General features: G+C 42.8%; 3 protein-coding genes and 1 long non-coding RNA gene across 5 annotated transcripts in view; 3 read left to right on the forward strand and 1 right to left on the reverse strand.

Moving 5' to 3' along the window:
* MYO10 (myosin X) overlaps nt 1-44,525 on the forward strand; it is a 186,408-nt gene extending 141,883 nt beyond the window's left edge. The window contains exons 20-41 of the mRNA XM_035125884.2: nt 13,659-13,783; nt 13,896-14,010; nt 14,720-14,826; nt 16,406-16,615; nt 16,808-16,847; nt 18,108-19,013; nt 20,554-20,677; nt 21,672-21,915; nt 22,486-22,581; nt 27,121-27,214; nt 28,394-28,449; nt 28,958-29,100; nt 30,415-30,609; nt 31,426-31,583; nt 32,737-32,860; nt 33,670-33,967; nt 34,987-35,194; nt 35,988-36,124; nt 37,233-37,353; nt 39,470-39,925; nt 40,836-41,027; nt 42,066-44,525. Coding sequence (XP_034981775.2) covers nt 13,659-13,783; nt 13,896-14,010; nt 14,720-14,826; nt 16,406-16,615; nt 16,808-16,847; nt 18,108-19,013; nt 20,554-20,677; nt 21,672-21,915; nt 22,486-22,581; nt 27,121-27,214; nt 28,394-28,449; nt 28,958-29,100; nt 30,415-30,609; nt 31,426-31,583; nt 32,737-32,860; nt 33,670-33,967; nt 34,987-35,194; nt 35,988-36,124; nt 37,233-37,353; nt 39,470-39,925; nt 40,836-41,027; nt 42,066-42,176 — 4,260 coding nt within the window. The 3' untranslated portion in view covers nt 42,177-44,525. The remainder of the gene's footprint in view (nt 1-13,658; nt 13,784-13,895; nt 14,011-14,719; nt 14,827-16,405; nt 16,616-16,807; nt 16,848-18,107; nt 19,014-20,553; nt 20,678-21,671; nt 21,916-22,485; nt 22,582-27,120; nt 27,215-28,393; nt 28,450-28,957; nt 29,101-30,414; nt 30,610-31,425; nt 31,584-32,736; nt 32,861-33,669; nt 33,968-34,986; nt 35,195-35,987; nt 36,125-37,232; nt 37,354-39,469; nt 39,926-40,835; nt 41,028-42,065) is intronic.
* A 5,058-nt stretch (nt 44,526-49,583) lies between these two features.
* Nucleotides 49,584-94,676, forward strand: RETREG1 (reticulophagy regulator 1). 2 transcript variants are annotated; one of them, XM_035124941.2, is made up of 9 exons: nt 49,584-49,808; nt 61,502-61,608; nt 62,062-62,092; nt 86,469-86,595; nt 87,963-88,047; nt 88,673-88,810; nt 89,222-89,286; nt 90,392-90,518; nt 91,443-94,676. In XM_035124941.2, the coding sequence occupies exons 1-9, from the start codon at nt 49,639-49,641 to the stop codon at nt 91,928-91,930; spliced, it is 1,338 nt and encodes a 445-aa protein (XP_034980832.1). In that variant the 5' UTR covers nt 49,584-49,638; the 3' UTR covers nt 91,931-94,676. The 2 variants fall into 2 exon arrangements, with proteins under 2 accessions (XP_034980832.1, XP_034980833.1); XM_035124942.2 differs by lacking the exons at nt 49,584-49,808; nt 61,502-61,608; nt 62,062-62,092 and adding an exon at nt 65,546-75,691.
* Nucleotides 94,677-98,809: 4,133 nt separating this feature from the next.
* ZNF622 (zinc finger protein 622) lies at nt 98,810-115,840 on the forward strand. The gene is made up of 7 exons (XM_035124940.2): nt 98,810-99,306; nt 101,191-101,793; nt 102,938-103,195; nt 104,817-104,979; nt 107,780-107,892; nt 113,823-113,966; nt 115,523-115,840. The coding sequence occupies exons 1-7, from the start codon at nt 99,267-99,269 to the stop codon at nt 115,648-115,650; spliced, it is 1,449 nt and encodes a 482-aa protein (XP_034980831.1). The 5' UTR covers nt 98,810-99,266; the 3' UTR covers nt 115,651-115,840.
* Nucleotides 114,570-119,898, reverse strand: LOC118089868 (uncharacterized). The gene is made up of 3 exons (XR_004693195.2): nt 119,675-119,898; nt 117,448-117,629; nt 114,570-114,828 (listed from the first exon to the last, which is right to left on the reverse strand). It is a non-coding gene; the product is annotated as an uncharacterized LOC118089868 (long non-coding RNA).
* Between the last annotated feature and the right edge of the window lie 1,998 nt (nt 119,899-121,896).

Genomic DNA, 121,896 nt, shown 5'->3' on the forward strand with positions numbered 1-121,896 from the left:
AACTTACAGGGAGCTCACTGGCACTAGAACCTTTAAATGTATAAGGAAGTGTTTAAGGCTGTCTCCTAAGCATGCTTGCCCGAGTTTAAAGAAAATCTGTTTTTGATAAGATATAAATATCTGTATCTTGCTTAAAACCACTTTGAGGTTTATATTACAATCAGTCCATATGGCAGCAAGAAGTCTGCACTTTCCCGAGACGGTAAATTCAAATTGTTCTATCACTGAGATCCAGGATGACATTAGACTAAAAGTGTTTAGTCAAAACTCTCCACTATGACCTGTCCATCTTGGGTGGCCCTGCATGGCATAGCTCATAGCTTCTCTGAGTTATTCAAGCCCCTTCACCACGACAAGGCATTGATCCATGAAGGGGAAAAGCTAGCTGCGTTACTACATTAGTATGGGCATAGTTAGGTTTTCAGGTGGGGTGAAATAGCATAATAATGATAATACACACAATATGGTACTATTATCACTATTGTTGCAAAAAAAAAGAAAGAAATCATACTCTTCGGTAATGCAGTGTAGCTTATTTCTATATGCTAAGTTACTTTTTGTATTTTCCTTAGCTTCAGGCTAGCAGTTATGTGTTACATCTGTAAATTGGGATTCAGACCAAGTTTAACCATTTAGAAAGCATTTTATAACTAAAGCAGCAAATTACTGTTAAAAACATAGGAAGGATTCGTTGAAATCCTCATAGGAGCAACGTGGTAGATTCTGATCTTAATTGTGTACATCACAAATACTTTTCCAAGTGAGGGAGCCAGGCTAAGGTTGGATGGGTAGGAAGGAAGCTAAGCCAAGGTTTGCTCCAAGAAGCACTAGGTGGGGCAGAGAAGAACTGGTTCACAGCTGGCAAGGCTGAGAAACAGGAAGGAGTCTAGCAAGGCTAGGGAACAAAGTAGGAATAAGCAAGAGTGAGGTGGGGTTTTGAATCTTAAGTTGCACACTGGGACCAGTGTCAAAACTTTGCATCTTCATACCTTGTTCCTGTGTAGCTTGCTGAGACTATAGTATGGGGAGTTTAAAAAACAAACAAGCTGGTGAAGTAAGGGTATTCGCTTGAGGCCTAACATAATTAAAACAAACCATGGTTCACAAGCCAACAACAAACCCTGGCTTCATATCATGGTTTGTTGCCAGAAAACTAACTATGGTTAGTCTGCTGGCCTAGGTTTAGACAAACAAAGCACACTTAAGGAAACCATGACTTAGTGTTATGTGTGAACCAGGCCATTATCTCAAGAGGCAGGTCCAGGATTTCCCACAGCTTTTGTTGTCCACTCTAGTTACAAAATCGAATACTAATCAGGTACAGAACCGTTTGCCCTCAATTTGTTGCAGTTGCACAGAAGTTTCAGATCTGAAGTTAACAAGGTGACCTTGCCTCACCGAAGTCAGATGTGCAAAAGTGCATTGCCAATGAGTCTGGAATTAAACCAAACACCGTCAATTTTGGTTCATTTTTATCGGGCGAGGGTCAAAAAACGCTAGTGGGGGGACCACAGCCGTTCAAACCACTTGTCAACTTCGTGAGGCCACAGTAATTGCGACTGATCCAATAACACGGCGCCATATGGTGCTTTGATCACCTCTCTAAGACTCGTAATAATCGTCACATCCAATTTTGAATGAAACTGAGCGGTCTTACCATCAAAGTGCTTAGCAAATTTCTTACAGCAGACTTTTAAGGGGGCTCTTCCAGCAACCCCATTCACCACCTTTAAAAAGTTCTGCTGGGTGGTTTCTCAATGGTGATTGTGAAGTGAGCATTTTGCTGCTGCTGCTGCTGCAGCCGCCGCCGCCACATGGTAGCCACAAAAGATTGCTCAAGCCTGTGTTTGGTCAGATTTATTCTGAGATTTTCGCCACTAGTGCCCTAGCAACCATCCTTCTTGCTCCATTGCCCGGAGTCTCCCAGCATACCAAGGAGACATTTAGGTTTGGCAGTGATGAAGAAGGCACTGAGGAGGAGCAATCCTACCAAGAGATGGTTTCATTCTGCTGTCCCACAGCAAAACCAGTGTCTCTCAAGTGCCAGCCATGTCAACTGGGGAATCCTCCAGAGAACAGTCGGGAATCCACCAGATTCCATTTGTGTCCAGGGGTGAACCTTCTTAATCAGTCTCCCACCCAGCATGGGAGTAGTCAACCTCAGACAAAACCTTACCAGGTAATGGTCTGTCATTGACAACAGATTCCCTTCCTGTCAAAAACCATACCGAGGTAAAGGGTAAAGGACCACTGGACAGTTAAGTCCAGTCAAAGGCGACTGTGGGGTTGTGGCGCTCATCTTGCTTTCAGACTGAGAGAGCCGGCGTTTGACCACAGAGAGCGTTCTGGGTCATGTGGCCAGCATGGCTAAACCGCTTCTGGCGCAACAGGACACCGTGATGGAAACCAGAGTACACAGAAACGCTGTTTACCTTCCCACCACAGCGGTACCTATTTATCTACTTGCACTGGCGTGCTTTTGAACTGCTAGTTGGGCAGGAGCAGGGACCAAGCAACGGGAGCTCACCCCGTCATGGTGATTCGAACCGCCAACCTTCTGATCAGCAAGCCCAAGAGGCTCAGTTGTTTAGACCATAGCACCACCCGCATGGGAGATGGGAGCTAACATTAGGCTAATGTACCTTTCCCACTATGTCCTAAGTCAGGGGTTGACAACATTTTCTGGACCAGTTTCAAATCTTGAGAGAATGTTACGGGGTGCCAGTTTCAAAATAGCTGCTCTTGGAGGTGGGGTTGTTGTTGTTTAGTCGTTTAGTCGTGTCCGACTCTTCGTGACCCCATGGACCAGAGGACGCCAGGCACTCCTGTCTTCCACTGCCTCCCGCAGGGGAGGATAACACAAAATGGGGAGCAAATGGGAGCACACATGTACACACGGATGCTGTGTCTATGTAAGAATAGTGGAGCATTCTTCGGTACCAGGAAAAATATACAAGGTGACCACACACACTTTCATCTCACAGAAATGGCTTAAAAGGTACCTGTACATTTTTCACCGTAACTTTCTTTCTACGAGGCCTAGATACCTTTTTTAAAAATGAAAGCTCCCATGATCCTTGACCACTGGCCCTGTTAGCTAGGGATCATGGGAGTTGTAGTTCCAAAACATCTGGAGAGCCAAGGTTGCCTATGCCTGGCCTAGGTGGACCAGGGAAAGCCTTTGCAGGCACCAGGTTGGTGACCCTAAATCAGGCTTCCTCAAACTTGACCCTCCAGATGTTTTCAGACTACAATTCCCATGATCCCTGACCACTGGTCCTGCTAGCTAGGGATCATGGGAATTGTAGACCAAAAATCATCTGGAGGGCCGAGTTTGAGGAAGCCTGCCCTAAATAATGAGTCAGGTGCCCCTTACAGTTTTTAAAAGTGCCTACCCCTGCTTGTTCTTTAAACTGTTTCTTGGCATTTTCACTGCTAACGTTAAAGGGGGATTTGTACATAGAAATGCCTTGGGTGTATAAGCCAAAAATAAATAAAAAACCCTGAATTAATAGTCTTGGAAAAATTGATAGCTATATACAGCGCTGTTTTTCTAGAAAAAGAGATTTTCAGAACTCACCATGAATCCTTGTTCTCTTATAATGGCAATGGAGCCCACCTGAAAGGTGCTGGAACTGAGTTCTGGCAAGTTCCGGCTGAAAAAAAAAAAAGCCCTGGCTATATAATTATTGGATACGTCTCAAATAATTTTGAAGGGCATTAATGCTTAGTGATGTAATCATTGGGGGCGCGGGGGGCGTGTGGTCTAAACCACTGAGCCTTTTCGGCTTGCTGATCAGAAGGTTGGCTGTTCGAATCCCCGTGACGGGGTGAGCTCCCATTGCTCAGTCCCAGCTCCTGCCAACCTAGCAGTTCGAAAGCACGTCAAAGTGCAAGTAGATAAATAGGTACCACTCCGGCGGGAAGGTAAACAGTTTTTCCGTGTGCTGCTCTGGTTTCACCAGAAGCAGCTTAGTCATGCTGGCCACATGACCCGGAAAAACTGTCTGCGGACAAACGCCAGCTCCCTCAGCCTGTAAAGCAAGATGAGCGCCACAACCCCAGAGTCATCTGCAACTGGACTTAACTGTCAGGGGTCCTTTACCTTTTAATGTAATCATTATGTTAGCAGATGAACAAAGCCATCAAACGTTTTTCACTCTGAATGCCTAATTTTTATTTTTATTTTTAAATGCACCAAAGTAATTATCTTTTGATATGTTTTAATTCTCATCGGCAGATCTCCAGACCTGCTGCTTTTTAATGGTCTGATAGAGAGATAAAGCAAATGGCTGAAAGAATTTCTCCACTTCCAGAGAACCACTGATAATTGCCAAGTCGTGTGTGGTGTCAGCTTTCACAGATGAATGGCTGCCCCAAATTCAGCTGAAAGAACAAGGGTACTCATGGAGAGTGTGCCAGCTACCTCAAATTTTGCTTATTTCAGCTAAAAAATACAGCTCTTCATGCCCCTAAGTACAGTATGATAGACCTGTCAGAATTATTCCAGCAAAGTAGCTCAAGAAATACATTCGGATCGGATTTCCTGTGGCTACATAGAACCAAATACGCTACTTAAAGATTTTTCAGTGGTATATAAATGTTTTTACAGTCTTCTGCATGTTTACTCAGAAATAAGTCCAGCTGAATTCAGTGGGATCTGCACTCTTCCCTTTTACATCTCATTAGTTTCGGTAAGATATTAATTTAAACATGTGCTTAAATTAGGGGTGTACAAAGTTGTGGGTTTGTTTCTCTCGTTTTCTGGTTTATTTCAGTATGGTACTCCACATTTTCACTTTCGATAGGCACTTACCTAATTGACACCATTCTGCAAACAGATTCCCCTCACATAATGCATGTTTGTATGTTTTCAAGAAAGAGTCCATTTTACTGTGCGCTTTCCTCCCTGACGTAATACACTTTTGTACACGGAATGGGGAAGCGTGAATTCCGAGGGATAGTTGCGTGCCGGTTCGTGGGCGGTTCTTGTGAGGTGCAAAAATTAAGTTCTTCCCAGCCTTTAGCTTAAATCCCTTCCGTGGAAATCAGTAGGTGCTAAAAGTTTGGTTGGCGTGTGTATTAAATGTCATGCCAATACAGACAGCAGATATTAGCACCTGCCGAAAAAGTATTCTCAAAGTTGTTTTCTGACAGCCCATACCTGTGGCTCAGATCCCTGTAAACAGGTGCATATGTTCCACTGAAGGCCAATAAGATTAGGAACTGTTAATCCTTTTTTTCTAAACCGGGGGGCTAAGTTACAATAAATTCTGCCTTGGCTGTGTTGTGCTGGCTGGCAACAGAGAGACATGAACTGCAGCCCAGCAAAACTCCACCCGGCACTTAACCACTTGTTGTAGGGAGGGAGCTGTATTATTGCTTGCATGCTTCAGCTCAATACTGCTGAGGCAGTCCCTAAGGGACACACAAGGAAAGCCGCCATTTCTTCAATTGCATTAAGCTTGGCTTAATGTGGGTTAGGTGCAGACCTAGGTGTTCGTTCTCTGCTAACCACGGTGTACAGATTAAGCGGAGCGGGTGGCATGTGCTGATCAGAAGGTCGACGGTTCAAATCCCCGCAACAGGGGGATAGGTAGGTAGATCCACAGTAGGTAGATGTCATGAGTGCGGTTGGCACTCTGGTCTAAACCACAAAGCCTCTTGGACTTGCCAATCAGATGGTCAGCGGTTCAAATCCCCGCGACAGGGTGAGCTCCCGTTGATCTGTACAATTAATTCTCTGAATGAAGGAAGCCCCCAGCTGTTGTGAGGGTGCCAAGTTGTGTGATGAATACTAGCAGGTGGCCGATATCATTTGATCCCTACCCTTGCGTGCTTAAGGGAGGGAAGGAGACATGGTATTGAGAGATCAGGGTGGAACTAAGGAGCCCTGAATCACAATTAGGATGTGTGAGTGCCGAGGCCACTAGGTTTTTCAGTCCTAAATCATAGAGTTTGAAATGAAAGGAGCTCTATGAGCTTACCAAGGGGGGTGGGAATAAATTTGGCATTTGAATGCTGCCTGACCTTTGGTTTCCTAGCAACACAAAGCTGTTCAGTGGAATATTTTGGAGGTTCCTGATTTAAACATATCAAATATTAGCTTTGTGCTAAGGCTGGCAAATTTCCCATTTTGGCTAAGCTACAGGGAAAGCTCCAGAATTGTGCCAAATTGTTCCCCTTCTCCTTCCAAAATCCATTGGAATTGTCAGGCACATGTTTACCTGTTGAATAAAAGCGCCAAGCATCCGATCCCCCGACTCAGTAGCTTTGTCTAGTACCCATTTTGCTCCATGAATTCAGAGATGTTCTCTGCAGGAACAGACTATCATAGAGAAACATTTCCTTCATGAAATAGGATGGTCTTTCATTAGTTTTTAGTGTGCCTACCAATGGGGTTCAGTGGATTGAGCAGAACCAGTGGACAACTGAAGTTGTGTTCTAGCGAATAAGAAAAGCCATCACAGGTGAACCTCGAGTTATTATACTGGTAGGCACAGACGGGTCACAAGTTCACAGCTCATCAGCCATCCACAGTGAACCACTAGATTGTCATTAAAATGCCAGTTTCTTCTTCATTGGTGATCACTCGTAGCCGAGTAAGTTTGTCTTCCATGAACATGGTCTTAACAGTGAGTCCAGAAGTGACTGTGGAGTCCAATTCTAGATCCACATGTCCTTCCACAGTGGGGACATAGGTTTCCGGGCGGGAGTTGATCATGGTGAGGGTTTACCAAGTGGGCCTTCCTCTTAGAACATTTCTCCCTTTCTTCCTGAGTTAGAGCGTCTTCAAAGCTTTTGAATATTAAATCATGAGTTGTCTCCTGCTTCTTTCCAGTATCTTAAAAGGCGCCCATTTTAACGTTTTTTGTTATTATTATTATTATTATTATTATTATTATTATTATTATTATTATTATTATATTGTTATTATTATTAATATTAATATGCTGCCCATCTGACTGGGTTGAACCAGCCACTCTGGGCAGCTCCCAACAAAAGTATTAAAAGCACAATAAAAGATCAATTATTCGAAACTTTCCCGAACAGGTCTGCCTTCAGATGCCTTCTAAAAGTCAAATAGTTGCTTATCTGTCTTACATCTGATGGGAGAGCTTTCCATATACATAAAGATACCTAACTGACTTAAATGGCAAATGGGTAATAAAAGACAGAAGGTAAAATACTTGATTGGTTTACAGCTTACAATGTCTAGACTACCTAGATACAAAACGAGTTGCACATTGACATTTGAAGTAAGTGGGAATCTGAATCGGAGAGGTGCAGGATAAGGCAAGATTTTGACAGGAAAATGGAGACTGTTGGCAAAACCTGTTCATATGGTGTAAATAATCCCCCGTCGCTATGAGATGGAAGTGCCATAAAGTCTTACGGCCTTTGTTTGCATGCCGTGCAAGGGGAGAGTGCATCTGTCAGTTTAAGCCTGGGACCTTGTGTTAGGGATGGCACAGTTCTTGTTCCGACACGTGGCAGAGACCTCCTGCCCATTGCCATAAACAAAAATGCTCCCTGGTCATCGGGAGTTAGGTGGGAGAGGACATCTGCCTCTTAATTAATGTTTCACAGCATGGCGCTGTGTGTGTGTGTGTGTGTTTTTTCAAATGGACAAATCTGTGACTATCCGAAAGCCTGATTGATTTTTCTTCCGAGGAAGACCACTGACCGATGACAGTGTGGCGAAAGCTGGAGAGGACAGATTGAGGCTTTTCCAGCAGGGGCTGTAGGCTTTAATTAGGGTGACCTTAGATGAAATGGCAACAGACTTTTCACAGGTGGGGAGGAGGGACTGCCAGCGTTTCCAGCTGGGGTCTGGAGACATGCTGCCAGTTTTAGTAAGGCGTGTCAGTCCCAAAGCTAAAGCGAAATCTTAAATCACCCTCAGCCCTGAAGCTAAAGAACAAGGCACCCCTAAATCTCCTCCCCACCCCCATTAATTTGAACAGCTTCTGTTTTGAATGGGTAAGCGGTCATCTCACATCTTTGGCTGACTTTGCCATCACTATCATATCTCACACAAACACAGTTTAGGTCAATTTTTAAGGGTTTTTTAGCCTATGAATAAACTTTTTCAATTTGAGTTACAGTGGCACCTTGGTAGTCGAACGCCTTAGTTGTCGAACAAATCGGCACCTGAACGTCGCAAACCCGGAAGTGAGTGTTCCAGTTTGCGAACGTTTTTTGGAAGCCCAACGTCCGACACGGCTTCTGATTGGCTGCAGGAAGCTCCTTCAGCCAATTGGAAACAGCGCCTTGGTTTTCGAACCGTTTCGGGAGTCGAGCGGACTCCCGGAACGGATTAAGTTTGGGAACCAAGGTACGACTATAAATGCTGCCAGTAGCTTTTCGGAGGCAGCGGTGTAGAATCTCTGTCCACCATAAACACATTCCAACTTCAATGCCTGGGCCATGAATCGCCTTTGAGACTGCACCTCACCTAAATCTGACATGCACGCGCACATGCACAATGCTTTAAGCAGAGGACAGAGGGTGAACAGAACCGACTGTGCCAGCCCAGTCCTTGCCACCAATGCCATTGGGTGGGCGCCAAGCAGGAGCGGGGCAGGGAGGAGGACGGAGCCCAGCCAACCATCATGGCCCTTGGGGGGCAAATCACCTCAACGCTGGCCGGGCAACCATTCAGCAAGGGGCCCCAGAAACCCTCGGCAGCAGGCAAGGCAGGATGGGGGTCGGGGGGGGGGAGGACCTGGTTTGCTCCATCTCAAAATCATGCACTTGGGGCCCCCTGCTTTCCCCCCACTACCCCCCTGATCACCACAGTATATCAGGATGACCTAAGGAAGGAATAGAGCCTTTGAGATTGCTGTGGAATAGCCTTCCAGCAGAGAATTTTCAGCAAAACCCATATCTGTTTAGAAGTTGAAAAACTTAACTCTGCATACCAAAATAAAAACTTAGTTGGTCTTTAAGGTGCTACTGAAGGAATTTTTTTATTTTGCTTCGACTCAGACCAACACGGCTACCTACCTGTAACCTTAACTCTGCAAGATAGTGCTTGGGAGTTTATTTGAAAGCTACTGTTTTATGGCCCTTTGTTATTTTGATCATTTTAATGCAGGCATCCCCAAACTGCGGCCCTCCAGATGTTTTGGCCTACAACTCCCATGATCCCTAGCTAACAGGACCAGTGGTCGGGGAAGATGGGAATTGTAGTCCAAAACATCTGGAGGGCCAAAGTTTGGGGATGCATGTTTTAATGGAAACAGTGTTGTTGTTGTTGTTGTTGTTGTTGTTGTTGTTGTTGTTATTGTTGTTTTACTTTCTTTGACCACATGAGAAGGCAGGATATAAATTAGTGATGGAAAAATCTTTGGAGGTGCCAATGGCGCTTGGGGGGTTGCCCCCCCCATGGTAATCATAGGAGGACTGAGGCTGAGAGTGTCTTGGATAGATTTGAACCAGGGATTTCCTGATTTGTAGCTCTTAGTCACTACAGAACACCTGACATACAGACTTTGAAAGTACCAAAATACTCTGTAGGTCATTGTCTAGCCGCAAGCCAGGACCACCCACCTCAGAACAATTCACCCCAGGGTTAGGCAGAACTTAGATCAGAATCTGCTGGTGGCTTTTTGGGTAATCAATAAGGGTTTCTGACTCCCAGTTGTCTAACGTTAGCAAAAACTTAACACACAAACATCCTCAAAAAACTACGTTGATAGTGGGGGATGCTCGGGGAGGGGAAACAAGGAGTGGATTTTTATATCGAATTTGTGAGTTTGGCTCTGTACCGCTCACAAATCCCCAAACAGAGCCATGTGCTCAGAGGCACCCTTTTCCTGAATTCTTTGTGCATATCCGCCAACCTGAGTCACAATTTTGCATTGGCTCTGGTTGGTAGTCCTCAGGGTTCTAGCAAAAACAAAACAAAACATGACAACCAAGTAGATCCCACAAACCTGATGACTGCCCACCTCTGCTTTAAACTACCCAGACCACATGTGTTCATAGCTGGAGCATGGTAAAGAAATTGCTGTGTAAGCAAAGAGCTGCAGATTACTCAAGCAAGGAGGCTGAGTCATCACACACGCACACACACACACACACACACACACACACAGCGCAACTTGCAAGCCAGTCTGACTTGGAGAAGAACCCACATCAGTAATGAATAATCAGACCCTCAGTTTCCATTGGGTTGCAACTGCTTGCCACCTACAGTTGGCTTGTAAATTACACCCCGGGCAGAAGAAGTAGGTTTTAAGGGGAGGGAGACCTGTCCTCAGGAGAGCCACAACTCTGAGACGCACCAACAGAAAAACCACAAGGTAGGTTGCAGATATTTCTCTCTTTCAGTCTTGTTCCCGGTGGTAGTGGTCAGGTTCTGAGAGATGTCTGAAGAATGCGATTCCTTAGCTCTTGAAGATTATCATGATAATCTTCCTTTTTCAGTTTCCCTTTATTATTAATATATTTTAAATAATCATAAATAAATAAGAATAGAAATGTGCACCCCACCCCCGAGACCACTCCATTGTAACCACCCAACCTCCCAAAATTGCAACACCTCTTGCGACGGTTTGACCCCTTTCCGTTTAAACAGTACAAATTCTACAAACACCCTCCATATGCCCTCAAAACCATTTCTCCTGTGTATTCCCCGCCTTACCTTAATGGCACTTGTTACTTTATCATTAATAGCTATATCCCGCACCTCTTTATACCATTCTTCCATTTTATATTCTGCTTGCCCCTTCCACCTCCTAGTTTCCTAGTTTCCCATTTTTAAGGGCCCTGTTTTAGCCATTGCAGCTCCTTTTCTCTTACCCATCTCTGCAGCACAGAGCCCAAGAAGCTGTTGCTCTTGTCCCCTCTCTCATTTGCATCCTTTTCTGTGCAGCCCCCACCCCATCAGAAGCCAAAGCCACACCAGGGCTAATTATCCTCAGAAAGGGAGGGGTTGCCATGGCAACTGAGCACTTTTTAAAGCTCCAGGAATAGTCTTCATCATTGTTCAGTGTGCACGGAAAAGGTCAGCTTGGCGAGTTGCGCTCGCGATGCCGCTAAAATGGTGAGTTGATAACTGTGCTTTAAGACACCACTGTTATGAGTCGAATTTCTTTGGTTCTCAGCTTGCAAGAACAGGCACAGCAATGTATTTCCACGGGAAAGGGACTCGTGGGAAGCAAAGGAGATCTTTCTCTCCGCTCCTAAATTTGTTGCTGTTGCAGAGAGAGGTGTTTGAAAGTTAAGACTCCAGTGATGTAAACTGGCTGTTTTGTTTCATCTCCGAATATAAGTGTTTCGATGAATAGGAAACTAGCATAGTTTGTCTCCCTGGTGGGCTAACATGACTTTGATATTGTCGGGTTCAGATCTGCTCCGCTCATGCGTTGTACGATCCTGAGATTTATTTCAGGTCAAAGACACATGGGGAATTGGAACCTGCGATTAGGGGGAAAATGCAACTTTATCTGTGCTTTGTATGAAATGTATTCTTTGAAAAGGTTTTACATGAATCAATTTTGTTACAGGGAAGCATAATTATTAGGGAGAAGTGACTTTCATGTATTGAAACATACTCTTGTTTCCTAAAGTATTTTGAGCACATTTCCTCGTCCTGATCATAGACATATTTGATTGCATGTTGAAAATGTAACTTATTATTGAACGTGAATGTTTTCGTAAGGCAGAACACATGAGTAAGTTCATTTAACTACGAGGACAGCTTTCATGGTATCAATTAATCACATGAAGCTCAACATCGGAGTTCCACATGATTTTTATACTGGAAACTTGAAGTGTGCTCATTCACTGACTCACTGCTGTCTGAACTCATGTATACCCCACAAAATACTTTTCAATAGCCTTGCCAGATTTAATCGTAAATAGAAGAAATCCTTTACTATGCCTTTTTAAACTATAGTTCTCTGAAATTGATAGTAGACAGTAAATGTGTTTAACGAAAAGAAAGGCAGCAAAAAAACCCCACAACTAAAAAAAAACATTACATGTTACATTAGTGTCCCTTTAAAAAATGCCCCCCCCCCCGATTTTTAGTTGGAATATTTAACATAATTTGTCTCCTGACTGCATTCTTAAGTCAATTTTCTGTCCGAGGCCATCTGTAGAACACACTTCATTGCACCCTTAATACCCCACCCCCCTTTTTAAAGGAGCATTTTTTTGTATAAATAAGATAATTCTCAGGCGTTCCTAAAGGAATTAAGTCCATATTTTGTGTCAGTGGCATTTGACTCGCAAGCGGGATTTGATTACCTCTTGGGAATACAAATCAGGGCATTTAATTTTCCCCAAAGGCTCGCAGCAGTTCCTTTAGAGATGCTATTATATTGTATCATTGCCAAAGCTCTTTTATACTGTGCCATTACTGTCAACAGTTTGGAATTGCTAAATAGCAATGAGCAGGAGTGAGATGGGATTGCTGATCGGATTAAGAAGCTACTGAGGCTCTAAATGGGGGGCTGGGGGATTACCCTTGTAATTGTTCCTTTGGTTTACTGCCTGGTTGCTACCTTCTCTTAATTGGCCCTGTTGCTGCGCCTTTAACAACAGCCCAACACACATCTTTTTCAACCACCTGTCTCCTTGCCTCCCCAAAACCCACCTGCTCAATTTCTGGATCTCAGGCACAAAAGTAAAGGCATTAAAAAAATAAAAAAGCAAGCTCAGAGCCCCATTCTGAAGAAGAGGGGAACTTAATAGTTCTTAAAGCTGATGTCATTTTACATTTTGTATTTGTGTACAGATACCAGAGCACAAATTTTACCTTTCTCTCGTGGTGCCTGAAGTGTGCAACGTGTAAAAGGCTGGTCTGTGTTCTTCCCTTTAAAGGTCTCAGAGGCTGGTACTGCCATATTTTCCCTGTGGTTAAGATTTTAAACAGCATTTACATGTGTGAATCCACATTAGACAAGGGGTATGCCTCTTTTGAATTTAGGCATTTGTCTCCACAGGCTCATCCTAAGCCTCATACTTGTAACCAGTGTTAGAAATTCAGGTATATAAACTCATCACCAAATGGCACCTACATTATGGTTGCCACAATAACATTAGGCGCCAGGGTTTTTTGGGTTTGGTATTGCAATTGTGGTGGTGTTGTTGCTGTTGCTGTTATTCCATGTCATATTTTAAAGAACAAATCTCAAAGCAGTTTACAACACATTGAAACATCAGATAAAACAACCCAGAATGGAAAAAAATTCCAAGCTTCAAGGAAAATACAGTGTTACCTTGGGTTACAAACACCTCGGGTTACAAATGCTTTGGGTTACAAGCTCCACTAACCCAGTAGTACCTCGGGTTGCGAACTCTGCCCCAGGATGAGAACGGAAATCGCGCACTGGCGGCGTGGCGGCAGCGGGAAGCCCCATTAGCGAAAGCGCACCTCAGCTTAAGAACGGTTTCGGGTTAAGAACGGACCTCTGGAACGAATTAAGTCCGTAACCCGAGGTACAACTTATCTCAGATCCTCCTTCTCCAAGTGACAATTTGCTTTCCCTAGTCGCCAACTTCGCATCCAGAGATCTCCACGGAGACCCATGCCAGTCGCAATACATGCCTGGCACCTGGCTAATTTTGAACATTGCTTGCAAAGTCACCTTTATTGGTTATTTATCAAATGTCGCTGAGCACTTTTTTGTTTTGTTTTTCAGATGCCCGACCAATTTGATCAGAACGTGGTGCTGAACCAGCTGCGGTACTCTGGAATACTTGAGACCGTGCGGATACGAAGGGCTGGTTTTCCAGTGCGGAGGCCGTTTCTGGATTTTCATGAAAGGTAAGCCTACCTTTGGTTTGGTTGGGTGTTAAGCATTTTAGATGAGGTGTGTGGTCCAAGTGAAGCATTTTTGAAAAAAGGGGAAATCACCTTGGTTTTCTTGTTTCCCCAGATACAAAGTCCTGATGAGAAATTTGACTCTCCCTGAAGATTTAAAAGGAAAGTGTGCTGCCTTCCTTCATTTGTATGATAGCACAAGCACTGAATGGCAGCTTGGGAAATCTAAGGTATAAGAGACAATTACTAATGCAAAACTAGAAAGCTATGTTGTTGTTGTTGTGGATTAACATACAACAGGAGCTAGACCTTGCCAGGTGACTTTGCCTCAATTCCTAAGCCAGTGAAACTTTGTATATTTGCATCTATATTAGCAAACAGCACAACTCCCCACCTACAAACCCACCTGTGGTCTAAACCACTGAGCTTCTTGGGCTTGCCGATCGGAAGGTTGCCAGTTCAAATCCCCGCAATGAGGTGAGCTCCTGTTGCTCTGTCCCAGCTCCTGCCAACCTAGCAGTTCGAAAGCACGCCGGCGCAAATAGATAAATAGGTACCACTGCGGCGGGAAGGTAAGTGGCGCTCTGGTTTCCGTCGCAGTGTCCCGTTGCACCAGAAGCAGTTTAGTCATGCTGGCCACGTGACCCTGAAAGCTGTTTGTGGACAAACGCCGGCTTCCTCGGCCTGAAAGCAAGATTAGTGCCACAACCCCATAGTCGCCTTTGACTCGTATGTTTGGGGGAGTAGGACATCCCTAATACTGCAAGCCTCCCCCTCTCTAATAAATATAAAAATGGATCCATCTTGAAGGCTGATATTGATTGCCTGAGAACAGCTTTCGCCCACTTTTCTCCCAGACCCTTAAAATGACGCAGAATGAATTTTGCAGCATATTACGAAGAAACCCTCAATGTGCATGTTGTTGCGCTTTTCTTAAAGGTGTTTCTTCGTGAATCTTTGGAACACAAGCTGGAAAAGCAACGGGAGATAGAGGTTGGCAAAGCAGCCATGATCATCCGAGCACATGTCTTGGGCTATGTGGCACGGTATGTAACAAGGAGCTGCCTTCTACTGCGCCAGACTAGTAGACCTTCTAACTTTGTATACAATGACTAACAGACAGATGCTTGAGATCTCAGACTTTCCCAACCTTGGTACCCAGGACAGAAGATCAGGACTCTCTTCCCAGCCAGAACTTGCTGGAACTCAGTTCCGGCACCTCTTTTTCTAGAAAAATAGCGCTGCATAAGATTAACAGAAGATTGAGTTAGAGCCTCATGCTTCCAACTGTGTTGGAAGCTACAGCCCCTTCCTGCTTTGTATATTAGGTGTGGATTTCAATTAATAAAACTGCTCAGGATTCCCCTTCTTTGGGATGACACCTTTAGACTTCCAGCTTCTTTCCTGTCTGTCTGTCTGCTACAAAAACTAACATTGTGTTGGATGGTGATGCCATTTAGCAACAAGGGTCTTCACTGTCACACTCAGGAATTTCCAGGGCACTGCATTCATCATACGCAAAGAAGTAACGAAAGTATGTGGTATATGTTTTCTATTTTTCTGAGGGGTAGCTTACAAGTTATCTTCATCATGTGGAGTCTGAGACAACTTGAAACTATATAGAGTTTTCACGCTAACTGGCCTCTTGGATGATAGTGTACCCCATGCAACTGTATGTAGGAATTGTGACGTACTTTTGCAAGTACGTCTCTTATGTTATACAGACATAAGAAATGATCCACATCACCCAGAAGAGCAGTTAGTGTCTGTATGTTACACAGCTGTTGGAGACAAACCGTCATGGGGCACTACATTCAAGCATTCTCTGTGTAGTGTAGACCAAAAGTGTTGATGGCCCCAAGTTACATTATTTGAAGATTTGCTTTTGGTTGTGCAAATCACTTATTTGGGTGTATTCCAAACGTTTTTATTTGCACTATTTAAAGAAAAGGGATTTGTAGCCTTGGTGTATTTGCAGTGGCAGAAGGAAGGGGGGAAACCCATGAGACCAAGCCATTTAGTTTGATTTTTTTTCCCTCCAAGACACAAAAGAACAATAGAACTAGGTGACTGAATTACAATGTTTTATTTGCTTACTTACCGTCATGCATTATGTACTAGAGTCTGAGTCCTAGATCCCATCTGTTTACTTCCCCCCCCCCAAACCGAGTCAATAGAGGGGCGTTCAATAGCTGTTTGGCCAATGAGGTCATTTCTTTTCATGTGTATATTAGACCTGCCCATATGCACTGAATGGTGGATCTGTGAAAAGAGCAAAAATACTTTTCTTACGGACAAAAGCTATCCTCCGATATACAACTTTCTTTAATATCAGGGTGTATACATATCAAACAAGCTTGATGATTACAAATAGATGCTATTAGACAGTGGCATATAAATGCTTCCTTAACTAGGATGCATCTCTTCCTACTCTAGAGTTGGAGTCTAGTCATTCTAGTGAAATAGTATCATGAAGCACAAGTAAAGAATGTTCATGAGAGTGGAATTAATATTACTGTCTTTGCTGCCTAGAAGTTTTAATTTATCCCTCTGGTATTAATGGTTCCCGTCGCTGGTTCATCACACCTTCTCTTCATGTAGACGTGTGTCTCTGTTTCGTTTCAGGAAGCACTACAGAAAAGTCCTTTACTGTGTAGTTATCATACAGAAGAACTACAGAGCTTTCTACTTAAGAAGGAAGTACTTACTGCTAAGGAAAGCGGCCATCACTTTCCAGAAGCAGCTACGGGGCCAGATTGCGCGTCGTGTTTACAAAGGATTGCTGGAGGAGAAACGACAGCAAGAGGAAGAAAAAAGAAAGGAAGAGGAGGAAAGGTATGGAATACGTTGTTACTTGACAATATCTGGTAAGCAACTTCGCTTTCCTGCGAATTAGCTACAGCAACCTTTGTAATTTTGTGCAAGTAACTGTCAAGCACATTGGTTTCAGAAGTCACATCATGAAAAACTGGATCCCCGTATAATGATGTATTGGTTTTGATTCCTTTCTGATGTTTTCTTTTTTAGAAAGCGGCAGAAGCAGGAAGCAGAACGTCTTGCTCGGCAGGTAAGCTGTTAATTATGTCCTGTTCTCTTTTGTGTTTGAATAGCTCTTATTGTGGGAAGCAGAACCTGGTGAGAGGACTTGATAAAGTTGTTTCTGTCCGATTTCTGCATTGTGCTTTTCTTTTTCCTCAAGCAAGATTTTTTAAGGAAGGATTTACACGTTGCATGAAACATGGAACTGACAAAATTAGCAGTCCATGTTTATTTCTCCTCCTCCATGAAACGTTCTATAATTTGCTTCATATGCTGATACCATTTATCTCATTTTATTTATTATCCCACTCTAACCTATGGGCTGATTGTGGCTTGTAACATTTTACAGTGATGCCTCACAAGATGAATTTAATTCGTTCCACGAGTCAATTCGTTTTGCGAAAAATTTGTCTTGCGAATCGCGGTTTCCCATAGGAATGCATTGAAATTTCTTTTTTTGCCCATAGGAACACATTAATTAAATTTCAGTGCATTCCTAAGGGGGACCGCGATTCGCAAGATGGATTTTTCGCAAAACGAATTCGTCTTGCGAGTCACCATCAGATCGCAAGACGAATGTATAGTCCTCTCCCTGGAGACTCAAAATCTAAGACCCAGTAATATTTACCATGGAACTGGGTGTTATTTTCTCAATTTCCACTTCTCCAGTGTGTTTTTGCCTTGGCGCGAAGAATGCCCAGGAACCATCAGGAGTAAAGTACGATTTATTTCTTGAATTCAGGCAAGTCCCCAACTGTTCCATAGGTCTGTAATAAGCATGTGGGAGTGTCAACTCTTGCAAACACAATATAACCAATTCCACCTCTTCTTCTACTATATGAGCATCTGTCACAATGCCACATACTTTTATCTGCCCCCTCTTGGAACTCCAGTGTGACTTCCACAAGGCTCCCCATCCTGCATCTCTTGTGTTTGGAGAAGGAAAGCCAATGAGGCTGAGCTATAATATAACACACAGTGTTGTAGACCTGCACTTAGAACCCCACCATTGTTTGGTATTTCATCACCTCCAGGTGATGAAAAGGGGACCTCCACAGGGAACTGCCATTTTAAGCAACAGCCTTGTTGTGTGCCTTAAAATATGTCATTCCACACCTCACACCCCCAGCTTCGGTCATGTTTTTGCTGTCCACAGCTCAATGTAATCAAATAGACTGTGTCTTGTACAAAAGTGGGAGATGAGTTCTTCCAAGTGAAAACAATGTGGCAGAATTGCAGTTGCCTAGCAAGGCAAAGATTAAGGGATCTTGTGTGTGTCAAAATGCAGGCTGAGGAGGAGAAGCGGCGGCAGGAGCTGGCGGCCATTCAGAAAGCCCGGAAGGAAGAAGAACTGAAGCGAGAGCTGGAGAAGCAAAAAGAAAACAAGCAGGTCGAAGAGATCCTTCGCCTGGAGAAAGAGATCGAAGACCTACAGCGCATGAAAGAGCAGCAGGAGCTGTCCTTGACGGAGGCGTCGCTGCAGAGGCTGCAGCAGCTCCGGGACGAGGAACTGAAGCGGCTGGAGGACGAGGCCTGCCGAGCGGCGCAGGAGTTCTTGGAGTCCCTGAACTTCGACGAAATTGACGAATGCGTCCGAAACATCGAGAGGACGCTCTCTGTGGGCAGCGGTTTCTGCTCAGAGCTCAGCGAATTGACCGGGAGCGTGGGCGACGAAAAGCCCAATTTCAACTTCAGCCAGCCGTACCCCGAGGAGGAGGTTGACGAGGGCTTTGAAGCGGATGACGACGCTTTCAAGGACTCGCCAAACCCAAGCGAGCACGGCCACTCGGACCAGAGGACGAGCGGCATCCGGACGAGCGACGACTCTTCGGAAGAAGATCCGTACATGAACGACACAGTGGTGCCGGCAAGTCCTGCCACAGGCAACAACAGCACACTTGTTCCTTCTGGCCATGACACCCTCAGTCTCCACAACTCCTCCAGCGGTGAATCCACATACTGCATGCCAGAAAACGTAACGTGCAAGCCCCAGAACTCCACGGAGTTAATTACTCCCGATGCGGACTATGATTATGACCAAGATGACTATGAAGACGGTGCTATCACTTCCGGAAGCAGCGTGACCTTTTCCAATTCTCATAGCAGCCAATGGTCCCCCGACTACCGCTGTTCTGTGGGGACATACAACAGCTCTGGGGCGTACAGGTTTAGTTCAGAGGGTGCTCAGTCTTCCGTGAGTATTGCTTTCTTTGCCATTATTACAGTGGTACCTTGGTTTACGACCACAATCTGTTCCGGAGGTCTGTTCGTAAACCAAAACAGGTCGTAACCCAAGGCACGCTTTCTCCAATGGGGCCTCCAGAAAAATTTGTTCGTAAACCAAATAATTCATCCCTAATCTTAAAGAAAAAATGGTCGTAATCCAAAAAAAGTTCTCAAACCGGGACACGCACTTCCAGGTTTGACGTGTTCCTAATCCAAAACGTAGGCAAACCAGACTGTTCACAAACTAAGGTACCACTGCACATCTCTTTGGGAGGAATAAGAGTAATGTCAAGATTTCCTGGTTTAACCGTCACATTGTCAAACGTTATGTGCCACAGTAATCTTGATTAGGGACTGCACTTAAATAATAATAATAATAATAATAATAATAATAATAATAATAATAATAATTAGATTTATATACTGCCATTCATCAAAAGATGAAGGACAGCATGGTCCATAGGATACAAATACAACCTGACAATCCAAAAGTGAGTGCAGTCACAGCTTGTTAACATAATTTTTACATCGAATTATTTTCCTAAATTGGGGCAGCCGACTCGGCACTTGTGGTTCTTCAAAGTACACAAATGTAAGGACATTATTTTAAGCATTATTATATTCCAAGTACAATTTCTAGTTAGCAGCAATATAAAAACATAAAAATACCTATTTCCCAGTGCTTACTTTAATGACTGCTGTTCCAGCGTGGTGTAAACACCACTCCTTAAACCTCACAGGGATAACTCTCTGGAGTCTAACACGACAGGAATAAAATTCTTCCCTGAATTGTATATGTCAATTCAGGGAAGAATTCCTTCACCAAAGGGATAAGGAAGTGTGTGAAGAGTCGAGGTTAAAAAAAGAAGCATTTCTGAATAGTTATTGTTTGTAAAAACATTAGGTTTTGGAGGCTGGTTTTCTTTTGCTGTGACTCAGAAATTCATTTCTGCTCCTACCCATACAGGCAGTCCACTGAAAAAGACATTTTTGTTTGGTAGCTATGCTGCAGTCACACTAAAAGTGAACTTGTTGCCTGTTAAAAATGAGCACAGGATTAATTTTAGTGGACATGCATGACACAACAGATGACCAACAGGTCAATTTATTTTGCAGAAGCAAGGTAAATAGCCTTGGTAGAATGAGACAAAGGGAAATAATATTTGTGCTAAATGGAAGATATTCTTTTAGGAATGTCCGTATTATTGGTAGGGTGGAGGGTGAGAATGCATGTAAGCTTACAGCAAAGAATCTGTAAATACATTAGTGCACCATACCCCAATTCTAGAGATTGCTTATGGGAAATGCGCAGGGGACTTTGGCCTTCCTCCCCTTCTTCCTTCACTGCAGGGAGAAGGGATCTGTCAAACAGAGATCAGGAGATCCTGCATTTATATGAATGTACCACTGAACTTTTAACATCTGAATAAGGCTGGAATGTGATGAAAACATCTGCAGCTAAGCCTTTTCCTATTAGTTAATTTTCCCTCATTATGTTGATCTTCCAGTTCGAAGACAGCGAAGAAGACTTTGACTCGAGGTTTGATACCGATGATGAACTTTCGTATCGGAGGGATTCTGTCTACAGCTGCGTCAGCCTCCCATATTTCCATAGCTTTTTGTACATGAAAGGTACAGAAACAGCCCAGAGTAACATAAAGAGCCAAACAAAACGAGGTGGCCTTCTTTCTCAAATACAGTGTATTTACGCTACTTATTTGTGGGGTGATGTAAAGCGGAAATTATGATAAATTAGGGGCAAGTAATAAGTAAACAAATCCAAGAAGATCATTAGAGGCCATCGATCAAGTTGATCAGAGGTGCAAACTGTTGGCAGAGTTTACAAGGATGCATGAAAGTGCCGTAAGAGAGAAGTAAAAGCTGCAGAAATAGCTCTTCTTAAATAGTTACAGGTAGGTAGCCGTGTTGGTCTGACGTAGTCGAAACAAAAAATAAAAAAATTCCTTCCAGTAGCACCTTAGAGACCAACTAAGTTTGTCATTGGTATGAGTTTTCATGTGCATGCACACTTCTCCAGATACACACTTCTTAAATAGTCCATTTTTTCAAGTTGTTCCTCTGAAACAGTCCCCTCAAGACCAAGAGTTTTGATCTATACTGTTGGTTTTCACGAGATTCTGTCAAATTACTGAGTTTCTGCATGCATAATAGTCACACATAACTCTGCCTTGTATTTCTTCGTTTAATTTGTAAGAATGATAGACCCATCACTCCATTTGCCAGAGCGAAGGCATTCTGACAAGGTGCTTTGACTCTGGGCCATGTATTATGGATTATATCATCCACAGAAGGATTGGGTTGTGGAGAAAAATGTTGGGATGAGAGAGCAGCTAGGAGAAAGAGCCTGATGCTGGTTGACGTTGGGGAGCTTGAAACCAGGGGTATAACTCTGTGGTAATCAGCTGTTAAATCTGGTGAATGCTTGCTTGTTTGACCATAGGTATATTTATTAATTGTATAGACCATTGGTTTTAAGATCCTGTTTCTAAAAAGCATCCAGATTGCCTGATGAGAAATAGTTCTGATCATTGAAGGAGTGTTGGGCATTTTGTTGTTGTTAAACAAAGGCAGGTTTTACAACCTGTTTCCTCTCCCTTTCCTCAAGGTGGGTTGATGAACACTTGGAAGCGCCGCTGGTGTGTCTTGAAAGATGAAACCTTCCTGTGGTTCCGCTCGAAACAGGAAGCTCTCAAGCAAGGCTGGCTGCACAAGAAAGGTGGTGGGTCTTCCACGCTGTCCAGAAGGAACTGGAAGAAACGCTGGTTTGTTCTCCGGCAGTCCCGGCTGATGTACTTTGAAAATGATAGCGAAGAGAAGCTCAAGGGAACCCTTGAAATCCGAACAGCCAAGTAAGCAAAGTCCACTTAAGGCATCCCATGCATAGAGTAGCCCCCTTCGGTGTCCTCGGAGGTAAAAAGTGCCTCAACTTCAAGGCACTGTTCTTTCTCACCTTACTCCGACTGGGTGTTAAAAGTCATGCCTTTCCCCCCTGCCAGGATCTTAGCTGAGGAGATGGTGTTGGCAGCCTTCCTTGTGCTCCTCTGATCAGCAGAGCAGCACTAAGCACCCATTGTCCTCCCAGTCACGGCCCTTTGGAAACCAACCTTACGTGCTCTGCCCAGATTAGCGTGAGCTCCAGGACATTTTTAAATCATCTGCCTAAAACAACACATAATAAATTTGCACGCGGCTGGTAGCCGGCACAGATCAATAGCTAAAGAAAAATGAGATGCAGATGAAGGAGATCAATATTAAAGCCTGCATGGGCATAAAGAATTGGTGCCTCCATAGAAACAAAAGAGGGGCAAAATTGTAGGCATTAAAAACTAGACTCCACTGGCTTAATATTAAGAAAGACAGGGCAGCAGGGTTCTGACAGTATGAATTCATCGTGTTTCTCACTTTTCTGTCCATTTTAGAGATATCGTTGATAACACTACTAAGGAAAACGGGATTGACATTGTCATGGCTGATAGGACCTATCATTTGATTGCTGAGTCGCCTGAGGACGCAAGGTAAGAACTTTCTCCCCCTTTCCCCTTCCAGCCACTGACGTTTTGCAGATGTGAAGCCTAGTACTACTGGGCCAGCAATAAACCCACTGTGGGATTCTTTCCCCACCAACAGAAAAATAAAATAAGCAGAAGCAATAGAATGGTTTTCAAATAGAGGTTTTCATACAGAGTTCTGCTGATGGTATTCTAAGTTTTGGACTCAGTGCCCAGGCTCCCAAAAGATGGCCACGAAGAAAAGAGCTTAAAATGTACTATGATTTGCTATTGTCTCTAAGAATGTGCAATCTGTAGTTTCATCAATTTTGCCCACTCTGATACTTTTGCAAATCGGGATGTAAAAGATTATAGCATGCATAGTAGATGGGGGTTGTAATTCCCTCATACCTCATACCTAAATGGAAATTTGAACCATATTCTCCCGCACTATCCACTTATACTTTACTAGTTCAGGTTCAATTATAGGATCCAGATCTGGTTTTTTATCACCATCTGTGATCTGTCAAAGTGCCAACAAGATTTACTAGTGTTTAAGGTGACTTTTCTCCTCTGTCATATAAACCATTTTCCCCCTATAAACACGAACATAATTGTTTGCATTTCAAAATGTGTGTAGTATACACAGCACCCACACGTTCAGCTCTTATCATTTCCTTTATCTTTCCATGACACACTATGACAAGAAAGATTAAACACAAAGCTGGTTGTTGGCAGAGAACTGATACACTGGGGTGACCATCCGATTTGTGAAACATGGCCATCAGTGTTGTCCCCTGGAGATTTCTTTTTTAAATAAAAATAAAAATGTTTTTATTGGTTTTTCCATGTATACATTGTTATAAGAATTTAAGATCTAAAATAATATAAATTAAATGTACAAGGCAAACGTACATAAATATATACACCACATGTCTGAAACAGTACAGGAAGACGGTCCTGAAACCATTTTGACTCTCCCAAACTGACCAAATGTTTCTCTGCAAGGAGGGAGGAAATGAAAAAACCTCCCCATTGTCCCTGTGCTCACAAATCCTGCCTTAAGGGCACATTTAAGGTGTGAATAAGGTGTGAGCCTGTGACCAGGATTGAGGAATTAAGTAGTTATAATAACAAAAGAGTGGCCCAAACCCAGATAATGCAATCAGTAACCTGCCAGACAGGAGATAAACAACACACTCTGGTTTCTGTTTTAGACCCCTATGTCTGTGATATATGTATGATGTTTCTGGGGGTGAACAATTTCAAAAGTCTATATAAGGGCAGGCACACCTTTGTTCTGGGTTCCTCCTCTTTGCTGCTTGTGGTGAGCGAGGACCCTGTTGCAACAGTTTAATAAAGATCAGGCTTAATAGCTATTTTGCTTCTCAATATTCTCTGGTTGGCCTCTGTCATTTTCTCCTACCGAAAGAGAACCCACTTAAGGACTCTATACGGGCTCTTGGATACCCCATAAGGGAAAAAGGGCAGATTTTGTTTATAACACCCTCTAACAATATTTCTCTAACAATTTTTCATATCCCCCCCTCCCCTGGACTTCTCTCATATTCCCATTTTGTTTTATTTCCATATTACTTATCCTGCGTGTTGCTTCCCAAAAATTTCCCAATACATATAATCTTACTTTTTTGTTATATACAATTGTGTTTCTTTAATCAAACCCTGCCAGTGAGTTCAATTCTTTATGTTGCTTCTTCATATATGTTGCAAATGGTTCCCATTCTCTTTTAAAGTCTTTGTTACCCTTTTCATGTACCGTAATTTATCTGTTAATTTTGCCAGTTGTGTATATTCCACAAGTTTCCCTTGCTATTGTTCTTTCGTTGGTATTTCTTCTGTCTTCCAAGCTTGTGCTAATATAATTCTTGCCGCAGTTGTTGCAGTCCCCTGGAGATTTCTGCCTACCTCCCAAGTACTTGGCTCTTTTAACAAAAAAAAATGTACCAATGTACTGCAGAATTGAACCTCTCCTCCTTCCTCTGTTCCTCTTTATTCCCAGGTGTTAGGCTTTCATGGTCCTTACGTAAGATGTTCTGGGATGTGTGTGTGTGTGTAATTATATCCGTCTTTCATAACTTTTTTTAAAAAGGAGATCATTTCTTGTATAAACATTCAGACTTCAATTAACCATCTCTCAATCAGTAATTCTGTTAGTGTTGACATTTCAGACAACTTCGTTATTTCAGATAACCGTTCTTTTAATGTGGGAGCAAAATTAGTTATCCATTTCTTAGCAACCAGCATTTTTGCAGCAGCTAGCAATTTCCAAATAGTTCTCTGAGGCCCAAGACAGATTGTCACATAATACAGAGGACTGGATCTGCATGGGGATATTACAATCACGTTTCTTCAACAATCATGTTGCAATTATGGGTAGCTAATCCCTGGGGGTAGCTTCCCTACCAAAGCAAATTTGTATTTCCCCCTATAAGTTTTGGCAGCTGAGACAAAAAAGGGACCCTCATGAAGAGGGAAATAATCCCAGATGTCTGTCATCAGATTAATATTTTTAATAAGCACAGAAGCAGCAATACCCCCCCTCCTGCAAATCTACATAAATCATCTGAGGATACAGACTTGTGCCCATGCGAAAGTGAGTTGGGCAAACCAACTTTTTGCCACACCCACATCTGGCTTGCATGCATCCCTCAAAGAGTTGGTCATGGGTGAAGTTTTGGCCCTTGGTCCAGACAAGGTTAGCCTTAAATGATCCCAGCTTCGCATGAAAGACAAAACAGAAAGGTGGGGACAGCACAGTGAAGCCTTTGTTCAACTCCTCTGATATTGGAAAATATGCTAGAATAGTTAGTCATTATCTATTTTCACCTTTGCCCAAGAATTAGTGTGAAGGGCTCTATACAGAAACCCCAGGAAGAAGTTAATGTTTAGCTGATTTAACTCTGGGACTATAAAAGGTTCTCTGTTTAGTCAATCAAAAGCAACTTTTAGGTCTATAAATCAGTGTCATTCCAGACACTGCTGGTCTACATTTCCCATCATTGTCAGTCCTTGGCCAGGCTGGTTGCCACCCCCCCCCCAACAACTGGATGGGCCACAAGTTCCTCGTCTCTGCTATAAATGAGGGAAATAGCATGCATCTCCTAAAAAATAATCAGAAATCAATCCCACTTAGAAAATGGATATATTTGCAAAGAGAAGCGCTGGATTGCCTTGGACAACCCCCCCTCTCTCTTTCAGCCTAACTCCGTACATAGGCTTGTTGCAATCATCATCATCATCATCATCATCATCATCATCATTAATGTTTAATAGATTATTGTATTTTAATACTTCTGTTGGAAGCCAGATGGGCAGGGTAATAATAATAATAATAATAATAATAATAATAATACCCCGCCCATCTGGCTGGGTTTCCCCAGCCACTCTGGGCAGCTTCCAGCAGAATATTAAAATACAATGATTCATCCAGTATTAAAAGCTTCCCTAAACAGGGCTGCCTTCAGATGTCTTCTAAAAGTCCGATAGTTGTTTATTTCTTTGACATCTGATGGGAGGGCGTTCCACAGGGTGGGCGCCACTACTGAGAAGGCTCTCTGCCTGGTTCCCTGTAACTTGGCTTCTCGCAGTGAGGGAACCATCAGAAGGCCCTCAGAGCTGGACCTGTGTCCAGACTGAACAATGGGGGTGGAGCTGCTCCTTCAGGTATACTGGACCGAGGCCGTTTAAGGCTTTAAAGGTCAGCACCAATACTTTGAATTGTGCTTGGAAACGTACTGGGAGCCAACGTAGATCTTTCAAGACCAGTGTTATGTGGTCTTGGCAGTCGCTCCCAGTCACCAGTCTAGCTGCCGCATTCTGCATTAGTTGCAAGAGAATACAGTATAAGCTATAAATTGTACGATTTGTTGTTAGATTTTAAAAGAGAATTGTTTGATCAGTTGAAGGAAGATGTTAACAAAGCAGCTGTTAATAACTCTTCATTCCTTCTTTTGAATAAAAAAAGTTTCATCTTGTCATAATGGTAAATATTAATACAGTGGTACCTTGGTTTACGTACTTAATCCGTTCCAGAAGTCTGTTCTTAAACCAAAGCGTTCTTCAACCAAGGAGTGCTTTCCCATAGCAGCGGGGGACTCAATTTACAAATGGAACACACTCAACAGGAAGCGGAACATGTTCTTATTCCAAGGCAAAGGTCACAAACCAAAACACCTACTTCTGGGTTTGCAGCGTTCTTAATCAAAGTTGTTCATAAACTAAGCTGTTCTTAAACCAAGGTACCACTATAGTGACATAATGGCACACAAATTGGAGAATGAAGATTAGTGGATTCAGATTCTCGAAACAAATTTATTTTGCATTTATAGACAATAGTTAATTGTTTTAGGAGCTCATTAACTGCGGTAGGGAGGGAGTGGGATGCCTCTTGGCTTTATCTAGAATGTGGGGAATGTGAATATCCTTCCAAGGAAAATTAAACAGATCATCAGACAATTCTTTCATTTCAAGACAGTAGGAAAGACAATCATCCTGAATGAGAATATCTTACTGATCTCCTTTTTTCTGCATTTTCTGTTCCTTCAGTCAATGGTTCAGTGTCTTGAGTCAAGTCCACGCTTCCACAGAACAGGAAATCAGGGAAATGCACGATGAGCAAGCAAACCCACAGAATGCCGTGGTAAGGAAGGCTGGGGTGGTACACAATCAGCCTCAGAATGTTGCAAATACTGTTACAGCAATATGGTTGGTGGATCCACTGCTCCATTGTTTTCCAGGACAGAAGTGGCCTAGTTGTTGGATCAGTCCTGCCACTACACGTAGATTAGTGGTAGATCATATGCAGAAAGTGCAAGATTTAGCTTCTGGGATCTCCAGGCAGGGCTAGGGAAAACTCCTTTCTGAAACCCTGGCACGCTGCCGCCAGTCAATGTAGAAAGATTCCCTTTTTCCTGTGTACTTGGCAAAGTCGGATTGTATTTACTTGCTGACAGTCTCCATCACCTATAGAAAGAGCATTCTCGAGTCAGGGTGCTGCAACAGAGAAGACCCTTTCATGCATCTCACGGCAGTGGGTCTTGTCAGCCGCTGACAATAATCAGAACTTGTGTGCATTGCAACAGTGTCCCACCTATGGAGTGGTGAAATGTTACGATGTTGTGCAAAGTACAGTGGTACCTCTACTTACGAATTTAATGCGTTCCGAACACACATTTGTAAGTCGAAAAAATTTGTAAGTCGAATCCCATAGGAATGCATTGGGAGAAAAAATTCGTAAGTCGAAGCAACCCTATCTAAAAATTCGTAAGTAGAAAAAATCCTATCTAAACCGCATCCAAGATGGCGGACGGAGCTCCATTTGTAAGTAGAAAAATTCGTAAGTAGAGTTATTTGTAAGTAGAGGTACCACTGTAGGTTGAATTATGTTCTCCTTGGCATTTGAAGTAAATCAGAAACTGCTGATTGGTTTTCTTCTTCTGCTCTATTGCTTGCTTCGATTAGTCAAGTTTTAAATAACTGTTAATATATATTGTTCTATTTTGTGCACTATTGGAAACCAAATGTACACCAAGTGAGATTGCCGCAATTACAGTAAAATACTGATGAGCATACAGGCTGGGTTTAAACATTTTTCTGTTCATGCCTGCAAAGCATTTTATCCCTTGCAGTAGTGCCAGTATAAAATAAAGCCTTATCAAGAGTTTTTGTTCAACTTGCTCAAAAGCAACTGATGTTTTTCACTACCTCTTATTATTGAATTCAAACCACTAACCCTCATTCTCTAAATCATGTATTATCATCATCACAGTTTGTGTTACCATCCACGACAACACAATGTTCATTTTCACTTTTTATGTAGGGCACACTGGATGTGGGATTGATCGATTCCGTCTGTGCATCTGACAATCCAGATCGGTAAGACCAAGTTCCACTTTCAGAAATCTTAATTTTTGTTCAGCCCTTTGTTCTGAAACGGGACATGTTTTTTCTGCGAGACTATCAACTTGAGAAATTAAAGAAGAAAAGAAAGGTAGAACAGTTCTTAATTCAACCACTCTATTTTGCTAATGGGTCAAGCATCTCTGTTTTATGTTCAGAACCTGTGTCTTCATGTTAATCTTTGAAATAAACCAGCAAAGGTTTGAGCCAATTCTCACTGAGATGGACCTGAGTAAGGTGGAAGCAGAAACAAGTTTGGCTGTAGTTTTGAAATTGTGGGGATTGTGCCAAGCTGTCAAATGTCAAGGTTTAAAAAACAAGTCAGTCAAAGTTGAATAATAAAGTGAATCAGCATTTGCTTAAATATACAGTACAAACAAAAGAGAATTGCTTTGTATGAGTCAGACTCACTTTGTTATGGTCCCAAATAGTATCCATGTTTACTATACAGGCCTTTTTTGCTTTATTTGTTTTCCCTGTGTAGCCCCAATTCATTTGTGATCATCACCGCTAATCGTGTTCTCCAGTGCAACGCCGACACTCCAGAGGAGATGCATCACTGGATCACCCTGCTGCAGAGATCCAAAGGGGACACTCGAGTAGAGGGACAAGAGTTCATAGTGAGAGGTAGGAGCATCTTTCAGATGAAATCCCCCTGCAAAATGGGGTGTTTTTCTTGCTAAACTCTGGCGCCCAAAGTATTTGCTAATAACTTGAGGAGGCCACATTTAAGCAGTACATACGATGCCATAATGAGAAGCAGCTCCTTGTTATACTAGCCACAATATTGCTATGTGGTTTGTTGCCTCTCCTCAGCCGTACCAGTCAGGCAACGTTCAGTTTATTTATGATGATGCAAAGGCTATAGGACAGGCATAGGCAAACTCTGGCCCTCCAGATGTTTGGGACTACAAGTCCCATCATCACTGACCACTGGTCCCGTTAGCTAGGGCTGATGGGACTTGTAGTCCCAAACATCTGGAGGGCCAGAGTTTGCCTATGCCTGCTATAGGAGGTTGGGGGGAAATCTGAAAAGGCTATAACAGCAGGGTTGGGTGGGGAAGCTTCTTAAGAGTTGATTGAGGTAGGTCCACTAGTGTCACTGATATCTCCTGTCAAAGCTTGTGACATTGGGTTGCATTGGAAAGGATTCATTCTAAAGCACAGGGAGGATTTTAGAGCTGGGTATTCTCCGCTTGTTTTATATTAACACAGAGGGTGGATTGAACAATAACAAAGTAGTTAGTTCACCCAAATGTTGGGGAGGCATTTATCATTGCCCTCTCCTTCCCTGAGAGGGGAAGGTGCAGTTTCAGGGTAACTGTGAGGACTAAATAGTTTCTGAGTTGCTTCACAGAAAGGGATTTGGCATTGTGGAATGTCAGCTTAAAAAAAAAATCCCTAGTACTTCCCCCCTAAAAAACTGGTAGCTGCTATCATGGTAAAAATGCCAGAGGGTTTGGAAGGTGTTTTTTTTGGGGGGGGGGGTTCTTTTCTTAAAAGTTTAAAAATTGCCAGCCAACCTATGCCATTTTTTCCTTCTCCCCTGAGGGGGAAGAATGGAGGAATGATTTACGGTAGTACACACCCAACTCACACTCACAAAACAAAATCCATTCTCCACTGAACCCCATTGTACATGGCTTAGGTGTTAATACGTGATATGCCTACATGTATTAGACCTGATGATATCCTGCCCAGATGTGCTATTCAAAGAGAAACATTTTGGCTTCATCTTCATCTTGACTTAAGAACGGTTATTAAGTCCTACATCAAAACAGCCTTCTGAGAAGAACTCAGTAAATGCTGTTTTATTGTTTTATGTGTTGTAAATAGCAGGGGTTTTTGAAAATATGTTTTGAGAAAGTGACTAGCAGCCAAAAGTTGAGAGCAGCTCTAGAAGAGCATCAATATTCAGGAAATGTTTTTTCTCTAAACTAGGATGGTTACATAAGGAGGTTAAGAACAGCCCAAAGATGACTTTGTTGAAGTTGAAGAAGCGGTGGTTTGTCCTCACACACAACTCATTGGATTATTACAAAAGCTCCGAAAAGAATGCCCTCAAACTGGGCACCTTGGTCTTGAACAGCCTCTGCTCTGTGGTGCCCCCGGATGAGAAAATCTTTAAAGAAACAGGTAACTAATTTCAGCAGGAGCTCTTCCGCTATATTCAAGTGATGTGGCCATTGATAATCATATTAAAAATCTGCTAAAATACTTTGGGGTTTGAAACAGATTTCAATTTAAAGTGTTAGGCAAAATAACAAAAAGTGTGTTCTTAAGCCTCCCATATACACTAGTATATATAATTTTATGGTATTACTCCAAAAAAAAGTGGTGCTATGAGCCATCAAACCTCAAAAATACACTTTTCCAAAAAGGTTTCCACAATTTGGGCCACTAGTGTACTGTTTTGGAGCTAGCATTCTTCCCCAAAGTGGTTTTAATTTGCACACACTTCAGAGATGTAGAGAACCGGCCTTTGCACTGTTTTGATCTGCACCATGTTAAGTAAGACAGGATACAGTATATCAGGTTGCTTCAAGAAAGCAGTATACAGTGGTACCTCGTTCTGAATCTGCCCCATTTAGCATCCATTTCGTGGAATGTCTGCAGCAAACCCGGAAGTACTGGAACGGGTTACTTACGGGTTTGCCGCTCGCATCTGCGCAGAAGTGCAAAATCACTCCACGCACATGCGCAGAGCGGTGCTTTGTCGAGCGTCCCTTTCATCAAGCGTCCGGGGCTCTGGAACGAATCGAGGACTCAAAACGAGGTACCACTGTACTATAAACATTAACGCAAATCTGCAGATCAGACTTACGAACTGCACTCCTTTGAGTCACCCACCGTCACTGTTATGATTTTTGACAGCTCACCTTCACCACATGCCTATTAATAGTTGGAGTAAATCAGATTAACAAGGTGTTTTCTTATTTACTCTTGCCTCAGGTTATTGGAATGTGACCGTGTACGGGCGCAAGCACTGCTACCGCCTCTATACCAAGCTTCTCAACGAAGCCACCCGCTGGTCAAGTGCTATCCAGAATGTGATAGACACAAAAGCACCCATAGACACGCCCACCCAGCAGCTTATTCAAGACATTAAGGTAGGGTCATGGTCTTGGAAAAATACGCTTCGAGAAGACAATCAGCTATATTATTTTCCACTCATAAAGAGAATTGTTAAATGTTCCAAAACTGAGGCAGCTGTTTGAAGAAGCTCATTAAGTGCTGTGGGGGGAACTCCAATGAGGATTGGCGCCCTGGTGCGAAGATTCCTCCGGCGCCCCCCCCCCCATTTCCCGGCGCGGCTGTCTGGCGGGCGCAGCACGGCACCCCCCCCCCTGGCGGCCCGGCACCACCCAGCCTTGCCGTAGGGCCGGCCCTGACTGTTGGGGCAGGGGGAGGCCAAACAAGAACTGGTAGGGTGGTATATCCTGAAAGAGCTATAGCTGACTGGCTGAAACCTTGAACAAGTGCATTCCACACTGCAACATTTTGTCGCAGTTCCCACTTGTAGAGGAGGAGGAATATGACAATGGTAGTGACATTGTTCTTGTACTACCACCAAGAGGTCCTCATGCTGCTCTGCATGTTTAGGACTCGGAAATACAACAAAAATCGAGAGTTTGTTTCATTCTGTTCTGTTTGTGAATTGGGCCCATGATATCAGGCAGCAGCCTTAACAAGCACAGTTGCGACGAGGCCTTCTCAGTAGCAGCCTCAAGGATGTGGAATGGCCTTTGTTGGGAAGCTCAGTAGACTTATTTTCAGCCTCTACGCAATTAACTGGTCAAGATGTTCCTATTTTGCTATGCTATTGGAAACTCTTAGCTTTGCACTGTGCTGCTACAAATGTTTTAATGTTTTAATGTTACTCTGGTTTGGTTTTTTTAGCTCTCCATTCTTATGTATTTTATTGTGATTTTTAGGGTGCACAGTGTTTATTTTATCTTCTAAATGGGTGGTGATGGCTGTTATTTTTTCCTAATGTTCATCCTCCGTTTCATCCCAGAGGAGCTCAGGGCAAAATTAAAATTAACACATTTAAAAGCATTATTAATACCGGTATCTAAAAATACTTAAATGGTCATGGGTGGACGGGTGGTGTGCTTTTTCCTGAAGTTTATATTCTGGTCCAAAACAAGTCAGCTCTTTTTGGTAGAACCATTTCCCTTTTGAGCTGCTGACCTTTCACAAGCATTCAGTAGAGGCTCGTTTTTCACCCTCGGCCTGTGAATAATCTTGCCACTTACACAGGAGAACTGCCTGAACCCCGAAGTTGTAGAACAGATCTATAAGAGGAACCCGATTCTTCGCTATACACAACACCCACTGCATTCTCCACTATTGCCACTTCCATATGGGGACATCAACCTGAACGGTAAGTTCTTCGGACACTCAATCCCATTCCCTTCCCTCTGCAAAACCACCTTTGCCTTGAGACACTTTCATGAAGATGAGATGCCTTGGCTCCTTCTCTCATCACCTTAACAGTAATCTTCTCATCAGTTTGCTGCTATATTTAAACAATAGAGGTTGCCAGGGACTGCCAAGTGCAGTTCCCACCTCATTACTCCTAATCATTCTCCTGGTTTCTGTACCTCTTCCCCATTCTCCTTCACCATAAGTATTCTAAGCAGGAAAGGGCAATGTGAAACCAAGAGGGAAATAGACATTGGAACCCAACTGCATGGGGCTGGTTCATTCATACACTTCACAAGGAAAGGTTTTTTGACTAAGGTGATGAGGAAGCTAGCGCTCTCCTAGCTTAGCTGCAGATGATTTGTATACCTCTCTGGCCAGATCACTAAAAAAATTTAAACCTTAGAAGTATACAAATAAAACATTGACAAAATCTTAAAACAGTTATTGCAGCTTCAGAATAAAAAAAAACAAGCAACAGTAAATGATACTGCAGAGAACTTTTAAAAATAAATTATTTGATGCAAAACCATTGATACCCAAATACTTGACAAAATAACCCAATTCAAAGAAAGGAGGAAAAAAAGAATAAGGGCAGACATTAGGACATCTATGCAAACTATGTATCTTAATTGTTCCAGTATAAGAAGAAAACTGGAACTTTGTAAACACACTTGTTGAGACATACGGTTTCAGATGATTGCCCCATGTGAATTACAATGTTTGATATCTGAGCAGCGAGATGTACTTCCATGTTCTGTTTTCTAGTGCTGAAAGACAAAGGCTACACCACCCTCCAGGATGAAGCTATCAAGATATTTAATTCTTTGCAGCAACTTGAGTCCGTGTCAGACCCCATTCCTATTATTCAGGGTATTCTGCAGACAGGACATGATTTACGGCCTTTGCGCGATGAGCTCTACTGCCAGCTGATCAAGCAGACCAGCAAAATGCCTAATCCCGGGAGCGTTGGCAATCTGTACAGCTGGCAGATCCTCACTTGCATGAGCTGCATGTTTCTGCCAAGCCGCGGGATTCTCAGATACCTGAAGTTCCACCTAAAAAGGTAAGCAGAGCTATGGATGATTGCACACAATGGTGTGCCATGCAATAGTTTGAAGGCACAAGGGTAGGAAACTTCCACAGCTTATTTTATTTGACCCATAGAGCTAACTGAGTGGGGTGATCTGCAGGAGCTGACCTTGGAGAGAAAGGTGGTCATGTGGTGTGCCGTTGAACTGGGTATACGGCTTGCCTGAGAGTTCATGTTGGGCTCACTTTCGTATCTTGGAGAGAGGTGTGTTGGGACAGGGACAGATCCCCAATCACCCTTAGAGTTGGGAGTAAGAACAGGGCTCAGCAGGTTCCACAGATGTCAGGAATGTCTGCCATTGGCCCATCAAGCAAACACTGGAAACTAATGCATCTTGGAGGAGATGATGGGAGACAGCTGTAGGACTGGCTGGACCTCAGGGAGCCACACCACATAAGGAAATGGCCGGGATACAATGTGAGGGCAGGTAGGGCAGAGAGAGGGAGAATGAAAGTGCAAAGCAAGAAAGTGACTCAAAGGAAACAAGAGATGGAAGCAGAGAGGAGAGGCTATATCTCCCAAGATTGGAACACTGGGCCAAATCTGAGGCCAGCTGAGCCAGGACTCAGTGCAGAGAAGAGCTGGACTGAAAAGACCCCAGATGAGAGAAATGTAACCAAGCCAAGAGTCATATGCAGTCTCCTGCCCAGAGCTTGAGGGAAAGAAGAACTGTGACTCCGGGAGGATGGAACAGGACAAGGCAGAGATAGGGTGCAGTTATGCACCATCAACATGCCTGCAAATGTCAAGCTTTCTATGCAACCATCTTGCTTGTGAGAATGATCTATTCATGGGGTGGTGGTGGAGCCTTTTGATATACAGTGGTACCTCGGTTTTTAAACAATCCGTTCCGGAAGTCTGTTTGAGTTCCAAAAGTAGTTCAGTTGCTTGGGCTGAATGCTCCCACCACTGCCTCTTAAAATGCTTTTCAAATCACCACATTCAAGAAAACAAAACATGGAGCAATTAAATCTCAGCGTTTCCCCACACAGGGTGCGTGACCAGTTTCCAGGCACAGAAATGGAGAAGTATGCCCTCTTCATTTATGAATCACTGAAAAAAACCAAAGGCAGAGAATTTGTGCCATCCCGGGATGAAATTGAAGCCTTGATCAACAGACAAGAGATGACATCCACGGTCTACTGTCATGGTGGGGGATCCTGTAAGATCACCATAAACTCCCACACCACTGCTGGCGAGGTAAGATGAGGCTTGGACTAGATTGCCTGGGTTGAGCTTCAGGGTGTGGAGGGTCCGCCATTTTGTGTAGTGTGTTTGTGGCCTATTGAACTCTAATTTAAAGATTTGTGTGACTTAGTAATAACCATACAATTTTAGTCAGTGATCCAACTTCTGAGATGCAGAAGCATATAGGGTGGTAGGCAATGACATTTTACTCAAGAGATCTTTTGAAATTAATGGGCCCAACTTAGTAATGTTTATTAATTTCAGCGGATCTACTCTGGCTAAAACGCAGTGTTTATGAATGTTGCCTATTTTTCATTGTGTAGAAACGTATTAGGAGACCCTAATAGTTTTGATTTGTTCAGACATGCAAATCACAGTGCAGGACAAACTATTCCAAATATGAGGAACAGTATGAGAGAGAAATGTGGTATAGGAGATGTAACAGTAATTTGCTTTGGGTTGGATGTAGTTCTGTCTATGCTTTTGCTGATATTACTATTTGGTTTTATGATTATGCTTGGCTACTTTTAGTTGAAGAACAGAAACTTCGCAGTAATACCAGTTGTTGGACATTCTTAAGTAGAATAGTCAATCTGTACTATATGTGTATCTTCCAATAGTTATTGAAGTCTATAATCTGGAAATGCTTTATCAAGAAAGAACCTGGAGGAAAACTAATAAAAAAATAGATGTTGGTATGCTTTTGAACATAATTTGTACCTTAGCCTTCAGCGTGGCTAATTGATGCTTTTACCTTTTATGGTCTAACATTCTTTGTCTCGTTTTTGTTTTTTTTGTCTACTAGGTTGTTGAAAAGTTAATTCGGGGTCTGGCCATGGAAGACAGCAGAAATATGTTTGCCTTGTTTGAATACAATGGAACTACAGATAAAGCCATTGAAAGCAGGACCGTTGTGGCTGATGTCTTGGCAAAGTTTGAAAAGTGAGTGTGCCTCTCCTAATAAGTAAGCAATTAAAAGCCCTAACCACAGCCTTTTAAATTTCCCTTTTGTGAATCAATGGCATCTCCCCATCCACTGCCCTCTCCTGTAAAGAGGGATTAATGAAATGCTTGTAAGCCTGGGAATGATTTCATCACTATTCATTGTGGTACTTGTGTTGTGCTGTCCTAAAATTTCCTCTCTCGTGCCTTACCACCTGCAACCCTCCCCCCTTGGACTTTGTCTTCAGTCCAAGCCTTTTCTTCTTTAGAATTTTCCACAATTGGTACGTCTCTAACAAAGGAACTAGTCACAATGCATTTGCACAGGTAGTTTTCCCAGCATCTCAGTGGCAGCTTAAAGCTCATCTGTGCACCAGTCTCCTAACACTGCTGCTGAAACTGATATTGGTGCAAAGCTGCTTACTGCAGTTGTGGCAAATAGTAGAAAGAGCTTCCCCAATACATACTTTCTCCTTCCCATTTCTCTACCGGTAGCGGTCCTGTTTTATTAACGGGCTGGTGGACCAGGTTTTAAACCTACTTCATTATTTGCTTCAGCTAAAGGTTTTACCCATGAATCAAATTTATTCTGTGGGTTTTGATTCCTTGTATTATCCTGGTTAGGACCTCAACTGTGAGACAGCAATCCATGATCTTGCTCACTTGACCACCAGTTGCTCTGAGCCAGCTCTGTAATGCTAGATGCCATAGGCTTATTAAAGAAACAAAAACCTGCTTACAGATGGAAAAATAGCATTAGAGTTGGCACCCCCAACAATGATACCCATGGGCAGCACAGTGCCCTCCTATACATCCTTTGGCCCCAGCAGACGCTCCCTTATCCTCCCAATTCTTTTATTTATTTTTGCAAAATGCAGTTCTTTGGCTGGTATATCAGTAACATTTGACTATTTGATTTTGCTGAATGTATAAAGTCATGTTCATGGAAGTTGATATTCGAGCCATAGATTAAGATTCTGATTACCAAATCCACATGTTCCACATAGCAAAAGTTTCAACTCTCATCTTAAATACAGCTTTTAAATTTTATTGTCAGTTTATATTTGATTATTTGTACTCAAACTGCCAAGTATTTGTGTTTTCCCAGGCTTGGTGCTGCTCCAGAAGGAGAGAATACAGCATGGAAATTTTACTTCAAGCTCTACTGCTTCCTGGACACTGAGCATGTGCCAAAAGATAGTGTGGAATTTGCATTCATGTTTGAGCAGGTACGGAGAGGAAATAAGGTTGTTACTTGGGGGAAGAGTAAGTGATGTCACACACACACACACACACACACACACACACACACACACACACACAGGGAGAGGGACTCCATTCAAATCAAAGAGGCAAGCTGCTGTGATTGACATCTACCTGATGTAACAAGGATCTCCTGGTTTAAATGGACCTGGATTGAGACAGATCAGCAAGGAGAGAGGTGAGCCTGGTAGTGCTCATTCCTGACTTCCTCAGCCATGTTTTGCAAGCCGCGATTGTTACATCACTAGAAATTGAGAGCCCTGCTGCATCTGATCTTGTTCAGTGTCCATTTACCCACAGCAGCCAATCAGATGCCCGTGGGATGCCCACAAGCAGGGCATAGGAGCAGAGGCCCTGTTCTCCTGCCATTGTTGCTGTGCAACTGATATTTGGAGGCATGGTGCCTCTGATGCTGGAGGCAGCATATAGCCATCATGACTAGTAGCTATTGATAGCCTTTATCCTCACAGATTTGTCTAATACCCTTTCAATGCTATCACTGCATCTTCCATAGTTAATGTACTGTATTGTCCCCTATATCCCACGTCATTTGTCCATCAGTAAAATGGGTATATATGTTCCATGCATTTTGTAATTGTTCATGAGAATTACTTGTAGCAAATAGCTATATCACTTTCCCTGTCACTGTATCTTCTGGAGGAGTTATATCCAAACAACCTCACAGGAGTCCTGCCATATAAAGTTGAGAACAGCGAAGCACCATCAGAACCTAAAGTAAAAATGTTTTTATTTCATGAAACATTCATGGATTAGAAACAATTTCCCCCAGAAGCCTTGCATTACCTATAAAACTTGGCAGGCTGATTCTTTTGCAATTATGCCTGCAACTTTTTTGTCATTTGAGTTTTATTCATTTTCCTTTGTCACATCTGTATCAAACAATTGCACATGTACTTATAGTCAAATAAATGATACTTAACCCTTTATAATGCAACAATACCAAAGCCAACTTTAGGCTTGCAAGTATTTATAAGGAAGTTCGTTCTCTGGAGAAGATGCCTGGGGTGCCCTCTGGTGGTTCTCTTCATTTAAGCACTCTTTATGCTTTGCCAATGGGATGCTGGGGAGCCTAGGGCTTGCCGATCGGAAGGTCAGTGGTTCGAATCCCTGTGACAGGGTGAGCTCCCGTTGCTCGGTCCCTGCTCCTGCCAACCTAGCAGTTCAAAAGCACGTCAAGTGCAAGTAGATAAATAGGTACCGCTCCGGTGGGAAGGTAAACAGCGTTTCTGTGTGCTGCTCTGGTTCGCCAGAAGCGGCTGTGTCATGCTGGCCACATGACCTGGAAGCTGTACACCGGCTCCCTCGGCCAATAAAGCGAGATGAGCGCCACAACCCCAGAGTCATTCGCGACTGGACCTAACGGCCAGGGGTCCCTTTACCTTTACCTCTATGCTTTGCCAAAGGTACCCCAGTGGAAGAAGCTTGTTCATATATATTTCCTGTGGGAGTTATTTATTTGTGCTTTTTCAAGGAGCAAAAACATATTAATAATGTACATAAATAATACTTGTACACAGTGGAATCTTAATTCGACCTTAATCCATTCTGGAAGACTGTTCGTCTTCTGAAAAGTTCGAAAACTGAGGATCAATGGGCTGGCTGCAAAGACAATGGGAAAAAATGAAAAATGTGCCAAGGAAGCAGCTTGTCTTCCAAAAATCATTCGAAAATGGAAGCATTCACTTCCGGGTTGTTGGCGTTCGGGTTCCGAATTGTTCGGCTTCCGAAGCATTAAACAACTGAGGTTTCACTGTACTACCGTACTTAAAAGCCTGCAAAGCACTCACATATGTTACTTTGTTTTAATCTTTACAAAAGCTCTGTAAGGCAAATATTACCTTCCTTGTTCTGGATTTTTTTGTGTGTGTGGAGGGAATACTGAGGCTGAGAGGTAGTGGCTTGACCAAGGCCACCTAGTGAGATTATGGGTGAAACAAGATTGAAACTAGAGCCTTCTTGGTGCACAGTTCAGTTTTATTACCACTATGATACAGCAGCAAATTTAGGATTCAGAATGTTCTGCTGCATGCCTGTAAACATCGTTTTCCTTTTTTCCATTAGGCACACGAAGCAGTGATTAGAGGACATTATCCAGCTCCTGAAGAAGCCCTCCAGGTCCTTGCTGCCTTGCGGCTCCAATACCTACAAGGAGACTACACTTCATCCAATATCACTATGCCAGAAATGGAAGAAGTCTACCCACTGCAGAGGCTCACGTCCCGTATTATCCAGTCCACTAAAACATTTACAGCTGCGGAGAGAATAGAGAGGAAGCGGGCCAATTTTCTAGAAGGAACCCTCAGGAGGAGTTTCCGCAGCAGTTCCATCAGCAGGCAGAAGATGGAAGAGGATCAGATGCTTGATATGTGGGTCAAAGAAGAAATCTTCGCAGCCAGGACTAATGTGATTGATAAATGGAAAAAACTGCAAGGAATGAACCAAGAGCAAGCAATGATCAAGTACATGACTTTGATTAAGGAGTGGCCTGGCTATGGGTCCACACTCTTTGACGTAGAGGTGAGTTGTCCAAAATTGCACAGGCGTTGCTGAAAGCAAAATAATAAGACTAAAAAAAAAAAACCTACAGCTAAACAATTTGTAGTATAACACACAGCAAAACATCTTGTATGGTCACATTCTATGGGTTTGCAAATTTGTCTGCCTTCTCCTGCTGAATGTTTTACAGGTGAGGGTATGTGGGCTTTGATTAGAACCTGAGAAAAGGGTCAAGGCTGTGGAATTTCACCTGTGAGCATGCACACACCCAAATCCCCCTTCTGCCTCAGGACATCAGCTCTTCCCCTGCTTTAAGGAACTGAGCATTTGCGACATTATCAGACACTACTTTAATCTGCACCCACATCCCAATTATCCATTTTACACCGAGGAATTGGCAATGGCTGCTGTGCTTAAGAGGCCAGGAAACCGAACAGTAAAACATTAGTGTGTGTATAAATCTGAGGAACAGCTAACGCATCCGCTCAGCTACTACCCATCTTAAGGGCTGCATTTCCCCACACAGTTGTCTTTTGTGGATTAACATTAGAAGCTAAATGTCCGAAGTGATTTAGGCTTAGATTTGTCTGTGCAAGGAATCAGACTTCATATGTACAGATATAGGAAATCATAAGAGGAGCATAGTATGCAAGAGTTCATTGCACATCCTTTCTAAACCAGTTGTGACCCAAAGTTGAGTGTGTTTAATTTAGTCATTTGAAACAAGTTCAGATCTCTCCTCTGACAATGGAAATAATTGCATAGCCTCATCCAGATTACTCCAGAATAATCTACCTCACTAAACATGGTCAATGAGAAAAGGGCATTTTATGCTAAAAGAAATACTATAAAAATGTATAATTTTAAATTGCATTTTTAGAATCATCATTTCTGTTTTCTACCATTCACCTTGACATTATTTTTTCCCCAGTGTAAAGAAGGGGGCTTCCCTCAAGAACTTTGGTTGGGTGTTAGTGCTGATGCAGTTTCTGTCTACAAACGCGGAGAGGGAAGGCCTTTAGAAATATTTCAGTATGAGCACATCCTCTCCTTTGGTGCTCCCCTCGCTAATGTCTACAAGATTGTTGTGGATGAGAGAGAGCTGCTTTTTGGAACACTTGAGGTAAGAAAGGAGCTAGTCATTCAGTTCTGCTCATTCATAAGTCATTCATAAGCAGGATGAATAAACTAAATCCACTGTGCCAGTATTCAGAAAGAGAAAGCCTTCCATGATTCTTTTGCCTGAACTATTTCACACCAGGATTAAAATCCTGCAATCCTATGCATGCTTATTTGGGATTAAGCTCCATTGAACTCAGTGGGACTTGCTTCCAAGTAAGCATGCATCGGACTGAGGCAACAGGAAACTTGACTTAGGTGGTGAAATGCAAGTGTGCACCTTTGCTCTTCTTCAAAAGTTAAGTTCTGTAGGGTTTTCAAATCAGCGATCTTGAGCTCTGGGTTACAGTTCCATCCAGAGTAATGTTCCATACTGAGTCCCACTGAATCTACTCATGTCTACTCAGAAGTAAGTCCTATTAAAATCAGTGGGGTTTAATCCCAGGTAAGTGGGGTTAGAATTGAAACCTTATTTGGGAGCAAATCTCAGGGAGACTTGCCTCCAAGTAATCTTGTATAGGTCTAGGCTGGAAGTGTACAGTTTTTCTTCAAAATAAAAGATAAACATTTGCAAATTGTATTTAGTTTAGCTATTTAAAGAGAGCTGAACAGTCCTCAGAAATTGCACCCAATAGTATAGGTTTTCACAATAATAAATTACTAGCCTAATTTTCTTAGTAGACTACCAGCCCTGCCAACATTTGGTTATAATTTTTTTAAGGTTGACATACAGTTTCGTAAATTCTAGTGATGTGACTATTGGCCATTCAATTTTACAGCTTGCTGGGTAGAGTTACCTTTGCCATACTGTTTTCATTGACTACCAAAAGGCTTGCTGATTTCAACAAAATATATGTTTAACTATAGACTGTGTTACAGCCAAGCTGATTTTTTTGGTGACAATTTATAAAATTAGTGCTAATCTAAAAGAAACAGGGTACCAACAGTTTCGTAGACTATACCACATCACACTGCCGGGAGGTAAAATCTCAAAAATATGAAGTGTGCATTAACTGGTTTTGCATTGTTATTGTCTTGGTAGGTTGTTGACATTGCCAAACTGATGAAAGCCTACATCAGCATGATTGTGAAAAAACGTTATAGCACCTCTCGATCAGTGAGTAGTCACGGAAGTCAAGGCAGCTCCAGGTGAAACCAGAAAGAGAAACTTCCTGTTCTGTCCTTTTGGAACATATCACCGCCAACCCGTTGAGTTTCTCAAAAAATGGTGATTGGAGGCAGCTCTCAGGCTACAATCAAAACCGTGATTCTAGGAGAATCTTTATTCAACACATGGTGTTCGACGAGCTTAGAAATAATAACAGCCACTTGCATAGTCCCATAAACTTGTTGGCTAGCATGCTTCAAGCCTTCTAAAGCTTTGTTACCTCTAGATAACATAATGTATGCCTTAACTTAATGCACTGCTTTCTGAGCAGTGAGAAGTGCCTTAAAATGTTTTAAAACCAACTTGCATTGATTTGTGATTATCAGAGGGGTTGTGTTTTGTAATAAACCACTTTGAATTAGCTTTTCCTTAATTTGAAGCCCTCTTGCACTAACTAACCGGCTGGTTCTTACATGAGGAGGGAAAGAGAGCATCTTTGTTGGAATGCTGCAGGCGGCTTCCCGTAGGGACTTTAATAGCAATGCTGTTTTCCCCGCCCCTTTTTATTTTTCATATGTGTGCATGCATATGACTCGGGTCAACTCTAATTTTATTCCACGTTTCACAATATTTTAAAAGTAAAAGGGAATAATAATGTGCAATGGTGTAAACAGTCTTTCTGTACATTTTAATAGTCCAGAGCTATAGTTGTCCCAAATGTTGAGTTTCTTTATAAGCCAGTTTTATTAACAAATTTGGGGTTTTTCATAATTTTTGTATTTTCTTCTAATTTTTCATTCTTTGTTATATCTGTATGTAACACACCTGCATTTCTGTACCTCTGCTGTATTATACATAATGTGTAGTTTGAAAGACACTATATTTATAGACTGCCCTTAATACAGAATTGCAATTATCTGCGCAATATTCAATCATATGTCTTCGGTTTATACAGTTGGGTTTCTTAAGATATTAAACATTTATTTTAAAATATTAGTCTTGTGGTATGCTACTTGGAACTTGCCAAAAGCAGAACATACTATAAAAGAAGTAAATTAAACAGAAAAATTATGATATATCTTACTTAATGTTGTGCATGCCCCTCTAAATTTTTTCCTGTGTGCTAATTGAATGGCAGCAGAAAACTGGAAAGTTCTTACTGGTATATAGGCTAAATTGCCAGTTTTGAGGAGGAGAGAAAACTATCCACAACCTATGGGGTATAGGCTCTATGTACTATGGAATAACAAGCTGCCATTGCCCTTACAAGTGCATTCTTCTAATTACGTTTGATTTGCAGAATATAGTTAATCTACAGGGCAACCATTGTTTTAAAGACTGAATTCATAACTGAGACAGAGAAGGCAGACACTGAAGCTTCAAATCTCTGTGCATTGTATTTATATGCTGCTTTTTCAAGGTGCACCACAATGAGCATCAAAAAAGACTGTTTATTACAAAACCTAGTTGAACAGGAGAAAGTCTACAACTCTAATGATACAATCACATGAAAGCTCAAGTTCAAAAAGCACCGTGAAGCACAGCCTGCACTCATTTTTCAGAAGGAACTATAGCTCTACCTTCACTGTCAGAACCACTAGCAAAACATCCAAGACAGAAAACAGCTCCTTAAACCTGTCTGGAAAAGTGCAAAGCTTCTTCACTAGGGAGCCCAAAGGCACTGCAATTCTTTAATCATAGGGGCTTTCACCTATTTAAGGACCTTGGGGAATGCACCTGCTTGCTACAGAAATCTGGCAACAGTGGGAAGGGGAACCCCATGGTCCTAGGTTATTCATTCGTCCTTATCTTGTGATGGGTCTAATTTCATCTCCCAAGTAGCCATGCTGTGTATCAGTCCAATTACTGTTGTCCTTAAAACAGTGTCTGCATCTGTCACTGAAACAATTGGTGTCATACCTATGCTGAAGCTACTGGGTTTAAGATTGATCCTTTTCTGCATGTGCAAAGGGGGAGAGAAGTGGATGCAAGTACAGTGGTACCTCGACTTACTAATAACTTGACTTACAAATGTTTCGAGTTACAAATGGAGTTCCATCCGCCATTTTGGATGCGGTTTAGATAGGATAGGATTTTTTCAACTTACGATTTTTATTAAAAAAAAATCCCATTGGCTTCGACTTACAAATTTTTCGACTTACGAAGGTCCGTTCGGGACGGATTAAATTCGTAAGTCGAGGTACCACTGTAGTCTTGCGGTTGCCAGATTTAATCAGTTTGAGGTTTTGGGTGCTGCAGCTATGCTCTAACTCAGGGGTCCCCAAACTTGCGCAGAGGGCGGGGGAGTGCGCGCCGATGCGCACACACTCTTACAGGCACAGCGGTGCGCTTCCGGGTCGGAAAAAAGCGCCGAAAATCGTTTGTGCACATGCACCTCCCCCGACCCGGAAGTGCACCGGAAATGACGTTTGCACAAGCATGCAAACGTTATTTCTGGTGCACTTCCGGGTCTGGAGAGGCCCATGCGCACAAACGATTTTCGGCATTTTTTTCCTGACACGGAAGTGCGCCGCCGCGTTGGTAACAGCAGTTGGTGGCAGCGGGCGGCGCAGGTCATCGCAGGCCGGATAAAAGAGGCCTTCAGGCCGTATGCGGCCCATGGGCCTTAGTCTGGGGACCCCTGCTTTAACTCCACAGGTCACAACCTCCAGAAGGCTGGACCAAATCACAGTCCTCCATCCTGACCTGTGAAGAGGCCCATTTATGTTGGTTTGGAAGGGGGCGGGCAGGAAGCACTGTCCAAAGGAAGAAAAAAAGCAAGAGATGAAGCTCAGCAAAGACACTATCTAATGTTTTGTTAGGGGGAAGAGTAGGACAATATATGCAGTACTGCTGGTTGTGCATTATCAGGATGTGGTGCAAAGGAAGACCTGGAGATTTACTAGTCTATTTAAAACTTTGAGTGGTTTATTGGTTTGATATTTCAGATTACTTTAAAAAAAGGAGCCTGAAAACTCTCTCCACTTTCAGCCAAGATTCCATTTTCCAAGAGCCCTTTATCTGCACAGAACACACCTCCCTATGCTAAAGGAGCTGTGCCTTTTAAGGGATCCTGCCTCTTCTAATGTCACAATGTTATGGTTCTGGTCTCCATAGAGACAGAGGAATCTTAAAGGATGCTGCACAGCCCACTAGGTTCACTTTGAAAGTAGGATATGCCAAGTTGTGACTGAATTTGCAGAGGTCTGCCCAGGTTACCCCCAGCATGTGACCAAAGACATAGAAGGAAGTTGCAAATAGTCCACCATCAGGTACAAAGTGTTCAGAGCCTTGGGGATAGACAAACTTTCAAATACTTTATAATACATACAATGGAGCTACAGAAGATGGGAAATGAGATGAGCAAACCAAGACAACAGGGAAATGAATTTTATGTGGAGTGTGAGAAATTGGTTATGAGTGGGAATTAATTAGTGTGATTTTGTTTAGTCTGACTGCTAATTGAGGAGACTTGAAAAAGTATAGGAAACCCACCCCCAAGGAAGAACTGGAAATTTACTAGTCTATTAAAAAAATTTCAGTACTTTATTGATTTGATATTTCAGACTACCGGTACTTTAAAAAAAAAAGAGTCCAAAATGTCCTCATTTTTATCAGATGAAGATTTGGAGTAACTGTTCAAAGGAAACATTCAGAATTTGTTCCACAGCTTTAGTACAACCCAATCTATCTTACTAAAGCTAAGAGGGTCTGCATCAATCAGCACATGAATAGGAGACTGCCTGGTGAACCCATACATGCTGTCTTGAATTCTGCGATGGAAAAAAGATGGGATATAAATGAACTAAATAAGTAATCCACAGAGGAAGTTTTGAGTAACTGCCAGTAACTGTTGGTTCTGAATATTCTACTGCTTCTCCTCTAATCCTGAGCTCAGCGTTCCAGAATGTCTGTGTGGCTGGGGTAGAGAAAGAGAACCCATCAAAATGATGGTGAGCTTGGAAATTCAAACTGCCCTAGCCCTCACTACTGGATGTAGAACTCTCAGCTCCCAGCTGTAGTTTTGCCAAAGGCTTTAATGCTCAAATCAGATTGGTACATAAGGCAAATAACAGATTATATGTACATGATTATAGGTAGCCGTGTTGGTCTGACGTAGTCGGGGGGGAAATAAAAAAAATTCCTTCCAGCAGCACCTTAAAGACCAACTAAGTTTTTATTTTGGTATGAGCTTTTGTGTGCATGCACACTTCTTCAGATACAGATTATATGGTTCAGCAGGTACAGGAGAGGTTCAGTGCATGCTAAGACATTGATAAAACAATCGACATGCCCCTGCACCTTCCTTTTGAAGACTGAGGTGGACACAACTATATTTGCACAGCAAGTGGCCGGAGTCACAAGACCAGGCAAGTAAAGAGGCACTCCTTTGAGCCGGTTGACTCCACAAGGTTTGTTTTCAACAGTGTTGTCATCTCCATAGAGACAGGTGGACTTGGCGCTCGCCCAGTATTAGTCTTACTCTCGGTGACCTCAGAAAGGGAAGGTGCCTCACTGACAGGAAGAGGCATTGGAGCAGCTCATGGCAATAGGTGTTAGGGTAGGAGTGTCTAATGTTGGAGGGACCACACTCCTTGGATCCTGATCTCCATCCTCCAGGCCACAGGACCCGTCCCCAGAATCAGGCACTTATCTGGGTCCTGATTCTACCTCTCTCATCCCTGTAGGACCCTCAGGGTCCTCCAGCTCCCAACTCTTTGAGCTTCTTCCATTCCTTGGGTCTGACTATTGCCCCCATGACATGCCTACACAGCTCACTTCTAACTCTCCCAAAGACCCTCATTCTCCTTGACAGCAGGGAAGCCATTGTCCTGGGAGTAGGCCACATCTATAAGTCCCTGAAGGCCTCATCCAATAACCTCTCTGCCTGTCTTAACTTTTACAAATCTGCCACCTTTGCCTCCAGGGCTTCATTCCTTGGAAGCCATAAGCTCATTGCACCTTGGGACACACCCACAACCTCTGTCCAGCAGGCAGATAGCCATAGAAGTGACAGACAGTGTAAAACTCTGTACATACTGGCATCCTGCCTCCATAATTGTTTCTGGAGTTTGTGTTACTTTCAGAATTTAGGTGTTTTATAGGTCAAGGAGACCCAATACAGAAATGATTAAGCTTTCACACACACCCTATTGAGCAAAAAAAAAAAAATTCCTTCCAGTAGCACCTTAGAGACCAACTACGTCAGACCAACACGGCTACCTACCTGTAACTAGACTCTATTGAGCCTTCATGAAGGGTGAGGAGAAAAATACTAATGAGAAGTAGCATACTGGGAAATGCTGAGCTTTCTTGCTACAGTGGTACCTCGGTTTACAAACACAATTGGTTCCGGAAGTCTGTACTTAACCTGAAGCGAACTTTCCCATTGAAAACAATGGAAAGTGGATTAATCCGTTCCAGACAGTCTGCGGAGTACTTAACCTGAAGCGAACTTTCCCATTGAAAGTAATGGAAAGTGGATTAATCCGTTTCAGATGGGTCCGCGGAGTACTTAAACTGAAAATACTCAAACCGAGGCGTACTTAAACCGAGGTATGACTTATTACAAATGCCTTCTTAGTTTACAAACAGACTCTTTGTACAATATAACTCTACCCAAAAAAAGCAGGGTGGAAAAGAACAGCATTTAAGAAAACTTGCGTTGTTTTGGTTAAATTATTTACTGTGTATTATCTTGTATTTTATTTTGTGAACCGCCCTGAGATCTTTTGAAGGGCGGTATATACATTTAATAATAACAAATAAATAAATGTTGTGATGCTACTAATAGCCCAAGAGGCTTTAAGGGCAACAATGGTGCCTTCCATATGTTTTGGGACAATTCCCATCATTCCTGACTACTGGCTAAGCTGGCTGGGACTGATAGTAGTTGGGAGAACATCTTCCTTAGGGCTCCCTGTGCTTTATGAGAAGCAACTGAATATTTGAAAGTCTTCCTCCATGAGGGAACCCTTCCTCCTAGAAGTACAAACTCTGAGATGACATTAAAAAACCCCACAAAAAAACCCCCACCATTATCTAATTTTCTTAGTTTGGATCATTGCTGTATAAAATAACTGACCTTGTAAGCAGAGTTAGATTAACAGAGGCAAAACAAGATCACTCTTCTGAGGCAGTTTCAAGGGCAAAAGTGGCACCACCAGGTTTAAGGGCCTGGGCAAAATGCCTTCTGCTGCCCCTTCACCTTATTATTCCCTTCAATAATAATAAGTGGATTGCAGGACCCTTTTTTCTTCACTGATCAGACAGAGAAGGGAATTTATTCATACAGTACCTGCTTCTTAACAAGCAGTGGGTAAGGGGCCTTTCTCTTTTACTAACCTTTGTTGAAAAACTCTTATATGGTGCATGCCTCCATCATGCCTGACAGCCTCTATGAGAAGTTTTAAAGGAAATTTAAAAAAACTGATCTGATACTAAATACTTAGAACCAGGGACAGTCCTGGATTTACAGAAGCCGCCCCAGTTTCTGATTTGATCCCGGAATGTCCCGCTTTTCCTTAGGACTTCCCTATTTTCATTGGAGAGGGACCCAGGTGGCGCTGTGGTTAAACCACTGAGCCTAGGGCTTGCCGATCAGAAGGTCGGCGGTTCGAATCCCTATGACGGGGTGAGCTCCCGTTGCTTGGTCCAGCTCCTGCCAACCTAGCAGTTCGAAAGCACGTCAAAATGCAAGTAGATAAATAGGAACCGCTACAGCGGGAAGGTAAACGGTGTTTCCGTGTGCTGCTCTGGTTTTCCAGAAGCAGCTTTGTCATGCTGGCCACATGACCTGGAAGCTATACACCGGCTCCCTCGGCCAATAATGTGAGATGAGCGCGCAACCCCAGAGTCGGTCACGACTGGACCTAATGGTCAGGGGTCCCTTTACCTTTATTTTCATTGGAGAAATATTGGTGGGTATGGAGTTACATGGCCACCAAGCCAAGGAGGTAAATAACTATACAGTACAACCTTCAGAAGTTATCTGAAGGCAACCCTGTATTATGATTTTTTATATACAGTGGTACCTTGCAGATAAGTGGTACCTTCCAAATAAGTAGTGGTATAAATAATAAAACACTCCCCACTTACCCCACCCTTATCGCCTTTCCAGCGCGTGAGGCGCAGCTTCGTCCCCGGATTTTATTTTGTTTTTCCATACGCCCAACAGCGTCTCCGAAAATTCTAAACCGCCACTCGCTCTGAGCCACTGCGCACGCGCCACGCCTCTAGAAATTTATACTCCGCTCGCGCCGCCTCGCCACGCCCAGCTTCTCCTCCTTTCACCTCCCCCCAGCCACCGCGCGCGCGCCGGCTTCGGCGCCTCCGCCGCTCCCCTCTCCAAGCTAACCAATCGCCGGCGCTGCCCAGCCGCGTCGAAAGCTTCTCGTTGGTCGGCAGGGCGTGCGGGCGTGCCTCGCACCCGGATGTACACAAACCCCGCCCAGCCGGCTCGCCTCTTCATCTAGGTTCTGGTCTTGGGTCAGCCGCCCCTACCGAGATGGCTGACGAGAAGGAGCAGGTGGCGGCGCCGGGTCGCCTTGACTGGGAACGGCTGGCGGACGAGGACGGGGGCTGTGAGGCGAAGCCCGTCGGCGGGCTGGAGGCGGCGACTTGGAAGAGGCCGTTCTGCGCTCTGGCCGCCTTTCTCTGCGCCAACCTGATCTTCTGGTGAGAGAGACGCGCAGCCACTGCGCTAATCCTGTAGCCCCCCCCCCAACACACTCCCGAAACATATATATAGATATATGCGTGTCCCTTTCTTTCGTTCTTTTTCCCCACCTCAGTTGAGCCTCGGCTCACCCTCGCCCTCCGCTCCTGGGCTTTGCAAAACGTGCAAATGAACTGTGAGGGGGAAAGGGTGCATTTGAGCATGGGCAAAGTGCCTGTTGCAAAAGGCCCAGGCCGTTGGCTTCTAAACTAGCAGCGCCCATTCAGACGTTTCCTGAGAGGGGCATGAAGGCAAAATAATGCCACCCCACCCCTTTTCTCTCTTGTCAGTTGTTTTCAAGCAGTGTGCCATGGCACCCTAGGGTGCCTTGAACGATAGGGGTGCTGCGGGCAACACTGACCTCTGTCTCTCTCTCCAGAGGGGCTGGGGAAACCCAGCCAGATGGGTGGGGTATAAATTTATTATACACACACACACACACACACACCGTATATTCCGGCATATAAGACCACCCCCAACTTTTCCAGTTAAAATATAGAGTGGGATAAACTCACCGTATAAGAAATACAACCCAGCGTATAAGACAACCCCTGACTTTTGAGAAGATTTTCCTGGGTTTAAAAGTAGTCTTATACGCAGGAATATACATAATATAAATACATATATAAATTATCTTCCTCTGATGCCCTGGTACTGAAGAAGCATCCTTCTCTGAGCACAGTTCCTTTGCTTTGCTAGCCTTGTGAATGCCTGTTAGGCGTGCTTGCTTTCCATGAATCTACCTAATCCTGTAAAGCTCATCCTGCACTGAATCCCATAAGTTAATTATTGTGCTGTGGGAGGAAGTGCTTTTAATTTAAGCAAATTTAAGAAATTATCTCATGCAAATTGAATAAATATATATTTTATTTTTATCTCCATACCAATGAGGTTTTCTCACATTGGGTAGAGATGGAGAAGGGAGCATTCTCCATCAGAGGGCATATGTCATACAGGTTGAGCCCCAGGATGGAGAAATCAAGCTTTGCCGTCCTTGGTGTTTCTATTTAAATTGAGCGCTTCTTAACTGTGCTCGCTTTGAAAGACTCCTTTTGGTTTGTTGGGTGCTGCCGCAAAATGTTTCCTAGAGAAAAGCATGGGAAAGGAAACCTATGGAAAGAATTAATGATCCTGGGTGGGGTGGGGTGGGGTGTGATGTGATGGGGGATAACCAGTCACTGAGGGTAAAATAATGCTAGTGGCCACGAAGTGGGCTTTGTGAGACGTGTTGCAGAAAGTGAAGATGAATCAGCTGTGGCTGGATGATGCCAGGGAGCATCAAAGGCTCCTTAAGAATGTTTGAAGGGAAGGTGGGGCACAACCTGATGGGGCAAGGTGAAATAATGACCAGGAAGTGCGTATAAAGTAGAGCATATAATCTTGCATAGTGGTTACCTTGAGGATCAGGGTGATTCTGCAAAGTTGACAGAAAGCAGAGTGACAGCATCCCAAATTGCACAGTCTGTTTATCCCACTCTTTTGTTTGTTGTTTTCAAATAATGTTTATTAATTTTCAAACATTTCAACACAAAAACAAAAAAGCAAAAACAAAACATAGTCAAAAAAGAAAAAAACATATCAATTCATTACATTAACTTGACATTGTGGACTTCCTCGGTCCCCCCCCCCCCCGGGGTCCATTTATTAAACCTAAATTAAGCAATTTTCCTTTATCATCTTAAATCATTCTAACACAATTTTTCCATTATTTCACAACCAATTCTAATCTACACAAAGGGGGGGGGAATTGACTATCCTCAACCTATAATTCATTAATTAATCCAAATTAAATTTATTTTCCCATCCACCTCTAATTCTTCCTTTAGCCTCACAATTTATACCCCAAAAATTTTCCATACATTCAAATATTATTTCTTCTATCATAATAACCTTTAACCACATTTATCTAATTCTACCCCCTTTCCCTGGACTCTGGATCTCACAGGTGCATCTACCAGCTCCATAAAACGTTCCAGTTTCAGACCATCTTAATCAGAAAATAACCCATTGTTGCTCCTCACCCTATTCCCACTCTTTTGCCACCTATCCACCACTCTCCTTTCTTTGTCCCCTGCGCCCCCCCCCCATTTTCTAACTGTAGCACAGTACCATCCAGCTATGTTTCCACTTTTCAGCCTATCTCAATTTCCCCCCCGGTTAAGCTCAGGCCCCAGCATGGATCCTGCCCTCCCTCTCTCACTGGGAGGACATTATTCCATGCTGGTTCTTCTTTGAGGACTCCTTGAATCGAACATAAGTCTTGTTCCCCCTCTCCCACTGGGGGAACAGTATTCCATACTTCTTCCTTCTCTTTTTAAAGTTCAGTTATATTGCCCAGGACTGATAGGTCTTCCTCCTCTTCTGTAAAGTCATTTACAATGTCCCCAGCTGGTGCTTGTTCATCTTGCTTCGCTTCATTCTCTACTGAGACCAATCCACCTTCACTTTCCACACAGTTCTGTCTTATTTTGCAAATCTGTATATTGTTCTGCCGCAATTCATCTCTCATGTCCAAAATCAGTTCCAGGAGTTTTTGAAAGTCCACAGAGTCTAAAGAGCCAGATGATGTTGTGTCTACAGACATCCTGCTCGTCTCAAATTCCATAGGAACTGTATAGATTACAATGTAGGAAGTGGCGCTGTTCGTATTTCCAAACCTCAGGAACAAAGTTTACATCCGATCTGGTTATCAACTCTCATTTTTAATTCTTGTTCATATTTTAAAAATCTTATGTCCATTTCTAAAAAGAGCATTATCAAACTTTTTGTACACAGCCTTATAATTGCTCTCTCTTCAAAGTTAACTGTTCTCAGCCTCAAAGAGTTAAACAAATTCCTTCCTATTGTGATGTCATAATGGCGGTTGGCTGATCCCTCCAGGGACCCGACTCCAGTTCCCAGGGGGTTTTCCCCAGTCCAATTTAAATAATTTTGCAGGGATTTTAATGTAGTCAATCCTTCTCCCCTTTACCCTGCCTCAGGGTTTTAAGTCCAATCCTTGGAAGTTATTAAAGTCCTGTCAAACTCTCTGGCTGCAGGCATGTTAACTGCATCGCCATTCTCTCAATGGGGGAGACCGACTTCCTGTTTAAATCTCCTCCCGTGGCCAATTCTTTTCAATTGAAAAAAAAATTAAAAAAAAATTCTTTCTGTTACTCACGGTGTCCAATGTCTTCAAATCCTTTTTTGGTGGGAAATCCACCACTCCTCCACTGCTGGCATGGAGCTTCGCTCTGTAAGGGTAGCGGTATACTCGAAAATGGCGCCCGTGACTCTCACTCCGCTCGCTCTGGAGCTCTTAAAAAGAGCTTGCCAGGGAGCAGAGGAGTCGCTTTGGGGCGCAGCCGAGTTCTCACGCCCCCCAGAAAGCTCAATCTGGGGTTCTTCTGGGGCACTGCATTGCTCTTGCGGCTCCCCCCCCTCACAGCGCCAGGAACCTCAGAGCTCGAGGATTCCTCGCTGATCAGCGCTGGCGGTAGACCAGAATTCTCGTTTCTCCCACTCTTTTGTCATGGATTCGCACTGGACTGCCAGCCTGCTGGCTTTATGCTTGAAATTGTCCCTTTTCAGTAGATTCTTCATACTCTTATTTTCCTGGTGCCCAAACCAATCTCTGTCATTTCTCCCATTCTTTAGTTTTTCTGTGTTACCAACCCTGTGCTTTAGGTAACTTCTCGTTTTAACCTTTAATTAGTCCTCTAGTGCTTTTCAAAACAAGAAGCATGTGCTTTTTTTCTTCAAGTGGCATCTGAAACTGAGACACTTTTCCCCCTACACTGGCTTGAAGAGAACATTCCTAAAGTCCTTGCTTTTCATTACCAAGTTAAATACTCAATGGACTGGGATGTATAATTGCATTAATAGGTAAAGGTAAAGGGACCCCCCTGACCACTAGGTCCAGTTGTGACCTACTCTGGGGTTGTGGCACTCATCTCGCGTTATTGACCGAGGGAGCCGGCATACAGCCTTATATTTGATCTCTCTTCAAAGTTAACAGTTCTCAGCCTCAAAGAGGTAAACAAATTCCTTTCTTCATTTTAAAGTACTCCTCAGTCAGACAGCAGCTTCATTATTGTGTAAAACATTAGCACTGCAGCACTTTGTCCTTTGATTAATTTCAAGCTCCCTAGTACTGTATGTTAATTGAGGCTTATAAGTATTTTAGGTATTTTTAGGGTAACCTGTTGGGCCTGTGTATTGCAACCAGCTGTACAAATAAGTCTTCTAGATGTTGTACTTGCCTGCTTCTACATAAAAGACCTACATGGTCTGGAATCTTCCCAGGGGGCTGATGTTGACTGAGGTGGGGGTTGTGTGCCATATTTATGCTGATGTTTTTGAGCAGTGCTGAAAGGACCTTTTTATTCCCCCACTACAGTATTTTAACATCTGATGTTACAGTACCACTTCTGGTATCTCTTTTGAATTCTGCTTTTATTCAGCACCATGCAGTCTTGTGGTGATGTAGTTTTAAATCTATTTTAAACCACCCTCATTCTTTTTATTAAGTGGGTAGTATATACATTTAATATATGACTGATACCGTGTTTCTCCTAAAATAAGACACGTCTTATATTTATTTTTCCGCCAAAAAAACACACAACGGCTTATTTTCGGGGGATTTCTTTTTTTTTTTAAGCTTATTTACTTTTTACCAGTATTAAGCTTTCAGAGAGTTTTGCTGGGTTGGGGCTCGGCGCGGCGCGCACTGCCGCTCTTCCCGGGTCCCGCTCAGTCCTATAGAATAACGTAAGAGCAATCTGAAATTGACAGGAAAGGATTGTCACCTTGTCCTCTGCAGCGCTTTGCCCCACAGCGAGCCCTTCAAGGCTCCGCCGGCGCCGCTGGCCACCAGGTGCTGCTGCGGATGCGACATCGGCTCCTCCTTCCGCCGGCCGCCGCTCATTGTCCTCTTCCGCCACCGCCTCCCTCCCTCCCCGCCGGGCCGCCGCTGGGTCGGGGCTCGAGCGGGAGCCGGTCCCCGCGGCAAGAGGCGGCTGCACGGGAGCCGCTTCGGGGAGCACAGCGCAGCGCGAAGAGACTGGTGAAAGGCAGCTGTGGCTGCAGGTGAAGCCCGGGATCTGCGTGGGCGACTGGGGACGAGCGCCCTGAGCGCTGCGGCGGTAGTGAAGAGGCGCCCGATCAGCCCGCTTCTCAGCTGATCAGGCACCTCTTCGCCACCACCGCAGCGCTCAGGGCGCTCGTCCCCAGTCGCCCACGCAGATCCCGGGCTTCACCTGCAGCCGCAGCTGCCTCTCACCAGGCTCTTCGCGCTGCGCTGCGCTCCCTGAAGCGGCTCCCACCCCCGGCTTATTTTCGGGGGATGTCTTATATTTATTCTACTAATGAAAAGCCTGACATGGCTTATTTTTGAGGACCGTCTTATTTTAGGAGAAACACGGTATATGGGTGCAAATAGAGCAAATAATGTATACATGTTAGAAGTTTGTGACACCCCGGCTGTGTTTGGACAATGCTAACCAAGTTATACATGAGCCTTCTGCCTGCACATTCAGCCCCTTTGCTGCTCTCTGCAGCGAGCTATAATTAAATCAGGATGTCTCTAATTGACCATAGTTTCCCATTTTATCTGTGGCTACCAGCTTCAGAACAAACCAGTTTTTTAGAGCCTCATTGGTTTAAGATCCTGGATTGTTCCAAAGTGAGTAATTAGTTTTTACCTGTTCAGATAAACACAAAGCTGAGGTTAATTAGAAGTTCCTGGTCTAATAACAGTCCATAACTGGACCATTGAGACCAAAGAGAGGAAAAATCCAATTCTCTGCCAATGTAAAATTGCTTCTGTCCCTACTGGAGGTGGTTTTTGCCTTCCACGGGTAACCAGGCAAATGGCTATTTTCAAGACTGATTTCATCTCATGGATGTCAACCCTTTACATGTAGTTCTTCTATTTTATTTTGGGCTATGCACTTAAAGTGGGGGTTGAGGCCCATTGAATTCAACATGCCTTCTGTTTACACATTAATCTTCTGGTTTGCCTATCTTCTACTGTTGGTCATTGATTTTGTCATTTGTTTCACTACAACCCATATACCAGTGCAAACCATGAATACCTACACAACTTGAGGAACTTACTTTTAAGCTTATTAGACTGGTGGTGCTTCTGGGTTTTTAATAGGTTCCAAGTTTATTTTTTGTAACTTTGGATTGTCCGGCCCTATTGCTGGGTACTTAGAAGCATCTACACATTTTTGTCTTGATTTGTGCTTTCTAAGTTGCCTCTCTTGTAACAGCCTTGCAACTTATTAACCCACAAAAATACTTACAGTACTATCATCATGCCACACACTTGTCAATCAACTGAAATCACAGCGAAGCCAGATGAGGCATTTTTGCCTGCATGGATCTGAATCAAATAGTGTGGGTTCACAGCACTTGTAAGTCTTGATGATCTGCTGTTCATTGCCATTTGTAAAGCACTGAGCGCAAGGCTTTGTAGGTAGTGCCAATCAGGTAGACGATAGTCTGTGCCCACAAACTCGCTTTTGGACCAGCCACAACTTTATCTGCCCCACAGATAGGCAGGTGGTTGCGGCTTGGCTGAAATAGCATCACTGACTAATTAGGCCTATGCGCCAGAGGTTCCTTACCACTGGCTTAGATTTAAGGAAGCCAATTGATCCCCACCCCACATCCCCAGAAACAGTTGTTTTTCTATTGAAATAAAAAGGAGAGATTGGGGAACAGTAGCTCTTCACAGTTATAGAAGCTAACTACAACATTACATGGAAATGCTTGTAACTAAGCCCTCAGGTCATTTTTTAAAAAATAAAAAGCATCTTTGCAAGAGGGTTATTTAGATCATAGAAACAGAATTGGGAGAGGGTACAGAACCCTTTGAGTGAAACTGGATGGCAGACTATTTTGTAAGAATCCAGGATTTCCTTGTTAATTTCTGTTTTTGTTCATCTCTAGTTGGTCACTGAAATTACATGCATTTTTGCAGGAAGTTGATGTCTTCACCAGAGAAAATGCTAGGTTTTACAGAAACTAAGTACAGTACCCGTGTGACGCTGTTTGTATCATTCTTGTCTCTAGCAATAAGTATTAGATTAAGGACAAAGCTATTGTAGCTTAAGATGCTAAATTTAGAACATTAGCCAAGGGATTTCCATGTATCTCTTAATTCAATAAACATTTCAGAATGTATGTTTATTTTTAAATAAATAAATAAATCAGCAAGCGTCTCTCTATTCTGAATCGCAATTTGTTCTGAACACTTGAAAATAGTTCAGCATACGTTCCATTCAAGTCAATGGGATTCAAGGAGCCTAACCATGTGCAGTTATGCACTACGCTGTTCTCATGAAAACAGCTATAAGAATATAAGAGCTTTGCTGGATTGGACCAAAATCTAGTTCCACATCCTGCTTCTCAGCAGCAGCACAGCAGATGCCTCCATTAAGCCCACATGCAGGGCTTGAAAGCAATACCCACTTGCTTATACAGTATTCCCAGTTGCTGGTATAGAGAGGCGTACTGCCTCTGAAACTGGATAATAGCCACTGATAGGCCTATCCTGTGTGGATTTGTCTAATCTTTAAAAACCATCTAAGCTGGTGGCCATTACCACTTATTGTGCCAGGGAATTCCAGTATTACTTATGTGAAATACATTCTTTTGACTGTTCTAACCCTGCTGACCGCCAGTTTCTTTTTGATTCTACAGAGATAGACTTCTTACTCTCTTCTTTCTTTGCATAATGCATAATTATACAAACTTCCATTATACCCTTCCACTTATGCTTTCCCCACTCAGCTTAAAAAAATTCTGAAAGCTTTAGCTTTTTCTCATAGGGCTCATTCTTTTGATAACCTTTATTGCCTTTTCCTGCACCTTCCTCTGTTTTTGGAGGCCGGGCAAGGAGCATTATGCACATGTGCATAGATTGTACGACAGCATCGTGATACTGCCAGTTCTGTTTTCAAGCCTCTCCTAATTATCCTCATATGGAATTTGCCCTTTTTCACAGCTGCTGCATGCAGAGTTGACATTTTTACTGAGCTACCTTCTGTGACCTAAAGATCTTTCCTAGTTGGTTACTTGGTTAATGCTGTCTCTTTTCCAGCTACTAGTCCCAGGGAGGCTGTGCAGATTTGGACAGGGGTCTGGGTTTGGGGTGCATGAAGGCAATCCAGCTCCAGTCTGGGTGGAGCGTTGCAACTCATTTTTGGGGGGGTGAATGCATTCTCCCAGACTAGGAACTATCAGTGAAGGTGCAAATAATGTTGGTTGCTAAGAGTACACTTTACCAGCTAAGGCTTGTTTCAGACTGCTTTCTATTGAATCATATTTTGTTAGTTGTATTTTAAATTGCTGGTATTTTAGTTTTTGTAACCTGATTACTCTGTGATTTTAATTATCTTTTTGTAAGCTTAATAAACATAAAGAAAATAAAGAAAAAACTTCCCTGTGTTCCACAAGAACTCCTTTGTTGTCTAGTGGCTCAAATGCCATGCTGACTGTTTCCAGCTTCTGATGTATTTACAAACATTTTATATTTTTGGTCTTAAACATTTTCTAAATATGCCCATCACATTATTTTATTTTTATTGCTTATTCTCAATTAGCATTTGCCAGCATTTTTGCTCCTTTTCATTTTTCTTATTTGGGCTTCCATTTTCACCTGAGGCACAGCTGCTGCACCTTTCTTCCCAGCCCTTGGACTGAACAGATAGGAGGTTCCAGGTGGAAGGGAATAAGAAACATGCAGACATTGGGCTGTTCAGTTGCAAGCAATTTGGGAGGGAGTGAGCTGGATTGAAATCCAGCCAAATTTTCTGAAAGCAGCCTTTTTATAACTTTCTTTCTTCTGGTTGTCAACTATATTTGCATCCTTTTGGATCTGTTGGCAGGCCTTGAGGGGTGGGGAGATCTGTTGGTACATTTCCTTGTCCGTTGCATATGTTCTAGCTGAGCATTTGATTGATGGTTTTAAAATTTATTTCCAAGCGTCTTGGAAAAGAGCTAACCTCTGCTTTCTCAAAAGCTTCCTTCTCACTAACCCTCTCACTTCTGAGATGTTTTGTCTTTTGAAATAAAGTGTGACTGTGTTGAGCATTTTGAACTTGTTAGCACTTTGATCCCTGTTCTCAGTTGATTTGAGTACTATGAAATCTTGTACTAGGCACTGGGCACCACTCAAGACTATGGCCAGGAAGGGTTCATGGGCCATTTCCAAGGCATAGTCATGGATTGCATATGAGAACACTTTTCTGATTTCTCAAGTGTCCATCTTCCTTAGTCAGTGTGAAAGAAGTTGAAGACACTGATTATTATAAAACTTTCTCCTTTGGATCCTGACTCCCCACCTCCCATCTGAAGACTACTTTCACTGTTTTGATCAGGAGAGCAATAATATCTCTCTGGCATTAAATATTTTTGTTGCACCTGGCACTTATACCCATATAGTTCCTGTTTGTTCCTATTAGAGGTTTTCTAGTATGTTGCACTCCATGCCCTCTTTGGCATGCCCCTGCTAAGCCCTACACTACACCGTCTTTCCTATAGACATTGTATCCAAGGATGCTACTGTATTGTATTGTATTGTATCCAAGGATGCTACACTTTTTCCAATATGCCTGTTAGATTTATATTCTCATTCAGCACCAAGTACTCTAACTTCCCCCCACCTTGCCTTTTAGAGGCTTCTAATATTACCCTAATATTACCCAAGCTCCCATCCGTTGTGTCCCTCTCCAGATGTTTTTGATGTCTATATTTTACCCCAAAGCTCCTTGACTTTTTAAAGCAGCTGCCATGCTCTTGGCTTGTATAGAAAATTGAAGGCTTTCTCTTATCAGCTGCCCCTGAAGGCAGAAAAGACTGAGTTCTGGATGTCTAGTTGCTTTGCCCTGTGTCACTCTTCCCCTCCAAGGAAACAAAAGTTGCAGCCACTGCATACTCTTGACAGGAGCAGCGCTTTCCTGAAGGAGAGGAGTAACCTCTAGCCTCTTTGTCTGTTTCCTTTCCATTGTTGGCTAGGAAAGGTAAGCTGCATGATAAATATAAATGGGAAAAGGCAGCCAGGGATGATGACACCTTCCTGTTTGCAAGATGTGCTCCTCTCAAGATGGGTATGGCAGTTGGGGTTCTCTTCTTCAGGAAAAGGCAAGCCCAGGAGTCACTATTTCAAGCCTGTTTTGCTTCTCCTGCCTTTAGAGCAGGCGTGGGGAACCTTTGGTCTTCCAGTTGTTACTAAACTAAAACTCCCATCCCTAGTTCAGCAGCATCTGGAGGGGCTAAAGTTGCCTCACCTGCTCTAGAGGCAGCTAGTGGGAAGGAACTTCCAAGATTTTAAAGAAATAAAGAAGCCCTGTTCTCCTTTTAGGCTGCTTTCCCAGGATAGCAGCATAGCATGTTGCCCAGTTCTCTATCTAGGAAGGAGTTCATTGAGATTGAAAATAACTGCAGTTATGTCATGAGCAATGTGTATCGAATCAGTGGTAAATATTTATTTTGCCTTATTTCTAGGCTGCCCTTCAATACAAGGTTCTCAAGGTGGAGTACCTATTTCTTTAAAAAAAAAAACCCACAGATATAAAATTCAATATTAAAAAATTGGCATTAAAAATGAATGTAACAGAAAGCAGTGGTCACAGAAGTTCAGCAGCACGACTAGATAAAACCATGCTCAAAACAACTTATACTGCATGCTAGAATTTTTTGGGGGGCGGGCGGGGTTTAATCCTTTGCCTGATACCAGAATATCAGTGTTGTCACCAGGCAGAGAGCAGAATATAAATCTTAGTGAGAAAAAAAGGGAGGAGAGGAAATAAGAGCTAGTAAGGGCTCCTCACAAACATATGAAGCTTTTTTGTGCAACCATGAAGGTGGAAACTTGAGTCAATTAGTGTTTGAATGAATAACTGCTTTTTATAGTTGGATGTAGCATTTTTAAACATGTCTACCAGATGTTAAAACTTGTCAGTTGGGGCCACCTGATATTTCATTGACAAATCCCCCCTTTTCCTGCTCACCAGCATCATCATAATCTGTATTGGTCAGTCTTTTCCCTGGTGTTTCACATTATATCACATATTCTTACAGCAGCTATGTAATATGGACATTTTTATTACCAGGTCAGGGAAGGGATTCATGACACAAGTGTGAGACAGGTGCTGCCCTGCTCCACAAAACGTAGAGGTTTGTGGCTGATGAGTCATGACAGAGCTGGTGTAGTATAGTGACTAAGAGTTCTGTTAAGACTCACCAGCTTTGAGCCTCTATCTTTTGTGGAGTAGGGAAGTGACATTTCCTGCTTGGCAGGGGGTTGGACTGGATGGCCCTTGTGGTCTCTTCCAACTCTATGATTCTATGTCATGATCCCATTGATTAGTCTCTGCAGTCTGATGATAATGGCCTGCTATACCTTTAACTCCCTAATTCCAGATTAACTCTGTTAAGCCTTTCTCCTTTATCAGTCACAGCCTTCCCCAAGCTGGTCAGCCCTTCAGATATTCAGTACCCCACTCCCACCACACTCATACATCATGCCCTGTGGTCAGGAATTATGGAGGGCACCAGCTTGGGGGGAGACTCTTTAAAGTTGCCTGACTTGCTCTTGTGCTTTCATATGGCAAGGAAAGCTTTATATATCCATGGTAAAATGATATTTCTCTCCTCCTCCTAGGTTCCTTGCACTGACTCCTTGGAGACTGTATCATCTAATTTCACATGTACTCCTTGGCATTGTAATGCTGCAGATCATGCAGGATTTGGTCTTGTCTAGAGAAAGAGGTAAGACACTGCTTCAGTATCTGTTTAACATGCAAATGTTTATCAGCAATGTATGGCAACCTGTCAATATCCCTTCCTCCTCCTAACTGCAGTACTAAAATTTTATGGTAAGCTTCTGTGAGGATTATGTTAAGTAGAAAGGTAGGTTAATATTATTAGTTTGTTAAGGAAAGACTTTCTGAACAGTGTCTCCTATTGCATACATTTATTCTTTGACATATTCAAATGGACCAGTCTCCTATGATATGTAGACCAAGACCACTTTCTAGAGTTCTAGTATAGGTTTGTTCAAGGGCTTGTGTTTGCACAGTGGGATATGATTTCTTTCAGTAGAACATCAGGCCCCAATTTTGCATTTTTATAGTTTAGTTAATATAAGAGAATGTGTGCATATACTATAAACATTGGACCATATGTGGAAAAATAAATTATTCATCCTTATCTTGTTTTCAGGTGCACAATTGTGGAGAAGCCTCACTGACCGGTAAGTGTTAGTGTTATATTGCTGGTGACTACTCAATATTAGAACTTTAAAATGGTATTGGGACATTAAGCACTTTAGGTCTAGAATAGATCTTACTTGCTGTCTAGATTAGCCTTTATTTATAGGACATTCTCCTACCCATATTTCTGTATTGACAAGGTCCTTCTAGATACCTAGATACCCTCTAGGGATACCCAGAGCTTTGCAGCCTCTAGTCCTGTTAGTCTGCTTGAAATATTTTAAGTATCCTGATCCCAAGCTTTATACGGGCTTGTACACCAGAGCCAATACCTACAATATTGTAATTGCATTATGTGTGTGTGGCAGTTTGGTGCATAAAAAGGATAAAGTGAGATTTGTAATGTGGCTCATCCCTTAACCCAGCAGTGGAAGTATTGTGAATGAGCTATAGAACCATGTGCTCCATTTCCCCTGCCAACATTAATCACGGTTCAGCATTATGCCTGTACTTATGTTTTCACGATTAATGTTAACCAGTGTTCACTAGCTCAAAATCGAAAACAGGTTTTCAGATTTCAATACACCTTTGTGGTGCATTACATTTGATCATGGTTGTCAGGGGGCTCCCAAAGGGTCCGCAGGAGGAGGGGGATGCCAGATCGGGTTACAGGGATCCCCGGTCTCTCCTCTCCAGCACTACCTCTTCCAGCCAAGGAAGCAGCAAGTCCTCCAATGGGGAGGAAGAGGAAACGGTCAGACAGGTGGGAAAGGGGGAGAGCGATGCTAGCAAGGAGCCCCTGCACCACCTTCTCCAAGAGGGCTCAGAGAGAGAGACACAATTTTTGTCGCCCCAGCTGTGCAGAGGTGTCAAACATGAGGAGAGGCGGCGCCTGGGGGTCCACAAGTTCTTATGCTGGGGGAGGCGCAGGAAGGCTCACTCCCGGATTCTGCGAGTGACTGAGATGAATGTGTTTCAGTTAGCTCTGCACTGTACATATTATGCACAATAAACCTGTAAAAAGCCAGGTTGGACTCCAGCGCCGTTACTTGTGAGCAACCACCTCACGGCCATTACTGTGGTAGGCTTAGGTGACCTTCTTGTTGACTTCAGATAAAATTATACCTTTTTTCTTTTATAGTTCCATGACTTAATATTTTACGTGCATTTTAGTTTCTGGTACAGTACATGCCAGTTCCAAGAAGGTTAGATAGGTTTCGAAGTGCAGGGTAGGGAATGAAGAAAAAGAAGGTGAGGGTTTATTTATATCTGAACACATCTGTATTGTCTGTTCCAAAGTTGTACCATGTTTTTTTGTGGTACTTTTCATATTCCTGACACTCCTCAGTTGTGCTATCCTTTATTCTGTTATACAATACAGTATGTGAATGTTTCACCTGCTTACCACACTTCATGTGGGCTGCATTTTACCAACGGAATGACCTATAAAAGAAACTGCTAGTCACAGATCAGCAGGTGTGTGTGTGTGTGTTTGTGTTTTCATGCACTTTCTCAGCCCCTTTCTGCCCCCTCCCATCTCAGCCTTCCATAGTTGTCAATACAGGGCATAACTGCAAGGGTTTTATATAACAATATCCTTCAGAGAGTTAGGGACGAGGGTGGCGCTGTGGGTTAAACCACAGAGCCTAGGGCTTGCCGATCAGAAGGTCGGCGGTTTGAATCCACGCAATGGGGTGAGCTCCCGTTGCTCGGTCCCAGCTCCTGCCAACCTAGCAGTTCGAAAGCATGTCAAAGCACAAGTAGATAAATAGGTACCGCTACAGCAGGAAGGTAAACAGCGTTTCTGTGTGCTGCTCTGGTTCGCCAGAAGCAGCTGTGTCATGCTGGCCACATGACCTGGAAGCTGTACGCCGGCTCCCTCGGCCAATAACGCGAGATGAGCGCCGCAACCCCAGAGTCGGTCACGACTGGACCTAATGGGCAGGGGTCCCTTTACCTTTACCTTATCCTTCAGAGAACATCTAACATTCCTATCTTCTCACTAATTGGGCACATAGCAATGATTAGCATCATTGACAGAATCTAAAAGAAAAAATGGACCTAGCCCATAGTTTTTTACTTTTGAACAAGTGGAAGCATGCCAGTTTGCTTGGGGTTTGCAGGCTCTTCCAACTGTCTCTGCTTTTGGTTTTAAAGGAATGGGCCATATGTTTGGAAGCTGGTGTGAAGTTCCAGTAGAGGGCAGCAAAGTGTTTTTTCCCTTTCCTATTGTGTACTGTATCCTGATCTACTGGTAGATCCCTGAACGGTTTTGGTAGATCACGGTTGATCTCTGGCTCCCTTTCCTTAGCATAGCTAAAACTCACTCCTGCCAGGCCCCCACTCCATGCCCTCCATTGCTGTATGATCTCTGGAAGGGAAGACGGAGCTTTTTTTGTGCTACTGCTTTTCTCCTTCCTAAAAAAGCTCAACAACTTTTAGCTGAACCCCCCAAAAATGGGGGTAGATCACTGCCAGTTTTTAATTCTGATAGTAGATCACAGAGTCTTGAGAGTTGGCCACCCCTGCTGTAGAACAATGTTTCCCCACCTTTTTTCCAATCGGGGCCCCTACAGAATGGTTAATAAAAACTCCTTGTGTATATTTTAAATAACAAATTGGGGGCACATATCCTTTTAGGTGGCCAGATATGGTTCACTGTTTTTAACTGTGTTAAAAGCATAGCTGCCAAGTTCTCCCTTTTTTAAAGGGAAATTCCCTTATGCTGAATAGGCTTCCTCGCAAGAAAAGGGAAAACTTGGCAGCTATGGTTAAAAGGGAAAGATTTGGAAATTGTTTTATGCCCTTCACCTGTTTCATGTTGTATTCTTCCTCTGAAGCTCCTTTACTCCTAGGAGTTTTGACTCTTGTATTTTGTCTCTGGAAATATGTACAAACAAATTCTTTGCGTAAATGTAATGGCAGAGGGGGTGCTACAACAACAACATAGCTCAGAACAGCAGCTGTGGAGACCTGGTACTCTGTCAGACTCCTTTTCAAGCTAATGCACATAAATTTATATCCACCACCTCCTCCTTGTTCTCCTTTATTTTGTTCCTTATCTTCCTACCTCTGTTGAAAACAGAAGGCTGGATTTTAAATACTTCCACAGAGATCTAAGATTCCCAGGAACACAATTTAATGATTAGAAGCCTCTTTCCCATTGTTTAAGAAAGGTGTGGTATGTTTGTTTTTTAAACTTGTACATTTTTATTTGAACTTCAGTTACATTTCTTAAATATTTTCTATTGTTTATAGAAAATGGAAAATCTTACTACAGTGAGGAAAAAACAAGGTTTTGATTTGTTTGTAGGCAAAGACTGGCTTTGTTGACGTTTTACAGGTAGGTAGCCGTGTTCGTCTGCCGTAGTAAAAAAAAAAATTCCTTCCAGTAGCACCTTAGAGACCACTTAGAGACCAACTAAGTTTGTCATTGGTATGAGCTTTTGTGTGCATACCAATGACAAACTTAGTTGGTCTCTAAGGTGCTACTGGGAGGATTTTTTTTGTTGAAGTTTGAAAGATTATCATGTAGTTGTTGGATTTTTAATAGTCGGGAAAGTGTGAGAGAGTGAGGCTTGTGAAGCACAAAAGGGTAGAGGCCAGAATGGCTATTACTGGAGAATAAAAATGTAGCCTTGTGACCTTTTCTTGTATCCTGGTTTTCGAAACACAAGCATTGGATTACAAAACACTCTCTATGGGAATTATTTACAGAAGGCACAAGAACCTGGAACAGCAGCAGCTGAGGTTCATGTGCAAACATCCGGGTTATGACGGCATGGAGGGTGTGCTTCCCCATCAGCACTTCTGATTAGTCACCAACTTCAGCAGGAATGTCCTGGAACGAGCTTCTCATAGCATGTGAACACATCAGCAGAATAACATGTTTATATTTCCTTTCAAGAGTTTCAGCATCCCCTCTGCTCGTATGCAGCTTTGTGCTTTATGCAGCTCTGCATAGAAGCACAACACATTGCAACACAGTTTCTGTGAAGCCATTTCCCTAGAAAACAGTCGAGCTCAAATGTGTTTATGTGCCATAAATCACTTACGACTTTGAAGTGGTGCACTGTTTCTTTTTGTAGCACATTCCCTACTATAATCCGCTATATAAAACAACAGTGTCTGTCCTTGCTTAAGCTCTCGGCAGCATTCCCTGCAAGCACTTCTCCCTAATCCCAGTGTCTGCAAGACTGATTTAAGCTAGGGATCTTTTTATACCTGAATATGTAGCAAGCACTCATGTGTTTGTCAGTATTTGGGGGCCTGTGGGCACAGCTGCAGACCAGAGAAACTGTTGTGAGCACCACAAACACAAAAACACATTACAAGTACACACTGCAACCTACTCTCTTGGCTACAAAAATACTGTTTTAAACCTAGCTTGGGGACGGGTGGAGAAATGGACCGTGTGAGCAACAGGAAAGTTGGTTTATTGGATTTCTTACCTTTCAGCATAAGGACCCCTGGTGGGTAACTATAAATATAATATAAAATTATAAAAAGGTAAAATTTTGAAAATGATAAAAACAACCAAACCATTCCAAATGCAGCGGAACAGTGTGAATTCCACAAAAGAGGTGGATCCCAAAAAACACAGTACCTAAAATGTCAAAAGACCACAGTAGAAATGTGTATCTTTAGCATACAACAAAAGCTGTACAATGTTGATTCTTCAGAGTAAGCTTTGGCGGGGGGAGAGGGACCAAGCAGCACAGCAGTATCCTGAGAAAGGGAGCAGTTGGCTGTAAGGAGGCACTTCCACAATTTAGGAACTGCCGCAGAGAAAGCAATCTCTCAAACCACCATACCCTACACTTCTGAGGATAGTAGAATTACACTCTTGGGACTTGGGTGGCGCTGTGGACTAAACCACTGAGCCTCTTGGGCTTGCTGATCAGAAGGTTGGCAGTTCGAATCCTCACGACAGAGTGAGCTCCCATTGCTCTGTCCCAGCTCCTGCCAACCTGGCAGTTCGAAAGCATAGCAGTATAAGTAGATAAATAGGTACCACTGCAGCAGGAAGGTAAACTATATGTTTTTGTGCGCTGTTTTCACAGTGTTCTGTTGTGCCAGACACGGTTTAGTCATGCTAGCCACATGACCCAGAAAGCTGTCTGTGGACAAACGCCGACTCCCTTGGCTTGAAAGTGAGATGAGCACCGTAACCCCATAGTCAGGTTTGACTGGACTTAACCGTCCAGGGGTCCTTTACCTCCTTTTACCTTTAGAATCACCCTCTGAAAATCTTAACATCCAATAAGGTCAGTAGGAATGAAGATGGTCCTACATAAAAGGCCTCTGCAGGTGCCACACGACATGATCTGTCCCCCTGTACAGAATGCTATGCAACCTTTCTGATATAAAGCTTTGTTATGAAATAATAATAATAATTTATTATTTATACCCCACCCATCTGGCTGAGTTTCCCCAGCCACTCTGGGCGGCTTCCAACAGAACATTAAAATGCAATAATCTATTAAACATTAAACTCTTCCCTAAACAGGGCTGCCTTCAGATGCATAATACCCAAATGTCTGTTTTGAAATATTGCTGTAATAACTATGTCATATACTGAACATGTATAGAATACTTTAAGGTCTTTTCCTCTGATGAGAAGTAGCTGATTTGTAGTTAATTTCCAGAATGCAGTGGAGGATTTATTCACTGATATTAGCAGTGGTTTAGCTGGCATCTTGGTCAGCTTTTGGCCTAGGAATCCTTTTAGCACTCCTTCAGAGGAAAATTGCCATGGAGATTATTGGCTTGAAAACAGAGTAGATAAACATTTGTAGTAATAGTGACATGCTGGAGCCATAGAGTCCCATTGTGCAGCCTATATGGTGCGAATGGCAAAGAGGTTTTTCTTTCCACTGCTGTTCAGTCCTATGGAGTGCTGCTGCACAAATCTCTTCCACATGCCTGTTGCAACCCACACTGTACCTGTTAGAAGCAGAGTTACCTACAGACTGTTGTGACGTGTTTACTAGGCATTTACAAAACTCCAAATCAGTAGATTGATGTGGATATTTTAAAAAACCTTTAAAGTCTGTTTCATATTATTCTCCTTATTTTCCTTCTGATTATTATGAGCAAAAACAGAAGTCCCTCGTTGTAATTGACAGGACATGTAGTTTGTCCCTGGCACAAACACGCCCAAACTATTTGGAAACTCTCTTCTCTCTTTGGCGATCACTCATAGTCGAGTAAGATTGTCTTCCATAAACATGGTTTTATCAGTGAGCCCGTAAGTGACTGTGGAGAGAGCCAGTGTGGTGTAGTGGTTAAGAGCGGTAGACTCGTAATCTGGGAAGCCGGGTTCGCGTCTCTGCTCCTCCACATGCAGCTGCTGGGTGACCTTGGGCTAGTCACACTTCGTTGAAGTCTCTCAGCCCCACCCACCTCACAGGGTGTCTGTTGTGGGGGAGGAGGGGAAAGGAGATTGTTAGCCACTTTGAGACTCCTTCGGGTAGTGATGAAGCGGGATATCAAATCCAAACTCTTCTTCTTCTTCTTCTGGAGGCCAATTCTGGATCCACACGTCCCCAGTGGGGACATTGGTTTCTGGTCGGGAATTGATCACGGTGTGGATTTGCCAAGCGTGCCTTCCTCTTAGCATGTTTCTCCCTTGCATCCTGAGATCAAGTGTCTTCACAGCCCATGACGCCTTTGGTAAAGGCTGTTCTCCAACTGGAGCGCTCGCAGGCCAGAGTTTCCCCACTTGTTAGTGTTTATACTACATTTTTAAAGATTTGCCTTGACAGTCTTTAAACCTCTTTTGTTGACCACCAGCATTACACTTTCCATTTTTAAGTTTGGAATAGAGTAGTTGCTTTGGAAGACGATCATTGGGTATCCGCACAAAATGACCAGTCCAACGAAGTTGATGTTGAAGAATCATTGCTTCAACACTGGTGATCTTTGCTTCTTCCAGTACACTGATATTAGTTTGCCTGTCATCCCAAATGATGTGTAAAAAGTTTTGGAGACACTGTTGATGGAATCTTTCAAGGAGTTGGAGATGGCGTTTATAAATGGTCCATGTTTCACAAGCATATAGTAAGGTTGGTATTACAGTAGCTTTGTAAACAAGCATTTTGGTTTCCCTGCATATGTCCCAGTCCTCAAACACTCTGCACTTCAATCGGGAGAAAGCCACACTCTCAGAGCTCAGGCGATGCTGGATTTCGGCATCAATGTTGGCCCTTGTGGAAAGATAACTGCCTATAGGAGAAGTGAGGCACCCACAGTCAAACAACTGGCACCTCTTAGACTATGTTATTGTCCGTGCTAAAGATCGCCGTGATGTGCTCCTTACCAGAGCTTTAAATTTATTTTTCTGTTGAAAGAGTGTGTTGGTAATAACAAGATTGTGTGCTGCACATATCGTCAAAAGTAAGATTCCGTTCTGGTTGCTGTTGCCAACTCCTTCTTTCCCAATAGTCCCAGGCCACAGATCGAGATCTCGCCCAACTCTTGCATTAAAATCACCCAGGAGGATAATTTTTTCTTCCTTAGGCGTCTCTGATAGGACGGTATCTAGCTGAGAGTAAAATTTTTCTTTAATGTCTTCATTGGCATCCAGTGTTGGTGCATAAGAGCTTATAATAGTAGCCTGTTGGTTTTTGGAGAGCTTTATTCAAAGGGTTGAGAGTCGCTCATTAATGCCAGTAGGGACTTCTGACAGGAGCTTCACAAGGTTGTTTTTGATAGCGAAGCTTACCCCGTGTATTCAATGTTCTTGTTCAGATAGACCTTTCCAGAAGAATGTGTAGCCTCCTTTTCCTTCCTTCAGTTGTCCCTCACCTGCTCTTCAAGTCTCTTGAAGCACTGCAATATCGATGTTAAAACGTTGCAGCTCTCTTGCAATGATGGCAGTTCTGCGTTCAGGACGCTCGCTGTCTGTGTTCCATGTTCCAAAGTTCAATTGTCTTTTACGACTCCTAGGTGGTGACCCCACTGGGTGCGGTAATCCAGTCAGGGGGGAAAGGGAGGCAGACTATGTTTAGGGCACCTTTTCTAGCCCCTCCCCCTTTTCAGGGTGAGCAGAGTGGATCCTAAAAAGGGCTGCTCAGTCATGGATACAGCTGCTGAGCTGCTCAACTGCCTCATTCCTTGAGTCAAAATGACTGAATCTGTATCCACTGCCCATGTGCCGGTTCATGACTAAGGGCTTCTAGATTTCACGATCCTGCCCCTGTTACCATTTGCCGATTGCCATGGGACTTTTGGGGTTTGGGTTGGGTTTTTGGAAGATGCCTGCGCGTGAATTTGTTTTATGTGTGTAGATCAGTGCACGCTGACCAACGCATAGTCTTCGCAGTAGGGCTCTGTTCCGATGGCATAAAGTAGTCATGACAAACCGGTAGATTCCTATCTGCTGCAGCCTTCATCCACCTTCACAGCTGTTGTAACATACCGCTTGTTATCATCCGCCTGTTTTGCCGTTCTGCCGTTGAGGACTTCTTGGATCATTCTTTCTCTAGCTCCTTCCCTTTGACCTTACCGCCTTAGGTGACCCTGCTGGGAGTATGAGATTCCCTACGGCTTCGCTCACAAGGGTCATAGGAACATGCAAGCCCACTCACCACGACAAGGTGATGATTCAGCAAGTGAGTGTTTGGAAACTAAATACCCTTTTGTAGATATATTTCCCTTAAGGAATTTTTTTATCACTTTAAATGGAAAGCCCCTTCTGTAGCCAGTAGCACGCTCCAGTTGACACTTAGAAACAACAAACTTTAGAAGACCACATTTTCTAAGTGTTTCAGAGGACAGGTCTAATTATATCTGGATTAGTGATTCAGGCCAACTGTGTGACTGACTTGGGTGGTTCCTTTCTTTCCTTTATGGACATAAATAGGGTTTGATTTTCAGAGATGGTTTTTGGACACCATGGCAACTATCATGCGTTGCTAGAGCATTTCTGTTCCAACTGGCTTTCTATAGGATCTGAGAATCATGTTATAGTTGCTTGTATTACTCCTGCATACTACCGAAATTTTGGTGTTTTTAGCTGATATGCACAATTTTATGTCTAACTTTTCAAGGCACATATATTTAGCTGTTTAGCATTGTGTAGTGCTGCCATTTTTGAAAGGGCATGGTGTTAAGCAAACAAAGAAACAATAATGCTTCCAGATAAGCTTCTTCAGCCTTGGTAAGTAATTAAGCTTGCAGTGTAGCAGTGGCCTCAAAGGTGGTCACCTTGCAGTGCTTGCAGGAAAAATGAAATTCCAAGTCCCAGAACTTCACAGGAAAGTTTTTGTAGTTGTAATACCTTATGTACCTTCATTGCTCTGTGACACTTCTTTCTGTAAAAAATTCAGAGAATGTGAAAGTGTGGCAAATTAGGTATTTACCTGTTTACATTCTGTTAAAATTGAATGGTATAAGTTTCAAGTAAGCATAATTTAAAGAACTTAAAATGGTAGGAGTTGGACAACTTGAGTCCTATTGACATTAATGGGAGAATTAAGTGCTAACCTAAATCTCTCCACTAGAATTTAATGTGCTTATCCTTGACCAGATTATGCTAAATCTTTGCAGTTTCATGTGTGTTTCTCTGAGGCAAACAACAATACATATGCAAACAACTCTGTTTTCATATAGAACTTCATTTTCTTTAAAATTAAAAATTAACATTGGTATGTTACCACTAAGATAACGTCTCCTGACTGAGGCTGACTTCAAGGCTCCTTGAACATGATGAATTTTCTGTGAATATGGGCTGACTCAGTCTTTGTACAATTGGATGTTGAGCTACATGCATTTGAATTAAATGTGCAAAACCTGTTTCCAACATTGTTGTGAATAAGGAAACCTATGCTTAATGAGGAGCTTTGTTTATGCATTAGAGACCTGTCAGAATAAATGTATTATAATATAATAGTAGCAGTAGCAGTATCATCATCAATTTACTAATCGTCTTCTGAACAGCATTGATGTATACTGAAGATAATTAAAAACAGTTAAAAACACAAGAACAGCAAATACATTTCCAAAAAAATGTAGCAGAAATGCTATGTAAAATATCGCTATTTTTAAAGCATTTGAAGGTGAGAACAGCTGAAACCATTCCAAATAATCAGGACCATGCAGGGCATGTTGCGAACTCTACATTTGAATTGGTTCAACTGATTCAAATTTTGCCTGTGAAGTAGATGGACATTATGTTAAGGCAGCCTAGATTCTCTTGGTCATGGCAGTTTGCTGGTGCGATGGATTTCTTTGCTGCTACCACTGTCACAGTATAGTTTTGTTTGCTTTGTTGTACTACCTCTAGGCAAGTTGTCTTTAAGCCAGTGGTACACAGTGATGGTGGGAGAGAATGCCTGAGAGCAGCTGTGCCTAGCTATCAAGATCGGAGGACGAAAATTAGCCAGCATTTGGAAAGATAATAGGCCAACTGAGTAGTTCCACCACCACAAAAGAGGCATAGGAGATGAAATATCTGCACTCTCAGAAGGCAAATGATTCAGTTGGCACCATGTGCAAAAGCTAGGCTACTGACTGGGGCCAGTCAGAGGGAACATATCTCAGCAGTTCTTAAACAGTTGCACTGGCTACTGGTCCATTTCTAGAGACTGCTCAAAATGCTGGTGATCACCTCTTAAAGCACAAATTAGTTTTATATGCACGCATATCAAGAATTCTGTTGAACCTGCTTGAATGCTCCTTTTTTCACCAGCGCCCCAGGTGATGAGCAGGGAGAGGGCACTTTATGTGGAATGCTTGCCTAGCACTAAGTTTGATGCCTTTCTGGAGCTAAAAAGCAGGCGTGAGTTATCTTCTTCCTCTCTCCCAGTATGCCAATTTGTAGGCTATATTAAGTCAGTTGTCGAACACTCTTCCTCTGCTGAGCAGGAATTGAGCATGGGAACTTGCTATTGAAATTTCCAGTGTCTCTGACCTACCAGCAAGGCAAAGTACACTAAAGCCCAGTTCTGAAATTGAAATCCTGATTGACTGCTCATGTAGTATGTTGTAATGGGCTTCCTGACAATACAAATTATATGTCTCATCCCATCTAATAATGTCCAGCGACTATACTTAGTTCCTTGTTTAATCTGAATCACAAAGATTGGGAAACTATATAACCATAAACATGGGAGAAAGAAATTGCAACCACTCTTAGCATGGCCGTCTGTTTACCACCACCAATTTTCCTATAGAAATAAAGCTGTGCCCTTGCGTCTGACTTTGAGGTTCCATTGGCCCAAAGAAGGTGTGGAATGCCTTCTGGAGACACAACTCTTGTTTCATGAGCTTCAAAAAGTAGCCAAAGATCAAGTAGCTAAATTCATACTGAACCTACAAAAGGCAACTTTTTCCATAAGTGACTCTGACAAAGCACTGTATTGGGTAGCTTGTCATTGCATCTGTAAATAGGATTTTATTTACTGTGGTCAGCCTGACAGTGCGCCCTTAGACAAAGAATGCTTTACAATCCAATGCAGGCATCTAGAGGCATTTATTAGGGTGTGCTGCCAGCAGTAACCAGAACTGCCCTTTCTCACATGCAGATACCAGCTGATGCCATATTCACATGACACATTTAAAGCACTATGATACCAGTTTGAACAGCCATGTTGTCGTTTAGTCGTGACCCTATGGACCAGAGCACGCCAGGCATTCCCGTCTTCCACTGCCTCCCGCAGTTTGGTCAAGCTCATGTTAGTAGCTTCGAGAACACTGTTCAAGTGTCCAACCATCTCGTCCTCTGTTGTCCCCTTCTCTTTGTGACCTCAATCTTTCCCAACATCGGGGTCTTTTCCAGGGAGTCTTCTCTTCTCCTGAGGTGGCCAAAGTATTGGAGCCTCAGCTTCACGATCTGTCCTTCCAATGAACACTCAGGGCTGATTTCCTTCAGAATGGATAGGTTTGGTCTTCTTGCAGTCCATAGCTTCCCCCAAAGAATTCTAAGAGCTGTGGTTTGTTAAGGACTGAGCAGACATGGGCAAACTTCGGCCCTCCAGATTTTGGGACTACAATTCCCATCATCGCTGACCACTGGTCCTGTTAGCTAGGGATGATGGGAATTGTAGTCCAAACATCTGGAGGGCCGGAGTATGCCTATGCCTGGTCCTGGGAGTTGTTAGGAGGCCCCTATTCCACTCGTAGAGTTAAATTCTCAGAGTGGTTTAACAATCAATCGTTCTTCACAGGGAACACTGAGAATTGTAGCTCTGGGAGTGAAATAGGGGTGTGTGGCCTGACTGCCTACTATATTGCTGCTTCCTTTGGTGAACAGAAGCTAGAACACTCTATATTCAATCGGTATAGAGGTTTCAAAACACACTTTTCAGTTTACTTCAAAGGGTTCCTTTTTGTGGTGGGAGCGGGTTGTCAAGGGTACTACGTGTGTGCAAATAGCAAACCACTTTTCCTGGTGCTTTTGTGTGTTTTATGCTTTAATCTGATAACTTGCATGTCTCTGCACAACCTCATTCCTGTTTTAACCAATGAAGTGAAAATGACTTTCACTTGGAAAATGATATGGAAATGTTAATGCAGCTGAAAATTCAGAGTGAGAACCCACTTGAGGTGGCAGGGAACATGACATTCCCTGCCCCACAGTGACTGTGCCTGCTGCTATCCCATGCATCTCATAGTAGTAATTGTCACTATCTATTGGTCATGGAAGTGCCACTAGGAGTCAATACTAACGGCTGCCAAAAGTTCATTAATATGGGGCTGTGATGTGAGAAGGCTGCTCTTATCTTGTCCCTGCTGATTTAATTTGGAGCAGTTAGTGAATTTTTCAAGCCTGTCAAGCATCCAATTGTTTACGAGGATGATACTCAAATGCTTTCTTGTGTTTTGCTTTTGTTGGCTATTTCTTGTCTGCTGACCATCTGCTGCTAAACACAAATCTTGAGCTACTCTGCCTGTCACATGGAAAGAAGGGACCATGTTAGGAAATGGCTTTCCTCATTTGAGAACATGCCAAGTAAAATGTTCATGTGCTGCTGGTGGTGCTGTTCCGAGAATGAAGCCACATTTACTTGGAAAAAATGTAGAACCTCCCATGATGTCACCTTCTTATGATGTCACTGGATCATAAGAGGCTAGTGTAGAAGCAGGGGGGCTGTATGCTAGCAGAGTGAGTGGTAGAGGTGGCCAGAAAAATATTAGCCAAAAGCTGAGCTTGGGTTGGTAAAGGTAAGATGAAAGTGTAAGATGATAAATGTAAGTTGTCATTATTTTTTTCACGAGGCTGGCATAGCAAGCAAAAGAGGAGAAGGTAAGGCTCCAAACTAGTTGGGCAAATAAAGGTTAATAACTGGGTAGTGGTTGCTGCTCACGTGACCATAAAAGTGTTGGCTTCTGGACAGTGCTTGCCGCCTAGGAGCCTGTCACAGTATTTGGAATAAGGTGTGACCTGTTTATTCGTGGAATTAGCCAATCAAAATAGTACACTGTGAACTTCATTCAAGACAAGCAGGCACTTAAGATGTGTGTAAATATACCCTGTACCAGAGGGACTTAACAGGAGCCACAAAAGGAGACTCATAGACTGGATTTCTTCAAGCTCAAAGGAAGACTGACAAACTTTCCTTGAGCATTGGATTTACACTTAAAAGAGACAAAAAGTTAGGAATGTCGGAAGGTGAGGACCTTGGACCCAGCGAAAGGTACTGTAGGTTTCTTTTCTGGAATTTTTTTTTTGTTTGGCTTCTTTGATTCTTAGCATAGGAATACTCACTGATTTTTTGCCGTAGCTCTCCTATAAATTCACACCTGTGGAAATGTGTATAAAGTTTATTGCATGGCAATAATAGTGCAAACAGCCATGTTTCTGAGCTTCTGATAATAACAGCATTTCATTCTATAACTTCTAAAAAGTCACTGCCCATGCTTGCCCTCCGATGAAGCTGCCAACAGAAGAGACTTGAAATGTCAGAGACACAAATAACTCCAGTGTAGTCTGTTATTGACAGATATGTAATGTATTACTACTAGAAAGGGCACAGTGTTCCTGTGAAAATGCCTGTGGAATACTTCCTTGAGGTCAGAGCTTAAGTCTATATCAGGCCATAACAAAAAAATTAAGGCAGGGGTTGGTGGCCTTCAACTCCCCATTATCCCTGACCATTGGCCATGCTGGCTGGGACGGACAGAACTGTAATCCAGCAACATCTGGAAGGCCACAGGTAGCCATACCTGTTGTAAGGATGTAAAACAAAGGTGGGGAACCTGTCACCCTCCAAACACAACTCCCAGCAGCCCCAGTTAGTATTTTCAATGGATGATGGGAGTTGTAGTCCAATAACTTTTGGAAGGGCAAATGTTTCCCACCCATTATATAGAACATATTGTTGATTCTATCGCATTTTCTTATGAATCAGTATAATTCTCAAGAGCCCAATTTCTGTCCCCCTCACACAAACACCCATATATATTTACAGAAAATCTGAGACTAGAAAAGGCAATGCATCTGAGTGCCTATCCTATTAGCTCAGTGAAATCAAAACCAAAAGAATAGAGCTAAATAAAACTGAAGAAGCAAAATGGATGATCAAAAGTAGAGTCCAGTACAATCATAGGACAAAAATATTGCTCTGAATAATTTTAAAAATACCTTTGAACCATTGTTCCCCTAAAACTGAAAAGAGAGACAGAATATATCCTTCATGGAAATGATGGGTGCTGTCAGAATTAATCTCATTCCAAAAAACCATGATTCTTAATAGAAGATTCATTTAGAAACAGTCTTGTCAAGAAGCAAATGGCATACAGTGCAACTTTTTATTCCTTTTTTTTTAGAGAGAACTTGACATTTTCTTGAAGCATTATTGTGAAGCAAATAGGTAAGACTAGAAATGGGTTCTTTTGGAAGCTGTGATCAGAGACATTTAAACATAGGGAAGTAGCATAATGCCTTAGTCTTGAGACATATTTTGGTCATTTAGACCTTTGGAAGGCACACTGGGCTCAGATGGTGTATGTGTGTGAGAAGAGGAATACTAATCTTATAAATACATAAAGATTTGTGAGGCGTAGCAAATAAGCCAGACATTTTTATTTTTTGTCATTTTTACTGTGTTGATGCTTTGGACAGATAAATCCCCGGAAATTCTCTAGTTGCTGCTGTCACTTGTAATCCAAAATTCAGTCTTGGCAAACTTGTTTAATGTGAGGAAAAGAATAGGTATCAATCTGACTCATTGAACAAGAAATCGGAATATGCTCTTGATACCCTTGACAAGTGGGTATTAACATGATTAACAGGTGGTGTGGGTTTTTTATTGGCTTCTGTGGATAGTGTCACGTACCACAGAGGGTAGTGACTTACTGTATATGTGAGGCTATGGGGTGAGATTGTGCAGAGGTTTGGAGTTAAGTTTCAACATGGTGATGACACACAGTTCTACCTCCTTGTTTCCACCATGACCCAGAATCAAACTGTGGTCAGTGGAGTCTGTCACTAGAGTCATAGTAGTAGGAATCTCTCTAATGCAGGGCATTTACAGCATTTGTATTCCCAAGGTTTAGTTTAAAAAACCTCTTTTGTTCACCAGTCCTCGAATGTGATACAATCTTGTAATTGTAATTTGTTTTAAACTGCTTTTAACATTTGTGTTTTAAATTCTTGTGATCCACGCAGGAACCTTAGGGTGAAGGGCGGGTAATTAATCAGAATAATAATATGTGGGTGAAGTGATTTATCTTTATAGTCTTTGGCTAAATTTGACAGGGCCGTATATAGGAACTTAAACATATCCAACGAAAACATGTGTTGCTAACCCACAGCCCAGGGCCTGATACAACCCCTCTCAGCAAATTGTTATGCTCTGCCAAGTCCTTATCAGTTTTGTCAGTGACAAAAAAATTTATAAGACATGACTCTGGGTGGTTGTTGTTGTTACAAATTTATTTATTTGGTTTTTCAAATTAAAATTTTACAGAGATAACCAAACATATATCATAAAACAAGATTCCTAGGAATCTCCTGGACTTCCATCCTCCCCTTTGTGGGTCCTATTATTACAGTAATCATTTCCTCCCACATCTTTTATTATACTCCAAATCCTTTGCCTCTTCCATTATGTCCAGAATTCAACCTTAAACTACTGTACAAGTGATCTTCCAATCCTACGAACGATTTAAACTGTTGACAATGGTTTACAATAAATTTTCCCCATTCCTTGCTAAAATTTTGGTCTTCCTGATTTCTGACTCCTCTGGTCTTTTTAGCCTTTTCAGCATAGTCCATTAACTTCATCTGCCATTCTTCTCTGGTAGGGACTTTATCTTCTTTCCATCTCTGGGTCAGATTTAAACCACTACTCAGCCCGCCTCCCTTCTAGTCATTTGATCAGTCATTTGTTAATCATGGGGAGTGGGTAATAACTCCCCCCCCCCAACTCAGCTGATCTACATGGATCAGTTACAGGGGAGTGCTGTGTACTTACCATGTGTGACAGAGAAAGAGAGAGTACAGGATAGCCACATCATTTTTGGTCACCCCCACTACTGGCATATGGCATTGAAGCTTGGCAAAGGATTAATGTGTCCCTTGAGTCCAACAAATGTTAACCATCCATGAATTATATGTACCATGTTTAATATATATATAATAAGGTCCTGCTTGCTCTGCTTGCCAACCCCATCTTCCTGCCTCAATTCCCCGCCCTGTCCCGATTATTTCCTTCTCCAGGGTGGTGACATCTCCAATCTCCCTGCCTCAGTTGTCTCTCAGGACCACAACTTTTCCTTTTCCATCTCAGTGCCCCAGTTTCCCTCCCCAAGACCATAAAGTGCTCTTCTTTTCTCAACTTCTGAATCCACCAAATTGTCACAATATTCCCCCTTCCCCATAATTGCTCATCTGCTTGCAGCTTTTCGTCAAAAATGCAATGGCTCCCTTCTCTCTCTCTCTCTCTCTCTCTCTCTCTCTCTCTCTCTCTCTCTCTCTCTCTCTCTCTCTCTCTCTCTCTCTTGCTTTTTCACCTACCAGAAAAGCCTCCCTTGTTGCCAGAGAGAAAGAGGAGATGAAGGAGAGCCCACCTGTCAAGTCATGGTGGTGCCTCCCCATTGTGTGTTCCTCTGGGGATTCTAGCTCTGAGAGTAAATAAAAAAGAGCAGAAATATTATATAGGGACAAGTTTCGAAGTCCTTGCATTTAATAGTTTATGAGTCATTTTGTCTTAATCAGCATGTTGTCACAATGCTGTACATGGTATATTTCTGTGCGGATCAAACCATTCTTCATGCAGGTGTTTTGTGTCTTACATAAGACTCATTTTGCTTGCAGGACAATAGTGCTAGAACTGACTCAGGTGTTGGTTTTTCCAGTAGATTTTATATTTATGTCCCTATAATAGGCTTATGTAGGAAAATAATTGCTGGTAGTAAAGGGAAGTTTTTTATGTTTGATGTTTTATCGTGTTTTTAATATTCTGTTGGGAGCTGCCCAAAGTGGCTGGGGAATAAATAATGGGTGGGGTATAAATAATAAAATTATTGTTGTTGTTGTTGTTGTTGTTGTTATCATTATTATTACATGGGGTTGCCACAAGGGCATCTTGGAGATCTTCTCCTGATACCCACAAATCTTCTGAGATCACCCACCCAAACAATCACTGCTGCCTTTGTCATGAGGTGCTGAGGGTGGTTACCTTTTAAAGCATGGGTAGGCAAACTAAGGCCCGGTGACCGGATCCGGCCCAGTCACATTCTAAATTTGGCCCGCGGACGGTCCAGGAATCAGCGTGTTTGTACATGAGTAGAATGTGTGCTTTTATTTAAAATGCATCTCTGGGTTATTTGTGGGGCATAGGAATTCGTTCATTATTAATTTTTCAAAATATAGTCCGGCCCTCCACAAGGTCTGAGGGACAGTAGACCGGCCCCCTGCTGAAAAGGTTTGCTGGCCCCTGTTTTAAAGGGAGAAAGTACATGGAGCTGAAGTAGAAAATTGGAAAAGTGACACAAATCAATGTTCCGACCCTATTAGGTACATTGATTTCAACTGGTCTGACAAATTTTCTGCTCCAAAAGTGTGCTATGTTAATGTTTCTTTCTTACACCTATTGCTGTGCAGGAAAATTATTTCACAAATTAAGCATATTTTTTTCCTATACAAAATGGTTCCCTCCCATCATTTCTTTTTTTTAAATTTGCAGTTACTGTACTGTTGTGTTGCTGCTGCTACTACTGCTGCTGCTGTGCTTGGCATTGGAATGGGGTGATAGTGGGGTGTTTTCTCTTGGAATGAGTTTGTCATTCTTTCTTTGCTATGCGTCTTTCTGCATTTACAATACAGTAGTATAGTTCCTGTTTGATCTGACATTTTTAAGCGATAATTTGTAGCTGATGGTCTACACCTTTGTTCACTTGTTGCTTTTGTTAGAGAGAGTGAGGTTGTCCTTTTCACACTTATGGAGAGCTGAGCCTAAGCTGAGAAAAGTTTTTTGACTGTAGTCACACCCCTTACATGTTCCCCACATGTTCCTCCAGCCAGTAAATGCCTACATTATGAGCATGCACACAGAGATAGTTGTTCATTTTTATTTATTTATTTAATGCCCAGTATTCTAGAATTCTCATCTTATAAAAATATAGGAAATTAGAAGAGGAACTGCATGTCTCCCTGAGGTATAGTGAACTTTGTTTTTATGATCAAATGTTATTGTCAGCTAATGAATGCTATCATGGGCAGTACTTTGACTCAGTGCCACCATCTCTCTCTACCATATCTCTCCTCTGAACTGAGTTTCCAAACTGACTGCACCATTCAGACGGAAGTGATGTGATATAAGTCAGGATTTTTTGAGGTACAATGAGCAGGTTTTTAGTAGCTTGTACTGGAATGGGGGTGCGCAGGGGCACTGTGGTCTAAACCACTGAGCTCTTCGGTCCTTTACCTTTTTACCTTACTGGAATGCTAGCTGAATAATGATTGTGTGGCAACATGCCCCAAAATCTGAAAAAAACCTGCTAGTATAAGTGCAGAAATCCCTGAGGTTTTATTGATCTTTCTCCCTAACAGACTGTACTTTAGTGCTGTCATTGCAGATACCTAACTATGCACAGTGTTCATTTTATTGTTAAGATGGGGGTTTTGTTACACCCTCCCCACGTGCTCTGTTTGGGATAAAAAGTACCCACACTCTCACTTTATAGGCAAATGGATAAGAATGTGTTTAATAAGCACACATGTCTGGTTCAATTCCTGGAACAAATTGATTGACAAATGTCAGACGTTATCTAGTTCTATCTGTCATTTCCATCTGAATCAGGAAAGGTGGCTGAGGTGCTAGATGGATATTTAGAGGCAGTGATGGGCTGGATATGGGACAAAAAATTGAAGCAAAATCGTTAAGGACAGAGGTGTTATGTGTTCCACGTTCTCAAGTCCAGAAGGTGGGAAGACAGTTTGTTCTGGACGGATTTGCACTCTCCTGGAAGTGTAAGCTAAGGTACTCCTGGATCCAACATTGTCCCTTGAGGCTCAGGTGGCCTCAGTAGTTGGAGTGCCTATTTCCAGCTATGGCTGGTTTGCTAGCCGTGGCAGAGATGACTTAACTAACATACTCCATGCTTTGGTAACTTCCACATTGGATTTGGAAATTCCAACTGGCCCAAAATGCAGTGGCAAAATTACTGGCTAGAGTTGCCTTTAGAACACATATAGCCCCTGTTATAAAACCACTGCATTGACTACCAGTTTACCTCTGGGCCCAGTTCAGGGTGTTCCCCTTCAAATATGGAGTAAGTTGGTTCCTTCCTTTTTTCAGTGACCCAGGATCTCGTTTATCTTTCTTTTTGTCATTGCCTATTTACCAGTTAAATATTTCTCTTTCAGAGACTGTATAAATCCGCCTTCAATCTCCCTTCCAAGTAAACTATATGTTTTTATGTTTTCTCTTGAGGAAGCTGCATGGATAGCTTTCTAGTATGTATTTGTACTCTTCACTAATACCGGTAGTTAAAATGGATGGGATTCGATTAATAGGGCCCTCTAGCAGAAACCCAAACAAAAGGCCTTCTCCTCCCCCCACATGCCCCCTAAAATTGGCTCTGGGGAGTCATGAAAACCCCCAAGAACAGTGCACAGGGGAAGGAGAGAGGAGGTAGTTCCTTCAGCCAACCAGCAGTACTTGCCCTGATGAAGAGATCTCCTTAACACTAAGTTGAATTCCTCCCAGTATTTTTTTTAAATATGTAGCCAGTCTGATACAGTTGCAAAGGCAGATATGGAAGAGTGAAAGGATTTGCTATTTAGTAGCTGAAGAAGTCTCCTTTCAATGGATTGAAAAGGAGATGGTTGGTCATGTGATGTTGGGGGCATCAGTTGACTTTAGTCATTGCTTTGAGGGAGGTATCTCTAAGGCTTTGGTTATTCAGAACATTTTTAATATACTTACTTTTTCATGAACTGTTTTGCAATCAGTGATTGTTTACCTGAGCTTTGTTTCTACAAGAGTAGTAGAATCACCTTTCTGTATCCCTTCAAATCCCTCTTCAAAATGTAATGCTTCTACAAAGTCTGACTCAGCCTCCTAGCCCTATCCTAATTGGATTGCAAGCCTTTTGGGATAGGGATGAGCTTCTTACTTCGCATATTGATGAACGCATATTGATAAAGTGTTGTGCATAATGGTGGTGCAATCAATGGTGATAAGGTTTTAGAAATTTTGGTAGTTCTTTGCAGGGCTTTTTAAAGCTGGAGATCACAATCACCTCTCAGGTGGGCACCATTGCCATTTTAAGAGAAGGAGGGAGAAGCTCATGGTGAGCTCGTTTTTATAGAAAAATAGCACTGGTTCTTTGTGATAACAGATATTCATTAAGCTTTTTTGGTTTTTTACAAAAAATAATGAGTCTCGTTCTGCTTTTCTATCTTTTTCATAAAGATGCTAGAAAAGCAACTGATAAATTCTAGAGTTACGTGTTCGTGTCATATGTGTTATGTTTATCCCTAACAGAATCTGTAGAAATGGGGGGGGGGGAGTGCTTATTAACCTTCCGCGTCAAGCTGCCACTTTAATAAAAACTCCTACGAATTCAGCCCAACAGATGCATCTTAGATGCTTGCATTTCTGTATTCAGCGGGAGTTTGAAAAGCAAGTCATGATCGAGAACAGCCTTTCCCATTTTAAAATAAAAATTGTTAGCAAATAAAGCCTTTGGGAATAAAGCAGCAGAGTGGGGTTGGGGAATCAGTTTGTCACTGTATGAAACAGTTCAAAATGAGAAGCTGAATTGGGTGATGAATATTCATCTCTGCTTTCAAGCTATTAGAGGTGTTAGGAATACCGGAAGCTGTGTAATTGCTAGCATTTTGTTTGTGCTTTTATAATCCCTTATTTGCCACGTCATAGAGTTACTTCATCCTAACTGGGAGCAGACACTAACCAGCTCATGTGACTACAAAATTCCAGCACAGCTTTGGGTGGCGGCGGCGGCGTGTGTGTGTGTGTGTTTGTTTGTTTTTAAATCGGTAATATGAGATGTTACTGACCTTTCTAAGAAATCCTCAGTGGTTTATTTTGCCTGGAGCAGATGTCTGGTTACAAACTGGCAGCATGAGACCATTAGTCATTTTCAGCGAACCTGATAGAACTGAATCTTCTGGCCCATGCTGGGAATGGGCTACAACACTTGTCACAACTCCTACCGTGTTTCTCCAAAAATAAGACACCGTCTTATATTAATTTTTTTTCAAAAACAAAACAAAACACAGTGGCTTATTTTCAGGGGATGTCTTATTTTTTATTAAGTATGGTACAGTTTAACCTGCAAGGTTAAACTGCCTATCACCATGGCTTATTTTCCGGGTATGGCTTATTTTCAGAGAAACACGGTAGGTAACATCCTGAGTGTGTGTCCCTCTGTGTTTAAGCAGCTGTCACCAAAACAAAGCCCAAACTTCAAGTCAAACATTCTTATTTCACTTCACTTGCTAAATATTTCTGTCTGTATGGGCATGCATAGCCTCTTAAGCTAGGCAGGATTTATCCTGGGACAGGCAAGTAAGAATGTGATGGAAGGGGAAAGTGGACTCAGGCAGCATGCTGTGAGGCAGCAGGAGGAGGTCCCTTAATAATAATAATAATAATAATAATAATAATAATAATAATAATAATAATAATAAATATATTATTATTTATACCCCGCCTATCTGGCTGGGTTTCCCCAGCCACTCTGGGCACCCAGCAGAATACATAATACAGAATACGTATTAAAAACATGATACTTCTCACAGTGAGCGAACTTCCAGAAGGCCCTTGCAGCTGCATCTCAGTGTCTGGGCTGAATGGTGGGGGTAGAGATGCTCCTAAGCTGAGGCCATTTAGGGCTTTAAAAGTCCACAGTGTGTACTGAGGCCTTCCCGGGATCCTGTTCCCACCTCACCCCATGTATCCTACAAAGAGCTGTTCCTGAAGGTTGTGGGGACCCTATGAAGAGTCATTTGCAGCTGGAAGGAGAATTCAGCACCTATTCATGATATAAGTGCCTGCTTAAGAAAAAAGAAACTTTTGGATCAGAAGAATCTTTATTTGCATCAGCCGCTAGCCATAGCAATAAAATAAAATAAAATGTACTGAAGAAAGAGCTAAAAACTTACCTATGCGAAATACATTTTAGAGCAGGCATGTCAAACCTGCGGCCCTCCAGATGTTTTGGCCTACAACTCCCATGATCCCTAGCTAGCAGGACCAGTGGTTGGGGAAGATGGGAATTGTAGTCCAAAACATCTGGAGGGCCGCAGGTTTGACATGCCTGTTTTAGAGGTTTACATCAATAATCAAATAATAGATCTTATCCTAATTGCCCCTGCTTAAAAAAATGCAGTTTTTGCTGTCACCTGATTAAATTTTTTGAGTCCTGTCCTGACTTCAGTTTTCAGTACATGTAAGTCTGGGTAACAGAGTCTTTGCTTCTTCACTTTTGAGGGATAAAGCTAATGCGCTAGGAGGCTTAACGTGCATAGGCACCAATTACGTGGCACAAATACCAGGTAGGCCCAGGGGTAGAGGTGAGGACAGGTTGGACAGGTGCAGCTCTGCTGCATGCATTACTCAGCATCTGAATAAGCTTTAAATGACAAAATGTTACACACTTTTTTGTTTGTTTGCTTGCTTGCTTGCTTGTTGCGACAGCAGGAGGAGAAAGAGATCAGCTTAATAATATTTCATTTTAAACTGGGTGATAATCCCTACGTATATATTTCAAGGTCTGCAGGTGAGGGAGAAGAGAGGCACAGGGATTTGGTTTTCTTAGGGCTTTGATTTTTGATCTGGTGATAAACCAAATATTTCTTATTAAAACCATTTCCAAACCACACTCGTTATTTTATAAATCCAAATTTTATGAATCCAGTCAAATAAGCCACTTTAGGATTTTTTTAAAAATAAAATAAAAGCAGCATAGAAATCACACACACACACCCCCAAAAAATCCAGTGAATAATCAATGCAAAACAAAACCAAGTGGATGTTTTATTATTTTGTTATATTAAGGAATAAAGCCATCAGTGCACTACCAGAATCATAAAAAATTGGCATCAACAGTCAGGGGAACAGCTGAGCAAAGATGTATGTTTTAGCAAGATACAGACGCACCTCACTGTTAGTGCTTGCCAAATTGCAGAAATCATGGAAATGGGCGAGAAAGAGAGTGGGTATTTCCAAATGCCTTGTGCCTCCTCAAGGCAGTTTTCTACTGGATTTTGTTGGACAGGTTAGACTGCTTTTGCAATAAGGAATATGATTATTTGTTTTAAAAGAAAATAGGCAGGAAGAGATAGTTTGATACCTTGATATACCCAGTTGCAATTAAAGCGCTCAGTACTGTCCACACAGTTTTGGCCATATATTTTGGTCACCTGTTGCCTCTTGTTGTCACTGAGCTTTCAGGCCTTTCTGCAACATACATAAGAATAGAAGCTGTAAATCTGAGTGGCAAAGTTCTTGTCCTGCCCAGCATTGACAGAAGTGGTTGAGGGGTTAAAAAAAAACCTTTGAGAGCAGGAAAAGCTCTTGTGCAGAAATGTCAAGTACAATTTAAGATGTGGCAGTTGCATTCGCTGTCTTTAAACGAGGTTGGAGTTTGAGTGCCACTTTACAAGCTAGGGGGTGGCAAATGTGTATTTGTTACTGTGTGTATATGTATATCAGGGAGCTGGTGCAATTTCCTGGCATTCAGGTGGTAACATGCATTTCTTCTGTATATATGCTACATTTTTGTGCACAAATGTGTAGTTGCAGATGGACCTATGAGAGTAGTTGGACCCAGCAATCGGGGCAGCAAGTTGATCTCCAGGAGAGGCCTAACCATCATATTATGGCTATAACTGAGGATTAGTTTTGCTGAGTAACCAAAAGGTGAAATTATTTGAGAGCAAAGTCCCTGTTTGTTTTATTTGTTGGTGAGTCTTTAATGTTTGTTTTAATTTTTCAGCTGGGAAGTCATTGATTCCAAGTCTGAATACAGGATCAGGCTGAACCAGTGCATAGAAGAAGCAATGATGAGTTTCTTTGTCTTTCTCCAAGAAATGTCTCACTTCAAAGAACAGAACCCAGGCAAGGTAAAACGAGGCTTGCAATTTACCTTGCTCCAATGAATAAACTTCCTGATACTTTGTGTCAATAATCAATGTATAAACAAGGATGTTAACAGCAGAACCATATACATGTGTACTTAGTGGTCCCATTGCTCTTGAGGGAAGGCAATGCTAACATACTCAATAGCATAAAGCATAAAGCTATGTTTATGGGTGCCGGTTGTGATGAAGCACTATTTAGCCCAGGAAAAAATTTCCAGGATCCCTTTAAATATTGGAAAAGATGCTGGGATATAACTTTGGATTGTAGTCAGCAGCACACTGTCTCACTGTTCTGTCCAGCATCCTTTCCCAACATTGCAAGTGCTTTTCCTGGTGTTGCACCACTTGAATCATGCAGGACAGCTACTTAAGATCGCAAAATATGTTGGACCAGGTCTCTATGAGCTGCCAATCAGTTTTGGGATTAATGAAATCTTACAGGTATGAATGTGTACAATAAATTAAATTACTCTCCCCACTCCTCTTTTAGGCATTGTTGCAGATGCCAGCAGTAGTGAGCTGACTTCTGCACGATGACTAGGAGAATGTCTGTTAGTAAAGAGGGATGCCTGTACAGTGGTACCTCGGGTTAAGAACTTAATTCGTTCTGGAGGTCCGTTCTTAACCTGAAACTGTTCTTAACCTGAGGTACCACTTTAGCTAATGGGGCCTCCCGCTGCCGCCATGCTGCCGGAACACAATTTCTGTTCTCATCCTGAAGCAAAGTTCTTAACCCGAGGTACTATTTCTGGGTTAGCAGAGTCTGTAACCTGAGGTACCACTGTATGCGGAAACACCTCTTGCTTAAAATACCAGATTTGGAATAAACTGGGCTAAAACTAGCAGCAGGTTAAAACAGCTCCTCACTTCCCAGAAAGCACACACACACTCCAGTTGTATGTTGTGCATGTGCACATCTCTCACACCACCATGGGATATCTGAAGAAGCAGAGGGCAGTGTTCAGACTGGCCACCCAAAGTCATATTACTCGCTGTTGCCCTCCCCACAACTTTGTATTTCCTTTGCAGTTGAAGTGGGGGCTCAGCCACCAGAATGATTGGGTGGGGATGCAGCTGAGCTGCAGAAGAAGCTTTTCTCTGAGCACCTCAGTCACACGCAATGTATTGTGGTGTAAAGGAAAGTGAGTGACAAAGACACAAAATATAATCCCCTATGGGTAACAAGCATTTTCATCACTCTTCTGATTTGTTTACTAAAATGATGGTGATGGAAGGTAGCTCTACAATTTTTGCTGTTGGTAAGAACATGTTAAAAGCCATGTTTTAGTTTAGATACTGAAGGTGGCGGTGATATCTCTGATCATTACTTGATGCTTTCTCTTAAACAGTTTTGCCTCCTGGTCTGCAGTGTGTGTACATTCTTCACAATCTTAGGAAGTTACATTCCTGGAGTGGTACTCTCTTACCTTCTATGTAAGTTGCTTCCAATTCTTAAGGGATGCAATAGTTACTTTACTTTCGGGGGAGGGGAGCAGATTCCCATAGCAACAGGCAAACCACATTCTGCACAGAATTCACCATTGCAATTAAGATGCTTGAAAAGAAGACAAAATCACATTTTTCCTGGCAGCAAAATAATTGTGGCTTAAATGTTAGGAAAATGTGATATTGACAAAGCTGAAGTTCTTAAGGGCAAAAATCTGGATTCACTGAATAAACGAAGCAGTAAATCCATATTTAGTTCCTTAAAGAGATCATGCTGCTACAGTGCTATGGAGCTTTTAGGCTGCAGTCTCATAAACTGGTACATTAGGAGTAAGTTCCATTGAACTAATTGAGACTTAGCCACTATGCTACACAAACTCCCCACACAAGATTTTCTTAGATGCTGTGGATCCCACTAAACCCACACAGTGCTTTATTTAGCAATAGATATTTCTAACTTGCATGTTCCTTGGAAACAGACCATTTTATATGCTTCAAGAAGGATTTGTAAAGAGTATTCAAAAAATGGCATATCTCAAAAGTTTACTTTTTTGCAAACTTGTTGTAAAAAATTGTAGAACTAACTTACTTATATTTCCTACTTCTGTTGCAGTACTGTGTGCCTTCTTGTGCCCACTCTTCAAATGCAATGAATTTGGGCAGAAAGTATTTAGCAACATTAAGCCGCTTCTGCTGAAACTGGACTTTGGCATTTGGGACTATATCAACCAGAAATTGAAAGAGAGAGCTGGTAAGCAGGCAGCTTTGAATAGCTTTTCCTCCCTGTGTAATTGTCAGCTTTCTTGAGGAAAGAAGAAGAGGTGTGTTATTTTTGTGGTTGCCAGTTTATCCACAAATACAAACAAATACCAAAAAAAAATAGGCTTTCCATGAGCGATAAGAGTAAAGTTTCAAAACCAAACAATGTTGTGTATCTTGGGGAAAAGAATATTGTTACTACGTATGCATTGTAAAGCAGTGTGCATGTAAAACTTTGTGTAGAAATATATAATAAATAAATGGTATATAAATAAATTTTACACATGTAGAATTTATGCACATAAATCTCTTGATTTTTTTGTTAGCCGCAACAACAAAAACCTAGGAATGTTTGACAAACAAAGTATGTAACGGAAAGCTAATTGGTTGTAATCTTTTCCAGAAATTATAAGAACAAAGTTGGCAGATGACAACAGTGAACTAGATGTATCAGCCTTGTGTCCTAAGGTAGGTTGGTTCTATATTGAGTTCTCTAGACTACAAATAAGCATATTGACTGTTGTGCTTTCGTTGTCCAGAAAGAGAAACATTTCTCAAGCGTTGTCCACTCCTTTCTACTTGTTTGCTGCAAATCTACCCAGGTGTGCTGGAATTTCAAGACGTTTCTACAGCCTGAGCCTGTTTATTCAGAGGCATGTCAGACTTGAGATCAGTAGAACTTGCTCAGGAGTGAGGGCACACAGGACTGCAGCCTAGAGTAATGTAGGAGACATTCTTTCTCTGAACCTGCTTTTTGGCATGAGAGGTTTGTCTTGTGAATGCAACAGGTACCATCATTTCAGTCCGTGGAAATGAAAGTCACGACTCATCAAGCAATTAGAAACAGGGCTCTGATTTCTACAGCTACGCTGATATTATAGACCCTTTGCAACACAAAAAGATTTCATCACAATACAAACTTCACATGTCTACTTCTTCAGCACCTGAAGGATGCAGATAATGGCATTAGCAGTCCTGTATTGACATTCAAAGTGTATATATGATGGGGGATCAGGATCCCACAAGCCCATTCCCTTCTCCCTACAGCACACAGCCCTCACTTGTTTATGCATTCAATCTAATGTGTATATATAAAGATAGGGGAGGAAAGTTTGCCGCAGTGTGCATTACTTTACACTTGCATTGAACAGTATTGCCATTTCAATGCAATCAGTATGGAGAGATCCTTCTGGAGCATCTCACAATCCCTCGTATTGTGCATTTAACAATGTATTGTTAAAATACATTACTATACACTGAAGCAACACTAAAATATTGTTGCTGCATAATTTTCCCTTCTTGTATCTTGTAGTTAGAACTTTACATTCCACAAGTATATAAAGCAAGAATTTCTCGGGGTGCTATCTGACAAAGTTATACCTAGAGTAGACTCATAGAAAACAATGGACATAACTAACTTGAATCCAACTATTTCAATTACATCAGTGGATTCAAGTGAGTTAACTTGATTGAATTCACATGGCGTAAGTTTTAAATGTGTAGGTATTCAGTTTAGCCTAGAATTTAAGAGTGCCATACTTGACAGTTTTCTCCCCCCCCCCTCAAAATACAGGTTAGCCCTACAGTTGTGGCCAGAGAGATGTCTGTATCAGATACAGATATATCAGAAGTATCTTGGACTGACAACGGGACTTTCAATCTTTCTGAGGCCAACACTCCACAAACAGACACATCTGATGGTACGTGCATCTTGCTTCCAAATTTGTAGGGGGTTTCTTTTTTGCATATGAAAGCACTTTTATTTAATTCTGTCCCTCTCAAGTCTATTTTTAGTTCACCTTGTAATCTACATTTAATGATTTATGCACAAAATGGTATCTTAAGTAGATACTTTTGTGTTACAACTATAGTGGTAGAAAGGACTAGACACCACCCCCCTCCACTCACAGATGACATTTTCTTTCCTATTCTAACTAAAATATTTGTTCACTAACATTTGCTTTGCAAATGTTGGTAACTGTATCATCAGTGATCACTTCTCAGTGTGTTGTATGACTGAATAAGATGATGTGAGTCACTGAAGAAGCTAAGTAAGGGCAGACCTGATTAGTAACCTGGATGGGGCAACCCAATCAAATAGGCTGGGTATAAATAATAAAATTATTATGATTATGATAAAAAGAAACTGAATGCAATTGAGTGAATTTATAACAGATCAGTTGCATGTGTATATTAAACCAGTGGCCTTCAGCCTTTCCAAATCTTGGGTAACATTCAACAAATTTTACTCAGAGTAGACCTAGTGGCCCTAACTTTGTCCTGTTCATTAAATACATCTGCTCTGAGTAAAACTTAATTGATTACCATTCTTAAAATTTACCTTTTATCTATAACTTTAATATTTACTTCTCTAGATTTATTCTCTCAGTCTTCTTCCTTTCTTTTTCTTTTTGTCTGTTTTGGGGAGGAACTGTTGATGTACCCAATAGGCATTATTTTGTCCTGTTATGGAGTCCTTCCAAGTTGATTTACATGCTGACATTATTATTATTTTTAGTATTGCTGGAAGTGGGCATGACTTTTATTTATTCAATTATTTATTCAATAGAAATTTGTGTTGTATCATGTGTTGATAATGGCTTCTCCTGTTGGCTGTTCAATAGATTTTGATCGCCACGAGGAAGCTTTCGCAAAAGATCTCGCAGAATTTCCATCTGTGGAAAATGGTGCAGGAACAAATGATGATGACGACGATTCAAGCATTGGCATCCCTGTCCGTCAAGAGAGAAAAAAGGAACATCTCTCTACCACATCAGATCGGCGTACCAGGCAGGATAAGGAGGGGCACTCTGCAGCAGGCCTTTCCTTGCCATTGATCAGCGACCCGGCTTTCAGCTTAGTAAGAGCAGTTGCCGGAGATGTTGTTACGTCGGTGGTGTCCGCAGCTGTCAGAGACCAGTTGCAGTCTGTGCAAGGTGACCCAAACTTAAGCGAAGAGACAGATGCAGAGGAAGGCGATGATTTTGAACTGCTTGACCAGTCAGAGCTTGAGCAGATAGAAAGCGAACTGGGGCTTACCAGAGGCCAAGAGGCAGAACCACAAGAAAAGAAGTCTTTAGGCTTCCTCTCAAACTTGCTTGGGGGCCATTAACTGGAGCTGCTTAATAGTATAGAGAAAATAAAATATAGACCATGTGAAATGCAAAAGAAAAAAAGGAAAATGATGAGCTGTAAGCTTTATTATTTTAGATGTGCTGTTATGTCCTCCATGCAAAGTGTACTAACTTGTTGCAGATCAGTTGATGCTGGTAGTTTTGTTTCTGATAGTGATCCCATAGAAAAGAAAAATGTATCTCATTATTTTGTATCAAAGGAATTTAAGAGGCAAGGTTTTCAATATATAGATATAGATATAGATATATATAAATTGCCAAATGTAGCTCCCTCGTGGCTGTAACCAAATCCTTTTCACCTCCAGCGTGTTTACTCTTTTCAAGTGTTTAGGAGCAATGCGTCAGGGAGAGAAGATATCAACAGGAATCAAGAAGCCATCATGTCCTAGTTACCTCCTATGTAGCGGAATATCTAAACCTCCAAGAGTAAACAAATGTCTGATAGGCTCAGAGACTCTGAACCCTTTTGCAAATATCTCTGATTTATGACTCCAGACATCATCACTGTAACTGATTGCCATCATTTGTGTTACCTATCAACCAGTGTGCCTCCAGATGTTTTGGGACTACAACTCCCATCATCCCTAGCTAGCAAGACCAGTGGTCAGGAATGATGGGAGTTGTAGTCCCAAAACATCTGGAGGCACACTGGTTGAGAAACACTGACCTATATGAATTCCCAGAGATACTTTTCACACAGGACAGTGTGATGCACTTAAAATTTACTTCAGTTATTGTAGGCCATTAGCCTAACAGAATGGCATAATTTCATGCTTCATGTACTCTTACTAGCTTCACAGCAAAAGGAAAGAACAATACATTTGAGGCAGTATATAAGTCATCTATGTGTAATATATGTATATGCAGTGTGGGGTTGAATTTGGGTTTGGGGCAAGGAAACCAGGGAGGTATTCAGAAACTGAATAGTCAGTCTCCATCAATTCTATGCTCTTAGGACCTAAGTATTACATTGCATCTAAAATGAAAGAGATTGACTGCTATATTCAGTTCCTCAAGAACTTCTGCTTGCAAAAGAAATGTAGAATATTCTATTCCTAGCATATAAGTAGATGCTGTTGCCATGAAACACTCCTAATTTTAACAATTTGCATATTGTGTGGCTGACTTTGGATCATCTTAAAATGTAACTTGTCTTCTCAGCTTTGTGGTTTACCTTTAAAGTTGACAGTAGCAGGCAGTGCCTTATCAAGGTAAACCAAAGTTTTAAAAAAAGAAATACTGCTAGTTCTAATAGTATGTTATAAAAAGCCAGCAGATTGAGGGACCATATTGGCTGTTTTGATTAATCTCAAACTGTTACAGATTTTTACTGGCATTCTAACAGACAGACATGGTTATATAGTGAGCCTCTAAAAAGTACAGCCCCGGTTTATAGGGTGGTGGTCTTTTCCCACCATAGCTTTCATTTTCAATAGGCAATGTGCGTAGTATCACTGCCCAAAATGTTAACTTGGGAAGGGATGTTAGGAGCTCAATATCCTTCTCTTCCCTCCTGCCCTACGCAAGGTGTTTAAGGAGACCCCAGACAGACAAGACCAAACTACCCTAATGTCAGCTCTCATTCCAAAGCAGCTTGGTCAACTATCTCCATACTTGGCTTGATGATGATTTTACCTCCCATCAGATGGGGGCATGATGAAATGGTTATGCAGAATGCAGGGATTTGGAAGGTACTACAGACTCAAATGGATACTTGCTTATTATTGATTCTGCTAGTGCCTGTGGTTTTATATATCACAGACACAAGCAGAATTTTTGTGTGTGTGTGTGTACGTGTGTACGTGTGTCTGCCAAGTTTTCTGTTGGTTAGGTCGGTGCCTTCATTCTTCAGCCTAGAGTCACATGGATGGAAGTGGATTTAGGCCATGCAAAAGATTGGAGACAAAAACAATAATATTTACTCCCAAGTCCCACTGACTTTCAAGCAGGTTTGCTCCTTAGTGGGTCTAGGATTGCAACAAAGCAATTGCCTAATGCAAGATTCTGACAGTTGTTTCCAATCAAAGATGCCCCACAAATAGTGTACTCACTATCTCAGGTTTTTATGTAGCTCTGGCTTTGATGCCATTGGGCAGTGCTCTTTTATTTTATTTTATTTTAAGAAGTAGTCTATGAACAAATAAAGGAATAGAGGAAAGCACTTCCACCCAAAAGAATGCTGCTCCCATAAATAAAGATATGCTCAGGAGAAGCTCACAGTGACCTCTTCCCCTTGTTAAACATGGGGTTCTTTTTTCATGGTGGAAGTGCAGTTAATCAGACTTTATCCATTCTATAGATACATCCCTTCAATCCTAAACACATTTACTTGGGAATAAGCCCTACTGAATTCAGTGAGATTTACTTCTGAGTAAGCATGCGCCAGATTGCGCAGTTAAATAGTTGAGGCTGCTTAGGGAGAGAGCAGGGAGGGGTTTGAAGAAGACTTGTAAGAAGACTGGCAGAGCATCTTCCTGGCTCATACCAGCTGTGTTGTAAAATGTAACTGTGTGCACTTTATTGTTGTTTTTAGAAGAAATGTTTCAGGGATTTCCAAATATCCAATACTGCGGTGGTACTCTTAAAAGGACTGAAGTTCCAATGTTCATCATTAAAAGCAGCTGGTGGGCCTGCTTGAGACTTCCTGTAAACCAATATTTCTGGTATCGAGAAAAAAAAAGTATGATCGTAATATTATAAAATAAAGCCCCAGTCCTGAAAACATTTGTTTGTGTAGCTGCACTGATTTCTCACTTCGTCCACCTTCAGCAACTTACGCAGAAAAGAGATGTTGTGATTAACTACCATGGGGTCTTTGCATTCTCTTTTGCAAATTTTGAACAGCATTTGGAATATCTATGATACACCCATGGGCTTGATTGTAGGATTTGTTCTGCCCTGCCGCCTTTGAACTGCAGACTTTTGTTTAACAAAGCCCAAACTCCATTACAAACTCACATTTCAAAAACAAGTTTACCATGTGGCAAAAGCTGCAGTTTGAGTCTAATGCCCCCTGCAGCATGGAAAATGACTTGTACACTGCTCCTTGGATTTTAGCTGCCTTTGTTGACATAGGGAATTGATTACCACTTACTTGGTAATGTAATAGCTTCTCTAAGCTCATCCTTGATGGTGAAAAAAAATATTACAAATTCTTAGGCGCCAACACCCAACTTTTAAGTATCAGTTCATCAAAAGGCTGAGTAAACATTTGATTTCTAGAGGTCTATCATGGATATGGTAAGGGGTCTCTTTACCTTTTTATCATGGAGGAGACTCTTAAGAGTCCCATGGACTGCAAGAAGATCAAACCTATCCATTCTGAAGGAAATCAGCCCTGGGTGCTCACTGGAAGGACAGGTTGTGAAGCTGAGGCTCCAATACTTTGGCCACCTCATGAGAAGAAAAGCCTCCCTGGAAAAGACCCTGGTGTTGGGAAAGAAGGGGGGGGACGACAGAGGACGATATGGTTGGACAGTGTTCTCGAAGCTACCAACATTAGTTTGACCAAACTGTGAGAGGCAGTGGAAGACAGGAGTGCCTGGCATGCTATGGTGCATGGGGTCACGAAGAGTCATAAATGACTAAACAACAACAAACAAACAAAGATTTCCAATTCTGCTAGTATAGTTCCTCATATTAGTTTTCTGTACTCCAAAACAATAAAAATTGTATCAGAAGTAGCCTTACGTTTCCTTAAATGTGCTCTAGGACATTCTAAGTAAAAACCATCACTATGCTTTACAAATTACAGAGTGATCCATAAAGCACTGGTGGGATCCCTAACCCGCGGGGGTCACAATTTCACCAAAAATCTGACGTTATCCAATTCATTCAAAAATGGTGCCAAACTGTTGCAAATTCTCCCCTGCAAGGTTTGGCAGTGTAAACAGCATGTTTTTATCATAGACCCAAAAAATCAGCCCTCAGCGCCGTAACCCACGGAAAAACATTTTTTTCGAAAAAAATCCCTAATCCGCCAGGTCACAATTTCACCCAAAATCTGACGTGTTCCACAAACATCCTAGTTATTTACAAATGCAGACACAACTATATTACCATGTAAGAAATTGTTCGTGCTTCCTTTTGTTTAAAGAACAGAAGTCGGATCTAATACAGTGGTATCTCTGGTTACGGACTTAATTCGTTCTGGAGGTCTATTCTTAACCTGAAACCGTTCTTAACCTAAGCTACCACTTTAGCTAATGGGGCCTCCTGCCGCCGCGCAATTTCTTTTCTCATCCTGAGGTAAAGTACTTAACCCGAGGTACTACTTCCGGGTTAGCGGAGTCTGTAACCCAAAGTGTTTGTAACCCAAGGTACCACTGTCCAATGAATTGTGGGTACCTCTGGCCTGCAAGGATTTCCCTTACACTCTTTGTCCTGTTCTGCATGTAGCAATACAAAAAGCTACCACTTACACTGGTACTTTGTCAGGCCTCATTTCCCATTGCCCTTGAAACAGGAGAAGAAATTATTTCCCCATTTGTCTGCTTCTGGTAAAGACATCATGATGAGGACCTCTGTATGCTCTGTATGCCCTTCACTTCTCTCTTGCAAACTGATAATATATTACAATTTCCAGTTTAGACCCAGGGGTGCTTTCCGTATTTAAAATTTTAATGTGAGAACTACCCCTTAGACCCTCAAAGCAGAATGGATAAAATACTGAATTACTAAAAATACCTCGGATGTTGTGAAACTGCCTTTTGAAGATGCATACTTGAATGGCGCTGTGGTTAAACCACTGAGCCTAGGGCTTGCTGATCAGCAGGTCGGCGGTTCGAATCCCTGTGACGGGGTGAGCTGCCGTTGCTTGGTCCCAGCTCCTGCCCACCTAGCAGTTCGAAAGCACGTCAAAATGCAAGTAGATAAATAGGAACCGCTACAGCGGGAAGGTAAACGGCATTTCCATGTGCTGCTCTGGTTTGCCAGAAGCGGCTTTGTCATGCTGGCCACATGACCTGGAAGCTATACGCCGGCTCCCTCGGCCAATAATGCAAGATGAGCGCGCAACCCCAGAGTTGGTCACGACTGGACCTAATGGTCAGGGGTCCCTTTACCTTTACCTTACTTGAATGTTAACCCCATTGAAATCAGTAGGAGTTGCTTTGAAATCAACCGGAGTGGAAATGGGCTTAAATTCTTTAGCTTTGTAGTTGTATTCAGATAAAAACACAGATTGGGATTGGTTTCCCACAAGTGAAAAGGCTAAAGATGGTGGTTGGATGCCTCCTTGTAACTTTTTTTTACCTATTTTTATGCCTCCTGCACAAAGCTTTTTGCATATCTCCTTCAGTGAAAAGGGAAGGGGGTATACAACATCCAATAATATAACCTGACCAAATATCCTCTGAAGTTATAAATGAACTGATTTGAGGTTAGTGTTTGACTATATATAAGTCCCTGCAAGTTGGTTGTTTTGTGCATACACGTGATGATGGATGATGCCCTCCAGTTAATGTAAAGTGATAGCTGTGGTGGTATGTCAACAACATTTAAAGCTTAAGTTTGTGTGTGCAGCTATTTGCCTCAGCATATCTGGTAATAGCTCTTTTGCATCACACCAGTTTATAACCTTTAATAATACTAGCGTTGAGTCATGTCAACACGTTAGACAAAATTTAGTATCTGCAACTAACAAAATCCCCTCTATCCTTTCCCATGCTTTCCACCATCTAATTCCATTGGGTTGATGGGCTAGAAATGTAATTATATTTTTTTAAAAAATTTAATTGAATTTTCTGTTTTACAATTTAGAATATTCATTTAAACAACCTTAAAATGTCAGTGACTTCCCTTTTTCTCTTTCCATGGTTCATTTTGCATAACATAAATCCCTGCATATTTTATATAAACTAAACCATTCAGTATTCCATTATTACATCCATCAGGACTTAACGCTGTTGAATTTATCTTAATGCTGCCAGCATTTTCAAATGTACACCATTCCCACCCACCCCCTCGTATTCAATAAACGTTTTCCAATCTTTGAAGTATGTTGTTCTTGTTCTGTACTATGCGGACCTATAAATTTAATTTCGAAACCTTAAGCATATGGGGGATTCAGTATTTTTCTCCTCTTCAAACCTCCCAAAGATAAAAGAACCTGCTTGTTTACTTAAAAGGGGTAACTGGAGCAGATTACAAACATTTCCTTAACAGAAAATGTACCAGATAGGTTCAAGACATCATAACACATAACATGTGTATAAAAATCCATAAGGATCCAGGTTCCACATTCAGTCTAAATGGATCTTGCATATTTAGTAGAGCCATTGCATAAAAAGGGCCTGATCCAGGCCAAATAAAGCACTTTAGTTCTTCCCCTACTGATTTCCATGGCGCCCCCTGCACATAGCTGCCAAGTTCTCCCCTTTTTTAAGGGAAATTCCATTATGCTGAATAGGCTTCCTCGCGAGAAAAGGGAAAACTTGGCAGCTATGCCCCTGCAGCTCATGGTGCCCGATCCTCCATAGCAGCACCGCCCGGAGACAAAAGGCGCCGTCTCTATCAGATTTTGCATCTTCCGGGCGTTATGGGACTACAACTCCCATCACCCCTGGCTGGAGCTGATGGGAGCTGCTGTCCAACAACGCCTGGAAGGCGCCAGGGTTAACCCAGAGATGGAGAGAGGACAGAGAGCGGCCGGGGCAGAGATGTACGCTTGTGTTTTTTCCCCAGCAAGCACCAAGGGACTAGTCCTCATTGCGCAGTGCCCGGCGTGGGTACGGAGGGCAACTGAGAAGAACCCGGAGAACCAGACGTTGCCTTCCGTGGCTCTCGCGCGTAAAAGGGGGTGGAACCATGGGCGGGGGGCGTCCAAGCTGGGGCCCTCCCTCCTCTTTTCCAGCCTCTGCCTTGTGGGGCAAGCAAAAGGATCGGTTGCCCCTCTTTGCGCCGCTGGAAAAATGGGGAGAATAACACGGCACATGTAACCCTCCGTACGGGCAGAGGGCGCGAGAGAGAAGGAGGAGGAGGAAGCGGAAAACAGCCGTCAAAGCCGTCTTCCTCTTCCTGCGAGCGAGAAGGGAAAGCTTCGACGTTGAAGCGCGGCTGCGAGGCCGGGAAAGGGAAGGGAAGCGTAGTGTGTTTGGAGCCGACAGTGATCAAAGTTCAGTGGAATCTTCGCCGCTCCAACGTTCTCTTTCCCACGCTCAACGTTCTCTTTCCACGCTCAACGTTCCATCGCGCTGCCTTCTTTCACCAGCGTTCCGTGTCGTCGTTCAGGTTTCGAGTCGGTGATAACTGTTTTTCCTTTCTAATAAAAACAACTCCTTTTGCTTCCGACGCGGCCTTTCCAGCCGCTGGATTATGAGCAGCAGCGAGTCTCCCGACTGTACGGCGACGTCAGGTAGGATAGTGCGAAGTCTCTGTGACGATGGAGCGAGGTGTTCCGTTCACTTAGGGCGTGTCAATTTAGGAGCTGAAATTTAATGTTTGCCTATTTATTCAGTGAGGGGTCTGAAAAACATGTTTGGGGGCATGAGGAATTTAAACCTGTTATTTTTGTGACTGGACAGCATTTGGCTTGGCAAGGGTACATTTGATTAGGAAGCAAATGAACTGGTCTCGGAATACCAGAGAATTTTAATTGTGCCTTCTGAAAGTGTCAGGTAATAGAAAAGACGTACAATATATAAATAAAAATATATAATAAATAATATAACTGCAAGTACTTGGCAATTATTTTTAAGGATTTGTATGCACTATTTGCACACATTTTATTTACCAAGCAAAAACTTAAGTTACATTAATTTAACCAAAGGACCTTTTGAATTCCCTAGTCATGTTACAACTTTTTAGCACCCCTCATTTTTGGAATACGGAAGCTGAAGAATTAAACAGGCCCTACCAACTAGTGCATTTCCTTCTCTTACTGGTTCTGTGGAAAATACTAATTGGGATTTACTGTACCAATATGTACCTTAGTGTTACTTTGTTAGCATATTGTGCTGTAAGGGCAGATAGAGCTCATCAACTTGGAAAGACAGACCATATTCTAGAAGAAGGAAAACACTTATCCCAAACCTCCACAGCCTTTTGGGAGAACCTAACACAAATCCAGAGTGGAGTCCCTAAGATGGTTGGATGGTGCCTTGTACGCCTCCTTCTGGCAACTCTTGCAGCCAAGCTGATGTCAAACGTATTGATTGCTCTGCTTTCCTTTGGACCACATCAGCGAGGCCAAGAGGGGAGTCTTGTTGTCTGGGCAGCCCAGGGCCTCCATACACACTACCCAAGCTTGCGTCCCTGGGAAGTCACTTTGGTGGATTGACTTTATGGCATTGCCTCTTGAGACAGACAGATGCCAACAATTTTGTCTGTTGGGGAAATCAATAGGACTTCAAAGTTTTTGTTTGGATTGTGCCGCATATTTCATTAAGCTCTATTTTTAGATCCACGGGGTGTGTAAAATGCCTGCCCTCCCAAGTTGCCTGTTTTTTCCTGTTAATATAAGGCATAATAATAATATTATAATTTATTATTTATACCCCGCCCATCTGACTGGGTTTCTCCCCAGCCACTCTGGGCAGCTCCCATCATCATCATCATCATCATCATCTTCATCATCATAAAGTGATAAAACATCAGACATTAAAAACTTACCTAAACAGCACTGCCTTCAGATGTCTTCTAAAAGTCAGATACTGTAGTTGTTTATTTCCTTGACATCTGATGGGAGGGCATTCCGCAGGGTGGGCGCCACTATTAAGAAGGCCCTCTGCCTGGTTCCCAGTAGCTTCACTTCTTGCAGTGAGGGAACAGCCAGAAGGCCCTCGAGCTGGACCTCAGTCTCCGGGGTGAACAATGGCGGTGGAGATGCTCCTTCAGGTATACTGGGCCGAGGCCGTTTGGGGCTTTAAAGGCCAGCACCTACACTTTGAATTGTGCTCGGAAACGTACTGGGAGCCAATGTAGGTCTTTCAGGACCAGTGTTATATGGTGCCGGCAGCCACTCCCAGTCACCAGTCTGGCTACCGCATTCTGGATTAGTTGTAGTTTCTGGGTCACCTTCAAAGGTAGCCCCACATAGAGTGTATTGCAGTAGTCCAAGCGGGAGATAACCAGATCATGCACCACTCTGGCAAGACAATCTGCAGGCAGGTAGGGTCTCAGCCGGCGTACCAGATGCTGACTTTGTTTGCTGGAGAAATCAATGGGACTTCGAAGTGTTTGTTCGGATTGTACCACATATTTCATTAAGCTCTGTTTTTGTGTTCTCCTTCCTCTCCAGCCATGGCGTCGTACACTTGCATCACTTGCCGCGTGGCTTTCAAGGATGCTGATGTCCAGCGTGCCCACTACAAGACCGACTGGCACAGGTACAACCTGAAACGGAAAGTTGCCGAGATGCCGCCTGTCACTGCCGAGAATTTCCAGGAGAGGGTTCTGGCGCAGAGAGCCGGGCTGGAGGAGCAGAACAAGGCAACTGCTACCTACTGCACGGCTTGCAGCAAGAGGTTCTCCAACTTCAACGCTTACGAGAACCACTTGAAATCCAAGAAGCACCTGGAGCTCGAGAAGAAAGCCGTCCAAGCGATCAGCAAGAAGGTCGAACTCCTGAACGAGAAGAACTTGGAGAAAGGCCTCGCTCAAGAGAACGTCGACAAAGATGCCATGAATGCTGCCATCCAGCAAGCCATCAGAGCCCAGCCTTCCTCGTCTCCAAAGAAGGCTCCCTTCTTGCCTGGCGGTGCTTCTGGGTCTTCGGTTGCTGTGGAAAGTAGCAGAGAGCGTGCAGAAAAAGCTCCTCGGCTGCAGTGGTTTGAAGAACAGGCCAAGAAGCTGGCAAGAGAGCAATCGGAGGAAGAAGAGGAGGTCGATGATATGGAAGAAGGTAGCGGGGCAAGGGCAGTTTCTGGCAGCAATCTTTTGGGGGTGTTTAGATGCTTTAGCACAGGGAAAGCCATCCAGAACTTCTGGACTACAATTCCCATCATGTTGGCTGAGAATGATGAGAAGTGGTCAACAACAACATGTGTTTGTGTTGTCTGACCCCTGGTTTATTAGAAAGTCCCATTAATAGGCTTTGTACAGCAGCTAGTTCAAATCAGCAGTTTACATCTAGGCTGAAAATATAGAGGAGATAGGGAGAATTTGGGCTCCTTGAATATTTTTTTAAAAAATTATTTTAACAAAAAAATTATACCACTTGATTGTAAGAAAACCCCTAAGCTGGTTACAAAAATATAGAGCAATAAAATTATTGATAACAATGGTTAAACACAGGTATAGAAAAACATTCTGAAGGATTGTTAGAATTGATAGTAGCTCAAAGGAGGCAAAACATATGTAGCTTCTACATGTCTCAATAGACTTGCCTAAACAAAAATGTGGGTTGGGGTTTTGGGGTTTTTTTTTGCCAATTATACGGCCTCAGCCCAGTATGCCTGAAAGAGCGTCTCCACCCCCATCATTCAGCCGAGACACTGAGGTCCAGTGCTGAGGGCCTTCTGGCGGTTCGCTTGTTGCGAGAAGCCAAGTTACAGGGAACCAGGCAGAGGGCCTTCTTAGTAGTGGTGCTCGCCCTGTGGAATGCCCTCCCAGCAGATGCCAAGGAAATAAACAACTATCTGACTTTTAGAAGTCACCTGAAGACAGCCCTGTTTAGGGAAGTTTTTAATGTTTGATGTTTTAACGTGTTTTTAATGTTCTGTTGGGGGAAATTATTGTTATTGTTATTATTGATTTCCCCCCAAAAAATAACCAGTTGTCACCAAATTAATACAAAGTTAAAGCCTAACCAAAAATTTTTTAAGCAGGCACCAAAAATAAGACAGCACAGTATTCTTAGGGAGTTTTCTGAGTGTTCGACTTGAACGCTCAAGCAGCCCAAATGATTTTGGGGGAAACAAGGGGATGGTAGACTATTCATAATTATGAGATCACTAGCCTGCCACTTGTATTCAATGGTTAACTTGCGTCTTTTGGTCAGCATGAAAACATTCCTCCTAAGCTTTCGCTTTCACTTGTTTTGGAAGGTTGGGAGGATGTAGACTCCGATGAAGATTTAGAGGTCGAAGAAGGACTGATGGAAGGAATCCCAGATGAGGCCGAAGAGAGTGCGTCTGGGAATGATCACCCCAGCTCAGACGCGATCCCAGTAACTGACTGCTTATTCTGTTCCCACCATTCAAGCTGTCTCATGAAGAATGTTTCCCACATGACAAAAGTTCACAGTTTCTTTATTCCAGATATAGAATATCTTGTGGATATCAGAGGTCTGATTAAGTACTTGGGTAAGTCTTAAGACATGCCAGCCTCAACTATCTAAAGCTCTCTTGTTGATTTTAAGAGGGCATCATGCGGCATTCATCTCAGTGTTGTTCCTCAGAGTAAAATACATATAATTTGAAACAGGGTGGATTTGATTTAAATCACTAGTCAGTAAGACTTGATTCAAATAATTTTTTTTACAGAAAGACTCCATCTTGTTGGTATAAACTTAATATTTACAACCAGATGAAGGTTTCATTTTTGGAAGAATAAATTTTCAGAGTAGTTTTTACAGTTATATCAAAAATTATTGATTTGGTTATACTGTTAGAAATACATAGACAGATAATTATGAAATTATTGTGCAGTGAACTGAAACAAGGCTATTATATTTGTACGGGATGTGGGGGGCACTGTGGTCTAAACCACTGAGCCCCTTGGTTTTGCCGATTGGAAGGTCGGCAGTTCAAATCACAGTAACAGGGTGAGCTCCCCTTGCTCTGTCCCGGCTCCTGCCAACCTAGCAGTTCAAAAGCACGCCATTGCGAGTAGATAAATAGTTCCCACTGCGGCAGGAAGGTAAATGGCGTTTCCGTGCGCTGTGGCTTCCGTCACGGTGTCCCGTTGCTCCAGAAGTGGTTTAGTTCTGCTGGCCACATGACCCGGACAGCTGTCTGTGGACAAACACTGGTTCCCTCGGCCTGAAAGCGAGATGAGTGACGCAAACTTAATTCTGTTGTAACAAACCTAGTTCTATTGTCAAACTTAATTCTATTGTGTTTTATGTTCGCTTAGTATGGTATGTGAATCTGGTCTGGGACTGTAATAAATTTCATTCATTCATGAGTGCCACAACCCCATAGTCCAGTGTTTCTCAACCAGTGTGCCTCCAGATGTTTTGGGACTACAACTCCCATCATTCCTGACCACTGGTCTTGCTAGCTAGGGATGATGGGAGTTGTAGTCCCAAAACATCTGGAGGCACACTGGTTGAGAAACACTGTCATAGTCGCCTTTGACTAGACTTAACAATCCAGGAGTCCTTTAACTTACCTTTTTACTATTTTATTTGTCAATGGTTTTGTATTTACTGTATAATGCAGGGGTAGGCAACCTAAGGCCCGGGGGCCGAATGTGGCCCATTTGCCTTGTCAATCCAGCCCGTGGACGGTCCGGGAATCAGCGTGTTCTTACATGAGTAGAATGTGTCCTTTTATTTAAAATGCATCTCTGGGTTATTTGTGGGGCCTGCCTGGTGTTTTTTACATGATTAGAATGTGTGCTTTTATTTAAAATGCATCTCTGGGTTATTTGTGGGGCAAAGGAATTAGTTCATTTTTCCCCCCTTCAAAATACAGTCCGGCCTACCACATGGTCTGAGGGATGGTGGACCGGCCCACGGCTGACAAAGGTTGCTGACCCCTGGTATAATGTGAAGCATGGATGTGGTCTTCCAGATGTTGCTAGACTTAAAACTTCCACGGGGTTCGTTGGATTTGGGAGTTCAGCAACACACAGGTTTCCCATCCCTGGTGTACAGTAGAACGACATTTGGGCTGTGGAATGCTGTGAAACAACAAATACGTTGCATTAGCATAAGATGGGAGAATACAGTGTGTGTATCTTTCCTCTCACAACCTACAGGAGAGAAGGTTGGCCTTGGGAAGATCTGCCTGTGGTGCAATGAGAAGGGGAAATCCTTCTACACAACGGAAGCTGTGCAGGCCCATATGAACGACAAAAGCCACTGCAAGCTCTTCACGGAAGGAGATGCTGCCTTGGAGTTCGCAGACTTCTACGACTTCAGGTGGGAAATGGCAGCGGCCAAATTTAGACACACAGGAAATGAAACGTTTCGGTTTTGGCCCAGTGAAAACGTTTGGGACATGGGGCCCACATTTGCATTGGTCTAGCCTAGGGCTTGCTGATCAGAAGGTCGGCGGTTCAAATCCCTGTGACGGGGTGAGCTCCCATTGCTTGGTCCCAGCTCCTGCCAACCTAGCAGTTCGAAAGCACGTCAAAATGCAAGTAGATAAATAGGAACCGCTACAGCGGGAAGGTAAACGGCGTTTCCATGTGCTGCTCTGGTTTGCCAGAAGCGGCTTTGTCATGCTGGCCACATGACCTGGAAGCTATACGCCGGCTCCCTCGGCCAATAATGCGAGATGAGCGCACAACCCCAGAGTCGGTCACGACTGGACCTAATGGTCAGGGGTCCCTTTACCTTTAGAAGAGGCCAACCAAAATGGCCAAAGGCCTGGAAACGATGCCTTATGAGGAACGCCTTAGGGAGCTGGGTATGTTTAGCCTGGAGAAGAGAAGGTTAAGAGGTGATATGATAGCAATGTTCAAATATATAAAAGGATGTCATATAGAGGAGGGAGAAAGGTTGTTTTCTGCTGCTCTGGAGAAGCAGACACGGAGCAATGGATTCAAACTACTGTACAAGAAAGGAGATTCCACCTAAACATTAGGAAGAACTTCCTGACAGTAAGAGCTGTTCGGCAGTGGAATTTGCTACCAAGGAGTGTGGTGGAGTCTCCTTCTTTGGAGGTCTTTAAGCAGAGGCTTGACAGGCATATGTCAAGAATGCTTTGATGGTGTTTCCTGCTTGGCAGGGGGTTGGACTGGATGGCCATTGTGGTCTCTTCCAACTCTATGATTCTATGATTCTAGTATTGTGCTACTTGGGTAACATACACAAGCAAGACTCTCGCGGATGGGCAGAGTAACATTCTACTTCCCAGCTTGCTGCTGCTGCGGATGCTCCCTAACCATGATTGGATCCTGGCATTGGAAACAAGTCACTTTATTCTGCTCGCTCACAAAGTGTTCGCTCTCTGGAGTGGTGTGGGGCTGTTGTTAATGTGGAAGCAGCCTTCTTCTCACTTGAATGCTGATACGTCTGTCAGCCTCTTGAAAACCAGTGGCTTCTCCGAAAATCCATTTGACCTTTTGGAAGTCTGTTTGGCAACAAGCTTGCTTATATGCACACGTGAAGCAGGAACATTTTATTTCTCAAGAACGTTGTAACTGTTTCTGCAGCAGTGGGACAAATGCTTGCTAGAGATTTAGCTGGACAAGCAAGGGATAGCTTTGATCCTTTGGTGTAGGCAGGAGAGGGGAATGTACATCAGAAACATGTTAAAACGTAGTTAGTTAATCTGAGCCCACGGGATAGGGCAGTTTTTATACATTTTGGACAAATGATTTCCTGCACTAGCCAATAAAGGTGTACCAGCTGATGGACCAAGAAATATGGGACACAATCTACCAGAAATCACTTTTGCATAAGCCCTTTTGAATCTAAAATAGAACTTCAAAGAAGGTTGTGCTGATAATATTACATTTTCCCTTCAGCAGGCTGCTCTAATGCAAAGTGTTTTTTGTGTTTTTTTAATGTATAGACTGCTTTTCACCAAAATATTTACTATGAGGTGGCCAACGTACATTGTGGGTTGGTGTTCGGTGTCCACTAGTCATTGCATTCTACCCTTAAATGTTGTAGTAAATGTAAACTTGAGTACGCATACATGCAGACTTGTGTACAGGGGAACCCACAGTGAAATTCTCAAGGGTTTCTGTGCTTCAGCTGTATAACTTAACTCTTCAAGCTGTTGTATGTGCAAGGGGAAAGAATTCAAATCTTCAATCGCCAGATAAGCTCAGAAACAAGAAGGCTATTTTTTAAATGAAAAATAAAAGCCTTGACATGTAGATGGTGTTAAACCTTTTTGATGGTGTTCAACAACAAGTTACTTAAATTCCCAGATATCTAGAAACTTCCCCTGTTTTTTAAACTACCCAAGATTTAGACAATTATATTTTGGCTTACTATATGTTATTATGCCAATAGGCCATTTATTAAGATGGTATATTGCCAGGATTTGATCATCTGAATGCAACCACTGTCTCCACCTTGCCCCTGGTACTTGGTCTCCAGCGATAACCTTTTAGCTTAAAACCTACATTCTGTTAGGTTATTGTTCTATAGCCCCGTTATATGGATACAGTGTGTTCTTTTACAGCAGACGAGAATAACAGTATAGCCCTGTTGGTTTGTTGTATCAAAATATATACAGCTGTATCATATATACATAACACAGCACTTTACAACAACATAAAAACATAAAACCAAACAGTAACATCGTAAAACGTTAAAAGCAAGCTAAAAGCAAAAAGAGCTTTAAAACAGGCATCCGTAGACCATTGTGGGTGATAGTCAGCTTCTTTTGGAGCTTCAGATATGCAGTCCTCTAGCTCTCATCTAAAACCTCAATGTTTCCTGATTTTCATGTGCTTGGCGCCTCCCTGTTTTCCTGGTCCTTGGTACAGCTATACTATATGACAGTTGTGAATGAGACGATCAGCTTTTGGGTGTGTTGAGAGATTTCAGAAGCCAAGTCTCATTTGAACGATATTCCAGAACCCTGCGGTGGCTTTGCTGTCACAGTTCTAGAGAATATGTAGCCCCTTGTGGCATATTACTCCAAAGAGACTTTCACCTCCTTCTCAGAAGTTTTAACGGGTAACCTGTGTGCATCGCTGGTTTTGAGCTTTTTAAGCTAAGGGGAGTAACCCAGGATCTTGCTACTTCTGTTTCATAGGAGCACTTACCCTGACTATCAGGAAGGAGATGGTGCGGAGATGTCTGAAGAACTGCCACCGGAGAAGAATTTGGATTATGATGATGATTCAATGGAGCTGATTTTACCTTCAGGTTAGTGTATTCTTGAAATATACCAGGATCATCCCAGGTGCTCACTTTACAGATTCAGTAACATTGGTGGGCGTGCCTTTTCGCTCTACAGTGGCACAATTAGTCCAAGTCAGGGTGCCTTCTAAATGACTTGCCTTGAAGGCGAGCCATCTCTGCCTTTCCCCACCCAGAATATTTAATAATAATATTAATTTTTTAATTTATACCCCACCCATCTGGCTGGGTTTCCCCAGCTACTCTGGGCAGCTAACAGCATATCTAAAAACATAAAACATCAAGCATTAAAAACCTCCCAATACAGGGCTGCCTTCAGATGTCTTCTAAAAGTTGTGTAGTTTTTTTTTTATCTCCTGGGACATCTGACGGGAGGGCAATCCACAAGGCGGGCGCCACTACCGAGAAGGCCCTCTGCTTGGTTCCCTGTAACTTCGCTTCTTTTAGTGAGGGAACCAGCAGAAAACCCTCTGAGGAGGACCTCAGTGTCTGGGCTGAGCGATGGGGGTGGAGACGCTCCTTCAGGTATACTGGAACGAGGCCGTTTAGGGCTTTAAAGGTCAGCACCAACACTTTGAATTGTGCTCAGAAACGTACTGGGAGCCAGTGAAGATCCTTTAGGGCCAGTGTTATATGGTCCCAGCAACCACTCCCAGTCACCAGTCTAGCTGCTGCATTCTGGATTTGTTGTAGTTTCTGAGTCTCCTTCAAAGGTACCTAGAGCACATTACAGTAGCCCAAGCGGGAGATAACTAGAGCATGCACCACTCTGGCAAGACAGTCTGCGGGCAGGTAGGGTCTCAGCCTGCGTACCAGATGGAGCTGATAGACACAGAATTGACCTGTGCCTCTGTAATGGTTGTGGCACCTGTCGCTCCTCCCAACCCTCTCCTGACTTTGGACAGATTGGTGGGCGTAGCAAAACCCAGTCACATATCTGTGATACTTAGACAAAACAAACTTCAGTAGAAGCTGCCACCATCCCTTCTCATGCTTGCAGCTGGGAAGAGAGACCGAAAGGAAAATCTCTCTGCCGTTTACTAGGCTGCAAGGCTCTTAGTCTCTTCCTGAGGAAGCAGACAGAAATTCAACCGGTTTGGTTTTCCTTAACTCAAACCCAGGCCCACTATCTTGTGCAGCCCACAGAAGGTTTAACTTCCAAAAGATATGTTGCAAGCACCAGCAAGACTCAAACAAGCGGTAAGCGACCAAATGCCTTAACCCAGGGATCCCCAAACCTCGGCCCTCCAGATGTTTTGGACTACAATTCCCATCATCCCAGACCACTGGTCCTGTTAGCTAGGGATCATGGGAGTTGTAGGCCAAAACATCTGGAGGGCCGCAGTTTGGGGATGCCTGGCTTAAGGGACTGAATTGGTTCCTCTACCCTAAACAAAACACATAAGATCCAACGATGTTCATTTTCTAGGATTTATTTAAAATATAAAACAAGACAACTTAAAATAGCAGTGCACATTTCTTAAGAAAAGTTACAAACATAGAAAATAATAACAAAAGCATAGAATTGCTCTAGCTAAAATACATACATCAGTAGATAAGATCATGTTGCAAGGTCTTAGACAGGCAAGGCAAGGCCCCCCTTCCTCCTTACAGCCTCATGTTGACATAGGCTCTAGCAGGGTTTGCAAGTTGGCAAAGTGCAAAGTTCTGTTCCTGGAGGTTCCATCTTTATCCCAAAATACCCCACAAGGGGTTCTGGAATTAAACCAATGAAAATATTACAACAATTAGCTCTCACCAATGATGTGAGGTGTGAGGCATAACTCTCAGCTGTCCAAAGTTAGGTACCTTAATTGGGTATTGGAATGTCTAAGGGTGACTCCCCTATTCTTCCCAGCCTAATTGAGAGACAGCAGAGCCTCAGGTGAAAGAGAGTTTCTTGATCTATTGTCCACCTCCCATTACATGCCACAAGCCAGGCCATTCGGATCTGAATCAGGGAAATAGATAACACTTGAGCCTCTATAAGACCAGAGGCAATTAGCACATTCTCTACAGACAGCTATATGGGGGGAGTAGAGAAGGGACAGGCTGGTGTGTAAAAACCCAGTCTGCATTGCTCTCTCCCAACATGCATTGCTGCAGAACCAAGGAACCAAAGTTGTCTGCTCTACAATTCCTATTCTATAATTCCCATACTGTTTATCATGACAGCCTCCGTGGACAGTTGTGAGTCCAAAATGACTCCTAGACTGTGCACCTGGTCCTTCAGGGGCACAGTAACCCCATTCAGGACCAGGGAGTCCCCACACACCCATCCACCCTCTGTCCCCCAAAAACAATGCTTCTGTCTTGTCAGGATTCAACCTCAATCTGTTAACCGCCATCCATCTGCCAGCCGCCTCCAGACACTCACACAGGACCTTCACCGCCCTCACTGGTTCTGATTTGAAAGAGAGGTAGAGCTGGGTATCATCCGCGTACTGGTGGACTTCCAGCTTTTGTACTAATGCTATGACTGTGGTGTGGGCATGCCTCTGTCCAGGAACCAGCATCTGTTGGCAGATTTTGACCCCCTGAAGAATTTCCTTGCCCCATCAGTTGTTGATCCACTGATGGTTGTGTTGATGTGCGTGGAGAAGTCGAGTCGGTTGCAGTGGGATTAGTCAACAAGAACTTTGTGGGGCAGGGCTGTTGAGAGCCTTTGTATCTTCTCCATCCCTAAGAGAAGAGTCTTAAAGAAAAAAGACCTCAGCCCAGTGTGTGCCGCGTTATTGCATCTCTGCCCGTACTCTTGCACTCCCATCTTATAAGGAATACGATACGCAGAAGACAGTTGTGTTGACTTCAGTGTGGCAGCATTCACAGTGAGCACACTGAACTTTGTAGACTTAACATGCAGTGTTTCAGTCAAGGTCTGAAGGCACAAGCTGTACAGCAGCCTTGGGAAGCCTTAACTTCTCTGCCTTAAGTTCCACGTTGAAATAAAAGTGGGATGTAATTGTACTAATCATGAATAAACGGTTTCTTCCATTACTTTCAATGCAGCTAATACATGGGGACAGTTGCTAACCTTCCCATTTGGTTGACTTGCAGCAGCAATCACCTTGCAAAATTTCCAGGCACACACCCCTTAAGCTTGCTGGTCATTTTCGTACATGTGTCTTCAATATTGCGCTGTCTGAGAAATGGGGAAATCGCTTCCCAGCTTTAAAAATCTCACAGGAGAGGTCTGCAGGCGTACGACAGCACAATTCTGCTGTGACCCCGGCAGGTCTAGCCTTGAGATCCACATTTATACCACTCTAAAGGAAGTACGGTATGTGCTTTAAATGGGAGAGCAAAACAAAGAATTTTATTTAAACCAGCAAAGTGGAGTGTGAGGTCTCAGGATTCTGCCCCTGTTATGAGTTTTCTTTGACTGATTAAAAATCCTTATGGGGATAGGAAAGTTCTTTTTTATACAAAAAAACTGAAAAGAAAAGAAAATCGGTGGTAACATATGATAAAGGTGGGCCGCAAATGAAATGAAATGCTCTCTTTCAGAGCCTTTTGAGTGATTTCTAGCACATTCTAGCAGTGTCATCGCATACTGTTGGAAGTGTTGCTGACGGCAGTGTTATCTGTATGTTTATTAACACACTTTTGTACAGGTGATGCCTAGCTCAGTGGGTGATTTATTCCTGAAAACCGAGGTGTGCAGTGTAGAAAATCTGACCCTCAAGCTTTTAAACCAGGGGTAGGCAACCTAAGGCCCGGGGGCTGGATCTGGCCCAATTGCCTTCTAAATCCGGCCCGCGGACATTTCAGGAATTTTTTACATGAGTAGATTAGAATGTGTCCTTTTATTTAAAATGCATCTCTGGGTTACTTGTGGGGCATAGGAATTCGTTCACCCCTCCAAAAAAATAGTCCGGCCCCCCACAAGGTCTGAGGACAGTGGACCGGCCCCCTGCTGAAAAACTTTGCTGGCCCTAAATTTAAACTGTTGATGCAAACATTTAAATGTATAAGCCACTAGATGGCACTTTTGGGATTCTAGCATTCCAGTTCCTGGTCTCAGCTTGTTTACTAGAGATTGTTCCCATGACAAACGTTGTTTGAAGCGGTCAACACATTCACATGGGTGTGGAATGCGATACTTTCTATTCCAGTATATCAGACATGGGTCGCAGTGGGCATGCAGGGAAGACATCCAGTTTGTCACGAGGACAGTATTACAGTATAGCCACTTGCCCTCTTTTGAAGAGAGGCACACTGGAAGTCTCTGATTGTTCAAAGCTCTCCCCTTCTTGTTTCAGCCAATTAGTTCTTTGTGTTCTCTCACCTCCCCAGATACACAGACACACATATCCATGATGATCTTGTGCTGTTTTTGCTGTGGGGTAGTGGCGCTGTGGGTTAAACCACAGAGTCTAGGATTTGCTGATCAGAAGGTCGGCGGTTCGAATCCCTGCAATGGGGTGAGCTCCTGTTGCTCGGTCCCAGCTCCTGCCCACCTAGCAATTCGAAAGCACATCAAAGTGCAAGTAGATAAATAGGGCGGGAAGGTAAACGGCGTTTCCGTGCGCTGCTCTGGTACGCCAGAAGCAGCTTTGTCATGCTGGCCACATGACCTGGAAGCTGTCTGCGGACAAACGCCGGCTCCCTCGGCCTATAGAGCGAGATGAGCGCCGCAACCCCAGAGTCGGACACGACTGGACCTGATGGTCAGGGGTCCCCTTTACCTTTAGCTGTGAACTATATGCTCTGTTAAGAATAATTTGCCAGGGGAGAATTTTGACCAAGCATTACCGTTGAGGGCTATAATGTCTAATGCTGTGGGCTGATTCAGTGAATGCAGTTTTAGTGCTTGGAAGGCATTTTGCTGCTAGGGTTTTATAAAAAATGATAACTAGTAAACAGCAACATGAAGAGGTGGCATTGAAAATACATTAAAGCACAGGGTGGATTTGATTTAAATCAAATCGTCAGTACGTCAGTAAATCAAATAGGCAGTAAGACTTGATTTAAATATTTTTTATATATAGAAAGACTCATTCTTGCTGGTATAATCTTAATATTTACAACCAGATGGAGGTTACATTTTTGGAAGAATAAATTTTCAGAGTAGTTTTTACAGTTATATCAGAAAATATTGATTTGGTTATACTATTAGAAATACATAGACAGATGATCATGAAATTATTGTGAGGTTTAATAAATTAACTGTTTATACTTGGACAACTTTTCTGCTGTACTTTATTGGAAGGAGAAAAAATAATCATTTCCTTACAAAACAAGAACATTATAGCATATGGATCCATGTTTGTTAACTGATGTGGTTAAACATTTTTTTAAATAAAAAAGCACACATGAAAAACTTAAAATAAATCCTTATTTCCTGATGACTAGCCTTTGGACTCTAATGTAACTTAAATAGAAAACTATCTTTAGAAATATTTTTCCTCCGAAAGTATTTTATTTTAAAAATCAATGTAAATTTAAAAAAATTATTTAAATTTTTTTAATCCATTTTTTTTAAAATCATTGACTTTTATCCACCCTGATAGAGCATCACTTAACCAAAACTGAAGAGAAGAAAAGCCTAAGAGAGAGGGAGAGTGTCTTGATTAGCCTTTTCTCCTGTTTGTAGCATGTAGTCTGCCATGGCAGTACGTAAAGAAAGGGGTGTTCAGCTCCCCACCCCCAAATGTGTGAAATCCTTAGGGAAGTTCTGAAGAGCCATTGCAACTCACTGCAATGGGATGAAATTCTGAGAACCACATTCTTAGCATGATTGGGAACTGTTTTGGGGACAGGGGGGGGTCACGTTATCACAGTAGAAATCTGTCGGGGGCTGCATTCCAATAGTGGGTGAGGCCTTATGGGATTCCGAGTTTCGCGGTGTGGCTAATGATATCCCCATTTTCCATTTTACCTTTGTTTTAAAAGCTACTCTGTTGCTTTAATATTCACATTTCCTTCTTACAAAGGTGCCCGGATCGGTCACCGTTCATTGATGAGATACTATAAGCAGCGGTTTGGATCTTCAAGAGCTGTGGCTGTTTCTAAAAATAAACATGCTGTGGGCAGAGTATTGCAGCAATATAAAGCTCTAGGATGGACAAGCAGCACAGGTAAGCAAACGGCATTAGTGTGTTTTTCAATGCAGTTACTAGCCAGTGTCCTTGAGAGGCAACTCTTTTAGCCATAGGAAGGGACATGTTCCTGGAAGTAGCCAAGTATAGTAGCTGCCTGCTATTCTCTCTTATTCTAAACAAGTTGGTATACCTTTTCAAAGAGCTGGTGTGTGAGGGCCAACCAAAGTTATTGAGCTTTTTTTTAGGATTGAAGTTACTGAACTTTTTTGGGATTTTACCCCAGGAAATAAACCGCCATACGATTTTACCCCAAAGTTGTTGAGCTTTTTTTTTACAATTTTACCCCAAAGTTGTTGAGGATTGAGAGTTGTTGAGGATTCAGGCTGCCCCTGAAACGGATTTTGGACATGCCTGGGCTAGGCATTCTGTTACTTCCCTCTGCGCCCAGTTGTGTTTCTCTCTCTCTCTCTCTCTCTCTCTCTCTCTGTGTGTGTGTGTGTGTGTGTATTTATATGTATGTATATGTATATGTATCTATTTATTCTTTGGGACTTTTTAGAGGTTTCTGGCTAGCTTCTTTTAGAAACAGAATGCTGTGCTAGATTTAACTGGTTGCCAAATTTAGGCATGCTTCCTGAGCCCAATTTTAACACATCTCCCAACATCAATGGCATTTTATGTAGGAAGCCACTAGACCTGTGCAGACATCATTGCAGGACTGGGTGCTTCTGTTCATCGTAGACGTTGTTTTGCCTTCAGGTTAAGTGTTGAATGTTGGAAGGGGCAGTCGGGTGGCGCTGTGGTCTAAACTACTGAGCCTCTCGGGCTTGCCGATCAGAAGGTCGGCAGTTCGAATCCTCGAGTGAGCTCCCATTGCTCTGTTCCAGCTCCTGCCCACCTAGTAATAATAATAATAATAATTTATTATTTATACCCTGCCCATCTGGCTGGGTTTCCCCAGCCACTCTGGGCGGCTTCCAACAGAAAAATAAAAAACAATGATCTATTAAACATTAAAAGCCTCCCTAAACAGGGCTGCCTTCAGATGTCTTCTAAAAGTCTGGTAGTTGTTTTTCTCTTTGACATCTGATGGGAGGGCGTTCCACAAGGCGGGCGCCACTACCGAGAAGGCCCTCTGTCTAGTTCCCTGCAACTTGGCTTCTCGCAATGAGGGAACCGCCAGAAGGCCCTCGGTGCTGGACCTCAGTGTCCGGGCAGAACGATGGAGATGGAGACGCTCCTTCAGGTATACTGGACCGAGGCCGTTTAGGGCTTTAAAGGTCAGCACCAACACTTTGAACTGTGCTTGGAAACGTATCTAGCACTTTGAAAAGCACGCCAGTGCAAGTAGATAAATGGGTACCACTGCGGCAGAAAGGTAAATGGCGTTTCTGTGCACTCTGGCTTCCATCACGATGTTCCGTTGTGCCAGAAGTGGTTTAGTCATGCTGGCCATATGACCCGGAGAGCTGTCTGTGGACAAACGCCGGCTCCCTTGGCCTGCAAGCGAGATGAGCGCTGCCGCACCCCATAGTCGCCTATGGGGTCCTTTACCTTTACCATGCATGTTGGCTCTTTCTCCAAAACTGCAGGAGCAGCACTGGCTCGTGAGCGTGACATGCAGTACCTTCAGAGGATGAAGGCAAAGTGGATGCTGAAGACCGGCATGCAGAATAACGCTACAAAGCAGATGCACTTCCGCATGCAAGTCAGGTTCTGAGAGTGCCCAGCGATAAGCATGACGAGCCTGAGCTTGCCTCGTTCTTTCAGCAATGCTGTGGAAGGAAGATCCAGTCACGGAGAAGTGTGGCACTGCATGCTGCCATTTCAACATGCTTCCCAAGGAGATCTCAGCATGGTGTAACTGGCTGTCAGACTTCAAATCAATAAAGCCTATGCATAAGAAAGAATGTTTTGCTGGTTATTTGCAGTATCGGCTCTCAAGTATCTATGCTGTGCAGCTGAGTTGCACTTCAGACAGTTGAAAGGTTTACTGAGGAAGTGTCTCACCAACGCTGTTAGGTGAGAGGGTCAGTTTTATCCACACACACACATACCTTGGATTTGAACGCCTTGGCTCCTGAACAAACTGGCTCCCGAACAATTGAAACCCAGGAGTGACTGTTTCGGTTTTCGAACGTTCTTTTGGAAGCCAAACATCCACGGCTTCTGATTGGCTGCAGAAACTTCCTGCAGCCAATCAGAAGCCGCACTTTCGTTTCTGAACTTTTTAGGCTTCCGGAATGGATTCCATTCGACTTCCAAGGTAGAACAGTATTGCAGGGGGCAGCTGCTCAGAAAGAGGAGTTTGCTTGAGAGGAATTTGCAGCAGATGAGAACTTTGAACCAGGGGCTTTCAAACTCATACCCAGGCCAAAATGCTATACCAGTTCTCCCTCTGTTTCTGACTAGGGAACAGTGAGCCGGAGCTTGATAATTCACAGAAAAGAGACTAGGTTGATAGGTAGGGAAGCAGGCCATAGCAAAAGAGGTCTTGTCGAAGTGTGTGGGGATGAGAGACTTTTGAGTAGATTAACTGGCAATTTCCATTAATTCCACAGAAGCCTTGCCTCCAAATTCTGAGCCTTTAACACTTCAGTCCAAATCCTTGACTTTGTATTACGTCCCACAAATTCCAGTGGGGTTTAGTGACTTGGTGGCGCTGTGGGTTAAACCCACAGAGCTGTGGGTTAAACCACAGAGCCTAGGGCTTGCCGATCTGAAGGTCGGTGGTTCAAATCCCTGCGACGGGGTGAGCTCCTGTTGCTCGGTCCCAGCTCCTGCCCACCTAGCAGTTCGAAAGCATGTCAAAGTGCAAGTAGATAAATAGGTACCGCTACAGCGGGAAGGTAAACGGCGTTTCCGTGTGCTGCTCTGGTTCACCAGAAGCGGCTTAGTCATGCTGGCCAAATGACCTGGAAGCTGTACACCAGCTCCCTCGACCAACAACGCGAGATAAGCACCGCAACCCCAGAGTCGGTCACGACTAGACCTAATGGTTAGGGGTCCCTTAAAGGTACAGGTTTTAAGACTGCATTGTGAGAGGCTGCAATGACCACTTTCAGCAATGATTAATCTGTTCCTGACAGCCACCAGGAAGTGCTTTTCTGTGGCGATGCTTTTATATCCATGGATGGCATGGAGACAAACTGGTGACATGCTTCAATTAAATTGCACCCTAAATTGAAACCAGGGGGACATAGGTGTCTTATTCTGCCTTGACTCCCCTTTCTACCATTTTTTGTGGGTGTTTTTGTCAAATGCAACATCAGCCTTCCCCAACATGGTATCTTCCAGATGTTTTGGACTACAACGCCCCTCAGTCTAAGTCGGCATAGCTGGCCACAGACTCACTTCCATGAAGGGGAGCCATGCTACAAGCATTTCCCTTCTACCATTGCTTGCAGTCTTGCACCATGTTTCCCTAATGCTTTGCAGGAGAGCACTGACTTCAGGCTTTTAGGAAAACATGAATAAGGTTAAGTAGGAGGAACCCTTTAGATATATGCAAACTTACCTGGATCCCTTTGTAAATCTTCTAGCTCTACCCAGGTTCAGCAAACTCACTGGAATGCTTTTGAGCATCACTCGGAGGAATATTTTTCAAAAGGTAACCAGTCTGACTCCATCACAAGTGGCCTTTCTCACAGAAACACCGCGGTGCATACAATTAACATTCATCACACTCGAGCTGGGCATCTCGAGAGAATTAAAACAAGGAGAATGCAAATCAGTAACACACAAAAACTGCCTGACCTCCGAGCTTATAATGCCTGCTTCATCGTCTTCGCCTGAGAGCTTTAGTCTTCATTCGCAATAGAGCTCTGCCCCACCATTGCTGCAAGAGCATAGACACCTAGTTTCCTATGTAAAATAAGTTCAACAGGTAATGTCAGTAGATAATCCACTGCCAACTCATTTCTGCCCTTCCTCGCCTGTTTCCAGATCTGGAATAACAGAAACGAGAAGGTCTTGAAAAGCATCTTAAGGGTGAAGGTTGTTCATATGTTAACTTACAAGTTCACCTTATTCCTCCTAATTCCCCTACCTTGTGTGGAAACTCTTCACAGTGGTTCTTTAATGAAAATGCCACAGATAGCCAAAGGCCTGGTTATAGTAGGGTTGGCATATTTTGAAGAGCAAGAAGGAAGACACATTTGCTGAGTTCTACTTTTAACTAGGGATCACTATGACAGCTCTGATTTTACATACCCATTAAAAAGAGGGCGTATCCTGGAAAAAGAGGACATATGGCAACCCTAGAGGAAGGTTTTTGCCTGATGCTTAAAAATGTGTAATGAAGGTGCCAGGTGAACCTCCTTGGGGAGAGCATTCCGCAGATAAAGGGAGTCACTGCAGAAAAGGCCCATTCTTGTGTTGCCACCTGTAACGGATTGACACGGTTTTGAAATATTCATTCCTACCTGGCTGGGAAAGAGTTAATCCACCTCCAGCCTGACTGACATAACATTCTGGTGGGGGCGGGACTGTTCCCAGTTTAAAAGGAGGGAGCAGAGGTTTTGTCAGTTGAGTGGGAGTGGGTAGGTGTGAAGAAGAAAGCTGAGAGGCCAGGATAGTGGTGATCTAGATGAGGTTCAGGAAGGCTCGATGTTAAATGTTTGACAGAGATGATCTACAACCGAAATGTATCTTATAAACATATGAAACGTTAAAGAAACAGCTATGTTCTAAGGTTAATAAAATTCTTCTCTTTTGTGCCAAGAAGTCTCGTCATTATTTTTCCAGCAAGGTATCGGGACTCACAGAAGTGGTAACTCATTAGAGGACAAAACTTACCTCAGGAAAAGAGGCGAAAGTTTGTGTCTTAGAGTAGCTTAGAAAGATAACCTGGGGTGTCAACAAGTTGCCAGCGTGGAAAGGGCAAACTTTTGCAGTAGGGGGAATCAAGCCAAGTGAGACCCTTCACTGGTGGCAGGAGGTTATTCTATCAAACAGCCTAGAGTTTTGGGGGGTTTTTTTGATACCAGGCCGCGTGAGCTGGAAGGAGAGTCTCTTTATTTATAAACCCACAAGAATAAAGGGTGTGGCCGGCTTCGCCTCTGGATTCCTGTGTCGCCTTTTAGTAATAGAGAGGGGGACATTCGTCGCACCACCCTTCAGATCTCTTGCGGAGAAGGCACACAAAGAAGGACCTCAAAGTGGTGATCAAAGGGTTTGCGTTGATTCATATGGGGAGAGACATCGTGGTCCTGAGCCATTTAAGGCCTTGTAAGTAAAAACCAGCGCTTTGAATAGATATCCTTTTGCAGGAATGGCATTTGTCCTCTACTACTGCTGCATTAAAAATCTAGGAAACTGAATTATATTATTCTGCAGCAGTTTACGGACTGAACAATGTTCAAGAGCTGTTCAGCTCATGATCTTGAAAATCCTATCTACAAGGAAACTGGCTGGGTTATCTCTCCCTGCTTCTAGGTTTCCATCCTCCACAAAGAACAGTGTGTAATAACAGCAGCTCACACAATGAGTGTTGTCGGTGAGTCAGCAATTTGTTCCTCTTGCTAGAGCCGGGCAGTTCTTGCTCTCAGCTAGCAACACTTACATATTGTTTGCTTGCTGACTTCCAGGAGCCTCTGCAGGCTCTATTGAAAAAAGGAAAAAACCCAACAAGACTAACCATAAAAAGTCTTTCTATAGTCACGCATGCATAAAACGTGCTAGAATATTTCCACGATGTGTATAAAGATGGAATCTGCTGGGCATAGTCTAAAGATATCACTTACCAGGAAAGTCCGAAAATAGACCATTTTCCCTTCTCGTCATTGAAGCTTGGAGCCTGATGTTTACCTCGTCATAGAGACCAGCACTTCAGAAAGCCAAAATACACATGGGATGGCTGCAGGAATAACAGTTTCCCCTTCACATACTTGAATCAGCCCCAGTTTGTGGAATGTGTAGTGCCAGCCAGTTAAGTCTATAACAGGATGTCTCATAAGAGCCAGTGGGTAGGAATTTGAGACTTCCTCCTTGAAACACTTTGGCAATCCTGAGACTGGGGGAATGCGGATTTGCACCAGCAGCTGGAATAGTATCTATGGATACGTAAGGGAAGGTTCTGTTTACAACAATATCACGCAACTGTAAAAGTGTAGTTACTTTCAACTTTACCAAAAATACACGGGGGGGGGGGTGAGAGATCCCAGATCAGAGCTGAAAGCTTTGGGGCTGACCTCCTCTAGATTGTCTCCTGAAGCCTCACACACTATGCATACTTCTCCTGAATAATAAAATAATAATAATAATAATAATAATAATAATAATAATAATAATAATTTATTTATACCCCACACATCTGGCTGGGTTTCCCCAGCCACTCTGGGCGGCTCCCAACAATAAAAAGGGATAAAACATCAAACATTAAAAACCTCCCTGAACAGGACTGCTTTCAGATGTCTTCTAAAAGTCAGAGAGCTGTTTATTTCCTTGGCATCTGATGGGAGGGCGTTCCTCTCACAGGGCAGGTGCCACTACCAAGAAGGCCCTCTGCCTGGTTCCCTGTAATCTCACTTTGAGGGAACCGCCAGAAGGCCCTCCGAGTTGGACCTCACTGTCCAGGCTGAATGATGGGGGTAGAGACGCTCCTTCAAGTATACAGAGTCGAGGCCATTTAGGGCTTTAAAGGTCAGCACCAACACTTTGAATTGTGCTCGGAAACGTACTGGGAGCCAATGTAGGTCTTTGTAGGAATTTGTCTGCTGGACTAATTGGCGGTGTCTTTTGGTTTTGCCTAACTCCTAGCAAACTTGGGCAGTTGAGGCATTGGGTAAGCCTTAGTGTGGTAGAGGGGAGGCTGTAACCACTGCCTGCCCCTCCAGTATTCTGGGGTAACCCCTTAAAGGGATCAGAAGCCCAGGTGGGTGCTAGGACAACAGCACTCCTCAAGGCAGCAACCCCGTGGGGGTTTCCTGCTTGATGTATGTTATAGGACCCTTTGCCTTGGGTTGATCTCGCCAGCAGTTGGGCTGGTGGTTCAATGGTTATATCCAGTGCCTTGCCAAACCCTACATCATCTGTAATCAATAAAGTTGTGGCCTGATTTGACTCAAAATGATATGTCCTGGGAGCTTTCTTAGGGGATGGGCATGGGGAATGGTGGGAACCTGGTTCGGGGAAGGGAGTGCTCAAACTGAGTGTTCACGCACTGTACAGTATTTAGCATAATGGTTAACCCAGTCCAGGCTTTCTTTTCTAGACCCTGATAATCTCTTCCCAGGCAACAGGCATTTGTGCTGTCATCCTTGTATAAAGTGCGGTGCAATTGTAATGCCTATTTTTCCAAAGGAATATTATAGGCTAGTCTTATATGCAAGCTTACTCTGAGAACCATTCTAAACATTGCACAGAGTTACTAATAGAACATTTATTACTTGTACAGAGCTTCCAAGGATATTTCAAGCACTTCCAAAAATAACCCGTCATAAGATTTTATTTTATTTTATTTTAATGAGGATCACAGTCTGAAAGCGAGTTTATGACATTAAGAGCAGAGGAATCAAGATTTTAAGGAGGAAAAGACCAAGAAAACTGGTGGATATTCAGCTGCTGTAAAATATGATAAAGGTGACAGAAGGGAAGGCAAACAGAACAGAGAATGCACAAGAGTAAAGGCACAAAAAAGGTCTTTGGCTTCACATGTAGAGGTTGCAGGCATGAAGAGAAAGAGAGAATACAGTATAGGCACTTCAAATAAATAAACAAAAGTTTTCAATGAATGTGATTTAAAAAGAAACCTGTTGTTGTTTAGTCGTTTAGTCGTGTCCGACTCTTCGTGACCCCATGGACCATAGCACGCCAGGCAAAAAAGAAACCTAGGGGCATGCAAGAAAAAAAATGACTCATTCCATTCATTTTCATTATTAAAAACCACACTGATTTCATTATTTATTCATTTTAAGTACATTTCTTGTTTTTATTGGTTTTACTGCTGCATTTAGTAGCGGAGCTA

The sequence above is a fragment of the Zootoca vivipara genome, chromosome 8 (assembly GCF_963506605.1).
Source record: "Zootoca vivipara chromosome 8, rZooViv1.1, whole genome shotgun sequence".
NCBI lineage: Eukaryota > Metazoa > Chordata > Lepidosauria > Squamata > Lacertidae > Zootoca > Zootoca vivipara.

What these genes read in the sequence shown, in the direction of transcription:
- RETREG1 (XM_035124941.2), top strand. Translation starts at nt 49,639, where the DNA reads ATGGCTGACGAGAAGGAGCAGGTGGCGGCGCCGGGTCGCCTTGACTGG. An exon ending in TGCGCCAACCTGATCTTCTG is followed by an intron (nt 49,809 to 61,501) that starts GTGAGAGAGACG and finishes TCCTCCTCCTAG; the next exon opens with GTTCCTTGCACTGACTCCTT. An exon ending in TATCAGCCTTGTGTCCTAAG is followed by an intron (nt 89,287 to 90,391) that starts GTAGGTTGGTTC and finishes CTCAAAATACAG; the next exon opens with GTTAGCCCTACAGTTGTGGC.
- ZNF622 (XM_035124940.2), top strand. Translation starts at nt 99,267, where the DNA reads ATGAGCAGCAGCGAGTCTCCCGACTGTACGGCGACGTCAG. An exon ending in AGGTCTGATTAAGTACTTGG is followed by an intron (nt 103,196 to 104,816) that starts GTAAGTCTTAAG and finishes CACAACCTACAG; the next exon opens with GAGAGAAGGTTGGCCTTGGG. An exon ending in GGAGCTGATTTTACCTTCAG is followed by an intron (nt 107,893 to 113,822) that starts GTTAGTGTATTC and finishes CTTCTTACAAAG; the next exon opens with GTGCCCGGATCGGTCACCGT.